The sequence below is a fragment of the Onychomys torridus genome, chromosome 17 (assembly GCF_903995425.1).
Source record: "Onychomys torridus chromosome 17, mOncTor1.1, whole genome shotgun sequence".
In the NCBI taxonomy this organism is placed as follows: Eukaryota; Metazoa; Chordata; class Mammalia; order Rodentia; family Cricetidae; genus Onychomys; species Onychomys torridus.
This window is the reverse complement of record NC_050459.1, coordinates 49,044,491-49,188,669: the sequence shown is the minus strand read 5'-3', so window position 1 is coordinate 49,188,669 and position 144,179 is coordinate 49,044,491. Positions and strand designations below refer to the sequence as shown.

At 39.0% G+C, this 144,179-nt stretch overlaps 2 protein-coding genes across 4 annotated transcripts; one reads left to right on the top strand and one right to left on the bottom strand.

Annotated features, from left to right (window-relative positions):
- Nucleotides 1-41,468: 41,468 nt before the first annotated feature.
- Nucleotides 41,469-80,657, bottom strand: Fbxo8 (F-box protein 8). Of its 2 annotated transcripts, XM_036209368.1 has the most exons (6): nucleotides 80,386-80,657; nucleotides 62,864-63,200; nucleotides 58,816-58,942; nucleotides 45,869-45,987; nucleotides 43,950-44,146; nucleotides 41,469-42,475 (listed from the first exon to the last, which is right to left on the bottom strand). In XM_036209368.1, exons 2-6 carry the CDS (start codon nucleotides 63,190-63,192, stop codon nucleotides 42,288-42,290), a joined length of 960 nt encoding a protein of 319 aa, XP_036065261.1. In that variant the 5' UTR covers nucleotides 63,193-63,200; nucleotides 80,386-80,657; the 3' UTR covers nucleotides 41,469-42,287. The 2 variants fall into 2 exon arrangements, with proteins under 2 accessions (XP_036065261.1, XP_036065262.1); XM_036209369.1 differs by lacking the exons at nucleotides 58,816-58,942; nucleotides 62,864-63,200; nucleotides 80,386-80,657 and adding an exon at nucleotides 55,459-55,526.
- Nucleotides 80,335-102,000, top strand: Cep44 (centrosomal protein 44). Of its 2 annotated transcripts, XM_036209366.1 has the most exons (11): nucleotides 80,335-81,216; nucleotides 84,237-84,377; nucleotides 91,885-92,032; nucleotides 93,554-93,700; nucleotides 94,789-94,911; nucleotides 96,999-97,166; nucleotides 98,134-98,340; nucleotides 99,408-99,480; nucleotides 100,632-100,756; nucleotides 101,009-101,046; nucleotides 101,799-102,000. In XM_036209366.1, the coding sequence occupies exons 2-11, from the start codon at nucleotides 84,289-84,291 to the stop codon at nucleotides 101,839-101,841; spliced, it is 1,161 nt and encodes a 386-aa protein (XP_036065259.1). In that variant the 5' UTR covers nucleotides 80,335-81,216; nucleotides 84,237-84,288; the 3' UTR covers nucleotides 101,842-102,000. The 2 variants fall into 2 exon arrangements, with proteins under 2 accessions (XP_036065259.1, XP_036065260.1); XM_036209367.1 differs by lacking the exon at nucleotides 101,009-101,046 and having other exon boundaries at nucleotides 80,336-81,216; nucleotides 101,799-101,860.
- Nucleotides 102,001-144,179: the final 42,179 nt, after the last annotated feature.

Sequence of the window (144,179 nt, the reverse complement as noted above, 5' to 3'; positions counted from 1 at the left end):
TGTTCATGAGTGGGATCCCAACTCATCAGCTCAGCCTCCTCAGTGAACGTCTCTTGTCCTGGCCCTGTGGCTTCCTTGTCACTGTGAAGCAAGATCCTAAGGCATTCAATGGGTGCCCGAGCATGTGTACCCCTTAAGCCTTAAGGTCCTTGGAGCCAACTTGGAATAATTGTGTACTAATAAGTTCTGCTTTCTTCTTCTAACCCTGAAAACACTCGATCAGAATCTCAGTAGTTTCATAAATGTGCACTGGAGCTACTGTGCGGAAAATGGGATGAGCTCATCATGAAGCTTTCTGCCAGTAACAGACAACCCCCCCCACCGCCCCGCCGCCGCCTTTTCGCTCCCCCCACTTTTTTCTCTGTGCCTGAATTTTTGGACTGCACCCCTTAAAATATGCTGTTAGCACATACGCTGGTGCCCAGAACTCTGTTTCTAGGGAATTGGCTAAGACAGACTAATATCAGGATTATTAACAAGTATTTATTGCTGCAATAGTGCTAAGTTTTGTGGGCCTTGGTCAGTACATCAGCAATGCTGATTGAAGACTTGTGTTTAACAAAATATATTTTGATAAAGACAATTATCTCATTGAAGTTCAAGATAGAAACAATAGCAAGGATTTAGTGAGAATTTACTGTCTGCCAGATGATGTGATAAGGTCTTGCAAGGGTTCTCTCTTATATTTTCCCCAGTAGGAATCCAGTTTTTACATAGAGATGGACTGAAATTGCTAGTAGGTGAAATTTACAAATGACCATAGGTAAGTCCATGTCAGAACTAGCAGATCAAGATCCAATTCCAGAAATTGCATCTCCCTCCCCCAACCCTCTGCTTTAAGTCTCTAGCTCAGATTGGCCTCAGGCTCCCATGTAACTCCCCATGACCGTTCAATCCCATTTTCTGCACCTCCTGCTGACATTCCATGCATGTACTACCACATCTAGTTTATACAGTGTTGTGGATGAGACCCAGGGCTGTGTCGGGGAGAGACAAAACAGTCTACAACTGAGCTACTTCCCAGCCAAGCACTTGTGTTCTTAGCACAGCTTGTACTACATTATACATCGTGTTTTCCCTGGCACTTCTATTGTATTCAGTATTGGTCTGGATGTTATTTCCTACCACCGTAATAAGATCACAGAAGCATATAATTTTCAGTAACTTCTCCCTAGAAAAGATTCTTCTTAGGACACTTCATCGTGTCTGTAATAGTGACTCACCTGTTTCTGTGAAAAGCACCCTGACAAAAATCAGCTTAGGGAAGGAGTTGAATTTGGCTAATAGTTGGGAGACAGATTCCATCGCAGATGGGAAGACACTGTATTCAGGAAGTAGAGTGATTATATTTCATCGACATGTAGGTAGTACAAAAAGTGGGTCCAGCCTATACACCCTCAAAACCCTCCCTAGATGACACGATTCCACCAGCAAGGCTCCGCCTCCTAAAGGTTCCATAACCTTCTCTCACAGCGCCACCAGCTGGGGACCAAGTGTTCAAACCCCTGAGCCTATGGGGGGAATTCCATATTCAAACCATCTCAGAGACTATCTCCTTGCTTAGCACTGCTTTCTTTGTGGTGTGAACACTTGGTGTGAGCAGTGTCACCCTCACCCATAGCACTAAAGGAAGTCTATAGCAGTGTCTGTGCATAGTGCAGGAACAGAAGGAATAAACAGCAGAATCTTTGAAACAATTGGGCAGCACTGAAATTTCAGTCATAAATGCACAAGGAGTATCTACATCTTGACTGTGATTTATTTTAAAGTTTTAAAAATTCTGTTTAAAAAGCAAAGAGCAAAGAAAACACACACACACACACACACACACACACACACACACACACACACACATACACAAATGATATATGCTGTTACTAGACCTGAAAAGATCTTTGTTAATTCTGTTTTTTCTTCTTTTTTATCAAAATCAGTGAACTGATGTTTTCCCAAAGGGTGAAAACCAGTAAATGGCTTAAAGCAATTTCTTGTTCAAATATCTTTACAATCCCACCCCTAAATAATATAGTTCATTGGTTTATCTAGGATATCTACCCTGGTTTTCTATCCCATCAATTCATTAAAATAAATCTTTTAAAGTATTATCAACTTAAATAAACAATTTGAGGACTAGAGAAACAGCTTGGCAGTTGAGGGTGCATACTTGTCTTGCAGAGAATATGGGCTCTGTTCCCAGCACCTATATTGGGTATACCACAACTTCCTGTAACTCCAGCTCCAGAGGCCCTGAAAGCCTCTTTTGGCCTCCACAGGCACCAGAACCCCCCCCCCACACACACACACATATACATACATATACACATAGTTTTTTAAATTAATTTGTCTCAATAAAGGAGTCATGTTGACTTTGCTTTATGCTTTGTTTTATTTCCAAGCATAATTTAAAAGGATATTTTGTAGAGACAGGAGAAATTGCTCAGTGGCTAAGAGCACTGGCTGCTCTTCCCGAGGACACTGGTTCTATTCTCAGCACCTACATGGCAGCTCACAACCATCTGTAACTCCAGTTCAAGGGAATCCAATGTCCTCTTCTGGCCTCCACGAGCACTGTACATATGTGGTGGCCAGACACACATGCAAGGACAGCACGTATAGATTCATAAAATAATAAATGATAAATTTTAAAAATAAAAATAAAAAGTTATAATATTGAACAAGCACCCCTAAATCAGAAATTGATTATCTATCCTTAAATAACAGTTTAGAAAATATTCTTGGAATTCATTTGATCTAAAATGGAATCCAAATGTGTAGATATCCATGGAGGATGGGATGGAAGCATGAGGCAGTAGTCACATCATGGTGCCAGAAAAAAAACAGAGCTTAGAGAGGAAGTGGGCCTGGCCTATAGCCCTTAAAGGCCCATGCCTAGTGACCTATCTCTGCAAGCCATGCTTCATATCCCAAAGATTCCACTGTTCCTCCAAACAATGCCATCATGTGGGGACAGAGTATTCAAACATATGAGTCCATGGAACACTTGAGATTCAAACCTTAATGGCATACATTACATAAGATACATAAGATACAGAGTGCACCTCTCCTCAGGAATGTCCAGTGACCAGATAAGAGTGGTTCTGTCATGTCATCCTTTGATCTCCATCTCAGGCCCCATTTGTTTGCAAGTCTGTGTATGCCTGAGGTAGCAATGCTACATGAATGTTACCAATGTTTATGGGAGCATATTAATTCTACACATTTTTCTGTTCCTATCAGATATATGATCTAATAAATATATTGTAGTCTAAACCTCACAGATGACAAAATGAAGGTGAGGAAATACACAGAAAAAAAAAACATTTCCAAATGGCAATAAATTAACAACACAAATATTCAGGTCTAATATCTACGTCAGTATTTTGCATATCATACCTGAAACTATGTCATGTTTCATGTATGTCATGAAATGACATATGAAATGTGATGACATATATGTCATGATAGTTTAAATATTATCATATCAACTTCATTTCACATTATTCTCCAAGAGCCTTGTGGACCATAAAAGTCCACAAGGAGCAGCTTTCCCTAGTATATCATTTTATTTCGCCCTAATATTTCTTCCATGCCTTTTCTTCTGTCTGGAATGTTCTTCTCCATTTACTCTGGTGACATGGATTTGTTCTTTACAACCATCTCAACCTTCACATATTCAGTGAAACTTCAATTCATAAAATTGATTCAAAAATCCATTTAAAAATATTTTAGAGAGTCTGTAGGCAGAAGACAAAATAAGGTAATTTAATCTAGAATACTCTCAAAGATCCAACTACCAATTATTCAGATGTAATAGACTTGTGTAAAAGCCAACTCTGTATACACTCGTAGATTCTCTTAATTGCCCTCAGACAGTGATAGAAGAAATAGCAGATCTACACATACACATGAATACATGCATGCACAGCATATTTGTGTTAACTAAAAGGATAAAGTTTCTGTTGCTATATTTGCTAATATTTTGTAAACAAACCACAACTGGATATATATTACCATTATTTTGTCCTTAGAATATTTCCTCACTAAAATGACTTACATGTGAGCCTGTGGCGTTAAAACAAACTAACTGAACAATATGCAATGGATACCAAATTAACATTTCAACTTCTGTCATGACAACAACAACATGTTTCTCTTCAAATTTAATTTCCATGAGAAACTCTTCTAAATTAAAACCTTCCAGTGCAGCGTCCTTCCATTTTTTTTTTCTTTTTTTGCATTTTACTACCTAGAGATCAAACAGTTTGACACAGCAAAATTTCTGGTGAGTTAGAAAGAAATGCTGATTGGTTTGTTGGCTGGTGGCCGGGGGAATGTTATGACCAAGTAATTATGTGTTCTGGACAGATGCATTAACCAGGCTTGGGGCTGGAGCCACTGGATATTATTTTAGTCATAAGGCTAGAGGAACTGAATTCTTTTCAAAGCATTGGCTGGCTGACATTGTCGAACTGATGCCTGTTCCAATGACTCCTTGGCAGTAACTTCCAACACTGCACTTACGACATGGTAAACAAAAACTACATTAAAGGTTTGCTTTTTAATCATAGAGGAGTTGAGCGTTTCCACTGAGCTTGCTTGCTATTCATCAAATCACAGGGAAAGCTATTGCAGATTTTCACAGTCCCCTATCTTCTGACAGAGCTGCAGCAATGTAACAGGCAAAATGGCTAGTGTTCAGTGATGGGAAAGAGCTCGTATCGGAATAAAGATGACAATGCATCTTGCGGTTGCCTCCCTGTGCAACAAACTGAAAGTTGACAGTGAGTTTTAGTCATGATTTATCTCAGCGCTTAAAATCCTAACCCTTCGTAAAATAACTATGTCTAGAGATTTAAAAAAAATACACAGAAAAATAAAATAGCAAAACAAATATGATGATTCTTGGCATCTAGGAAAAGCAAATAAGTCACATAATAGTGAATCAATTGGATAACTCCAGATAACTGTTTCTTTTGTGGCATTTAAACTGGAAGTTTAATTTTAACAGAATGTACTAATTAGCAACATAATAAGTGAGCTGGAACCACATTTGGTTATTATAAGTGTTTTATAGCATTATTGAAAAGTCAAATAATATAATTTTCTTTTAATATTTTCTTAACTGCAGACTATTATAATAAAATGCAAGCAATAGAATCAGTTCCACAGGATGGTTATAAGTCAGGAAGTGATTGAATTTGATCAATGGTAAGGTGGGTAGATGGATGGGTATATGGAGATACACAGGCAGTTGAAGATAGAAGCATTTTGCTGCTTTTAATTTTTTTAAATATGACAGCTGAAAATATTTATTTCTGTGTTCTTTGTGACTGAGACTCAAAAAATTTCAGAAAGTATTTTTTAAAGAACTGTTTGAATCATTCTCACAAACTCATTTTGTTCTAAATTATTGCTAATTCCACAAATAATGTTAATAAGATAAAAGTATTTGGAAGATATTTCACTGTAATATGAATAGTAATGTAGTATCTTTCCCTTAGTTACTTCAATACAAACAATGCTTTCAGTAGTCTTTGAAGATTTATCATTTTGGTTAAATTTCCTAACATTGTTACATTCTTTTTAAGTCTTGGTTACCCCAGAGGGCATCTGAAAGCCAAATCAGAGATACCACTTTTTAAATGTAATTTTAAGTTTTTAATTGATCTTTAGTAATAAATCTGTTGCTGCATATAATTTGATTGATATGTCTCTTAAATAAGTGCAAATGAAATTTCTAAAAAATATTTCAAAAGATTATGAACTATTCATGAAATATAAATATGCTGACTAAAGTCATTACACCTACCTCCTCATTTTCAATTTACAATTTAAAAGGAAATGTTATCTCCTTGAATTGATTTATAAAAAGTCTAGAGAGCTTAACCAAAAGGTACTTAGTGAACTAACTAGGAGAATCTCAGCATTATTCCTTCTTCACCCATTCAGCATCTCCCAATACAGACTCTAAATGAATCACTGCGTGATCTCTATAATAAAAGTACTGAGGAAACCTTTAAAAGGTCTGAAAACCAAAAAAGTCTGTAAACAGAGTAACAAGAAATGCAAGAAGATTATTTTTCAAGAAAACGGAGAGAAATGAGATCAAAAGAAGAAACACGGGAAGAATAGTAAAGTTGGATTGTCTCCAGTTGAAACTGTACTGTTTTAGGAAATAATTATGAGTCCAAAATACAGGATCTATAAAATATGACCATGCTAAGAATATGTAATCTAGTCACATTAAAGCATTGGCATGCCAAATAAAATATAATGTTATATTATTGTTTATACTATGATACAGTTTATGACAGAACTTAGCACATAGACACTATAATGAACAGAAAAGCTTCTACACAGAAACATATTGCTGCTTCCCGACACTGAAAGCACAGTCTAGACATCTCTGATATTCTTATTTCTGTGTTCTTTCTTTGCAATAGAGACTCAAGCATGTTTACAAAATGGGTTTTTCTTAGAAGTCTTTGAATCATTCTGACAAATTTGTTTTGTTCTAAATTATTGCTAATTTCATAAATAGTGTTAATCAGTTGAAACTAGTCACCTTTCAATTCAACACTGCAAAAATTAACAGAACATGAATTACAGCAGTGTTAACACATGTGCTACATTCAATTTCTTCAAAAAGCAGGAAATCAGAACAGTTGTTAATGCTGTTTTGGTTTAAAATACAAAGTACTTAATGCACCATCTGTTGCCTAAGAGATAGTTTAGGAATATTATGAATAACTAAATTTTTTCTTTATAAATGGTCTTTGGTTACAAAGCCTAGTATTAGTATTTGTTTTTCCACCTACACTGTCTTTATGGTTGCTTTTATTATATATAACAAAATTATATATTAATAATAAATGCATAAATTAGATACTTCTGTGAATTATAAGAATTCTCTGCTCAGATATAAAAAAAATACGGAGACTTGATTCTTTCCAAAAAATGTCTTTTAGTCTTTAAGCCTCTGTCCAATAAGACATTCACCTTCTGAAGGGAGAAGAGTAGGGTTTTTGTTTTTTGTGGGTTTTTTTTTGAGGAAAGATTTTGAAATATCAAAGTATTAAAATATGGTAAAAATGGATAGAGTCATTTTATTACCACAGGCTGCAGTAAATGTGACTTTAGTGGGGAGTGGCTAAATTAAATGCAGAAAGGAACATAATATTTTTTTTTCTGATGGACCTAATGAAAATACAGTATTTAAGCAAGCTTTAAAAAAAGGAAACACAAAAGAAAGAATGCATGTTAATGTGAAATGGTCCTTAACTAATGATTTTCTTGAAACAAACCTTTAAAAGTTTATCTAAGGCTTGAACAAGGCAGAGAGACACCCAGACGCACATCTGTGATATGTTCGCTAGGTTTCAGTTGCTGTTTTACGAAAGGATGTGAGTTATGAAGTGAGTCCTTTTGTAATCATTCTAATAAAGCTGGATAAGATGTACAAGGGACCGGACTCCTTCAAGCTGTTGTTCTGTAAGTAATAGCAAAACTGGATGAGGTTTGAAGTTCCTTGTATAAATTGCTACAGCAACTCAAAACCCTAGGCTGCTTTGGTGAGTATAGAAATCCTGTGAATTATCGGTGTCCTTCCTCTTTACAGAATGGTGAAAACTAGCAAGGAAGAATCTGTACTTCATGAGGTCGCCATGCTTTTTGAAGAGAAGGATCTGGGTACACAATGCATGAGCCCTGATTCTTTTTGCTCCTAAAACCTCAACTGATTCTCCGTACTCGGGATACCAAATAGAATAAGAGCAGAAAGACATCTTAGACATTTATTCTTAAGACTGTAATTGGTTAGTAGACACAGAAAATCCAATGAATTCTGATTACCTTATTACCTGTAGCTCTTAAAAACTGTAATAAAGAAACCACAAAGTGTAGACTATCGCTTTTTATCTCACCTACCTGTCTTTTCTTGATTAAACAATTTAAATCTTTAGGGATCAACTTTCAGCCTGTCTTCGGAAGGAAGTACAGTTAGTTTTTAACCCTCCTCCCTAGCAACTTTGATTCTCTAACAGCCTGTTGCTTTATTTTTCCAATTCTGCTCAAAAATCAACTTTTATAAAAGAAAATACTTAAATTGTAAGCCCTGCTTAAATGACTTGGAATCTCTGAATTTAATCTATTCCAATATTCTAAAACGATTTAAGAGGAGATACTAACATGGTGAAAAAATACGAAGCTGGAGAAAATAACTCTAACACAAATTAACAAATTATTGTTAAAGGGTACGAAGTTTTAACCAAAGAACCCAGAGAGATGTTGCTGAAGGTTCATAACCCTGTTTTATGACTGTTTGCAGGGCACCCAATTGAATGCACCAAAAATGTAAATCTAAAGGCAGAAAAAGTAAATTTAAAAACAAAAATTTACAGTATAGACTGAGTATTTCTGCTTATATAGAATATTGGAACTATCACGAGCTCCCTAAGATCCTAATTAGTTCTTCCCATTATAAAAGTTATGGTCCTTAGGTTTATTGCTTAATTTTGAATTGTCTACAATGAATATGACCTATGGCAAAGAATTGCTACTGCAAAAATTAGGTGTTTAAAAAAAACTGCAAAGCAAACCTTGAGATGATAGAATTTGCAAGAAAATTGGAATTCTTGCCTTTTTGTTAGCAATGCCCAGCTAATCTGGGACCCTTACCCGCTCTTGACTGATACTATATAATATTTATGCATGCATGACAACAAAATATGTTTCAATAAAAATATATTTGAACTAGCAAAGCAAAATTGCTTTAAGCTTTTGATCTGTCCCCTAGCTCACATCTCTCAAAGCCTTTTCCTTTCAACATTACAGTCAAAAGTCAAAGATATACAGCTGATGATTCAAGCTGAATGACACTACGATAAACTATGGTTTCTCCTGCAGATAAAATACATCATAAATCGGTGCAACACTTACCTCATTTTAAATATTACTGTCTCCTTTTATCAGGTAACACTATATGACCTTGTCTTACCTCCTTTCTTCCCATATTTTACATGGGAGTTTAATTCTATTCAGTGATCACAACCAGAAATTTTTTTAATTAAAATAGGATATATGGCTTTAAAGGCTTAGGTTATCTAATAGGCCAATTTAATTAAAAATAATAATAATGAAGACAGACTGATTTCTGGTGCTGTGTAAACTGTAGCAATCACAGAATTAGATCGATTTTTAAGTTGCAATCACTCTTTGGACTTAACTGCCATTTATCACATGATATAAAACTATAAGCAGTAGTTAGTATTCAATAAAACAGAGATGTAGTCACAACTAACTGGTAAAGAGATGTTTCTGCGAGGTATGAAATAACATAATTTCTAGGCTTTTAGGTTAAACCACCCATCACCAATTATAACAGACCAACACCATCAGCACCAGGTCTCCTACAAGCAGTTTGATTGACACTGTGAAGTGTATCGCTAGAGGTTGTGCCTTTTCTGGACCCTGGAGTCTGATTTGTACTTTTCAAAACTGCTAGATTTGTTAAATGCACTAATATAAATCTTGATGATCATCTGAGTAACTTGGGATTTGTACCCTTCATCTCCCAAGCCTGTTGAAAGACGAACTTTCTCCTTTGGCTCCCTCTGTTCAGGAGAGTGTGGGTTTGTGAATCAGAATCCAGATAGCCCTGCCCACTGCCCTGAACCTTTCTTTTTATTCCTTCCCCGAGCAGACTTGAGCAGATACATCACTTTTGTCTACCACCAAGCTTTTAATTTGGAAGTGGTAGTGGAAACACACCACTGTGGATTTAATCCTTCTCTTAGTTTGCAAGTAACTCTGTCTTGAGCTCTTACCCTTCTAAAACATGTACAGCAGCAACCATAAGACAAATTCCTTCTAGTAGGTGCCCTTTCCTAACCATATCCTTTTCTCGGGAAATCTGGGACCACTGAAATTTGATGACTATTTCCCAAACCAGGTGAAAATCTCTTTTTGCTTTTAATGGATCCCTTTTGAGGTAACAGTTATTTTTAGCACAGAAGTAGTTATGAGGGAAGCTCAGATACATTACCAAATAATGTATCCTATTTTCTTACAACACAAAAGAAATAAAATACCCTTTCTACAACCCTAATGATTTGAGAGGTCATGTTTCTCTCTGTTCATGACATGTTGTGTGAGCGTTTTCACACCTGCAGTCATCACTTGCTTGGCATTCTGCAACTTTAGCCCACTAGGCTAGGTGCTGTTGTACCAATATTGTGCCTGCCACCCCACAGCCCAAGAGCATGAGGGCTGATCATGCAGTCTGTGACCTTGATCAGCATCCTCCTCAAAGCTCACCATCACTCTGAAGGCAGAGGACCCAGATTCAGATGTTCTCTGGTTCCCCGCTTCCATCCGATCAAAACTGTTACCTCAAACTGTAGTTTTGTTTCTCCATGCTAGCCTCGAAAATTTAGTGTCTCTTTCTTCACAAGTAAGTCTTCCTACCTGTGATAATGCCGTCTTTTCTCGCTTTCTGGAGCAGTTTACATCATCAGTTACCAGCTCCCATCCTTGCCATGGGCTCTTTCTAATGTCTGAGAAGAACTACACCAGCGTAGTTTGGAAAAAAAGTCATGTGTTATTCTCCCTCTTCTCCAGTTGGATGTGGGTTTTTTTCCCCTCCCATTTCTATACATTTCCCAAGTATCCATACTTCTCCTTCTATGCACATGATCCATTCATTACCACTTACTTCATTTTGTCTATTTTTATAAGAGACCAACTAAATAAAAGAGAAGGATAAAGATGGCTTATTCCAGGCTATACTCCAATGCTAATACACATTCTGACATTTGTTGGGCACTCAAAAATTGTGGATCACACTGGATTATCTGATATTAAGTGCTTTTTAAAACCAATTACATTCTCCCAAACATTCAAGTGTTTCTAGTTATAGTCTAGCATGGTGGATGGAAGCATCAAGATGCTGAGGTATGGCTAACATGGGCTACACAGAAAGATCCAGTGTTACAACAAACTGAAGAACCCAATGCTGATGATGACCCCTCTCCTGGGGACCCTCCAGCACACTCATTATTCTCACCCTTTCATCTCTCTGCCAAAGCCTTGTTCCTCTAAAACTTACAAACTAGCCCACTGCCTTCACTTCAGCCTTTTTGTCCAGAATATTGTGTCAGATTCTAAAACTCTAGGATCCCAATTCTGACTGGGCACTCTTAGAAGACCAGTCTCAGCCATTCAAAAAATCTTGAGCAAGAGACACTCTTTGCATTGTCTAAAGTCTAAAAGTCCTTACCTTGGCATTCAAGGCATGCCATAAACTGCATCCTGATGTCTCTAGGCGTTCCTCCTAAATTCCCTGGAGCCAGGCTTTTTCCTTACTAATTCCACAGCATCTTTTGTCTTCCTTCCTCAGACTTTAGCTTTACTGTTGGTTGTCCTGCCTACAACGCTCCCTAACTCAGTCTAAGTAGTGTCCTTAATTTAATGGTCGACCTAGATTTCCACTTATTTATGTATTCATTAAGGCCCACAAAGAATTCTAAGGTATAATGGCATCTACTTGAACCATTATTTTGAAATATTACCATGTACTTAATTACCTTATTTCATTTTATTAGTTTTATAAGTCATTCTCATGTTAAAACTCAAGAAGCGAAAAAGTGTATGTAAAACACTGGTCTTTTTCCCAATCTTGTTAGCCAACCAGGTGGCTCCCAGAAACTACCAAATGTCATAACTTTGTTCGTGTATCTTTGTGGAGACATTCCATTAGGAGGCAATAAGAGCTAGTGCTCTCTAGTTTGCTCAGGATTTTGTATCAAACATTTCTCTCCTCCATAGCTATTTAATATTCTATTTACTATTTCCCATTTGCAAAGGCCATATGGCTTGTGTCCTTTATAGAATGTCACACAAACATTTGTTGATGGAATGCCCGATTCTTTCAAGTTTGGAATAAACTGTTCAGTGCTGAGATAGACTCTCTGCTACCTTCATCCTCAAGTGAGAAGGATAAAAAGAATAAACAGCAGGTTTTCCAAACACTTCCTCCATGTAACCATTAAAGAGGAATTAAGGCATGACAAACCACACATGCAGATGTGCATTGTTCTTTCCTGATACTTTAATATGTTCCAGATCCAAGAGCATGTTACTGTTTCCTTTGGTTCTGATACATACGCTGATACAAAGATTAACAGAGTCACTGGTTTGTAATGGATGATTCTGTTTCATTTTAGAAATCACCCCCCCCCAAGCATTCCAAGTTCACTGAAAGTATGTTTGCATTGAAATTTTTCTTATAATTGCGTCCATCTCCATTTCATGTTGAACATATTAGAAATGACATGACAGCCCACCCACCTTGTCACTGCTTGCTAAATGTCTTACTGTCCTACAATTATTTTAAATGTGTGTATTAAACTATGAAAATGATAAGACCCCAAGATAATTTTTCATATAAAAATAATATCAAACAGTTAACCCTTGGGAGAAAATACATTTCAGTCATGATTGAACAGTTTGCTTAGTCATTCTATTTTAAATTATTATGTGGTATATAGTACTGTTAATGTTCAGTGTCAAGTTGTTTATCTGGTTAATGGGAATCCAACTAGGTAAGTCAGAGTCGCTCAGAATCTATTAAAAAGACTTTGACTATCAAACTGACTGCTTCAAATTCAGCAAACTAACCTGAAAGGTAGCAGGTTTGCCTTTTCCTTCACACTGTGCAAACAAGAACTGGAATACTTCCTGCATAGAAGTCCCTAGAATTGGAACCTTTTTTTTTTTTTTTTAAACTGTTAACTTTGTGTTTAAACTAAAGCCCAAAATTCAAATAGTAATTACGAAGACATAGCTTTTCTTAGAAATTGGGAGGAAACTGCTTTTTAAGAACATTGCTTTAGATGACTTTTTAAAATGTGAACAATTTTCTTCTCAGAATTCTGGAAAATTCTGTCTGGTCTTTTAGGTTTAGAGTTTAGTAGCTCATTGAACCAGCAGAATTGCAGTTCATGTTGAAGTTCCAGTTTATGTTGTTTTTTCTTGATGACCATTTTCTTCTGAATCAACATGCACAAAACTCATTTTCAAAAGTTTACTCTCTAATCTGTAGGCCTGTCACTCAGAGAGTCTCATAAATATAAAATTCAGAACTATAAAATATTCTCATGTGGGGCTGGAATATAGCTCAGCAGTTAGAGCATTTAGTGATCTTGCAGGGGGCCAAGATTCAATTCTCACCGGTCACATGGTGGCTCACAGTCATCGGTAACTCCAATTCCAGGGGATCTAATGCCCTCTTCTGGCCTCCAAGGGCACTAGGCATCCATGAAATACATATGTGTACATGCACGAAGGCACAACATTCACACATATAAAATAAATAAATACTTTTCAGCTAAAATATTTATGTGTAAGTGAATAACATGGGAATTAATAACTCTGATTTTCTGAATGCAACTTTCATTTTTAGTTGTTATAGATTAGATATATATTATCATAATGGTTAAATATTTACCGAGAAAACACGAAATATCATCTAACAGATAAACATGTTACTCCAGTAACATGCCCAGACTTTGGTAACATGGGTTGGCAATACTTTGTCTTGATTGGCATGATACATAGCTAGGAAGTGAGTATCTCCAAACGATGATGCTGTTTTTCTAAGAGCAGCTCCTGATGAAGTTTGTCAGCTTCTGAGACTGAGACAGTAGTCATCAAAGACACAGGAAGTAACTAAAGCAGCAGAGATTCTCTTTTTCTCCTACTATTTCTGGATTGCACAGGGATCATAAAGAGACAAGTAAAACAAGAGAGCAACTTGAGCAGGTCACATTTTTTGCAACTAAGAAAATTGTGTCTAAGGTGTTCCATCAGCAAGAAACAAAGATAAACTTCCTCCTGAACAAACCCTTACATTGTTTTCATTCTGATTTTTACAGTGTAGCAGAAGCACAAAGATGTTTATTCTTAGGGGGTTTGCTCCCCGCGGCACCAGCTTTTGCTAATCCTCTGCAGCCTCAGTTCCTTTGGTTAGTGGCCATCTGGCAAGCTGCCTTTGATTTTATGAATCAGGTCTTCAATTGTTTCCACAGCTGTTATCAGTGCAGCCTGACCTGCTCCAAATGGGGATAACAGGGGGGAAATATCCCCATAACTTGCACAGCATTCCATTCCTGTGGTTCTCTTCCCAGACCGCTCCTTGTGATTTTCCTAGTGTACATTCCTCAGTGCAGATGGTGACACCGCTAGACCTCAGTGTAAGGAACACATAAAAGTGGGCTCTTCTCGGGAATCATGGTTTATAACTATACTTACGAATTACGGATGAGATGTAGTAGGTCCCTGCATCTTATACATGTCATTGTTTTCAATCCTGTTCCTTAAAGATGCTTGTAACTATACAATTTCTTTATACCTCCAATGAGTTGTTTCTTGTGTCTTGCATAAGGTTACTATTTAGCAGAACGATGTCATGTAAAATAATAATTATCAAGTTGTGCTCTTAGGAGCCCAAAAGAAGAAAAGAAGAGATGGGAACAATGGATAGCTACCTGCTGGTCTCAGTCTCAAGTCCTGAGATAGAAGGGTCTTGAGTTTGAGGCCAGTTTGAGTTATGCTGCAAGACCACATCACGCCATTGGGAGGGTGGGGGCATTGCAGTACTGTTTTAAGGAATAACTGAATTCACTTACTGCAAAAGGAATCGAGTCAAACATAGATAGATAAGCTAGTGCCATCATTAAAAGCATTTTTATTCTTTCCCCTCCAAATAGATCTCTTTGTAGCAAAACTTTATACAATTTCAGCTTCTAGTCCTCTAGTTAAACACACACACACACACACACACACACACACACACACACACACACAACATGTACTTTAGGGCAGCTGTAGAAGGTTGACCCAGAGAGCACATTAAATCACCTACAAGCTCCTCTATGGGAATAAATACATCTGCTTGCTCGGGGGTCCTTGTAGGGTCTTGAGAATGCCTGGGAAGATGTGACGGGGGATGACGGTAATAGAGAAGAAACATGTTTCATAGGTTATCACTTCAGGAAACTGTAATGCGTTCTGGGGCTACTGGGCTAGGTGTGGAGGGGAATTTAAAGATGAGGCAGAAAGGGCAGTGATAGGAAAATCAGACTCAAGGAGAGAGAAGAGAAGATACCTAGCAAGGGGAGGGGATAGGTTGGGACACGCTGGGAGGCATTCTCGTCATTTACCCCTGCTGTTCCTCAACACTATTCCTACTTCTAAGCAGCACAAGTCTTTCTTTCTCTATATGAATCCTCTGTCCTTCTGATCACGACAACAATAAAGGTATGTTTTCACTTTTATATCACCACCCTTGCCCATAATAACATCGAAATAATTTTATTCATCTGGAGTTGTCTCTTTCATTACTCTCTAGGTTCAGCCAGGAAACTTCTCCAATATGCATGAAATATGTCATATGTCTTGACATTCATTGTCTCTCTTTTCACATGGAGAGTTACTGGAGGGTTCTTAAAATATACTATCATACTCTATATGTATATTCTCACCCACAGAGTATTATTTCACTTCCATAACTTTTAAATGAAAAAAAAAAAAAGTCCGTGGAGTCACCTTTTGCATCATATTAAAGTGAGAATCAAGACTGAGTTATTAGTAACTCCTTATGTTCAAATTGTTTCACCCTCCAGCCTGTTCTGGAGGGAATGAATGGGCTTGAAGTATGCCTCTGCTCTCACACAGTGATTTTGTGTTTCTGCTTGAAGAGTTAATCCTAACGATCAATTTGTTGGCAGCTTAGTTTACACACAGGAAAAAAGAAAACAGCAAGACGGTATAACTACAGCTTCAACCAATGCCAGCTTGAGATAAGAAGGGGAACTAACATGGTAATAAACTAGAATTCTGCCTCGCATTTTCTTAGCAACTGTCCTTGCTCTTGTACATGAAATCTTTAGTGGTACATAATATTGCCATGGGATCCTTAACAGTTGGCAAAACGCTTTGATGTACAATTTCCTGTTTCTGCAGTCTGTGATCTCTGCCTGTCTTCAGACCAGGGTGACTGATATCCAAGATGCCACTGTGACTGAGAACACAGCTCCAGCTCCTTTTTTTTCTTCCCCCAGTAGGCAACTTTATGGGAGGTGACTAGGATGCCCACAGATCTGCATGGCCCTGGATCAGGGCATGTGTTCTATTTCACGAGGCAAGGTCAAGACAGGGGACACACTGAGCCTTCTGCAAGGAAGAGGCTTCTTATTTGCCCATCACACAAGGAAAAAACAAAACAAAACAAAACAAAACAGTCTGAAGTGCAAATACCTTTCACACCGCTCAGCTCTTAGGAGGAGGCTGGCAAGGATGGATGCCTTGCTGAGCTCTTAGTTCCTTTGATGATCTAATAAAAGGATCCCAGCTCCCTGCTGCTTGAAGCTCTGCTCCATCCCATTTCTGCAGTGGGAGGCCAGAGGAAGCCCTAGGAAACTTCTGAGGACTCACTCACTCACGCTCATCTACCAGTTCCTGCTGGTCTACAGGTAGGGAAGGTCCAGGCAGCCTTTGGTGTCTTTTGAGATCCATTTTCTAAGGCTTTATTTATACAAATTACTTTCTTCTTCCTTTCACTAGGCAACCAGGATTTCTTTTCTTTTCTCTCTGTATGAGCCAAGAACACATTCAATATGTGAAGAACCAATCCACCTTGGTGTGCTCATTTATTTCTACTTCTGAGGAGGCAGGTTCAATACAATAAGCGAAGTCAGAAAAAAATAATCAAGCAGCTAGAGATGGGTGATTTTTTTTTTTTTGCCTTTATGTGATTATCATTTGTGAATCATTTTTAATTCTCTTCTTTATCAAGGGATAGATGATAAATCGGAATCTTTGTGCTCAGCAGGAGAAAGGCAGCTGGAAGAAAGTCCCAGCAAAAGCCTCACACTCCGCAGACTTCCTCACCCCTGGGCTCAAGCCACAACCTCCTGTATGAAGAGACTTGCAGTTGAGAGAGTGAAACCCTTCCAGCAAAAAATCAGCTAAGTCCTGGGGAACCCCAGAAAGCCCTGGCCACCACTCAGGACATTCTGATTCTTACCCAGGCTCATCCACCTTCCCTAGATCGGAGTGGAAGGAAGGATCCCAGGCAGGGAGGGTCCAGATTCCAGGCTGGTAGAAGGAAAACCTGCTCCCTCGGGAAGGACGTCTGAGGTTTGCTTGGTAACAGTGAAGACTCAGAAGACTAAAAATCCTTTAGAGGACACTGACATGAAATACGCTGATTGGGAGAGCCCTTGGTTGATGAGCAGCACCCTTTGAAGGAAGCATGAAGCACCCTCCTTTGGATCTCCAGATCCTGCAGATGAAAATCGGCTCTGAGAAGGAAAAGGAGTGAGGGTATTGTTGTCGTCTGTTATTAAGCACCTTAGTGGCCTTATGGAAAAGCTGGGGTGGGGTGGGGTAATCAAAACTGCACCCGTGAAGCTCATAGATGAGGAGGGAAAAGCTTCATCGAGGTGGCCAGTGTTGTGTCCAACAAACGCTTCTCCTAAAAATGACATCCTCTCAGTGCCAGCCTCAAAAGAGCCCTGATATAAGCCTGGTCCACTTACCTAAACCAACATTTGTAGGTGCGCGCACGCGTGTATGCGCGCGTGTGTTTCAACAATCGTGCCCCATGCCTCAAACCGGAAGCACTAACTAAGAATTAGTAAAGGGAAGGATGGGATGTCAGAATCTCACGACATAACGGAAAAGGCGTTTACTAGCGAAAGAAAGAAAGAAAGGAACAAATTAAAAATGCTCTTTACCCCACAGTTTTGGGGCAAACTGTCCACCGATGATGAAAATAAACAGTGCCCCCACATTTTCAACTACTCCTCATAATAAAGAGAAGCGGAGTCCTATGTGGATGGGGTTCAAGATTGCAGAGTGCTTTTAAGGAGTCTTTTTTTTTTTTTAGGTTCTGGAGAAAAGAGATCCTGAGACACAGGGTTAAGTTGGGAGGTGGAACAAACATTACTTTCCCAGTATCAAATTTATAAAGGAAAATCTGCGGAACTTTCAAACTCCAAGTAGAGGCCTCTCCTGAGACTCAAACCCCAACTGTTAGGTGGGTTTGGGGGTGGATGCAGAAGGACCACACTAATTCCACTCAGCACCCGGGGTGCTGAGGAAATGGAAGCCCCAGGGTCGAGCATGGAAGTTCTCTGGAGCCCCATTGACTTGCACAGTGGGAGACTCTGGTGTCGGGTCCCAAAGTCCTTTGTGGGGCCCCAGTCACTGTCATCACACCCCCTCTGGATCGGCTACTGACAGAGGCCATGTGTGCAACTGCCCTAAATGTATATAAAAGCATCCCTCCAAGGCATTGGTTCCTTCTGTTCTTGGAATGCTTTTTTTTTTTTTTTTTTTTTTTTTTGCGTTTTTCTCCTCCTTTTCCAGGTGTCTTCAGAATTCGAGATGGTGCCCTTCCCACCACCCTACTTCTTGGCCCCATGCCCCTCAGGGGCAGCCCCGAAAGCACTGCAAAAATTCGCCCCAGCAAGGAGACGGGTTTTAACCGCCCAGGCACCTTCTGTGGAAAGTGGTTGGACCAAACTAGGAAATGCTGCCGAGCCTAGCTCCAGCAAGTCACCTGGAGAGTGCTGGGTCTGTAACCAAGTTCAAGGAACCTCCCCTACACGTTGTCTCCTCCAGCAACAATTTGCGAATTTATCCTAAGGGGCGGGGGGTGGGGGGGTGAGGCAGGGCCAATGAGAATGGGAGGGGGCCGGCCAGGGGAGAAGCACCTGGAAACCGGAAAGAGGAATCCGCTGACTTAGGGCTCCAGGCTTTGATTTTAAGCGGCAGTGAACCGGGATAGCTTGACACTCCACCCCCTGCCTATGGCTCAGCTTGATCCTGGAGCTAGTTAGGGCGTTAAATGGGTACGCGGGTGGGGCAATTCATTAGGCAAGAAATGGATTAGTTGTTTATTATCTATAAACATTCCAACCACAGCAACGGATCATAAAACCGCGGAAGGGCCTGTAAAGGGAAAGAGCGAGGAAGCCTCCATGTGGGCCGCACGGATTTAGCGATTGTTCCCGTGTGATAAAGGGTCCATTAGAGAGGGAGAGGCCGAGAAGGGGAAATGATTTCCTAGGCTGGGGCTCACGATTTCTCTAAGCTGCATGGGGGTAGACACAACGTTGGGGTGAGTTGGTAGGAGATGATGAGAGAATGGACAAAAGATTGAAAGGCCGCGGTGGGGCCATTAGCAAGGCTCATGCAATAAAAGCTACGGATTAAATGAGGAGAGCAATTTAGTCTTCAGTTTCTTGGCGAAATCCTCAGAAACCATGAAAGCAGCCCAATAAGATTTTATGGAGGAAAAGAAGTTTAAAACCAACATCTTTCTGATGGCAGACATGCTGTGGAGGCTGGCTTTTTAAAGTTTTCATTCAGAATAGAAAGTTTTTAAGAGGAGTTAATCTCAAACAATTAAATACTTTTTAAAGTATAAAAGTAACATATATGTACATATATAAAATATATGCATATATTAACAAATGGCTTTTTTGTTTCCTCAGCTGTTTCTTGGAACAAGATTTAAACTCTCCTTGCCAATTTTTACTATGTCAGAAACAGTGAAGATTTTATTTCTACCGGTTTCCAAGCAACTACTGAGTAATCGAATTCAGAACCTCTTAGCAATCACGGGTAACTTTAGTGTGTTATTTAAATGTTTAGGGATGACAGTTTTATCAAATGGTGTTACCTAACAGAGGGTTCTTAGTTCTCAAAATTTAAAAACTTATTAAATAGAACATGCCATAAGGGAGCATGCTTCATAGGTGATAAATTATAAAACATAATAATAGACACAGAACAACTCAGAAATCAGGATAAAGGGTTGACAGCACCTCCAGAAAGTCCTCCTCGTACGACAGGTTAAAAAATGTTTGTAATCTGTTAATAATAATCATACTTGGGGAGATGTTGACATTGAAATAATTACTCCAGTTCCTGAATTCCTTTTGGGTACCAAACTCATCTTCAAAATAAAAACAAAACTGCTTTGGGTATCATCCTGAAGAGAGAACACAAAGAGGTCTCCACATTCGTAACCCAGCCCCCACCTTTCCTTATTCCACACGGAGAGACATAACAAACAAACCATTACATGTTGAAAAACACATCTGAAAACAGAGAGGTCACGTGCTGCCAGTCCTGGAGAACATTAGCTGGTGTTTGGAAAATAGTTGACAGTTGAAGGTTGAGGTTTCTCTCTTTTTTCTGCTCAGAACGGGAAGGGAGGAAGGGAGGGGGGGAAGAGGAGGGGAGGGAGAAAAGGGAGGGAGAGAGAGAAAAGGAAAAGGTTAGAATGGGATGGGGGGGGGAGTTACAAGGTACAGCCTTGCAAAAAAATTAATTATCTGAAGGATACCAACTTTCTACTCTAGATTCAAACACACACACACACACACACACACACACACACATAGGCACACAGATACAAGTACAAAAACTAAAATAATACGAAATGACTGGAATTTGCATTGGCTCAAAATATGAAGAGGAATGGGCTTTTGTTTGTTATCACAAAATAACTAAAATAATCATCATCATCATCATCATCATCATCACAGTAACATCAAACTCCAGCTTCCTCAAGGGGAAGATTGTTGGATAAAGGCGGGTTGCTTTGCCAGTAGCTTCAGGGAAGGTGAAAGTCAATGGCCTGACCATTGCTTAAAAGCTCCGGGATCCCTTAGTCCAGCTAATCCGATAAAGGTGGAAGGAATGCTTCTCATTGACTCAACTGCGAGCAAGTAACCCACCGCGCAGTATCTGTTGGCCTCTGAGATCCCTCTTATCTTGAACTTGGGAGGCAGACATTCCTGGAGCCGACCCTGGGAGTTGTCATATTGAAATTTGGATTGGAAAGGGGCACTGACAGGAGTCCTGTTCAGGTCTTGATGTCTCCAAAACATAATGCATTTCCGAGGCAGGACGAGGGGGGAAAGGACCAGGGAGTGAGAGATGGCCAAAAAATATTTGGGATTAGACAGAACTTTGTGTAACCCTGAGCATGTCGTTTTAACCTGGAAGGGCTCAGCTTTCCCGAGGCACCTAACTAAGTATGCTAATGAGCTCCTGTATTCTTTGATTGTAGGACAATGTTAAGTCATCTTTAAGAGATATTGCAGGTTACTTGAGGCCCGCCCTTGGCTTTGTCTGTTAAAAGTGTGTATGTTGGTCGGCCTGTGGAAGTATTCCTAGTAAAGATTCCGTGCTGGGAAGTTTCTGGCCGAGACCCCACCCCTCCACCCCCGCAGTTAACCGCCCTATGGTGGGGTGGCTCTGACGAGCTCCGGTCGCTGAATCCACGGTCAGCGCTGACAATGACTCTGGCGTGTGTGACACACGGCTGCACACCTGGTTTGTCAGACTATTGCGAACAGCGCTGGACTTAACTCAGACCAGTAGAGCAGTCTACACCCCCACCCCACCTCATCCCACCCCTGCCGCCGCGCTCTGCAGCTCCAGGCCTCAGGGATCTCAGGTCTTTCTGCTCTGTTGGACCCATTTTCACTGCTCCCCACCCCCCCCCGACCCCCGGCCAACTGTAACCATGCCCACTTCCGCCAGGCCCGCAGGCTCCCAGAGACGTTTGTAAGAGTCTAGTGCACAACACTGCGTTGCAGGCGGGGACAGAGCTCCAGTGCAGCTCAGGCAAAATCACAGCCGCTTGCAGTAGGAATAACCCGCTCCGAAGTTGAACGAGAATAGCCCAGGCCATGGAAGGAAAGGGCTCTTTGCCCTGGGGGAAATTATTCCTAGTCATATAAGATGCACTGTCCTGGAGAACCCAGGCAGTGGCTGTGCCCATCGCAGGACCGGTAAAAAGCCAGAAGCCACACTGCACCCTCAACGCTGAAGCAATACAAACTCCGCTCAGCAGCAAATGTTTTTGTGTTTTAAAGCAGTCAAATCCTGAAGCGCATTCCTCCCACACCCAGTCAGCGTTCTCAAAGGCTCCCAAGTCTGCAGATTTTAGCCACCCAGCCACTAGGAGAGCGGGTGGGAGCTAACTTGATGCTTTCAGGTACCCTTCGGGTCTGTTTCTCAATGCATCACTTTAAAAAATTAAACTTTTTTATTTTATTTTATTTTACTTTATTTTACTTTATTTTATTTTACTATTTTCAAACAAAAAACGCAAGCTGAGACCGATTGCAGACATTTAAAGCAGCCTGTGTCAGTATTTGGGAAAGGTTTTCCTTGGAGTCAAAGCTGGATGCCCATCCCAGGTCCAAATGAATTGCTGGCCTGAAATGCAGGCCTTGAGACCTAATGCAGACTGCTGGTCCTGAGATGCAGGGCGGGGGGGGGGGGGGGGGGGGGGGGGTGGGGGGTGGAGGGGAGCAATACACCCTGAGTATCAAGGTCCTGTAGAAGATTTGAGATAAAGATGACTAGTTGGAGGGCATTTAGGGCAGAGATAAGGCCCTGGAATCTTGGAGGAATTTAGTCTGGCTTCAATGCTTCAGCAGGCAGTCTTGTTTTAGTATGGCCTCAGATCTCACCTGGAGGATGGAATGATCCCAAGAGGAAGGTGGAAAAGACACTTTGTGCCCCACCCCACCCGCCCAGGCTTAGCAGCAGAGATGGTCAGGAGAAAACACATCAAAGACTGGAGCAAAAAAAGTTAGAGGGACACCATCCTTAACTCATAAATAATAATCCAAATGTGCCTGAGTCATTCTTATTGTCCAGAATTTCTGGCACTATGCTAGAAATATTGACATCAGATATGGCTTATGCCACGTGCCAGAACACTGTTAATGGAAAATGGAAAACAAGGAAAATGAACTGGAATACCACTTTAAATAACCATACCCAAAGGCTTAAATTTAGTGTGTTGGTTACAATTAAGAAATTACATTTAATAATAAGTTCTCTTAGTCACTTTACATCTTTTTTCTATACTAATGGCAGTTGGCTATTCAAATTTACTTTATTTAAAAAAAAATGACTTCAAATGAAAAAGAGTATCTGGCTTTTAAACACGCTCTGATTTTGAACCACAAGATGTTTTGAACCACTTGGTGTCCACACAACACAGCACAAATAAAATTATACCGCAGAAATGAACGGAATTCATTTTCTAATATAAAGACTGACTCCAGTCTAACCGGGAAGGGCCAGATAACTCCGCGCTAAGCAATGTTTTCCGCTCTCATTCTCAAACACGATGAGTTTAAAAACAATTCACATTTGCAGAAACTATGAAACATTGCAAGGAAACAAGTGCCCATAGTCTCCCTGGTAAACTGTACTCGAGTCTCACATTTTGCCATAGGAAACTGTCACTCACACACCAAATGCTCTTTCACATCACAGAGGCCATGTTTGTCGAGTTAAAACTAGATAAGAATGTCACAATTCATTTCTCTTGCTTAATATGCATGACTTATGTGGGAAAATGGTAAGAATCCCCCAAAGATCCACACATGAAAATTCTAAAAGTTAGCAAAGGATAATCCAACAAGTCAAATCTCTAACACTTCAGGGAGATGTTCAAACAGCTAATTCCTTTAGATTGTAAATTTATGCATCGTATGCGACAATATTCATTTACAAAATTTCTATGTTATAGCACAATGGGAGCAAATAATATCACTGGTCTTGACTTATTTATTTTTCTTGGAAAAGCCACCAGTAAAAGGCTTTTTTGTGTGTGCTTAAACAGCTAATATTGAGATTTACAATCTAAAGGAATTAGCTGTTTGAACATCTCCCTGAAGAGTTAGAGATTTGACTTGTTGGATCGTCATTTGCTAACTTTCATAATTTTCATGTGTGAATACTTGGAGGATTCTTATCATTTTCCCACATAAGCCTTGCATATTAAGCAAAAGAAATTAACTGTGACATTGTTATCTAGTTTTAACTTGACATACATTGCCCTGTGATGTGAGTGAGTAAAGAGCATTTGGCCCCTGTGATGAAATAAATATAAGGATGGATAAACTGTAGCAGTGACGGGCGAGACTTCTGCGCTACGAGGTTTTGAAAAATGTTCATGGAAAGTTTTGACCAGACTACCCATACAAAGTGTGCTCCTTTTTAGTAAATGTTAATGGTGGGATCATAGAGTTAGTGCAAGCATTGTTCTTATCCAAGAACTTTTGAGTGACAGTGTTCAAAATCTGGCCACCCCCACACTCTTCCCATCCCTGCTGCAGCAGGAACAATACTCACATTAAAATAGCCACTAATCTTATGAAAAGGAAGCAATGTTTTAATCTCTTACCTGAAAGGCTCTTGTCACAGTGAGAGGAACCGAAACTGTCACTGTTCTGCGTTGTCTATGACAGTCCTGGCTTCTGTACCGCACTGCGTTTGTGAAGGATGAAATAACCATGTATGACTACAGCCTCCAGGGATCCTTATGAAAATGAGATATTCAAATAAATGCTGTAGACCTTGACCTGGGAATCCAGTTAAGAAAACAAATTACCTCACATATGCTAAAACACAGTTAAAATGTTATTCTAAACTGGTTTTTATGTGTATACTATTTTGTATGTGCATATAAATTCCATATTCAATCACCAAGATACAGGTATGGAATCACACATAGTGCTTATGGAAATACCACATGAACTTTCTTTTAAGAGTAGCAAACATTGCCGGGGGGTGGTGGGGCATGCCTTTAATCCCAGCACTCGGGAGGCAGAGCCAGGCGGATCTCTGTGAGTACAAGGCCAGTCTGGGCTACAAAGTGAGTTCCAGGAAAAAAGACGCAAAGCTACACAGAGAAGAAACTCTGTCGCGGGAAAAAAAAAAAAGAAAAAAGAAAAAGAAAAAAAAGAAAATAGAGTAGCAAACACTGACTTTGAATGCAATCGCCTGTAACTTCCATCTTCAAATACCTTCCAACATGGCAAATTTTTCTTAACAACACATTTTAGGCCCAGAGTTTTGGTGAGTGCTTTTAATCCTAACTCCTGGAAGGCTGAGGCAGGAGAATTGAAAACTTAAGATCAGCCTTAGGTTCACACCGCAAACTCATGCCCTTGCGCCACAGTCTCTCCCTCCCTCCATCCCTCCATCCCTCCCTCCCTCAGTCTCTCAAATTGAACTCAGGGTCTTGCAGACACTAGACAACTATACTTTCACAAGGCGGCACCCCCATGCCCCCCTCGCCCCCCCACCCCAGGCCATAATCTTTTTTTCTTTTTCTTCCTAGTTTAAACTGTTTTTAACTTCTTCACAGCTGACACTGCTGGCATTTACAATTTGGCTATACATGAATGGCTACATCTTCTATTGACGCCACCAAAATAAAGTCTGTCCCTCACTGAGGATTTTAACATTTATTTGCAATTATATTTGCATTTGTTCAAAACAATGAGCTCTGTGGAGGGTATTAATTATTTGAAGCGCAAATAAGTTTTATATAGAGAATATAAAGCATTGGCGAGATGGCGCGGTGCTAAGGGGCTTGCGGGTCTTTTAGAGGATTTCACCCAGTTCAGTCCCCAGCACCCTTATCAGGGGCTTCACAACTGTGAGTAACTTCCAGCACCAAAGGAATCTAATGCAGCCCTCTTCTGGCCTCTACAGGTATTGCACCCATGCAAACATAACTTTTAAAAAAATAAAAAAAGAACACATACATTTTTTTAGCTAATGAAAATGAGGTTTGCATCTTAACACTATATTGCTATGGCATGGCATCATCAATCTAATTGTAAGTTGAGCTGGCAGCAAATGAGTAGTATCTTTGAGGGTATGAGTATGACTAGCATCCTGCCTCCATATCCCTTGTGGATGTATGCTTTGCTGACTCCAGAATGGAAATTTTTCCTCAATAGAACTTGGAGACAAGATTATTCAGTATTTTTTTTTAGCCTAAATATATTAGGCTTTAAAACTTAATCTTATGTTTTCTTTTCAAAGGATCATATTCAAAATAAAGTCTCAAAATAAAAATATGGTAGAATAACCATTTAAAAGTATAATGATGATTTCGATTTTTTTGATCTTTGCTTTGAGAGAGTTTCTCTATGTATCCAGGCTTTTCTGGAACGCACTATGTAGTTCAGACTGGCCTCTGATGTGTGATCCTCCTACCTCAGACCAGTTTCGTGAATCCTGGGGTTTTATGCATACACCGCCATTTTGAGTTTCTATGTCAGTCACAATTTAGGCTCATGAACAGCACAAACTGTTCTTTTCAAAAAGGTAAAAAGAATAAAAACATGTTATTTCATATGCATATATGTTCTCTTTAAAAAGAAGGTTAAAGCCAGCATGGGGTTTATGACGGTAATCCCAAAACCCCAAGAGCAAGAACTTAAGTTACTTATATTATCTGTATATGTGGAGCCATAAGGACACTTCCTATTCCTAATAAGGGATATCACATAATCACTAACATACCAATATAGACCTCACCATTTAGTTTAGAAACAATTCAGGAATCCCCTCTCAGTTTATGAAACACATTTTTATCGACATAACTTTGACACTGCCCATCAGAACAATCTTTAAATAAAGTATACCTCCAGTCGTCATCCTGACTGCTAACAGTTTGGCACTATTCAGGGAGCAACAGTGAAGAAAACAAGCAAAAGACCTGCTGGATTTAGAGTTGGGCAACCTTTTCAACATCCAGGAACTGAATCCCTGGGGGAAGAAAAGCCGTAGTTCTTGAAATAGCCACTAGGTGGCAGAGTGTGGCGATACCGATAGCACTCTGGAGAACAACATTTGGTGCATTGTCGCTTTCCATAAAACTGTTTAGCATATTTTATTGCAATTGTCTTTCCTTTAGCAATACAGTGAATAACAAACAACCACAGTAGATCAAGTTCTCTGTTTTACAAAGCACCCCCAGCTAGGTACTGGTCTGTTCTGAAGGAAGAGAGCTAGCGGCGTCCATTCAAAGGCCTGCCTACAAGCTTAAAGTAAGTAATTCATCTTTTTTCTTCCTCACATTTCAGAAAGGGTCTGAACATCTGAATTCACACAGAGCCAACCAAGCTTTCGCTCAATTTTATTCCAATTTACGTAAATATATTTAGCTATCAGCTGTTAATTTGGGAGGTTAGTGTCCAAATGCACATTTTGGAATAGTATGCCTGGGGACAAGTACTAAACACAGGTACCTATAGAAACACACGCATAATCATGTACATATTCAGCTAGGCCTCAAACTCTTACAGTGCAGAATTAAATTGCTTCTTTAATTCGACTCCTATGGAACAGACCTGAGACATTTTTCCCAAATGAAATTGGACCTTTATTTATTCTTACATCTATCATAGAGATTTTAAAAAAGGAAAGAAAGAAAGCCACATTGTCTTCTGTGATAAATAGCTTGTACAAAATGCAGAAACAATTTGCAATCATTTAAATGCAGAGTCTGAGGTTCCCTGTGCATTGACCATGTGAGAGCCACATTCTTTAACTTTAGTGTTCTTTAATTTTAAAAGGGAGAGGTTAGAGATGATTACTACTGCTGTGTTTGAAGACGTCATATCCAGGCGACTATGGTCCTTTTCTAAGGACATAAGTGGGTTTTATTTTTTGGCATTAGTGTTGGAGACCAAACACAGGGTCTCACACATCTCACACATTCTAGACAAGCTCACTGCATTGAGCTAAATTCCTCTTCCTCCTCCTTCTCCTTCTTTTTTCTTCTTCTTCATCCTCCTCCTCTTCCCCCCCTTCCTTCCTTTCTAGAAAATTGCTACATAACCCACGTCAGCTTCAAGCTCGCTGCCTCCTGCCTCAACTTACTCTCTTTAAGTGTTAGAATTACAGGTGCCCTTCATCATATGCAGCTATAGTTATCTTATTAACCATTTGAATTATCTTTTTGCAGCATCTCCATCCACACAATCATCTTATGAAATGTAGTAACCACTGAAATATAATTCAAATAAATAGTTTTATGAACAAAAAATATTGATACTGTACCACATGTAAAACATAAAATCTCTTTCATTTCTGTGCATATATTTTCTTCTTGCTCTCAAGACTGCCACTGTAACCGACATCACAATACATCACAATTTCCAATCCTAACCCTAACCCTGAGATGTACATTTACTTATGAGAAAGTAACAGTCTCCACATTCAGGAAGGCTTTCTCCTTTATAGAAAAAAAAAATATAAGCTCTCTTCAGAATATCTAGTAAATGCTAAGCGAGTTATGAAATGAAAACTATTAGCCAAATAAGAATAATGAAATGGTAAGCTGCATGTTATCTACAATTCTTATTCCAATATAATTGTCAATTAAGTACGAGATTTCTGAAACCCATATAGTAATATTTTTTCCTACTGGAAACATTTCCAAAAAGTAAGTTTCTGTCTCAAGCTAGGGCTGAGCTATGAGGCGTGATACAAATGGTCCCAGCCTCACAGGATGGTTTTGCTTTTTTTTTTTTTTTCTCTTTTTTTTTTTTTTAAATCATGGATTCCAACTGAAAAACAACTTAAGGATGTTTTTGATTGAAAACAAATTTTGAACCCTGTGTGCATTGCATCCAACATGCCTCCACCTCAAAGTGTTTAAACTTTTATTATTGCATTTATTACATTGTGTTACAGTCAAGAGTATCATGACCATACATCCTTAGTTTATGCCTGTTCTGCTGAAGTTCCATCTGGTTTAGCATTTTAACACTCTCAAAAGTGTCCTGGTTTGGACAATAAACCCCATAGTTCCCTAGTTACAAGGCAGGTGCCTGGTGGAGAGGCTAAGACTCACTGTGGTGGTCTGAAGCTGATTGTGGGTCGGGGTGACAAATACTGATGGTACTTGGAGATGTCTAGCTGGTCTGTATACAGAGAAAGACTTGGGAGAAATGTAGGCCAAGGGTTGGAGGCAGTCAGTGGAGGTATGCCTAAGGTTGTCAAGGACTGTGGCTAAGCCCATACTGAGAAGGTTCATCATCCCATTTCTAAGAACAGAACAATTTTCAAGATCGTAAGTACTAGAGATAACAACACCTGTTATCATTATTATTTTATGGCATTAGTGCCTTGTCTGTGTGAAGGTGTCGGATCCCCTAGAACTGGAGTTACAGACAGTTGTGAGCCACCATGTGGGTGCTGGGAATTGAACCCAGTCCTCTGGAAGAACAGCCAATGCTCTTAACAGCTGAGCCACCTCTCCAGCCCCAGTACCTGTATTTTAAAACCTGGTCTTTGTAGCCCAGGCTGACCTCAAGCTTCCTATCTCACTTGTCCCAGTCTCCAGAATGCTGGGGCACCAGTGTGTCTTCTTTATGGTTGTGACTCTAAGTGTTAGGTAACAGCACTTGGTGAAGAAATCAAGAGCAGTGAAACACGCTGGAAGAAGACATGCAAATCGGAAGCATTTCCATGGGCTCTGAGATGTTCAGGACTGAGGTTGAACTTGGAGTGGAATTGTGCCTGTCATAGTCATCAGAGTAAGATTTAATTTGGGCTAGTATAATTGGTTTTGAGTAGTTTGAGTATAAAATCAGTTACAGTATATTAACTAAAAACAAATATTCTTACCTATTTTTTTGAGACAGGATCCCACATAGCCCAGGCTGGCCTTGAGCTCAACATATAGTTGCTGATGACCTGAATTTTTCACTCTCTCGCCTTCCAACAAGTGATGGACTACAGGCTATAGCGTCCTACTTGCCTATTTTTTTTTTTTTTTATCACTGTGCAGCTGCAGATAACCTTGAATTTCTGATGTTCCCGATCTGCCTTCCAGGTAGTGAGAGGCAGCCATAAAAACTGTACATAATAAAATAGTCACACATGGGGTTTCTATGCATGTGAATCGCCTCAATCATTCATCATTTGTTTAGGTAAAAACGTTCAAAATGTCTTCTAGCTTTCTGAAATATGTGATATGTTACTAATACTTGAATTGTGAACTGATAAAAAATATTTGGTAATAAAACTCCTCATGTACTGGTGAGGACACAGACTGGCAAAAGGAAACATTCCTGAATGCAATGACTTGGAATTGAGTTTTAAATATATTTTGTGAAAGTTTTTTTTTTTAATTCACTTATTTGACAATTTAGTTAGTTACATATGTGTGCATATGTACCCGTGCATCATGGCACACCACGCACGTGTGGAAATCAAGAGGGCAAAGGTCAGGTCTGGAGACTTTCTTGCCTTCTACCTTGTTGAGAAGAGGCTTCTTTGTTATGTTCCCTGCTCTGGATACTCCTGGCCAGCTGGCCTGAAAGCTTCCAGCTGACTTTCCCCGTTCCTGCCCCCTACCTTGCTGCAGTAATACTGAGGATACAGATTCACACCACCCACCGAATCTGGCTTTTCATGTGGGTTGTGGTGCCTGAAAATGAGTCATAAGGCTTGTGCGTGCGGCTATTTCTTTCCCTGAGCCAGCTGCCCAGACTCAAGGTATTCTACATTAATGCAGGATGCTCAAGACATGTAAATAAAGTACTTTGATGTTTCAGGATGTTGGATTTGAGAACACTTCTTGACATCAGTTTTGCTCTTTCAGTGAATCCTTATTTAGACCTGAATATGTGCCATGTGCTGTGCTAAAATGTCGTTCTATGCTTCAAATCCCAAGGTTTCTCCTACTGGCCTATGGCAAGTATTCCCTCAAATGTGTGTCTTTACCTTTATCTCCCACTTGAAAGCTAGATTATTGAGGCAATTTGAATGAGAAACGTCTCCCACAGTCCTGGTCGTTTTAACACCTAGCTCCCTATTGTGGAGGCTTAGCTGTATAGCCTTGTAGGGGGAAGTCCATCACTGGAGGAAAGCTTAGAGATTTAAAGGTCTCCAGCACTTCAGTTTTTCCCCCTCTGCTTCCTGCTGGTGGTTGAGTAGGTGAACTCCCAGCTTCCCTCTCTGGTGTGCACCCTACTTGATGCTGCCTACAAGGCTTGCTCCACTCCACGCCTCTGGAACCATAAGCCAAATAGACCCTCCCTTCTATAAGTTGTCTTGGTTATGGTGTTTCATCACAACCACAGAGAAGTAACTAATGCAATAGCAGCCTAACTAGGATCACCGTTGGAATTGTCATCTCTGTGCGTTAACCAAGTGAAAGTGACCTTGTTATCTTTTGTGCTAATGTCCAAGCCCCCCCCCCCCACCTTATTATCACCTTCTTCTCAGCCCATGGAAACTTGGCTTCTCTTCACTGTTCACCTTCTGATGGCAACACTTTCAGCCCACAGGGAGTGAGCATCCTCACTCTCATCTTTGTGTCCAACAGCCAGTGAGACCCCAAGATGGTGTGCTTGAAAAGTGTCTCTCGAATTCCTTTCTATTTATTCTTCTCCATTGATGTTGCTCAAGTTCATACTTCAATTCTGTATCACTTACATAATTATAAGCACATAATTATAAACCTGCATTGAGTTCCTTAGAATTTATTTTATTGCCTTTCTGCTTTACGTTTTGTATTGGCTTTAGGAAGGACTGAAGACAGATCAGGAAGGACACATTTTGTTTTACAAAGCTCCAAAAATAAAACGCTGAATCTCTTTGTCAGTGCTCCGCCATATTGTTCAGTCATTTCTTAGCTAAGCTGATGCTTATACCTTACTCTCTAACTACAAAGGATTATTCATGGTTCCAATACACTTTTGTTTCCATGACTTGTCAAAAATCACATTTCTGCCAATAAGGAAATATTAAAATAACACACTTGCTCCTGTTATTCTTATGGTTACCTACATACACAAAGTACTTGAGTACCTCAACAGTACTGTGGTAGTTTAAATGTATTTTGCCACCATAAGTTCATAGGAGTGGCACTATTGGGAAGTGTGGCTTTGTTGGAGTGGATATGGCCTTGTTGGAGGAAGTGTGTCACTGTGGGAGCAGGCTTTGAGGTTTCCTATGCCCAGGATATCACCTGGTGTCTCATTGACTTCCTGTTGCCTGCAAGATGTAGCACTCTCAGCTACTTCTCCAGAACCACATCTATCTGCATACTGCCATGCTTCCTGCTGTGATGATAATGGACTGAACCTCTGAAACTGTAAGTGAGCCTTCCCAATTAAATGTTTTCCATTGTAAGAGTTGTCTTGGTCATGGTGTCTCTTCACAGCAATACAAACCCTAACTAAGACAAGTCCCACAAGGTACCAGTGTAACTTGTGGGCCATGTGATCCTCCAAAAGCCACAGCACCCCTGTCACCAGGTGTACCTGTGTGAACTAGGATAGAACTAAGCATGGCTGTCCTTGCTTTCCTACACCAATGCACCTGAAACTTTGACAAAAAAGGCATTAGTTTTCTTCCTCTATGTTTTCACTAAAGCCCACAAAGTCATTTATGGCATAAAATGGGATTTCTTTTGGTTTGTGTTACATTAAAAATTTTAAATTTTGGCTATGTATGCGTTCAGGAGGGGTATGTGCATAAAAGTACAGCTGCCAGCTAGAGGCACAGGATCCCCTGGAACTGGCATTATAAGTGGCTATAAGTCACCAGATGTGGGTACTGGGAACCACACTCAGGTCCGCTGCAAGAGTGTATGTGCTCTTAACCCCTGAGTTGTCTCTCCAGCTCCACGGGCTGTCTTTTTTCTGCTTGACAATGTAAATGTAATGTTCTAGTGTCTTAAATGTATTGGCTTGCTATAGGTACTAGCAGCTATGCTAACCTTGACTAGATGTAGTAGAATGTGAATATGAATATGTGAGACATGAGACTTTGCTTTAAAAGCTGAGAAAGTCATAGAATGCATCAGAAAGACTAATGCTAAAGTACAGTGAGGTCATTAGTGGAAGTACTAGATAAATTCAGAGTCACAATACAGTAAAATGAGTAAGGAAATGACAAGACACTAAAAATAGGAAATATATAAGGGATACCAATAAAGCTGGAAATACAAAATTGAACAAAATTTTAACTCACTTGAATTTTTTTCCCTTAGTCTCCCTGTCTTTACTCAGCTTTCAGCTGTCTCACTTTTATTTCATCTCAGTGCTCTTCCTTGTCCGTGAACTTTTTCCACAAACAGCAGTGCGGATTTCTTCTCTTTAACCTGCTGCTTTCAGGAAATCTGCCATCAAATATGTTCATATTAGAGCTTTTACTTACTATGAAACCAAAGTACATGATATGGGGGAAACATGGGAGCCAATGCTGATAATAACCAGAAGAAGGTGATTTTAGCTACCAAGTTTTCTATGTGTAAAATTATCTCTATTTAAAAGTGCATCTGGTTACTGTATCTGACAGAAGATGCAAAGCATTTCATTTGGGTAGGTCCCCTTATGATGATTCCATGAAAACCAGTATACTTTATTTGCTGATTGGTAAAGAAACAGACTTTGCTGACAGTAGGTAACCACTGGAACATTTTTTCTTTCTTTCTGGATTTAGAGTCAGGGTCATGAAAAATACATTTGCTTGAGATATGTTATCAAAATGAGATTTCTGAAGTGGCGAACCAGACCCAGAATCAGCCCAGCTCCATCATGGTCATAAATTCTCCCCAGTTACAAGACATTGGATTCTACCTAATCCAGTGAGAGCTTGGTTCCACTCAAAATTCTAGAAACACCTCTGTTGGTGGACGCCCTAGAAAACAGTGCGCATTTGCCTTGTTCTAACATAATGAAGTGAAAAAGAGAAATACACAGTGTTTCAATTTTTTGGCAAAGAAGAAAATTCTCTACAAAGAAGTAAAATGAGTAATTGTGATCTTTTTGTAAGCACAATTGGATTTTGTGGTTTATTTTCATGAATAACGGATAGTTCTGAATTCTATAAACTAAATTGTGTATGTGAGTTTTGAAGATCTTTGAAATACAATCAACTATTTGAGAGCCTTACATGACTTTGGAAGAAACTCACTGCAGGGCAATGTGATAGGTTCCTGACAAACTGTTAACACATCACACAAATACATCATTTTACTTCTTCGCTGTCTGAGTAAAACCAGCAGCCTTGGGAAGCTCGTCTAGGCCACTGGATATCCACTGCAAATCTGGCTGTGGCAGAAGTCTTCTCTACTCAGTGACCAGACAGACTAAAATTGTTCAGCATCAAGATACTCATTCATTTTGTTATAATAAAAGTTAGTGAATGTACACAATGTTAAATTTCTGTAGAAATAATCTTTAGGCACTTAACACATCCTCAACAGCTTTTGTATGATGCCTTTTTTTTTTGTAAGAAATTTCTTACAAAATCTTGAGTGAAACCTTTTGGACAGATTTAAAAACAAAATCATAAACATCGATATTTTATTGACAATGATAATTGGCAAGTAGGCAAGTATGATGTTACTCTGATTTAGTATTGATATTAGGCTGAGTATTGATAGGTGGTATTTATTATTATTGATACTGATACATATGTCTAAATTAAGTAAATATAATAATTTTATAAAAGCATGTTTATAATATCAATACAAAGAAAAATTTCACTTTGTTTTTATTAAATAAGTAGTCATATTCAATACCTTTGTGTTAGCTGATTGTGCAATTCATTTTGGATGTAAATTCATGAATAAAAATGGTATATGAAGTTGCATTTTAATCACACAGATTAACTTAAAAACTCAACAAGATATCAGATCATTCTTATTTGTAAAACTGTACTTGAAAAAGTGAAAAGCGACTTTTCTGTTCAAATGCTTTGGCTAAAAAAAAAAAAAAGAAAAAAAAAAAGAAAAACAGAAAGAAAAGGAAACAGAAGGTAACCTGAGATCCTAAATTCTTTGTTTATTTTAATTTTTAAAATGCATTAGAGGGGCCAGGAGGACATTAGTAAGGATTTTGTCTTCAAATACTTCCCTTTGCAAACTGTCAAAAACCTTAACATTCTAATAAGTGATTTACTGCTTGCGAAGAGACTGGAAACAATATCTTAGACTTGTGTCCCCAAACATGCGCATTTCTGATGGAGACTTTTAAAGTGTCAGTACTAAAAAGACAGTGCCGGTGACTTGTACCTGGCACTAGTCCCTCTAGTTCATTTCTTTCCTGGAGAGTGGTTTGGGGCGACAGAGTGGCGTCCTGGTTTCCCAGGTTGTTGACCTGACACACTGCAGTGAGGGGGAAGTCAAGGAGCTTGACAAATTCTCATTAATCATTTTAAATGAAAGCCAAGCATGCTGTCCTACCCCATGGCGAAGAAAGACCCTCCACCCAGCTTTCACAAATGAAACTTTTCTCAGGATAGAGTTGGTGTGTTTCTCTTGTTGGTCTTTAATTCAATCAGACAAAAATAAAAGAAAATGCTCTGCTTTTCTACACTTGACAACATTTGTATGAAACACGATTTAGCTGACCAGCTATGCATCCTAAAAAATATCACAAACTTGAAGAAAAAATACCTGAAAACATTCTGAGGGGTTAGCTGTTCCAGTCAATTAGAAATAGTGTTTAACTTTATTTTCTTATGTTCTCCTTAACCATTTTAAAAAGAAGATAAGGAAAAAAAATCCTTATAATGTATGTTGATGTGTTCTTTTCCCATCTATTTTTCCTTTTGTAACTTTTGTTTTGTTTCAAATGGTAGTTGTAATATGTGTATATATTTATATATATTTATATGTGCATATATTTATACACATAACTGTATACTTATCTTTAAATATCTATCATAAGTAGTTTCACATATTATTAATGAATATCATGAGCATGTATTTGGATCCACCCAATTAGTACCTTGCAGAGTCTCAGATGCCTATGTAAATATCTGTTAGAACTGACCCAAGATTAGAACATTCCAGATGCTTCCAGTTTTTCCTTTCTTTAATAACAATGGATGAGTTAAGGGTGTGCTAGCTTTTCTGTGTTTGACATTATTTCCTGAGGATGGCTTCCTGGAAGAGAACAGATTCTTGTATGGATGTTTGACATGAACTCTGTGCTGTGGAATTATTTAGAAGTTGGAAAGCAGATTTCTGTTAGATCGCTATTTTAAATATTGTAATTGTAAGTTTGCTCTTGTGAACATTGTAGTCAGTGGTAATCATATTACCACACACTTAAAAGAACAATTAAGAGGAGTAAAGAGTAAGATCAATGACTTCAATTTCCAAAGGAAAAGTAGTAAAAAAGAGGAGGCTAGGGAGATGGCTCAACCATTAAGAGTCCCCTTACAGAAGACCTGGGTTCAATTCCTAGTGCCCACATGGTGGCTCACAATCATCTGTGGCTCCAGCCCCAGATTACTCAGGAAAGAGCTTTTGGTGACCCAGTTGGAGGAGACTGAAACTATTTTAAGTACTTTCTTCTGCCTCTTCCTCTCTCCTCCTTTCTCTTTTCCTTTGCCTTGTTCTCTTTCTTCTGATTTTTCATCTTTTCCTTCTCTATCCTGTTTTTCACTTCCCATCTTTCCTCCTTTTCTTTCCAAATACAACTTGTATCATAGAAAACATGACTTGTGACTGTATATAAGAATTTGCCCACTTGGACATTGTAGGCTTGAGACAATCCAGCCCTTACCGGGGAAGGAAACTGTAGACAGGCAGAGAAGCACTCTTGTGGGTTTCAGCAGAGGTCTGATTACATATTGGGTGAGGGAATAATTATTTAGTGACAATATAAAAACCATTAGCAGTACTGTGACTTCCTAGCCTCATAGAATTCAGTCAGCCCCAGGTGGAAAGAGAGTCAAGAAGCCTCAAAAGAGAATGGAATAAATTAAGTGTAGATTATGCAGTAAGTGTCAAGCTCAGCATCCCTTTGGAGAAGAGACGGGATGGGAATTGAACCTATGGCCTCACACATTAAGCAAGTTCTCCTCCAGTGAAGTATACCCCCAGCCCTCAGTACCCTTTTGGACACTCTTCTTCCCTAGCTCTTGGGATATCATTTTCCTCTAGTCTTTCTAAAGTTTTGGTTTTCTTTTTGTTATTCATTATATTTGTGTTTTAATTTTACACATCAGCCATGGGTTCCCCTGTCCTCTATCCCCATTTTAATCCAAAATTTAAAACTGTTTCTCAATTTTAATTTCCTATTGTATGAGTACGGGTGTTTTGCTGCATGTATGTCTATGGGCCACTTGAGTGCTGGCTGTCTGCAGAGGCAAGAAGGTGTTGGAGCCCCTAGAACTTGGTTACAGACCGTGAGAACTGTCACGTGGGTGCTGGGAATCGAACCTGGATCCTCAGAAGAGCAGCCAGTACTCTTCACTGCTGGGCCGTCTCTCCAGATCACCACCATTATTTCTGTTAACTATTTTATTTATTTGTGTGTGGGGAGGTCACAGGTCCTCTGATTTCTACACCATGACAAGGCATGCACATGAACACACACACAAACACACACACACACACACACACACACACACACACACAGTTACTTTGTCCAGCAACAAGAAACGTAACAAATATTTATAGATGATAAGAACGGCAGCTGATGCTGGCCAAATGTGACCACGTGGATCATCAGCCTGGAATTGTGTTTTGGAAGGAATGTGGAAAAGTTAGGAATGGCAGACTAGAGAAGCCCTGAAGTGCTATAGTTGGAGCTTAGGGCCCATTCTACAGGAAAGGAGGTCAGAATGAGGAGATAAGTATATACAGCCATTACTGGGGGTGTGGGCGGGGCTTCAGAGAGGAGCAGAGACAGAAACATAAGCCATTCACAGGGCAGTCTGGAAAAGCGGCCGGCACATTCTGTCTGTGTCTATGAAATAAGTGAGGATGTATTTAAAAATAATAGGCTAAACCGGGTGGTGGTGGCATACACCTTTAATCCCAGCACTTGGGAGACAGAGGTAGGCGGATTTCTGTGAGTTTGAAGCCAGCCTGGGATGCAGAGTGAGTTCCAGGACAAGTCCCAAAGCTACACAGAGTAACCCTGTCTCAGAAAAAAAAAAAAAAAAAAAAGCAGGGCAGTGGTGGCGCACACCTTTAATCCCAGCACTCGCACTCGGGAGGCAGAGCCAGGTGGATCTCTGTGAGTTCGAGGCCAGCCTGGACTACCAAGTGAGTTCCAGGAAAGGTGCAAAGCTACACAGAGAAACCCTGTCTCAAAAAACCAAAAAAAAAAAAAAAAAAAAAAGGCCAACTTTTTTAGGCAGAGGAAATTTGAAGATAGCACAACATTTAGGTTGCGGTATCGTTCTAGAGTCTACTCTTAACTAGATTTACAATGAAATACAGCAGAAAAATATGGGAAATGTACATTTGAGCAAGAAAAGTGGCTGAGGAAAAGGTGGCAGCAACAAAGAAACTGGGGCCATTAAAGAGAAACTTTGGAAACTGTGGTGGTGATTGGTGGCCTAGAATGCACTTACACTACACTGTGACAATCTGAACGGTGCCTTGAGAGGAAGACTATGCAAGTCACCTGCCGAGCCCCCAGGGTGTGAAAACAGAAACCCATCTGAGAGCATCTAGGTAGGTGGGAACCTCCAGGGTACGTAGCTGGCCTTCCTGGGGAAGTGATCCCCCAGGTGCAGTCAGAATGGCTCACAGAAACTGTATCACCTGTGGTCCGAGTGATGATCCAGGGTCCATCTTGAGCAGGCAGTTGAACTTGGGGTCATTATGACATTAATGTTGGCAGGAGTTATGGGAACACTGATATTGGTGGAATTATTAAGGCCACTCCACGTAGTTAAAAGGGAGGTTTATTTTGTGGGGTAACTTACAAATGAAGGGATAGGTAGGTTGTGGGGTCTGGCAAAGGTATGGTGCAGTCCAGCGGTGTTCTCTGGAGAACTCTGCCCTGTCTACTTCCAGCATCCAGAGTCCGGGCACCAAGTGCTTCCTCTCATTTGGATCTTGGGTCTTCAGTGTCCTCCCTCAGCCCCGCCTAGTGGGCGTGACCATTACCGAAGACTCAATGGGGGTTGGAACTTCCAGGCCAAGGCTGGAATGGCTACCCACTACATACTGAGGCTTATGCTAAGTTACTAGAAAGTTGTTGTTGCTAGCCAGGGTGTAGCAGGGAGTTTCCCTGACTGCACATTCTGAATGAAGCATGATGCTGAAGCTGCAATCTGTTAGTAACTTACAATAGAGCCCCCAGGAAACTGGAAACGTCAGAAAAATGGATGTCTTCCAGGGACAGCTGACGGGACTGAGTGCAGCTGGTCTAAGAAGGAGGTCATGTACACTGCAGGTGGCAGAGCTGGGCTAGTAAGAGTATACCAGCCTGCTGGAGCCTAAAGGATGCCACCAGGAGCTCCAGTCCAGGTCGCAGACAGGTGTACTTTGTTGTTCTTCCTGGTGGCTTTTGATCCTCTTCGTTCCAATCTTTCCTTACTTTGTCCACACCCCTCTCTTCTGGAATGGGATTCTATATGGCACCGCATATTTGAAACTTGTAACATTTGGTGGTTTGCAATTTCTTTTATGGAAGCTCATCATTAAGTAGGTTGCTTTAAGCCTAGAAGAGCCTGAGGTTTGGATTTTTGAAGGATTTTGCATTGAGATGGCCATAATTTTATGGGGTCAAAATAGTTTGAATGGGGAATGTCCTCAACAGGCTCATGTGTTGGAATACTTGGTCCCCAGATAATGGTGCTGTTTTGGAAGGCCATGGAACCTTTAAGGAACAAGTTTGACTGACAGAAATGAATTCTTAGGAGCAGATTTTGTATTATAGCCTGGCCTTGCTTCTGCAAAGATCTGCCTTCTGATCAGCAGAGATGTGAAGGAACGTATGTCATATGCTCCCACCTCCTCTGAAAACTCTCACCACCTTGGACCAAGCTGGACCCAGTTGTCATGCCTTCCTTGCTGAACTATCATCCCTAAACCATAAGTCAAAAAATAGATCACTCCCCTAAAGGGGGTGGGTGCATAAAGGGGAAAGAAGAGTTGCATATTCAGCAAAAATTTCTTCAAAAGAAGGATATTTTCAAATAAAATTATGAGTCCCACAAAAATATCAAGCTAGCAGCCATAACATACATGCAGAGGACCTGGTGCAGACCCATGCAGGCCCCCTGCCTGCCACTTCAGTCTCTGGGAATCCATGTGAGGTGAGGTCTGCTTAGTTGATTTGGTGGGCCATGTTCTCATGTCCTCAACCCCTCCGGCTCTAAAGGGAGGGACCGACCTGCAGGAAACCTCCAATTCAGAGTCTCTCTCCGTATAATGTCTGGTTGTGGGTGTCTGCACTTGCTCCCATGTGCTGCTGGAGGAAGGAAGCCCCTCTGATGATGACTGGACAAGGCACTGATCTGTACGTCATCAGAAATCATTTCATTGATTTTTTTTAAACCAGTTGTGATCATTTCACTCTATCCAGTCTCCAGTTCCTGGCCATCCAGGCGGTGTAGGGCATGGGCTGCCTCTGACTCTTTGACCTGCTCTTGAGACTCTTTGCCTCCTCTTGGGTTCCCTTAACCAGTCACGATCGGGCTTTTGCCTTGACTTACTGTATCGTGTTTTGTCCTGTTTGGCTGTTATCTCTTGGAGGCCTGCTCTTTTCTGAGGAGGAAGTAGAGGAGAGAGGAGGTGGGGGAAGCTGAAAGGATGGAGGGAGGGGAAACTATGGTCAGGATGCACTGTATGAGAGAAAAATCTATTTTCAATAAAATAACAACAAATAATCAAATAAAACTATGCTAATTAATTGATCCCAAATATAATAGATGCTCTCATTTTGAGAAGGAAAATACTGTAAGAAGGATTTGGAGCTTCACAAAAGAATAAGAGTATTTAAAATTATATTATCAGTAAACATAAAAGATTATTTTTTCTTACCTTGTTTAAAGTGAAGATGCTTGTTAAAAATAAAAGACTTTGGATTTTATAACATATAACTCTAAGATTGTGGGTAGAGAATATGTCACACGAAGTGGTGTAATATTAACTATAGTTAAGAAACTTTATATAACTGACATATCAATTTAATTTGCACAGGATCAGCATTTGTAAAGAGTCACATAATACTTTTACATTTCCTTGAATGTAAATTTTACCTGAAAGTGAAAAAAGGCTAGAAATGTAGCCCTCTAGTCAATGATACATAAATCTGAGTGTTCAGCAACAAAGAATATATATATTTGAAGCTAATCCTGATATGTTTAAAATCATTAAGATCAGCTGATGGATGGAGGGATGGATAAATATATATACAAAGTGAAGTTGGAATTGTAGAATAAGTGGGGTGTGCACATGCTGTAAGATGTTTTAATTTTCTGGTTCAATATTTCCATAAGAAAATTATACTGAGAAAAAGGAGGCAGAGTGTGAAAAATCAAAAAAAAAAAAAAAAGAAAAAGAAAACAATAGGGAAATGAAGGCTTAAAGGAAAGTCAAATGAGAAAAGGGAGATGTAGAGGAAGGGAGATATCAGGGGGGAAGGTAGACAGAGGGAGAGATTAATGCATCATTCACCTAAAAATAACTAACTAGAGAAAAAACCTACAGTTTCCTTGTATTATACATGCATGTGCCATCTTTGGATACAGACCTCATGTCTAGGCATCTCTACTGTAACCTAGCACAGCACATAGCACATGGACAGCCCGTGATACACATCTGAAGAGTAAAGAGTGTATAGTGTGATTCACAACATAGTATCCTTTTATTAATTAACTCTGAAGATAGACGGAGATTAGGAAAATAGTCAAGACCAAGTAGTTCAGAAACAAGGAAGTAAAGACTTCCCCAAGTTCTAATGAAGTGTGACTTTTAAATTCTGACACTTTTTTATATTCTAAATGTTGAAAGGATGTATTGAAACTTTATTAATCCAGAAGTTTTAAAAATGAATCAAATGATATGTGTTATACAAATAAGGCCAGTTTTGCATAGTATATTAATATAGTAACAAATCAATACTCTTTTCAAAGTTCAAAGAAATGGAAAGCTGGTATTGGTTTCCAGGGTCAGATCCAACTTTGACAAAGCCAACAATATACTTAGAGTCAAATAAATTTCCAAACTCAGTTCCAGAGAAAAGGAAACCCTTTAGTTAAAATCTTTACAATAAAATAATTACGATTATAAATCTCTTTAGTTAAATATGCATACATTACATGGTATTTTTTAAAGGATGGACATGGATAGTCTTCAGACAAATCTAATGCACAAACACTCCATCTCATAGAGTATGTGTCGGTTTAACATTCTCTAACAGCTCTGTTATACAATGGCTGTTTTGTGCAAACATGATGAGCAAAATTAAGAAAAGTTCATCAAAATTAGTTAGTTCTGAAATCTCTAACCTAGAAAACAGGGGACAAAAAGAGGCTGTGCACTCAAGCTTGACTGCACAGCGGCTGGAGAGGCCAGCACTGACGCAACCCCACTGCTGCTAAGTCCGTTCCTGGGTCGCTTTAGTCTGCAGTAAAAAGGCGAAGTCCCAATAATTGTGCTTTTATGCAGCCACATGGCCGATAAGGTAGATGTTGTCGTAAAGGTGTCCTACAAAATCTTCACTAATGTTCTGAGCTGCGCGGCGGGTATTTCGAATAAATTCTCTTTTTGACATTTTGTTCTTCACGTGAGGACTAGTGAGGTCAATGGAAAGTAGAATCAAAGAGTAGCACAGTACATAGACAGCATCTGGAAGGTAAAGGAAACACACTAATTAATTATTAGCTCGCTTGAAATAGCCAGTGAGGTTAAGGAGACAAAAGTTCATATCACAAAAGATCACAAAGGGCAGGTGGCCAAACCACCCTGTGAGTCTAGGCTTTTCTTCCAGGTCAGTCTTCAAAGCTCTGTACTGGGAAATTACCTAGGACCAGGCAAACTGAGGTAAACTCATCCAGTCTGATTACCAACATAAGCACTCTCTCCAGTTCAAAGGAACTTCCGCATGCTTTAGGAATTTATAGTGAAAACGCATCCCAGACCTAACATTTCAGAATTTGCTTTATTTTCATTTTCAAATGGGACATTTATATTCAACTACAATTGAATTAAATTCTACCACCAGCTTATCATCTTCCTCATTAAAAAAAAATCAAGGTATTTATTTACAAAGAATGCTTTTTAAAAACCTAATTTAATGTCAAAATATTTTTAATGACATGATAAAATAGAAATGTAAAGAATTACTAGTCTCATTTAAGAGATGTACTTTAAAGGTGGGTGGAATCTGCACATGAACTTCAAAAATAAATCTTTAGGGAAAACACTGCCATACCTGAACACATGCAACAAAGTAATTTTCTTTTTTCATATAATCAGAGGGCAATACTTGCCGGGTAGCAGTGGCGCACACCTTTAATCCCAGCACTCAGGAGGCAGAGCCAGGTGGATCTCTGTGAGTTTGAGGCCAGCCTGGTCTACAGAGTGAGTTCCAGAACAGGCTCCAAAGCTACACAGAGAAACCCTGTCTCAATTCTCCCCCCCCCAAAAAAAAATTTACTTGATGCTTAATATCACAACAGTAGCAACTGTCATATATGCAGTACTGCACTACTTATGTGTTAGAATCCTGAGTCTTAAGAAAGTTATGTTAACCATTGTATCTTATGAAATATGTTCAGCAAATTTCATATGACAGGTATGTTTTGTATTGTAAACATTGTTTGATAAGTACAATTTTAAACACAAACATACAAGTAAATCTATAAAATAAGAGGGCACATGAGACTTGAGAGCTAACACATCTCTATAGATACACACAGTGAAAACTAGTATTAAAATAAATTTTAGTGGAGAATATTGTTATCTATTGTACAGCTTATTAAAAGCTTCAAAAAATCTTTACATCAGCTGGTAAAAATAACAACTAAGAATAACTTTGGAGGATTTATGTAGTTAGTCTAACTTTCTCCATAAAGCTGTGCATTTGTTATATGCAGAGGGGTATGTGTCCTCCTAAGTGTTCCATCCATACCATCACTGTTGCAACAATTAAGCAGATATTTACAATGTTTCCCCATAGTGAAAAATGCCTCATATTTTGATTATTTCTCCTGCAGGTGGTAGGAGTTAGAAAAATAATGTAAAACTCATGCATGCATGTGTACACACACACACACACACACACACACACACACACACACACACACAGAGTTATCCTTACCAGGACTAAGGCCAAGTTCTCGCATTAGGTCAGGATTACAAGCACAGAACCTATGTGAGAACTTTGTTATAAGAGTTTCAAGGTACTCCCCACGTTCTTCAGGAGCATGAATATGACGGAAAAATTCTCTCAATGCATTTGGCAAGAACTGATTCCTAAAATTATGTAAGGTTACAAGGTCATCCAAGACATCTCTCCTATGGAAAGAGAAACAAAAGGGTGCAGCTGTAGTTAAAATTTCTAAAAAATGAAAAATCATAATTTGGTATTTTTGTATAAAAGTACTTCATTATTGATTACTATATCAGTTGGTCCTATAAAATATATATTATCCTTACCCTTTAAAACCATTAAATAGAATTATTTACAAAGTTAAACTATTTGGAATTTCTTCACAAATAGGCTAAAACAAGATGAAGTGAAATACAGAATTCTACTTTTAAAATAAAATTTGAAGTATTGAAAGTGCCGCTCAGCTGGTGTGGTGGCACTCGCAAAGCTGAGGCAGGAGGATCAGAAGTTCAAGGCCAGTCTGGGCTACACAGACAACCAACCTCCCTGCAGAGATGCAGAACAGCTGCTTCTTTCTAAGTGCTTGCTGATTGAAGTCCAAACACTGGAACTCATGCCCTTTAAATGAGAAGGGATCTTCCTGTATTGTGCCAAGACACAGTTTCAGAGGTAAAAGTTATGTATGTAGACTTCAAAAAACACTCAGACTACACACTGTTTTATAATCTGCTCTTCCATCCTGATATAGTTTATTGTTAGCAGTTCTGTCTTTAGAAATAGATTCACTTCATTCTTTTTAGTGACTGCTCACCACCCCAACATATGGGTATAATAATTCTATGGACACATATTTAAGTGTTTATAATTATGTAAATATTATATAATATATAAACATGTATATGCTATCTATTTCAACCTATAGCATTAAATATACAGTGACTCTTTGTAACAACATTCTTAAACTGTTACTGAACTCAAACTTGATTACATGACAATAGCCTTCATTTTGACCAATTGCTTATGGCAGGGTTAGGCAAATACAGATAGTAGGCAAACTCTGGCCCACTGCTTGTATTTGTAAATAGATTTAATGGAATAGGGCCATTATGCTTTATTTATAATTGGCCTATGTCTACTTATACAACACAAATGGCAGAGTTATATAAGCAAATGCAACAGAGAGCATAAGGTCAGCAAAGCTAAATATTTACAGAAAGGTCTATAGAAGAAGCACCAGTCTCTAGGTCCCCAGCATTTAAAGACAAAGTAGTTAAGGACAACACCTTTCATAGGAGACTTCTTTCAATGACTAGTAAGAATGTTGATGTAGATGCTCTCTCAATGTTTTTATGCCTATAATTAACTAGACTATAAGGGCACAAGTGAATAACTACCAGATGAGAATGCCATATGATCTATTACCTCTACCTGCATGACTGAAATACTTCATGTCACCTTTTATATGTATGGATGCCTGTCTGTGCACCACGTGCATACGGCGCCCACTAAGGCCAGAAGAGGACAAATGATCTAGAACTGGAGTTAGATTGTTGTGAGCCACCATGTGGGTACTGGGAACCTTACCTGGATCCTCTGCAGGAGCAACAAGTGCTCTTAACAGTGAGGCAACTCTCCAGCTTCACCATTTGAGGATTTTTAAACATGTGCATAATCATCTGTGCAATATTATGTAACTATTGCATACCCTTTGAGTCCCCAGGTTTTGAAGTTTACGATTTGTCTTTACAATAGATTTTTAAATGGACAATTTTAGAATTTAGAACTTCTAGTTACCTAAACATTCAGCTCAAGGCTAACTACTAAGAAAAGTCAGGGCTGCAACTTTTAAAGTCAAAGTTAACAAAAACATCAACTCATTTCTGATAAAAATTTAATTTTTGCTTTACCTTTCATCAAGGTAGATTCTCAGTTTTTTCCAATTTAGTGTTCTTGTACAGAAGATAAATTTTGCTATTTCCTTTGGCGAATCATCTAGGATACCCTTGGACATAAAGTAGCTCACTCCCTAAGGCAGAAAGAAAATCTACATAAGCAAATTCAGCCTTGATTCATAAATTTTAGTAATTAGGCAATTGCAGAACCATAGCTATAGTTCTTTCCAGCATTACTACAACGTTTAGAGCTTTAACATGCAAAATACAAACTGGAGTCTGAGCTAAAACTAGTATGTGTAGTTGATAATTTGCATGCAATGAAAAGTAGGAAATTCAAAGTTAAGATTCATGAAGAGATCCTACTTTCTGGCTCATGACAGGTAAAAATAAGTATACAGAAATATGGACTAATTTAGGAGGGGATGTGGACAAGCCATGATATAGACTATAAAATACTATAAAATGAGCTTTGCAGCAGATACTTCCCTCTCCTAAGAAAAAGCATGATTTTTTTAAAAGCTCATATATATATATACTGTGGTACACATTTTGAGGAAATAGCTTTTGAGAAAAAAAAAATAACAATTAGATTCTCCAAATGAAGCACCAGCCATTCCATTCTGGAAATAAAGATAGTTACATTACTGAGTTAAAGGAAGAAAGCCAGACTCCAGGTCGACTCATGGATTTGCTGCTTTTGCTTTTAGCATCACTACATTTTATAAGCGTGCAGCTCAAGTACCACCGAGAGAAAGCATATAAGACAACAAAGTTCAGTTGTGCTTGACAGGGTTTATCTTTGAATTTCCTTTTCTCTGCATGCAGAGTTGTCCAGAGAAGCCTCACATTTGTATCTACCTTTCACTTAAAAAATCAACAACAACAAAAACATAACAACAAAAAAACCCCAATGCTGAAAGCAATGTCCTCTCACATATATGAAGGTCTCATTCAAATAAATGTCAGCTTCATTTGAATGTGCAGTTATTGAAATAAAAGGCAGGTGTGCTTATTTCAACTTGTAGTTCTCCAGACACATGCATTCCCATGAATCTATGTGTCTGGATACTAGTATAGTGTATGCAGCTAATTGGCAGAGAAAATGACATATAATGTACATGCAACATACTGTTTTCACACATAAATTCCTTCAGCATTTCTTTACTCAGAAATATTGCACACATTAGAATTTTAAAAGCTGGAAGAGTTTTTATGAAAGACTCTCAAAGATAAAAAACTTCCTCATTAAAATTTTGTAATAAAATTTTTAAAAAGCAATTTGGTACCATGAGGTAATGCTTTTGAAAAGTTATAATTATCTACAAATTGCAATTTGAAGATAAGGCTTTTTATATAAAGCTGATTTTATGAGCCATCAGAATCTTAACAGCAACCTTCTCAACTTCATGTGAAGTGTGTACTATAAAAGCAATGCTAAGGCAGCGACTATACAATAAATGCACACAAGGAAGGACAGCCTATGACAGCATGAAGCTTTCCTGTCCGTTTCAGCCATATTGCACTGACTCCATGGAAACAGAGGCTACATGATGCACTAGGATCAAGATAGAAAGCCATTCTTTGGCGTGAGGCTCTCTTGGCAGTGCTTGAGGGGGTGGGGACTAGACCAATTTTAATGCTTGTTCCATCCTTTCCTCCACAGTCTGAATGATTGAGAGTTGACTGTATGTTTACTTGATTCACCTTAGCAAAAGGTGAGTAGTCATGTTTGTTTGCCAGATGGCTCTATGTGAAACGATAAAACTATCTTAGAATTACTCCAGTGTTAGCATTTATTATGCATTAAATCACTATTTAAAAGAAATAAAATTAATTCTAGTCTTTTTAAAATTACACAAAAATACATTTATACTTCTCTAGATACAGAATGGTGCCATTTCAACATCATTTGATGCTACTTAGTTACACAGTAACCTTGATATTTGGCTTATTAAGAATCATAAAATATATTTAGTAATAATAATACACTGTCAGTCATTTCCTTATTATGGAACATATGTTTTGAAAACTTACATATCTAACTTAACCTAAGTTCTCTAAAATAACTGAATGTAAAAAAGCAGGCATAGATTGCAGTTTTAAACAATCCTGAAAACTGGGAAAATGACCTGAAATAAGCCAACTTCATTGTTCTTATGAGGAAAGGAGGCAGGTGCCGTTTGAGGCGGAGCTTTCTCTGGAACAGGCAGGTCAGCCCAGGTAAGCATAGGCGGTATAGGCAGCAAGCATGAGGATGAGTTCAAATCAGCAGCAGGTAAGAAAGAACAACAGGCTTGCTACTACAGCTCAGCTGCTCAGTCTGCCATCGGCTTGAGTCTTCCTTTTTCCTTTTTCAAAATGTACTAAGTTTCAAATTTACTCCTTTAATTCTACATTTATTTATTTAATCCCATTGTTTATTTACATTTTAATTCCTAATGCAAATTCTATTCTGTTCAACTTTTAGAATTACTTAGGTTGTTGTGATCAGGATGTAGTTGCTAGTTTTCATTTGTAGAGAATTCTAAAATGTATTTGTTAGGCAAATGTAATAGACCACAATGGTGCTCAATCTTGTAGTGAGCTGCCCCAAGGCATGAAGATAAGCTCAGAAGTGGAAATTATTAGCCAAAGCAGATGTTCCTTAAAAGTATTCCTGAAGAAAAGTTACCATGGGGGTAAATAAAATTTGTATAGGAAAACAGACATTATGCCATTATGCCTAATATTTCTTCAGAAAAAGACAAACTGATAATATTCATACTAAAAACCTATTTCTTTTCCCTTTTCTTTTTTTTTTTTTGAGACAGGGTTTCTCTGTGTATCCCTGGCTGTCCTGGAACTCCCTTTGTAGACCAGGCTGGCCTTGATCTCAGAGATCCACCTGACTCTGCCTCCTAGGTGCTGAGATTAAAGGTGCACACCACCACCACCACTTGGCTTAAAAACCTATTAATATTTGGTTCATAAAAAAATTCTTTGAGAATTTTGAAGGATTCACTCCTAAAGGAGGCCTTAGGAGCCGCTAATGGGCACAGGTACTTTGATTCACTAAAACAGCCACCTAATCAGCCCCAAAGAATTAGAGACCTTTAAGAAAATACCCATTTAAACTTCATGGTTAGATACAATGAATACCCAGAGACTAGTTTATAAAACAGATCCATGTGCATATTTCATATCTCTCCGTATGCACCGATCTTAAAAGCTTTACATAAGTATGGTATGTAAAGTAATAGGCGCTGAGCAGTATAGTACAAGTATTTTACCCAAGGAGGAGACAGGTAGATAAATAACTACAATACATCCATAAGACAAATGAATGACACAGGATGGTTGACCAAAGATTAAATGAGCATGGGGAATAAACAGTTCAATGCCAGAAATAATTTCTAGGAGCTAGGACACTTGGATGAGATTTGAGGAAGTGAAAAGGTCTCAATAGCTTTGAACGAGGAAAACACTGAAGAAGACCATCTCAGTTTATATTGTATTATGAGAGCAAAAGCAACATCATATACAAAGTTGGGCTGTTTTCAGGAAAGATGGAAGACTTCGGTATTTGAGAGTAAGCTACGAACTAGATTATAACATTATAACATTAATTTTGTGGCAAGATTTGTATGTTCTATCTACATATAAGTGAAAACCTCTGAGGGCTACATAAGAACGTGAAGCAATGGTCTACAATGTGAATTTTACAATGTAATAATCTTTTCTTATTGTGGTTCTGATTTATAACCTGTTATTTAGTCAACCTTGGTTAAAAAAAATATCAAATGAAATTCCAGAGATATTTCCTAAAACTTCCTAAGTTTTAAATTAATTATCATATTGAATAGTGTGAGGTCACAAGCTTCCCAGCCCACCTGCTCTGCTATGAGTCCCTGTTGTATATGATACAAGCGCCATGCTGGCTATGAGATCCATTGTTCTGGTGTTACAGTACTGGTGTTCAACTGACCCGGATTTTACTTAAAAATGCCCTCTTTGCTAGCAAAGGGAACCCAGAGGGTGATTCCTTTACAAGAAAAGGTAGAAGTCCCATAAGTCATATTGGAGAACACACTCACATGCTTTTTATACAATATATTATGTTGTTATAAGTTTTCTATTAATATTGCCTTTTACTGTTCCTCATTGATGAGTTAAGGTTTATCACAGTTACATATGAATAGAAAACACAAGCCATCCATAGATAGTTTCACAACTTATCTATACACAGGAAGTTTCAGGGAATCTTGGAATGTATAACCTGTGGAGATGACTATATAATACAAAAACTAATGGAATATAAATTAAATAGCTGGCTACCACAGATATCCAAGATTGAGCATGTAGAAAAACCGTAGAAGTAGGAAGGAACAGATTCTAAAACCGTATTTTAAAATGCTACATGTCACATGAATGAAGTTAAGAGATGAACGTACTTGATAAATGCGCTGGACATCGGTCCACAAGGCAAAGAAAAGTGAAAGATAACCAGTTTTTCTGGCTTGACAGGGGAAAATGACTACAAAACAGTAAGAGCAGAACAAGAGATGGATTGGAGATGCAGCTCAGTTGGTCTCAAGAGCACTTGTCTAGCATACGTGAGGTTTTATCTCTAGTACCACATAAAAACAAACAGATAAGAAAAAAATTAGGAGTGCAGTACGTGTTTGTAATCTCAGAATTCAGGAGGTAGAGACAGGAGGATTAGGAGTTCAAGGAGTTTGAGACTAATACGGGGTATGAGAGACCCTGCCTCCAAACACACAAATGAGGGTGGTAAGGAAGGCCTGGAGAGAGCTCAGTGCTATAGTACTTGTTCACTGTACGCAGGACCCTGGGCTTGACTCCAAGATGAGAAAGTGAACCATGGAGAGAATGAGGGTCGGCGAGGGACACACAGGGGGGGTGTTGAAGTAATGATGAATTAAGCAGAAAGATTTCACAGGCAATTAACTACTACTAACAAGATGGAGTGGGAAAATGAGGCAATCAATTTTTTTGTTTGTTTGTTTTTCGTTTAGCTTTGTGCCTTGGTAGCCCACGCTGGCCTCAAACTCACAGAGATCTGCCTGCCTCTGCCTCCTGAGTGCTGGGATTAAAGGCATGCGCCATCACCGCCTGGCATGATACATGTTTTTAAGAGCAACCAAACTGGGCCATCTAAGAGTATGCTTTAGCATATTTCCCATGCCTTTCAGAGGTGTTACAGACACAGGGAATGATTCTAAAAAGCTGACCTTTTGTCCAAACAAACTTACACCTATCCGTTACCAAAAATCTTTCCTCACACAAAAACAGAGTGACTAGGGACAAGAACCCTTTGAAGAAACACTTTTTTCCCTTAAGAGTAGTAAGCTTTCCTATTACTGATATTCCCACAATGAAGTTATTCACTGGAAGGTTCTATACTGCATAGAACTAAGAAGAAAGGGTGCCCCAAGAACTGTACATGTCATCTCTTCCTCCCAAGAGCACAGGCCACATATTGTCTACACTGTGGAGAAGTGACAGTTGTGGTCAGTGGCAATGCCCTAATGATTAACTCCCTCTAATATGGTAACCGAAGCAAATCTCATCATCCTAGCATCACATTTCATCCAGACAGTGTGAAAAATCAGATTATTCTGGCTTGAGTGTGGGATTCAGGAAGAAACTACTTTATTTATGGATACTGCTTAAAATGGCAGGATCTTGGCTTCCAAGGACTTTGTGGTATATAAAAGTGCAGGATGCTGAGAAATGGCTGATACTGACTATCTGAAATTCTTTGTGGCTAGAATTTGTCAATAGAAAGTCTCATATAAAAGACAAATGAAAACTCAAATAGAAATGTAGGAAAATGGAGGGTAGATACGGAACAGATTTTTCTGCCTGTTTTTCAAAAGAGATAAAACAAAGGCATTAGACAAGTAGCATGAACTTCATTATTTAAGTTTTAAAAGTCCTATTAACTAATTTAAATAGTTTGAAAAAGGAAATGAGCCACATCTGTGAGTTACTAAAAGAGCCACACCTGTGACTAAGGTGATTAAAATAACTGACTGAATAAATTAACTGTATGGTCATCACTGTAGTCGTTTCTGAGACAGCTGCTCTTAGCTGAGGAAAACTCATTCTATCTTACCCCGACTCTAGGCTGGGGAAAGAAAGCATGAAGAGGAAGTGGTATTAGCTAAGGTGTGATTAGGAATAATCCAAACTAAGGAGAAAGTGATGCTTACACACTACTATTAGTTCATTGAGAATTCTCACTTTATAAAAGTCATATACAAATATTACATTTGCAATGTATATACCTACATCTAACTCTGAAAACAAAATTATAGTTTTATCATGATCCCTACATTTGAACGTTCCCTAGACACATGGACATCTGAAGTATAATAGGAGCCCTGAAGCATTTTTTGAAATAATCAACATTTTTTTAAAGCCTTAAGAGTAGAGAAGTAGAGGAACACATTCATCAAAACATGTTACTGTGTACACATGTCAGTAAATACACTACTAAATGCAAAAAAAAAAAAAATCTCACCAAAGTTTGAGGATCTTGACCTGACTAATGCACACTTTCTGAAGTTTCACTTCACAGGCTGCAAAGAGTTATTGACTAGTATCTAAAGTTCCAGGGGAACTTCAAGGCCTAGGGCAGCATCTGGTTCTTCAAGCTGTAAGTTACTGAAGCTGCACCGGAGGAACATATATCTAGACATAGCTGATGAGCAGCTGGAAGCACTGACCATTTAACTTGCTTTATTTCATGTAATCCCAGTGCCACTAGTGTTCTAACTACCTAGTTTATGGAGGAGAAAACAACGCAGAGGTTATTTACTCCAAATCAAAGCGACATGACTTTGGAAGATGCCTAGTTAGACCCATCCCCAGGATGCAGGGAAATGCCTCATATTTACTTCTTAGAGGATAGAGTACTGCTCCAATTCAGCAGCAGCAGATCACTGTACACAAATGACCATGGTTCATTAAGATCCTGATTCTAAAGAAGGCATCCCTAAAAGGTTTATGATGAAAGAACACATTAATCTAATGGGTAATAATAATAACAATCATCATCATCATCATGTGGTCCGTTTGTTAAAATAAAGTTAATGTTATACTTATGCTAGTCCCATACTTTGGAAGCTATGATTAAGCTTCTGAAAGCTTATAGGTGAAGAAATCCAAAAACTGAGAGAAAAATGTCATTTATATTTCTGATACAGCAGCCATGTTGGTAACATATTAAATCTGGAAAGTGATATCAAGTATCTGAAGCCATGGCTATATCAAGTGAGAAAGTATGCTAGAAGAAATTATGGAAAAGATGTTTTTATTTGAAATGTACTTAGAATATCTACTATAATACTATAAGATTTCTAAGTATATTTATCTAAATTGATAAAAAACATAATTCAAATGAAGAAGTTGTCTTGCTCATATATACTGTCTACTAACACACTGTCTACTAATTTCACTTATGTGTCAAATCCTTCAGTATACTTCTGCTTATGTTGTAGTTAACAGGATTAAACTACATAAACACTTCTGGGTCAACAGAGAACGAAATAGAAAGGGTTACATGGTTGGTGTAGGCCTGTAATTCAGAGACTCAGCTAGGATGCAGAAGCAGGAAAAAGAGGGACTCCAACGTCGGGTAAACACCCCTAACAGCCCTTTAATGAGCAACCATTTGCAAAGGTTTGACTCTCTCTCTCTTTTAATTCTGGTGCCTGCTGGGTCAGAGGCCTTACACCCAAAGGGGGAATATTATCACCAGAAGCACAATTTGAACAGGTAGAACACTACCTTGTCATTTTTAAGATTTATTTATTTATTTACTTACTTACTTATTTACTTATTTATTTATTATGTACACAGTATTCTGCCTGCATGTGTCCCTGCAGGCCAGAAGAGGGCACCAGATCTCATTACAGATGGTTGTGAGCCACCATGTGGTTGCTGGGACTTGAACTCAGGACCTTTGGAAGAGCAGTCGGTGCTCTTAACCACTGAGCCATCTCTCCAGCCCTTTACCTTGTCATTTTTAATCCTCTTAACACTGAGTGACTAGAGGGCTATTGCTGCACAGTAAAGACAAAGAGGGTAGCCGTAGAACTGAGGTGGACTGTAGCTCCAACCTTGACAGTAAAAAAGGTAAATTAAAAAAAAATATATATATAGTTGATCTACTATAAAATCTTATGGCTTTGACTCCTCACTAGAGAAACCACATCTGCCAGCTAAATGATAGGGTACATTCATGGCCTTTAGACTTGAAAATAGATCATTCTAAGATGAATGTTTTGATTCTATCCTCCTTGGATTTCTTGGCATCCATGTGATGCAGTTCTAACGAATACATTCTGATCCTGATTTGCATGCACATGTAATGACAACACTACCTCCAGCCAGTTGTGAGGACTCTGAGCAGCACACTGAGAACAGAATACTGGGGAGAAAGAGCTGAGTCTGAGATAGCATCTGTAAGGCTAAAAGCTTTTGAAATCAAATGTATCCCTCCACCTGATTGCCATCAAGTTCCCTACTGTTGGTAGCTCAAGGAGTCATCATGTATTGTTACCTTCATTATTACCCAAACCTACAGGAGTTTGATAGGTAATCCTGAATGGAAATTATTTTAAAACATTGTTAATTATCAAGGCAATTGATTTATCTTCATATTTGCTTGTGAGAATTTAACTGGAGTAAATGGAACTAGTTGACAATTAGAGAAATCCCATACCCAAATACAGCTTTTTCTGGGCAAGTTAATACTTTTAATCTGCTAGTGGGTTACAACATATCAAGTCATGCAAGATGTGCTGGGGCAATGGTGGCACAGAACTTGGAGTGACCAGTCAATCCTTGGTTCAACTTGAGGCACATGCTCTACACTGTCTGGATAGGCCAGAGACATTTTTATACTATACATAAGAAGCTCAGTCAAATCTCTAACAGTAAAGTGCGCTCTCTCTTAAAAACTTTCCTATAATGGAAGAACTTACACATTTCCTGGTCAACAGCAAAAGAAGGATATATTGTTTTAACAATAAAGTACACACACATATATGTATATATTAATTTCCATTTAAAGCACACCAAACAAAGTATTTTTATAATACATTTTATTCAAGATCCATTTCGTAAAACACATAAAAGTGTATGCAATTAGGTATTTCTGTACAAATATAGGAGAAATATGCTTACAAAGCTGAAGCATACTTTTAAAAATCTGACTGCATGACATTACAAAGACTATTAAAACATACAGAGATGAAGACAGGCCTATATTACTATGTTGACTACCAGTTTTAGACTCTAAATTTAAAGATAACTGTGTCCAGAAAATGTTCTAAAGCAAAATGAATTCTAAGAATACCGGATGGGAGCTAGAATTACTTATCACGACACTCCTAGAAGAACAGAACTGACACACTGAACTTGTCCATGCAAGGGAAGTACAACTTAATGTAACAGATAGTACGCAGCACATTCCTTTACTAGAATGTGGTCATCACCACCAAGTACACAAGCTCATGCACAAGGTCAAGACATTACACACAGCTGAGATCACAACGCCATGCAGATCACAACAGCGTGCTAGGTAATCGTACCAAAATGGTGCAGGTGTTCTCCCCCACCCCATGAGCCACTGCCAGCAGGTGCTATGGAGTTTGGTTACCCATATCCGTGACATGAACGGTGTCCTTTGGAGAATCTTGTTCCCTGTGGCTGTAAGTATTCTTATTTTTATATTTTAATGATGCTTGCTATGAAAAATCTTAAGTACAAAACTAGAAATCATGGAAAAGTACACCTTTTTTTTTATAATACTCAACAATTATATGCACTTTATCTCAAGTAGCTATGATAAATACCACTGATAATTGAACATATCATTGACAATAATTTATTGTTCACTTAGATGAACCCAGAAAAGTATGTCTGATGACAGTGTTCCAGTGAGTGGGGGAAAAATAAATCTCCAAAACTACTCTGATTCTAGCATTCAGAAATCTGTGCAAGAACCATCCATGATCTGGCTAATTACACTCATATTGCCAAATTCTACATGAGAAGATCTTCCTGATAACTTTCTTTTATGTGACTTTGATTCTACAGATTTTACTTTGTAAGCAATAAACAAATTGATTTTTATTTATATAAAATAAATTAAATATAGTCATTAAAATGTTTTCCCTTGTTTTTCTGAACACATTAAATGGATTTCAGTATTTACATGCCTTTTTGGGAGTGGCCTATTTGTACTATAAGCATATTCTGGTAAGACAGAATTTTACTTTTCTGTAGGTAATACCTACTAAAGTACTGATCTTCACAAAAGCATAAAGTCAGAGTCTGGAACCACAGACACTTGGGAGTGGCTCAGCTCTGTGCCTTTTGGCAGCACTATGTCGCCCTTTCAGATAATGAATTAATTTATTCAAGAACACTTTAGGCTATTCTAAACCCAGCCTGTGAGTGAGAAAAAGAAATACAGCCAACTCTCAATTACAATGGAAGGCAGGATGGAAAAGTAAACTGACAATCTAAAACTAAAAATTTTGATAATTTCAATTCCCTTGCTTAGCAAATATTGAATTAAAAATTTGAAATCCTCATCACATTAAAAAAAAAGACTTGAATACTACCTTTTTTCTTCCTTCTCTCAAAACATTCTAGGAGTTAATAAAAAGAACTCTATGGAATAATGTACACAGCTACAAACAGAAACATACTTTTATGTCATTTTTTTTCCAATTTAGTCATTTAAAACTATCTAGTCCATATCCTGACATATGAGGTCACAATATTTTTTCTTTCTTCTTATAGGAAGCATGACTTTATAATTTGTTTTTAAAATTGTAAGGCATTTAGCAAGAAACAACTACTTACCATAGTTGGTACCAGCAATGATATCTCACTTTTTGACTTTGTACAACTTGGAACTTTCCAAGTTATACTTTGCTTACAATGGAGAGTTTGCAAGTCATATGAACTAAAGATGATCCTGTGACTCAACATCAGCATAGTGTATGACAGAAGCCAGGGAGACTTCCAAACCAAGTGCAATAAGATGGGGCTTACAAAAGCTGTCCCTCCTGATTCTTACACACTCTGGAGCGAAACACACAACTACGCTAGTTGCCCTTAATTCTTCCCCAGTATTCACCACTCAATTGCCCAGCAGAGCAAAACAAAACATCAGAAAGCTCACCAGATGAGTTGTTTAATCAGCAACCAGTAAAAGTGTAATTGTAATGGAAACATGAAAGGCTCTGACACTACTCCTGTCTCTTAAAAACTATAGTAAGATCTCTGTACAACACACATTTGCCATAGTACAAGACCTGAAGGTGACATGCCCATATTGTTATCTGTATACACAGAAGATGTTGTGAAAAGCAACTATATTCTATAATAAAAGACATTGGAAAATGACAATAAAGGGAGGAGTGATAAACTCTAATTTATAATAACTCCTTTTTGTTCATTAGAGTTTAAATAGTGGCTTTTTACATTATAATGGCTTTAAATATATAGTTTGAATGTTAGCTTTTAATAAATTATCCCATCTTCATTAAGACTATCATAGCTTTGGGAGCATGGTGGCACACTGTTTATAGTCCCAGCACTCAGGAAGCTGAAGCAGGAGGATCAGAAGTTCAAGGCAAGCCTGAGCTACATAGTAAATTCAAGACAAGCCTGGGCTATAGAAGACACTGTCTCAAAAAGCCCAAACCAACAGTAGCAACAACAAAAAGCATTAGAATTTCACCTACTTCTTTAAAACATTGGAAAGAAAAAAAAATTTAACAAAGAAACTATACATAGTAAGTGAAAATAAATTTATTTAAAAATGTACTGTAACTGGGTTATTTCATAGTTATATGAGCAGTATTTAGATTTAAGCTTAAAGTTAAAAATTGGAAAAATATTTTCCTACTTATAACAAAATTAAGATAATTTTAGGAACTACTTGGCTGCATGACTTAAACAATTCTCCCCCACCTCCTACCTTAAAAAAGATTTACTTATGTATGTATTTTATGTATATGAGTGCTCTACTAGCATGTATGTCTGCAGGGCAGAAGAGGGCATCAGATCCCACTACAGATGGCTGTGAGCCACCATGTGGTTGCTGGGACTTGAACTCAGGACCTCGAACTCAGGACCTCTGAAAGAGCAGCCAGTGCTCTTCTTAACTGCTGAGCCATCTCTCCAGCCTCTAACTTAAACAATTCTTAGTAACTTTATAACACGTGAAAATCATCTTAAAATAACTAGTAAATTAAAATGATTCTAGTAATATCTCCATAGAAAACAATGTACCCAGAAGCAGTAACTTCCAAGGTCATTTCATTTCTATTTGGATCTGGAGGCATAGGTCTAGTAGATGTGTAAGCATTTCTGAAACTCTTCGTTTTTCCAACATACATTAAAATAAGAATAGGAAAAGGTGAAGAAAAAATTTCTTTTCACATTTTGATCATTGTTACATATTATGAAAGAGGTAAACATCAATTTTGAAACAGAACCAAGAGGTTTTTAGATAACATGAAATTATGTTTTTTAATAAAAATTATTATTATATTTGTGCACATGTGTTTGTTCCACGATACAAGTGTGTAAGTCAGAAGGCAACCACATGGACCATTTTCTCCTTTCACCTTTCTAAGGGTTCTAGGGACTGAATTCAGGCTGCCAGACTTGCAGGGCAAGCTCCTTTACCTACTGAGCCATCTTGCCAGCTAAAGTCATCAACCTTCAACATCTTGATACAGTACACTAGAATAATGTTTTCTGTGATTATCACTAATAAAAGTACATCACTACTAAATAGAGTACATGGAAAGATAAAGGTACAGATATAATTTGATGAACATATTACATGTATGTTCTCATTAACAAAGTTTTATACTTCCTGGTAATATGTCTCTCAGACCAGTAGATTACTGTTCTCTACTTACCTCCTCTGGGTTGGCATTAAAGGTGAGGCTTCCTTCATCTAGCTGCATATATAATTTTCTAAAAGAAAATCCTAAAGGTGGGTTCTTATTGTATATAGAACAGTGACCCCAAGTGGATTTACACAACCTATAAAAATAGAAAGAAAAACAAAGTTATTATATTTCCTAAGATAAACACACATTCACATGATGAAATTCTCAAATTAGATGACACAGAATTAGATTCTGCAGCTGTCAGAACACTAGAAGAATGGAGTCATGCAAAGGGAATTCTGAGTGCTTGTAAGAAAACATAAGTCTTGTGACCTCAATTGCAGTGGTATTGTATTCCCCAAAATATTGTGCACCCTAATAAACTTATCTGGGGTCAGGGCACAGAACAGCCACTAGATACAGAGGCTAGAAAATTGTGGCATTTAATCCTAGCATTTCAGAGGCAGAAATCCCTCTGGATCTCTGTGAGTTCAAGGCCACATTGGAAACAGCCAGGCATGGTGACACACACCTTTAATCCCAGGAAGTGAGCCTTTAATCCCAGAAAGTGAGGGCAGAAAGCAGAAAGGTATATAAGGCATGAGGACCAGAAACTAGAAGCATTTGGCTGGTTAAGCTTTTAGGCTTTTGAGCAGCAGTTCAGCTGAGATTCATTCTGGGTGAGGACTCAGAGGCTTCCAGTCTGAGGAAACAGGATAAGCTGAGGAACTGGTGAGATGAGGTAGCTGTGGCTTGTTCTGCTTCTCTGATCTTCCAGCATTCACCCCAATAACTGGCCTTGGATTTGATTTTATTAATAAGACCATTTAAGGTTTGTGCTACACTCAATTTCTTCAAAAACGTGGAACTGTTCTTGAGCTGAGCTTTTGTGCCCTTCCCGGGGCAGTGGATAGGAGAGCGCTTACTTCAGATATTCACTACAACTGGCTATTGCTATTTGTTATATTCCTCTAGGAAAAACGTATTTTTACCACGTAAGCCCTGTCTTTGTGATTGTACACCTTATTCATGTGATTCTTAACCTTTAGAGTATAAATTGTCTAATGCTCTGAATAAAGTTGGCTGTGCAAGAGAGTTAGTCTGCACCATTTTTAGGTTCCTTTCTCCCAGGTCCCACCACCTTTAGAACAGTAAATATGTGGCTGTGGTGATATATTGTGTAACCTAATAAAATTTGTCTGAAGATCAGAGAACAGAACAAGCCACTTGACTAAACCTAGAGGCCAGGCAGTGGTAGCACACACTTTTAATCCCAGTACTGGGAAGTACACATGCCTTGAATCCAGGAAGTGATGGCCAGGTGAAGAAAGATATATAAGGCGTGAGGAGACAGGAACTAAAGGCTTTTCAGCAGAAGCATCCCTTTCAGCTAGAGGCTGCTTTGGTTGCAGCCTTTTCAGCTGAGGAGTTGGCAAGGTGAGATGTGGCAGTGGCTTGTTCCTTTGTCTCTCTGACTTTCTGGCAAATTTTATTAGGGTACACAATATATCACCACATGCGGCTATAATTTTTTATTTAAATTTCATATTTCTAGTTTACTAGAATATGACAGTGCCATATAGTTAGCAATTTTGGTTGCACCTAAGAATTTCAGTTACAATGATTAAGCATGTTCATGAATACTATCTGAAGTTACACAAGCAATCAAAACTAAGATCAAAGATTGATGACAATCACTCAGATTACTGAAATGACAGGCACTATTTTCAGTTTTAATTGTACTGGCTTGCTCAATCCTGTCAACAATTCTCTGATGTTGGTTGTAATCGGACTTCCCTTTGTGGGACCACCAGCCCACAAATAATGACACCAAGACTTTTTATTAATTATGAAAGCTTGGCTTTTAGTTTATGCTTGTTCCCAACTAGCTCTTACAACTCAAATTAAACTGTTTCTATTAATTTACATTCTTTCATGTGGCTTTTACCTTTCTCCCATTCTGTACATCTGACTTGTGCCATGCCTCACTGGCATCTCCCTGCCTCTCTTCTTCTCAGAGTTCCTATCTCCCCAGAAATCCTGCCTAGCTATTGGCCATTTCGCTCTTTATTAAACCAACCAGAAAGTGCCTCAGGCAGAGACACATGTTCACACAGTGTAAACAAATATTCTGTAACAGTTGGTGCATCATACAAGAAACAGAAACATGAAGGTCCCAAAAAGACATCCAGCTAACATGCATGTGGCAACACTTAGATAAAAGTCTTCCTCGGAGCTCACAATCCTAAGAAGCTGGTTGGGATCTATTAAATAACCCATGCCAACTGTGATATAACACTAAAGGTTGGCCAAGAAAACTTCACGGGCTTTTTCAAAAAAGTACACATTAACAACAAATTAAACACAGCATAATTCCACAACTATACACATCAAGTGCTGTGATTCTGAGCACGCTTAAGATATTGTTTCAAATCCATGATTCTTCACTATTACAAAGACATGCAGCTGTTAAAATATCTTTTCAACCTTGAATAAGAACTGAATTTCATAATGCACCATTTTCTGTATATTAGGATCATGCTTTCCAATCTATAGAGAGAGGCACTAGTTAGTATTTGAAAGCTAAAACGTTTAGTGTAATGACTCAGAGTTCTGGAAATATATCAGAGCACTAAGTCTAAGTTTATTACTATCAAGATAAAGAAAATACTGAAACTATATTTCAATATACTTTAAATGTCTTTAAAACTGTGATGAAAAACATATTCAGACCTAATTCCACTAAGTGTAGAAATGAATATTATTTGAAGTTCAAATATAGAATCAGTTGGGTGTGGTAGTGTACCCCTTCACTCCCAGCAACGGGAGGCTGAGGCAGGAGCATCAGGAGTTGAGACCAGTTTGAGCCACAAACAAATGAACAATAGAGCAAAATAAATTTCGAATAAAGAAACACAAATTAAGTTTGTGGAAAATGCTAAGATGTAGGAAAAAAAGATGACAAAGAACAAACCAGGTTTAAAGTATTATTCAAATCTCCTTCTATGATCAAAACATTAAAAACTCATTTGTTTTAAATAATGCTATCAGAATTGGTGCTCATACAGTATAACAAAGCACCAAGTGATAAAAAACAAATTGTTTTTATGTATTTATTGACTGATAAATAAATACTTTTGTACTACAATTCTGAGACCTTAGGAAGCTTAAGTCAGAAATGTTGCTACTGGAAATACACTACTACTGGAATATGATAATTTCAATTAATTTATCAAGTCTCTCCATTAACTTTCCAGTCTAGGTATGGTATCATTATTGATAAGTTCTTTGCCATTATAAAAGCTACTTTAAAACCCTGAGACTTAACTTTAGGGAAGAATGCTAGGAAATCTGAAATTCAGTGATTCTTCTGATTGTTAGCATTTTCAAGACGCAAAAGAAGAAACCCCATCCCTATGATCTTTTATTAGAGTAGGAGGTTACTTAGGAATAAATGAGATTTTAAAAAAATAGATTCTATTCTACAAAAGCTAGTGGATTTGCAGTTTAAATTGAAATGGGTGCAACAGCTATTAAAATGTAACAAACCGTCTGTTGTACTTTCAAATGTTCACCCGCTTCAGTGATAAAAGTGGGTTTAGAAAAACTTATAGGTGACGTCAATTAAAAAGTTGATGACTGTAGAAACAGAAATACGAAAACACACATGTTCACTTTGAAATCAAAGAAAACACTGTTCTTACTGATCTTTAAGCATGCCTATACTTCAGATGGTATTCCTCCGGAAACTATGAGCTTCACCAAGAGACAAAGACTACACACTTTGGATTACAGATTCTTACTCAGAATGGGTATGCTGCTCAAATAGCTGCAAATTCTGCTGTGTAATAAATGGACATGTTTTGACTGTAACTCTCTTTCTTCTGTAGTCACCATCCCACTGTCTTCTTGACAATGTCAAAACTGACTGGGAAGATAACTATTTGTTATTTTTCTAGGGTTTAGTAAAATATATAAGCTCATAAAAAATAAATGATTTCACAATACATGCATGCTATGTGAAGAACATTCAACAAGACAGGGATTGGAGTTAATGTTGGTGGGTTGAACTTACCCTTGCCAGAGAAGTTCATCATTAGCAAGGTCTTGCCAAACACATGAAGCTAAGCAGAGGTCAGTTGCATTTAGGTAGGACAAGATGGTGAAGCTTAGTTCAGGAGGCAGCATTTCCAAGTTAATGAACCCTTCCTGCTCTTTAGACTTCCTTGCCTTCAGAAGATGATATATATCGATGCCTCCTTGGGCTTGTTTCCGGTGGCTGGAGTGAGAAATGTTGCTTGAAGTTACTCTCCTGCTCTGCTCTCTGCTGAGGTAGCCTGGCTCACTGTAGGCTTCCTGTTGGAGATGCTGGTTTCTGGCCACTCTCCAGAGTCCTTGACCCATCTGCAAGCCTGAGAGAAGGCCAGAAGGTAATAAGAGTGTGACACGAAAATGTAAACCGTCTTTCCCACTAGTATAACAAGATCTGACAGGACATTTGTTTATCAGAATTCTAATTTCTCATTCAAGTCTGGGGAAAGCTGCAGTTAGTGTATTATAAAGAAGAGTTGGGGTATTTGAGGTACAGCACTTGGGACAGAAGTTTAACTCCCTGGTCTGCTCATTGCCTCTATCCCAGCTTGCTTGCTATAGATTTGTAAGAACCACAGGCAACATAATCATTTTTCATGTGGTGGGAGTTACGTTGCTGATGTCCTGAAGACACTTACAAATTATAATTATGTGAACTTATGGGCCAGTATTAAATCCAGATCTGATCAGAGCACAGGACTTCAGTTAAACGGCGTCCAGACACCGCTTTTTCTTTTTTTTTAAAATCACAATTCAGGCTCAGCTAAGCTAGTCCCTTTTAACCACACTGCCAGATGCATACCAGCTGTGATGCAGGCTTTCCGTTAATTCCTGCCAGTCTACACTTGGGCTGTAGACTGTAATAAAATGTAACATAGGCCCTGAAGTCTAATTCAAAAACCTTATAAATTAGACACCTAGAACTCCGGGATAAATATCTCAGCAATAACCAACTATTTGGTTTCATTGGTGCTTACAAATAAAATTGTAATTTAGAGTAACTTTCAACTCTTCTCCAAATAGCCCTGTGGATTTGTTCAAGGCACTTGGGAAAAGATGTAAGAAGGTGTGTTCCAGTCTCCCCCACCTACATGTCACCTGCCAGAGCTGCTGTTAAATATCCTGGACTCCCCATACACAAATATTTAGAAAATGACTGGCCTAAACTTATTTGATATGGCTTTCAAAACAAGCAGTTTCTCCTGGGCAATAAACTTACTAAGAAAAACTAAATCAGGAAGAGCATTTAATACAAATAATTAGTTTCATGAACCCCTTTTCAAACAAAATATTCTTGTTTAATTACTCATTCAAAAATTTTTGAAAAAAATATTGATCTTCACATAAGGTCAGTAAAAATAATTTTCATGGTATTAGCTGAACCTTAGATGAAACACAAAAAGACAAAACAACCCGTTAGAAACATACAAAAAACCCACTGGTTACCAAAATGGAAATGTCCTGGACATAACTTCATCATCCAGAAGAACTTAAAAAATGCTGAGAGTATTATTCTCTTAATTAAAACAAGTCACATGTTTATTTACTAAATATCTGGTTATTATTGGGACAAAACTACTATATGAGGTTATTTATGAATCAAAATAGAAAAAAAGGTTCAGGGCAAGTTAATTCTTATGCCTTGCCTTGATCTCCTTGGGAGTCCACCTATAAAGGGTGGTATGCATGTGTATGTGTGTGTATGATGGAAGGAGGTTAAGAAGAAAAGGAGTATATTAATGATTTTCAAATGTGGGAAATTTTGTTTTTTGCACAAAAGGCACAAAGGATAAATTTTCCTGTCCTAGAACACAAAACTAAATAAAGCCTCAAGCTTTACAAATTAAATTCAGGGGGCTGGAGCTCAGTGGTTAATAGCACTGGCTGCTCTCCTAGGATCCGGGTTCAATTCCCAGGACCCACATGGCAGTTCTCAACAATCTGTAACTACAGTCCCAGGGGATCTCCAATACTCTTTTCTCGTCTCTGCAGGCACCACACACAGGGTACACACACACACACACACACACACACACACACACACACAGAGTCAAAGAAATCCTCAGAACATGAAATCAAAATATTAAGACAAACCACAATCTAGGAAATCTGTGTAAAATGCATGTATAACAAGGGTCTCATATCCAAAACAAAAGAAAACAAAGGACTTTAAAAGAGACTGGCAATGGTTCAGCTGTTAAGAGCACTTCCAGCTCTTGCACAGGCCCTGAATGTGGTTTCCAGCATCCATGTCATGCAATTTACAACTGTCTGTAGTCCAGCTCCAGGAGATCTGACATCTCTGGGCTCCATGAGCACACCCACATAGTCCTATAGATGGACCAATGCTTGTGAGGAAGTGAGGAAGAGGGCACACTTGGAAGATACTTTGGTAGTTTCTTGCAAAATTAAATATACTTCGTTCACATTTCTCTTTATTTACTTACATAAGTTGGAAACATCTGTCCACACAAAAGCTGTTCATGAATGTTTGCAACAGTTTCATTCATAATTGCTCAAATTTAAAAGAAACTAAGATATGCTTCAGCAGGGGAGTGCATAAACAATGACATATCCATATGCTGGAACATTACTTGGCATACATAATCTCAACACTGAATCCCAATGCTATAACAGGAAGGAAACTGTTGTCACTTGGGAAAGTGACCTGGTCAGAACAATTCAGGAGAACAGTGAGATCACCTAGTATGCCAAGAATTTCAAATTCAAAAACACATTTTTCATATTTGTAAAAATTAATTTTGGTATAAAATATGAATTTTGGGATGAAATTACTGCTGGTTATTTATTTTTAATAAGGAAAACAGGTAATGATCTTTATTATAATAGTCTTGTAAGAGTATACTCTAGTTCATGTGTAAATAGAAGTTCTTTCTCATTATGCATAGCAGTGACTTCTATAAAGTTGTTATAAACACTGAAATAGTGAATACAGAACGACTACTCTGTGAAAAAGTAGGTTAGGTTTCTGCAAAGCCAAATGAGTAAATGAATATGATAAAAGAATTTGTTTTTCTAAAATTATGCAAACACACCAGGCAGTGGTGGCGCACGCCTTTACTCCCAGCACTTGGGAAGCAGAGGCAGGCAGATCGCAGTGAGTTTAAGCCCAGCCTGGTCTACAAAGTGAGTTCCAGGACAGCCAGGACTGTTATACAGAGAAACCCTATCTCAAAAACCAAAAACCAAAAAAAACCCAAAAAACAAAAGATTATGTAAACACAACTCCTGACCTATCAAGTACTTACACTATCAGTAATGGTACATATGTCTCAGAGATATTGTATATATTTTTTTGGTTTAAGAGCAAAATAATTCATATTCAATTCAGAACACATGTATGTATTACAGTAGTGAATAGTAGTGAATAGGAAATTCTGAAGTTTTATACTCATGGCTGCTAAGAGTTACCTTGAACATTCACTGGGAACATGTTACAGGGACTGAACAAGTGTGGTGAAGAGTTCTTTTTATTAACTTAATCCTAAGATTTTTATAGTTTGTAATCTTTATTAATATTTCTTACATCTCAAGTTTAATTTTCTGCTTCTAAATTTCTATGCTGTTATAGTAGAGTAGCTCAGCTGACATAAATAGACTTAAGAAGGATTTGAAAACAAAGAAAACTTTTGAAAACTATTCACTTATAATCCATAAGCTTAATTAGCTAAAGCTGCTTTAAAAAGGAACAGCACATGAAATGGCTTAGGCAGTAAAGGCATTCGCTGTAAAGACTAATGACCTGTGTTGGATTCCCAGGACCCTCAAAGTAGAAGAGAAATGACTACCATAAGTAGTCCTCTCATCTCCAGATGTGTGTAGTGGCAAAGGCACAACCCTCCCCTCCCCCCCCACACTACCATACCCATACAAATGCACACACACATATATACACACAAAGTAAAAAAGAATACACAGAGTATTCCAACACATTTTTGTAATAAAGAATCACACTCCTTTGGAGACGGGGCCACTGACAGGTCACTCAAGCGCCAGAGGGTGGCCCTACACTCATGTGCATATGGGCAGCACTAACTGGACTCAAGAGGCTTTTTTCCTTTTTTAATAACAAGGAGGACATGAAGTTGTATGTATGGGGGTGACAGGAACTAGGGGGAGCTGAAGTGAGGTCAGGGTGGATGGCTTTGACCAAAATACATTGTATAGATGTATGAAAAAACGTAAATAATTACTTAAAATATGATTTAAAAATGGAAGATTAGCTTAGAATATTGCAGAGAGGGAATCAGAAACTATATGTTCTACAGAAGCAACCAACGGTGGGGGATTCAACATAGGAAGGAGGAGGGAACGATTCAGGGGAGATGTGTAATGAAGATAAGGACTTAACTTCCCTGGGTCACTGCTTCTTTACTTGTACAATATGGATCAAAAAGAGTCTTCTCTGGGGCCTGGAGAGATGATTCAGCAGTTAAGAGCACATACTGGTCTGTAACTCCAGATTGGTGGGATCTGATATTCTGGCCTTTGCAAGCACTTGAACACACTTCCGCAAACATCCCACACAGACATACAACACATACACAGAATTAAAAACTATGTCCTTTTATGTATAATGCCTATCAAATAAACCACCCTGAAGTAAGGAACATCAGTCATACCAGGGTCCATACATCTTAAGTCAACGTTTTGTGTTTTCCTCAACAATCTAATGTGCAGTCATTAAAGCACACACACAACATTCTAAAAAGGATTTTTTATTCAGTGACTCTTCAGCAAAAGTTAGCAATTTTCTATGTGTGTATTTGTGTGTTTGGATTTACAGTGTGTGTGCATGTACACACCGAGGCCTGAAGTCCTTGACTGCTCTCCACCTTTAGTTACTGATACAGAAACAGAAGCTCATGGGTTCGGGGCAATGCCGACTGGTCAAGTAGCTTCAGGGACCCCTGGCCAGGCTGCACCTGAGTGCTAAGGATCCAAACTCCAGCTTCCATGCTTGCACAGCTGAGCCACTTCCCCCAGCCCAAAGTTAACAATTACACTCTAATTTTAGTGGACATTATACATTTCTACTCTACATATTGCATGTTCTGGGGAGCTACCTACAGCACTTTTAATATGGAGTTATAGTGAAAAAGGTTCATCTCTCTCTCAACTTTCATCTTTCCAGGCCACTGGATATTCCCTTAAATGCTAGCAATAAACTTTGTTTTGTTTTGTTTTCAAGACTTGGTTTCTTTATGTAGCCCTGGCTGTGCTGGAACTCACTGAGTAGACCAGACTGTCCTCAAACTCAGAGATCTCTGCCTCCTGGGTGCTGGGATTAATATTAAAAGCATGTGCTAACATGCTTGGCCTAGCAAGAATCCTTAAGGCAACATTTCTAAACATGGACTGGGTTAGCTAAAGGCAAATTAAAGCAAAAGCAGTTATGGTAGGGAACCTTGGAATTAATTTGATGGTGTGCCTAATGGGCAAACTTTGGACAATTTGGATATTTTAAGAAGGACAATAATGGATTATATTCTATTAACCTTTAAAAAATCCTATAAATCTACATAGGTAACCAATGAAAACATAAATAAAAGAGAAGAGAATGCTACTTTTCAACAATATCATGACTAATAAAGACAAAGAATAATGGAAATAAATGCCATCTCATAAGCTTCAGAGAAAAATAATTCAAGGAACAATTATCAATGAATCGTGAATGGAATTTGATAAAGAAGTAGCAGAGGGACTCTGATAAGGAAAATCAAACATTAAATCAGAATTATTTTTGGTATTTTGAGAAGAGTTAATATGTGTGTAAATGCAATATGTGTGCAGGTGTCTCAGAGGCCAGATGAGAACATCAGATCCCCTGTGCAGACACGGGTACTGGGACCTGAACTGTGGCCCTTTAGAAAAGGAAAAAGTGTTAATTGCTGTCTTTGACCACAAAAATAGTTTGTTTTTTTTTTTAAGAGCAGAGAAAAACTTTTTTTATTATTATTATTATGTGTTTTAATTTTATACATCAGCCATGGGTTCCCCTGTCCTCCCCCCTCCCGTCCCCATCCCCACCTTCCCCCCAGCCCCTCCCCTCCATTCCCATGTCCTCCAGGACCAAGACACCCCTGGGGATTCATTTAAACCTGGTGGATTCAGTACAAGCAGGTCCTGTCCCCTCCTTCCAGACTGAGCAAAGTGTCCCTGTGTAAGCCCAAGGTTCCAAACAGCCAGCTCATGGTCCCACGACTGGGTGCCTCCCAAACAGATCAAGCTATTCAATTGTCTCACTTATCCAGAGGGCCTGATCTAGCTGGGGGCTCCTCAGCCATTGGTTCATAATTCATGTACTTCCATTCGATTGGCTATTTGTCTCTGTGCTTTTTGAAATCTTGGATTCAACAATTCACACTCTTGAATTGTTGAATCAGAGAAAAACTTTTAAATAAAATAAGGAAAAATACCCCTTAAATCTTTTTTTGATATGGAGATTAGTCCCTACACTTTTTGGTCTCGTTCCCTTTCTTTTGTTTATAGTATTATATCTGGAACACTTCAGTAATACTTAATATAAACATTAACTAATAACATTGTCTCAGTGCTATATACCATTTATTCACTACTCTGTGACAACCACTTGCAACTTCTATATCATTACACCTTAACTCTCCCAAACACCTTCAAAGGTCAGGAGAAGTGTTAAATAGGGTATGATCACATAGCTGGCAAAGAGAAGATGTGAGGACTCAAACTTGGGATCGAGATAGGAGTCCAAAGCTCTCATCTGGACTCAGCAAACAGCATGTGCATAGCTGTTGAAGCTGAGATGCTGACTCATCACCAGGTCTCCTCTCTGACCTGTGTCTGCTCATTACCTAAGCTGCTGCTGCTAGCTGCAGCCTTTTAGACTGTCCTGTGGAAAGCACACAGGCCTTGAAGTGAAAACACAAAACACCTTGATCAATCTTCCACAAAGATTTTGTGTAGCTGGAAGTGGGATAATGCTTTTGTACACTGGTTTAATAAAATGCGGATTGGCCAGTAGCCAGGCAGGAAGTATAGGCAGAATAAGCAGACAAGGAGAATTCTGGGAAGAGGAAGGACGAGTCAGGAGATACCAGCCCGCCATCCAGGGAGCAGCATGTAATGGCATACAGGAAAAGCCATGGAACATGTGGCAACATACAGATTAACAAAAATGGACTGAGTTTAAATGTAAGAGCTAGTCAGTAGTTAGCCTGAGCTAACGGCTGAGCAGTTTTAATTACTATAAGCCTCTGTGTGTTACTTGGGTCTGAGCGGCTGCGGACCAGACAGAACACAGGAAATCTTCCAATCACAACTTTGATTAATTTATAATCTTTGATTCTCATTTCTCTCCCTGGTAAAATAATGGTTGATAATTCTTATCCATGGGACTGACAGGACATAAGATTTGGTGACTATGCCAAAGTAGCAAGTTGTTAACCCTTCTATCCTTTTTAAAGGATAACTGCTATTTGTTCTTCCACCCTAGAGTACATCTAACTGATTATTTGGGGTTTAATTACCTAAGTCATCATAATACTACTAAGTTATATTAATTTAGGGTCTATGAGATTTAGAGCAATTCCATTAACTTTTGCTAAGAAAAGGCAATTAGAAAATATAAGATGAAGCTAACTGCCTAGGCGGATATACCATACCTAGAAACTAAGTGGCAAGTAGAGAAAATTATTTTATAATAATTTAGTGCAACAAAGATCTTTTGATACTCTACAAATATCTTTTAAAATAATTTTACTGCTTTTATTTTTTTTTGTGTGTGTGTGTGTGTGTGAGCGTGCACACACGCACATCTGCCACATGTTCCTGGGTGACCAGAGAGGGCTGAAGTGGGCCTTAGATCTCTGGCACTGGAGTTGCAGAAAGTTTTCTATTACTACTGGTATGTTTTCTAGAAAGAACTCCAAGAATAGATATGAAGACTTTGTTAGTCAAAACTGTCCTTTTGGAAGTACCATGAAGACATATTTGTCATTTAATAGAAAATTTTATGTAGTACTAACACACTCACATCACAAATAATCTGAATTATAAAGTGTTACTAATGTATCAATTGTTAAAAACTAGTTTTTTACATCAGTATCTCACTGCACAGCCTAAGCTGACTTCAAACTTGCCATGATCTTTGAGTCTCAGCCTCCTGTATTACAGATATGTGTGACCACATTAAGATCAGTATTTTCAGGCTCTTTTCAAGACAGGGTCTTGCTGTTTAGTCCAGGTTGGCCTCAGACTTCAGATCCTCCTGCCACTGCCTCCCACAGGTGCTGGGATTGTATGTGTACAATACCACCCCTGAATTATATTTCTATATTAATATATGTTTTTTTAGATATAAGTCTACTAAAATAGTAAGTTCAGAGTACATGGGCCATATAATTTTTTATCCATTTTAATTCATTTTTATCATAAAGCTTATTAAAAGAAATAGAAACTTCAATACATAAGATACATACACACACACACACACACACACACACACACACACACACATATATTTCTGTGGTAACTACCTGCTAAAAATGACATGGGAATGCACAAAATGAGGTCACATTTCCAACATGTAAAAAGAGGATAGCCTCTCTTCTAGGTACTAAGATGAGTTGATGCCACACAAGGGACTACATGGATAAATCTAGCATCAACCATATATAAACTTGATTGAAAAACTTTAAAGTGGGTATGTAGCTCACTTGCAGAATGCTTACCTAGTGTATACAAGGCCCCAGGGGTTCAATCCCCGGCACCACAGACAGACAGAGACATAGAGAGAGACTTAGAGAAAAACTTTAATGAAAGCTTAAAAAAGAGTGACCAAGTGTGCAAGAAGGCTGGTGTGATTTGTTGAACAGTAATTATTTTAGATTTTAGCACATTTAACTCATAATTAACTCATTATATCTAGACTGAAATAAGACACAAAGATAATAATCCTTAAGGATACAAATCCTAAAAGGATGCCTTAACTGTTTATACAGAATGCATTAATAATTGGATTAAGATATAAATGGAAAAGTACCATTTGTATGCCTCTTAATGTAGAACTGGGGAATGTAGCTCATAGGGTACTTGCTTAGCATGCTTAAGGCATTCAGTCAACAGCAGAAAAAAAAAAAAAAAAGACAATGAATACTTAAAAGACAAAATGGTGAAATTAGTATTGCTGTACATAAACTAATTTAATCAGGACTATTTCTAAAACATGTGGAAATGGTTTTACTCAATAATATCTTTTTTTTTTTTTTTTTTTGGAGCTGAGGATCGAACCCGGGGCCTTGCGCTTGCCAGGCAAGTGCTCTACCGCTGAGCTAAATCCCCAACCTGGTCAATAATATCTTAAAACCAAAATAAGTTTAATGTAAATCAACTAATTTTTATATATACTTGTTTCTACTAAAATAGTAAGATAAATATTAGTCATAACAGTTTGATTGCACAGTCACCAAATATCTAGACATTAAGTACTAAAGTCTTGGGTTTTATTGTGTTAAAATTAAAAACTGTAGAGTATATAATGCCTGCTTTAGAAAAATGAATGGAGTGTTTTTGGCACTGATACTGTGAAGGGAGAGTTCATAGCTCTAATTATTTCATAGTTTGATATCTTCTAAGCCAAGTGGGAGAAACTACATATCTGCCATAATCTCAACCAAGACAATGTATACAGAAATATCTTTTAAATGGAAAAGCACTATAAAACCACCAGCTCCATTTTTCAAAAAAGCTGAATGTGAAAACCTGAAGGCCAACTCCACAGTCAGACATGACTTTTGGATGTATTTTTCTTATAGAAGAAAAGCAGCCCGGGGCTGGAAAATGGCTTGGCAGTTAAGAACACAGACTGCCCTTCCAGGGGACCCAGGTCATATTCCCAGCACCCATAAGGCAACTAACAACTGTGTGAAACTCCATTTCCAGGGGATCTGATGCCCTCTTCTGGACTCTATGGGCACTGCATACACATAGTGCATAGACATACATGTAGGCAAGATGCCATACACATAAAATAAATCTCAGAAAATACAAAATAAAGAAAAAGCACAGTTTTCATAAAAAAATCTCTTTTATAAATGAATTTCAAACCTAGACATTACAGAGCAATTAGCAACAATGATATTAATTTACAATAATAGTTTTCTATACAGTTTACTTCAAGTGGATGGCTGCATTTCTTTAAAAGATGGTATTACTGACTATCACTCACTCACTATATATGTACATATGTGTGTGTGTGTATGTAGAGAAATATATATTTCTGTTGTTTTCAAAATGATAGACTACTTCTATGAAGAACAAACTAAAAATTATTTTATCAGTAGATCTTATATACCCAATATAAAGCTTGCCTGTTAAACACTGAACAGTTTTAATCAAAACATTCCTATATAATCTGGGTGGTGGAGGCACATGCCTTTAATTCCAGCACTCAGGAAGAGAGGCATAGACCTGTGAGTTTGAGGCCAGCTTGGTTACACAGTGAGTTCCAGCACAGCCAGGGCTACACAGAGAAACCCTGTCTCAGAAAAACAAAAAGCAAAACAAAAAACAAAACAAAACAAAACAAAAAAAACAAACCAAACTGAAACAACAAAATTCTTATATGACTTAATAACAAAGTATAAGCATAAGGAAAGGTAACTGCACTAACCCTTTTATGCAATTTCACTGAGCCGAGCATTCAGGTGGTACATGCTTGGAGGAAACCCTAATGTCCTACTTAGGCTTACTGTTGATGTGATGGAACACCATGACCAAAAGCAACTTGGGAAGGAAAAGGTTTACTTAGCTTTTACTTCCACATCACTGTCCAGCATTGAAGGAAGTCAGGACAGGAACTCACACAGGGCAGGAAGCTGGAGGCAGAAGCTGATGGAGTGGTGGTGCTTATTGGCTTGCTTATCATGGCTTGCTCAGTCTAGTTTTTCCTAGAACCCAGGACCACCAGCTCAGGGACAGCACCATCCACAGTGGCTGGGCCACCCCTCATTGATCACTAATTAAGAAAATGCCCTACAGCTGGATCTTATGGAGACATTTTCTCAGTTGAGGTCCCTTCCTTTCAGATGACTCTAGCTTGATTTAAAACTAGTCAGCACACCTAGCAGTGAAGAATGATACAACTTTCAGTTAAAATCTACACAGTGGCCCAAAGGAATAGAAGAGTCTCTCAAACTCACATTCTAATTATTTAGTTTTCCACAGCCAATCTGATTCCATAAAGTTCTTTCTGAGCTGTGTTAAGTCATATCCATGTGAGGACTGACAAAACATGAATAGTTTCATTTAAATACTGTAAGCTGCTAGATTTTTTCACTATTTTTATATCTAAATAGTGGAAATGAAATTTATAAATAAACATCCTATCTTAGATAAAGTGCTAACATATTTACAGACAGTTATGTTTAAAATACAAATTTGATTAAATTTTAAAGAAAGGAAATTCACATACCTTAAAAAAAAAAAAAAGCTTTTCTCAAACAGACTGTAACAACTTGACATTTGGTTATTTTAGGTTTTAAAATCTTCAGGTGCCATGAAGTGGTATTAATGGTGTAACAATGTGGGTGAGTCTATGAGAAAATGCTTTCCGCAAGGCATTTGGAATCAGATTGGCAGGCTATAATTTATGTCTGGACATCCAAAGGAACAGACCACCAAAGTTGTTTAGAATAGACTGGCGAAAAAAATTTAAAACACCTGATAACCAATCGCACTCCTAAAATTTCGAATGCACAATTTTAGAGAAATGAAAGCAGGTAAGTCCACAAGGTGGGCTTTCTAAAGAGAAAAGGGAAACAGTTAAGCACTAAGAGGTCACAAGGCACGTTAAACACATAAAAGCTCCACTCATTAAATGTAGAGATCTGGCCCTGCAAGAGCAGCTTTCCTTACTAAAAGGCATACCATTTGTGGGTTGTTTTAATTCAAAAAGATTTACAATATTGCCCTGTTTTGTAAGGTTTGCCCCACCCCCACCTCCTTAATTCCTTCCTCTAACTGCTGCTAGCAAAATAACATTTAACCAAATGTAATAAAATGAAGACATGCTATGCAAACATAACCACAAATCTGAGTAGTTTAGGCATATTATTTTCTTCAGTTTGCTTTGACCTAAACATGCTGTTATGTTTTAATTTGTAAATATAATTAATATGTCATATTGCTCACATATACCAATTTTGATTGCATTAGTTCTCCAATTACAGAATTACTATTTAGCCAGCATGACTGCATCAGCACCCACAATGGCACATTACAGCCCACCTCCTCAACGCACATCACCATAAGTATTAAAGCAAAATACTGAGAGTAGCCTGAACGAGGGTGGAGAGTCAGAACTAAGTTGATTTGTGCTAGGCTCCTTCCTTAGCAAGTTGTGAGAACTGGCAAGTCTCTTAAATTTTTTTTTTTCCTTTCTTTTTCTTGGAGTTGAGGATCGAACCTGGAGCCTTGCGCTTGCCAGGCAAGTGCTCTACCATTGAGCTAAGTCCCCAACCCCAAGTCTCTTAAATTTTAACGCCTCAGTTTCCTCATGTGGAAAAGAAGAGTTCTGAGCTTGATACCCCACATCTCTTTCAGCTATACATTTCTTTGCTTCCGGGGATTTCTGCAATTGGTAAGGAAATATACGGCATCCAAGTACGAAACCAGAAGTAAAATTATGTTTGCAGATATGATCTTACAGCAGAAAACACTAAAGATTCTGCAAAACCAACAGTAAGACTGTGAACTGAAATTCACAAAAGAGTCATACCCATGTTAAGGATTCTCTTACAATACTGATTGACTGGAATTCTGCGATTACGGAGAGTTGGAATGTAGCATATCCAGAATCCAATTAACTTGGACTACTTTTAACCCACTAATAGCTACCTATTGTCCACTTGTGTCTGACCTAACATCTTTGTGACAGTCACATGAAACCTTCTGGTATGGATTAACTTAACAGAGCAACAGCTTTCACCAACCAAAAAACTAAGCATGTATTTAGACAACAACTAAAATCTGTGGCAGAGATTTCCTTGATTTATTATGACCCACCTTCCTCACGTTTTTTACCCTGTATTTGAAAAGTGCCCTGATCTAGACTTTCTCTTGTTCTGTAGCTATAAAAATGTCACAAAACCCATATGTGCTGAAATATAGTATTTGAGATAACCTGAATCCATGTTCTCAGACTATGAAGCCATCTTTGGCTCCAAAATAAACTATCTTTTATTCTCCTTGAAGTGAGAGCTGTTTTTGTGTCAAAAACAAAGCCCTTGGAATGGACAAATGAATTCAGCAAAGAGGCAGGATGCTACGTCAACAGGAAAAAAAAAATTAACTGTATTTCTATATACTAATAAACAATCTGAAAAAAATTAAGAAAACAATTTCACTTACAAGAATACAATATTTAGGAATTAATTTAACCAAACATCTACAATGAAAGGTACAAACATTGCTGATAGAAGTTAAAGGCAATAAATAGAAATACATGCATACTCAAGAATTTGAAAACTTAATGCTGTTAAGATTTCAATATTACAAAAAACAATTTACATGGTTCTGCTTACATGAAGTACTCAGAGTAGCCAAAATCATAGAATGTAGAATGGGATTACCAGGAACTAGTGAAAGGCAATGGGATAATGTCGTTGGTGGCATAGACTTTTAGCTTTATGAAACATAAAGAATTATGGAGATAGTGGAAGTGATCACATGCCACTATGAATATATTTAATACCACTGGTCTTTACATTTTAAACTGGATAAGATGATGAATTTTATTTTGTGCACATTGTTTTACTGCAACTGAAAATTAGAAAACAATTCCACGATTGCATAAAAACAAAGGAAACAGGAAAAATACCTAAAAATGAGTAACGTGAAAAGATGGAGTTGGTGGTGTGTATTTATCATCCATGCTTTCCACCTCTGTCCACCCCCATCACATCTATAAAGAGGAAGTAGTAGGGGAAGATAAAGGCTAAGTTTGGTTTACTTGTTAAATCTGGTTCCTTCATTCAAATGTTTAAACAATCCTATGCACTTTATTATTGAAGAACATGTAAATGGCTAATTCTAGAATTAAGCTTCTTAAATTTGTTGCCCAAATTTGAAGTGCATATATTTGTTTTATGTCTATGAATTTGGATAATAGTTTACAAATAAATAAGGATTTATAGAATCTTTCAAACCTGGGAAGAAGCATAGGCAATTTTATATTGGGTCATAGCCCAAACAGCGCCATCACAAACCCTGTAGCCAGAACCTTTTGCTCCCCATAAGCTTTTATTGTTTATCAGTAAAAGCTGTAGTGGGGAAGTACAGAGAGGTGTGGAGACAAAAGGTAGGGCCTGCTATGCAGGACTAAGTGAGCATGGGAACGGAAGGGAGCCGCCAAATTGTACTTGCTGAGAACCAAGGAGAATCTACACGATCAGGAATCCTGTTTACAATCAAACCATGGTTTGACTTTCTTGTGACCCATGGAGGGTTACTTTGACTTTTTTTTAACCTATGCTTTTATTTGGTTACTCAAGCCTATGCAATAATGCCATAATCCAACGAAATCTTAGGTATTATTTACTTTTGTAAAATCCTCATATAATATAACTTTCAAGGCCATCAAAATTTTATGTATTGCTATTGTTAAGACACTTGAATACAATTCTATCTTCAAAAGCCCAAGGCCATACTTGGCGGTGTACCCTCTTCTTCTTAAGTTCCTTTCCCTTTCAATGCTGCTATTAAACTTATATTAAAATTTTCCTTAATAAACCTTGCTTCATACGGTCTCATCCTGAGGTGGTTTTTGTTGTTGTTTTGGGCTTTCTTTTAATTTTTTTTTTTTTTTTTAGTATAGTTAAAAATATTTTGGCTTCACTTGAGTAGAGTTCTCTAAAAAGCACTCCTTGGGCTGACAGAAGTAGCAACATGGGGTATAGCTTATTCTGCTACCCACTGCCACTCACAAATGACATCTAATGCTTTTTAAAAAGACAACGTAATTTCCAAAGCATACTTCTCCCACCCCTATTTGATCCCATAGGGTTAACACAAATTTGCCACTGACCTGCATTTTATCTCTCCCGCCCCTAGCCTTTTCCTACCTGCTTTCCTTTTCAAAAAGCTATCTTTCATGTTCATTTTGACCCAATTGCAACTATATAAAAGGGCAATAGGTAAGAAATACACAATCTCCAATTGTGATATGTAGACCCTAAAAACACAAACATTCCTTTCAGACACTCTATTCTTCAGGCAATATTAAATAATATTATTTAGTATAATTAATATAAAATAGACTTAAAAATGAGTTTTCAGGAAGGGCTAATGCAAGTACAGGTTTACATATTACTTCAAAATCAGGCTCCCCTTCCCCCCCCCCCCTTGTAGGACTTAATTCCTTTTGGACATATTTTTACTCAATTATTCTTATTTATTAATTACTTTAACTGCTAAAAGTTATTAGCTACAGTAATCTGTATCAGGTGCTTCTAAAATGGCTTCCAGAGGCCTTGCCTTCCGCACTTGGAAGACTGTGTTATATACTCTGCCTCTCCAATGTGCAGTTGGATTTAAGCCTCCTAACAAATACGATATGGCAGTGGTTGATGGGGTATCACTTCTAATGTTAGGCTATAAAATACAAGTACCTTCCTTCAGTTTGGATGCTCTTTCCTGGATTGCCTGTGGTAGGGGAAATCAACTGCCATTCTGTAAGGTAGTTTTATGAAGAAACCCAATTGGCAGAGAATCTAGGCCAACCAGCAACCAGAGGCATGCACTTGGAAGTAGATCCTTACTCTATCTCAGGGGAGCCTTTCAATAATACCACAACTCCCAACTACAGCTTAACTGATTTATCAAGAAACAACCTGAGCTGGGTGGTGGTGGCACACGCCCTTAATCCCAGCACTAGGGAGGCAGAGCCAGGCGGATCTCTGGGAGTTCGAGGCCAGCCTGGTCTACAGAGTGAGATCCAGGACAGGCACCAAAACTACACAGAGAAACCCTGTCTTGAAAAACCAAAAACCAAACAAACAAAACAAAAAACAACAAACAACAACAAACAAAAGAAACAACCTGAACTACTTACTCTGTTGAATGTTGCCCTAATTCTTAACTCAAAGAAACCAAGATAATACATGTTTGTTGTTTTAAGCTGTGTTAAATTTGGTCATAACTGTTAACCAACAGTATATAACTAATGAAGTAACTTAGGTAACTGTCCATTTAGACAAATTTTACAAACATAGACACTTATGAATTAACCTGAAAACAATAAATTTATTTATTCTTCATTCTGAGACTTTTTTTTTTTTTTTTTTTTTTTTTTTGGTTTTTCGAGACAGGGTTTCTCTGTGTAGCTTTCCACCTTTCCTGGGACTCACTTGGTAGCCCAGGCTGGCCTCGAACTCACAGAGATCCGCCTGCCTTTGCCTCCCGAGTGCTGGGATTAAAGGCGTACGCCACCACCGCCCGGCTCTGAGACTATTTTGTAAGCCAATCTCACAGAGGTAATATGAAGTTTCTGTTTTAGGAGTGTTAGTATCAAACTCCAGACATTCAACGAAAGGAAAGAGGGCTGAGTGGGCTTTGCAAATCCATATTCTCAGCCGCGGGAGGTCAAGTCCAAAGGATTGCTAGCTAGGGCTACACAGTGAATTCTAGGCCAGCCTGGAGTATACTGGAGACCCTGCCTCAAAATAAAAGGAAAAAGGGAGAGGAAACGCTGATATGAAAAACAAATTGTATTCAATTGCAGTAATAAAGACAATGCTTTGAAGAGAAAGAACACAGGACACAGGGGGTCCTTAAAAAAACAAATGTCTGATTTGTACAAAACCAAGTAGCCACAATTATTAATTAGTTAATATAGAATGCAAACTTAAAATATACCCAACAGGAATTGCAAATTGATACGCTTTTGTCTGGTAAGCAGTATGTATTAAGTATATACCATGTGGGAAGTGTAGACTAGTCACAGAAAAACAAAAGGAAAACAAGAATTTAACCAATTTTATAGTCACATTGGCGGCAATCAGCAGTGACCCTAAACTATATATTTGGATTCGTATTAATGGGATGTCGTAAAAAAAAAAAAAAATCAAAGCGTGCCTGGGCACCTGATAACACAATAACCACCATAAAAGCAACACATAAACCTGAAGAAAGTAACCTTCACCGTTTGTCATCTTTCCTTGAGGACGACACCGAGACACTATGGCAAGTCCCAAGTCGACCTTTATACCAATGGCCTAGAAACCGAAGGAAGAGATCTATGCCCGCCTCTTGACACCGATACAGCGTTTTAATAAGCTACCACCGCTGTCACTCAAAGTGTCTTACTGTGCCATTGGTCCTAAACTATTGCTTACTGGGCCGGTGCTGCCAAGTGGCAAGCCCCGCGCAGTCTTTATTTCCCAGCAGAAACGTGAAAGTGTACAGGCGGAAGAGTCAAGGCATTGGAAGTATCGGGGCCGACGCTAGTACCTGAGCGACCTGCGATCTCCACCGCCGCCGCGACGACTCAGCCTCTGGGCGGGAGCTGTCAGCCGAAAAGAAAATGGCTCAGCCGGGAACTGATGCCCAAGCCATGGAGAGGCCTTTCCAGACCGCACGTGTTCACGCTGGAGAACACGACTGGCTCCGAGAGGACCAGAAACAGCCTCAAACTCCTGTGAACTCACAGCACCTCAGCCTGCAGGGGCCCGGGTGGCAGACAGTGCAAGTTTTTGACGTTTCCTATTGTTGCCGGAAGTGACGTCGGGGAGCGGGCCCTTAAAGAATAAGGCTTTTACTCTCGTGCTTGCCGATTCGCCAGAACGTCTTTCTGTCTCGCTTCTCGTTCTGAACGATTCTGGTCGTCAAAATTATGCTAATTTGAACTATGACATTTGCTAGAAGGCGTATCGTTGATAGGGTTTTTATGAGAATGAAGTCTTCCGAGGAAGCCGCGAGAACGGAGTATGGAATCTGCACCTAGGAACCCCAGAGTGTGGCGCCGCCCGTGGCTCGGAACGTTTGGCCACTGTTGGCGGCGCGCTGGAACCCACGGTTCCGAATACAAACGGTCGGCGCGAGAGGCGCCCCGGGGCGCGGGCGCTGGGGCTCTGGGGCTGAACACCTGGTTCCCGCCACTCTCTCGAGTTACACATGCTCCCCTCTCCTTTCTGTGTTGGTCTGGTCGCCTCGGGAACCCTTCACTTTGCTTGGCGGCGGCTGGCTGAGCCGGAGCCTGCGGACAGGCTGTGCTCTGGCTTGGGCAGAGGTCGCCTGAATGCGGTACTCGCCGAGGTCCCTGAGTTGTAGGCGAATCAACAGGTCTACTGTTTCAGCCTTTTAAATCTAGGGGCAGGAGGGGAATCCTAGATGGGACTTGCTTATGTACCCAGCTGCTATGTGCTTTTGGAAGGCAACCAAGTGGGAAGAATCGTAGCCCGCCTTCTTAGAATTGGTTTGTGACTTGGTACTGCGAAGTTAAAGGCACGTAGATGTATGTCTCTTGATTGGAGGATACATCTAGACTGGCTAGAAGGATAAAAGGACTTCTTCGGGTTCTCTTTGCTGACATTTTCATGGTGCTTTTTAAAAAAGTCTCCATCTACTTTGAGGACTACAGATTTTTCTCTCTATATAAAGGAAACTAATGTTAGCATATTTATTTTAGATGTACGGCTTCATCAGACTGTTTTACAGAATTACTTGCAAGCATTTTTAGCAGTTTTGTATATCAACCCAGCGGTACCACTGAGCTGTTGGTCCCATTCACCCTAGCTAACTTCATTTTTTAAAAAACCCTTCATCAAAACTTTTACAACAGCATTTTCCTAGAATCCATTAATGGAGAGATATTGTACATTTAATTTCTACAGATCTGTATCCCTCTATCTAAAAGTTTGGTTTTTAGGTGTATCGATCCGGATCTCAAAATCCTAGCTATCCACGGTGATTATTAAAGTCTAGTCACGTCATCCTGAACAAAATGATTTTTGAGTCTAGTGACAGCTTATGTTTTTAAAGACCTGTAACAACCATGAGAATGAGCTGTATTTAAAACAAAAAATCTTAATGGGGATCTAGCTCATTGGTAGGGCCATTGGGTGGTATGTCAAGGCCCTGGGTTCAGTTCTCCCCCAAACCCATATTGTACCATTCACACAACCTTTTCCAGAAATTCAGTTGGCAAATTTGATTTGTTCCTAACTTTTTAGAAAGCTAGGTACATGATTGAGACCTTAATGATTGAATCTGTATACTTTATTTAATATCCTTTGATAAATAATATAAAGTGAAAATGCAAATCGCTTTTATTTTTAAGTAACAAGTTCTTTTCATCTCAGAAACATGTAGAAGAAAGATTGCTTCTTGGCCTTTTGACTAAGATCAAGTGTAAAGTATGTATCAGTACTTGACTGGCATTAGTTATCTTAATTTTAGTGTTCACCAGTTTAAAAACTAGGAGATCCTTTCTTGAAAACATTTTTCTATGATCTTTTATAAATGTCTTTGTTTTTCTTTCCTGTCATATCATTTTTCTCCTTCACCTATAGATCCAAGCTGTTCTTGAATCTTACTCTTCTTCAAAATATTATTTTGCTGGTAATGAGGAGGGAGGATGTGTTCCTGGGGCATTCTTTATTGTCAGAATAATTTCATTACCAGAGGTAGAAATAATGTAAAGATAAATGTGTTCTAGGATATGAGGAAAAGAAAAGATACCACAGAGGATTAGATAAAAATGACATGCCCTGGGAAATTGGGGTATTAATGAAAGGAAAGAATTGTGTCAAGTCAGATGGGACTGGAATCTAAAACAAGATCAGACCTGAAATCTTCAGTCCCAGGAACAGAGATTTTAGTTACAGTGAGAGTAGTTCCCACTTCACCTTTTCTAGGCAATAAAGGTTGGTCCAGGAAGTCTGTCTTACCATTTCTGTATGTCTTCCTTGCTAGCCCTGGCCTCTGGAAAGATGTGAAATAAGGCTTACAGTTTTGACCATTTTTTTGTATAATTTGATTTTAAGATCGATTCCTTTTTTTTTTCTCCCTAAAATCCTCATTGCCTAAATATGTTAATGTTTAAATCAGTGTAATTTTATGTTTCAAAAATGGTGAGCAAAATGCCAATGCAAGAGTACTTAAGTCTCTCCAGTAGTTTGCTCTTCACCATGCATACAGAGCAGACTGGATTGGGAATAGCATTCCTACAGACAGAAAGCAGGGGCCCAACTCTAGGGAAATGGCTACAGAAATGGGTCGTGGCCCAGGCTTAGAATTTGGCAAATTGGCAGGTTTATTTACCCCTGTTTATATATGGGCATACAGAGGAGGTATCTGAAGGGGCCATTTCTATGTTGGATAGTTGCTGAATTATAGACTATGGGAAAAATCACATCAAGTATGTTTTATCTAATACTTGAATTATTTTTTTGTTTTTAATGTCAGATTTCATTTTAAAGGTGCTTCATTCTCAGAGAATTTATTTCTCAAAGTACTTTTATAATTTTCTTGAGCAAGATATTGGTAAACTATGAGTTTGCTTTATTTTTTAAGACAAGCATCTGATTGGCAACTACATGAAATCCAAGTCCTGGTGATAATAACCAAATCTGTGCTAAGTTTGTCTCAAGTTTTTATTGGTTACATAGCCTTTATAAACATTCAGGATAACCACTGATGGAGACTATTTCAGCTTGAAATATGTTTCCAAGTGGTACCAGCTATGACTTGCATGTAAAGTGGCCTCTATAGGTTCCTGTGATTGATCACTTGGGCTCCAGCTTGGGGTGCTAATCTGACAGGTTGTAGAATCTTTGATAGGTGGAACCTAGCTAGAGAAGTGAGTGGCCTGAGGTCTGAAGATGCCTTGAGATGGTAGTCTGACCTCACTTCTGTGTTGTACTGTCCTCTAGTCTGGTATAATGTCAGCCAGCAGCCACCACACACTCCTGCCACTTTGGAGCTGCCCGTCACCACGATTTTCATACTGTGAGGGTCCAACCCCCTCAAGCACTTTTCTACTGAGTGTCCTTCTGTTAGGTATTTGATCATAGCACGAAAGTAACTATTATAGACCATTATCATTCAAGGTAAAATATTTGGGAGAGGGCTAGGTGAAATACATTGAATCAATGTAAATATAAGGCAAACTTATTTTTGTGAGGGAAAATTAGAGGGTGGGGTTCACACTAAGTTTACATGTAGGGTTTAAAGTTGGTGCAGTGCAGTAAACAAGTAGAGATAGTGTGACATCAGTGTGCTGGGGCCTAGGGGAGGTACATGCAGAGTAGAGCGGAACCTAAAGCATGTATTTAACCAGCACTTTATAATTTTATTTCTAGATGAAAAGTTGTAAGATTATTTGAGAGTTGGAGCTGAATCTAATATTCAATAATGGCAACAGGTGACTTAAAAAGAAGCTTGCGGAAGCTAGAACAAGTGCTTCGTTTGCTGAATTACCCTAATGAGGTGGATTATGTTGGGTAAGCTATCATACATTTGATATTTGAAACTTATTTGCGTGATTTGTATTTTGCTAAAAGTTTAACATGTATGACATACTTGGGGTCCTGAATGAAAGTCAAGATTTTGTATGGACTCTGTTACTGGCTGCCAAGCCTGATGACCGTGACTTGAATTCCCAGGACTCAGGTTGAAACTAGAGATCCAGGTCCTTCAAATTGTCATTTGTCCTCCATGTGTGTCACGCCCACCTCGACCAGCAAGGATGACGCAACAACGGGGCTCTTCTTAAAACAGTTTATTCAGGACCTTTGTTAGTTGCATTGTCTCTCCCCTGGGGCAAGCCTCTCCCAGCCCCTAAGTAGGTCTGGGCTACCAACCCCAGATAGCCACGTGGGCACTATCCACAGGTCCACGCATATGCCAGCGGCACACGAATCCAGCCATAGCCAAATAAGGAGCTGTTTACCACAAAGAGTGCTTGCCATCGGGAAGGCAGAGGGTGGAAGCCAGCGCCATCTTTAGGGTGCGGCTACACGCGGCTCTCTACAGTTTCCCCCTTTTTGTTTTACAGAGCAACAGGCAAGAGTAGAGGTCTGATCTCTGTTAAAATGGAACATGTACTAATGTTTGTCCAGGCGTTGTCCACCCAGAGAACATTAGACCCGTCCGATACCCTTTTTATAGAGGTGGGAGTTAGGGTACCAACCCATATGTAATCAGACTTGTTCTTTTTGAGGTTAGCGTATCATAACCTCAAGTGCAGTGCACAGGCCTCGCATCCTGTGCCTAAATATCTTTTAACGTAGCCAACCAGGCTTGGGGGGACTGTCCTGCATCAATGGCCATAAAGGCTTGGATAATCATGGCCGTATGGCGACGCTGTGAGATCCTAATGCGACAAATGCACCACAAGCATACTAGGGAGGTGAGCACCAGTAAGCCTACAAGGGCTCCTATTCCCTCCCACTCCTTCAGGTGATCCATGGCTGTAGCAATCCAGGAAGATAATCCCTCCGCCAGTCCGGTATCCATTCGGGTCGAATTCACCGTGACAATAGCCACCCTCAGCTGGTCCATCAGGTTATCAAACTCTCCGGTCCAGTTGCCTAAAAGATAACTAGACAACCTTTTAGATAAATCTGCAGCATGGGTAAAATTATTATATTGGACACTAGTCACACATAACCCTTCATACTTCCATTGGCAGCCGAGTTGGGCAATCTGCCAGAGGGTATCAATTTGCTCTTGAACCAGGTCAATTTTTTGGTTGACCACCATCAATCCTCTTTGTATTTGAGCATTGACGCCCTTTTGCACATCCAGAGCATGTGCCACATTGGCAGAAAGATTATTCAAGGTCTGTGTCGTCTGTACAGTATGACTCATGGCAATGGCAGCTGTAGCGGCTCCAACAGCAGCCAAGGAAATAGCTGTAACAATGGCGGCAGTAATGCCAAAATTTCTTTTTTGTCTAAACAGGGTCATAGCATTAGGCGCATCAACTGGCATAGGCACCCAGCGAGGCATACGGGTAATTATGGCATAATCGTATTTAGAAGCATTCTAGCATTGAGTATAAAAACAGGTATTATTATGGCAAGATACAGGCCTCTCTTTGCTCACTATAAACAAGAATGGAGGATACACACAAACTGGAGTAGGATTATAAGTAATATTAGCCAGTGGCTCAACTCCGTCATACGCATAGCCTGTATCAGTTTTGGCAGTGATGCCTGTGGATAACGGGCCAGGCACAGAATCCCAGGAGCCCCAAGGCTTGGAGCTACTCCATGAAAACTGACTAATCCCATGTACTCCCCCAGTAATCATAACTAGGGGCTCTAAATTCATGCAATTTCCATTAATGCTACACAATAGCCAATTATCAAAAGGATTAGAAATAGACAACTAAGAGGGATTTTGCTCACTATAATTACTACCTGTAAAAGTCTGATTAAAGTCTGTGCTTATTTCAGGAGAAAAGGTGAAACTCTTTCCTTGATTGACCCAGATCACAATACGAGACTGACAACCTGTCCAAGGCCAGACGTTCCCTCCATCTTGACCCCAACAAAAGGGGGCCCATTTTGGTTGACCAGGTGTATCATTTCCCAACACTTTAGCAGGCCACCATCCAGACACCCAAGAGGCATTGGCTGAAAAACAAGGGCCTGGTCCAGGCAAATCAAACCATCCAGCCGTCTGGTTATATATCAAGACACATGGGGAAACATTTGATCTGTTTCTGACAATTTGGAAACAAAGAATTTCGTTTAACTCAAAAGACCTATTTTCTCCTATAGGAGCTTCCTCTGGGTCCATAGGGAGGTATGGAACATCCATACTTTTATTACTACCGAATAGCCGTGGGAATAATATTGCATCATGACGGACTGGCATTGGTCTCGGGAACACTGATAGTATCCCCCATCTTTGGTCTGTCATTCCCAGCTGAATCATCATTGGCGCGAACAGGGAGATTACTGTCCTCGCAGACATGTTCTTCCTGGCACTGGACTCTTCTCACGAGGCGCTCAGGAACCCACACCGGGTCTTGCTGATCCTGTGGGAAAACACAAACAGAACCTCGTGCCCATGTCAGCACGGGATCATGTCCGTGCCAAACACCTGTCAAGGCATCTTTCCATTTCACCATTCCTTTAGAAGGACTGTGCTGACAATGATGCCTGTCTGCAGCAGAACAATTGGAAGCATCCAAATTAAAAAAATTCAGGGTAAATAATGCAAGAGAGAGCCTGTCCTTAGGGGTGCGGCCATAGCCTATTCCCCCTTTTTGTTTTTGAAGCAACTCCTTCAAGGAGCGATGAGCATGTTCTACAATGTCTTGACCTTGTGGATTATATGGTAGGCCATGTACAAGTTGTACATTTATCTGTTGACAGAAGGAAGCGAACTTCTGTTCGGTATATGCAGGACCATTGTCTGTTTTTAACTGTTGAGGCTTACCCCATGTTGTCTAAGCTTTTAAGCAATGAGCAATAACATAAGAGGCTTTTTTTCCTGTCATTGGGGTGACATGAATGATTTTAGAGCAGGTATCAACAGATACATGTACATATTTGACACGTCCAAATTTAGAGATGTGTGTAATATCTATTTGTCATATTTTTAGGGGGAGTAGACCATGAGGGTTAACTCCTAATCTAGAAGGATGGTGAAAAATGACATATTGGGGACAATCTAGTATCATCTTTTGTGCATCCGCACGTGAGATAGAAAACTTTTGTTGTAATGTCCTTGTATTAACATGAAATTTTTTGTGGAAAGCATGTGTTCTTTGTATGGCAGAAGCCATAAACATTTATTTTTGTCTAGTACATTGGTCCATTATATCATTGTCTTTAGCCAATGGACCTGGCAGACTGGTATGTGTGTGGATGTGTTGCACAAAAAAGGGATTCTTACATTGTCAGATCAGTTTCTGTAATTGGCCAAACAATGAGCTAACAGGGCTAGAAGATTTGATGGGCCCTGCACATTTAAGGCTTTTCAAGGCATTAACAACATAACTAGAATCTGACATTAAATTAAATATAAATGGATAAGCCTTGAAAACTTTAAGAACTATTGAAAGCTCCACTTGTTGGGGTGCACCTGGCAAGAATTGATGCTTTACAGGTTTAGTAGAATCCACCATATAAGCATCACAGCCTGTCTTAGACCCATCTGTAAATATAACACTTGTTCCTGGAATGGGCTGGGAAGCAGTTATCTTAGGGAAAACTATAGGATGTTTTTTAAAGAAAGTTAATAGTGGATGTTTAGGACAATGGCAATCTATGTGTCCTGGATAGGTACAACGCAATATTGTCTAATCATTTATGGCAGCACATAATACCTTGACTTGAGTAGAATCATAAGGAACAACTAGTGTTTGGGGTGATGTTTCAAAATATTGTAAACATTGTTGAATACCCTGTTGTGTAAGTAATGTTACAGCAGTAGGATAATATTCAATTGATTTTGTAGGTGAAATTTTAGTATAAATCCATAACAAGGGTCCTTTTTGTCATAAAATCCCTGTAGGTTGTAACTGAGTAGGCAGAATGTACAGGGTAATATCATCATTATCTTGTATTCTTTGAAGAAAAGCCCTTTGTAACCTATTTTTTAATTTTGTTAAGGCTTTTTGGGCTTTATTGGTTAGTTGTCTCAGTGAATCTAAGGCTGTATCTCTAATTAGAATATCATATAATGGTTTTAATTTGTAATTGGCCATTTTTAAACTTTTTTTTATCTAATTTATATCTCTTAATAATTTTTGAAAATCATTCAATGTGTAAAGGTGATGCTTTTTTAATTCTATCTTTTGTGGCATGATATGATGACTAGTTATTTTAGAGCCAAGATAATTGACAACTTTGTTCTGTTGCACCTTCTTAGGGGCAATACAGAGTCCCTTTTGTTTTAGCAGTTCTACAAGTGAGCTATATGTTTTTTGAAGAATATTCTCCTCTTTAGTTGTTAACAGTATATCATCCATATAATGGAGGCATCTCAAGCCAAGAAAACGTGTTCTCAAGGGTTCTAAAGCAGTAGCTACAAACAATTGACATATACTAGGACTGTTGGCCATGCCTTGTGGCAATACAACCCATTGATATCTTTTATCAGGTTCCTCATGATTAGTGGACGGTAAAGTGAAAGTGAATCTCTCACTGTCTGTCTTTGTTATTTAGTGGAATGGAAAAGAAGCAGTCCTTAATATCTACCACAATAATAGGCCAATTTTTAGGCAAGGCTGACAGCAATGGAAGACCATGCTGTACGGGTCTCATAATTCTCATTTGTTCATTTATAGCTCTAAGATCATGTAACAATCTCCATTTTTTTTTATTTTTTCTTGATGACAAATATGGGTGTATTCCAGGGAGAAAGGGAGGGTTTAATGTGCCCTTCCTCTAATTGTTTTTTTACTAATTGATATGTAGCATGTAATTTCTCAGAGGAGAGTGGCCACTGAGGAACCCACACTGGCTCTTCCGTTATCCAGGATATGGGAATGTCCTCCTCAGCGGCCCCTAGGAAAAACCCAACCCTTGTTTGGGTTTCCTAGGTACTGTTTGTATTGGCTCCTTTTTGCCTTGTAAAAATTTTTCCAGGCCAAAATCAGGATGATACCCCATGTTTTTTATAATATTTTTAGATTCTTTGGAATATTCATTATTCAACTGAAAGCCCATGGATTTTATAAGATCCCTCCCCCAGAGGGACACTGGAAGTTCAAGAACATAGGGTTGCATAATGTCAGAGTGACCTTTTGAATCTTGTCAATGCAACAAATTTGCAGTAATATTAGGAACACTGGCATAACCCAATCCCTGTAATGTTTGTGAGGAAGCCTGTATAGGCCAACCTCGAGGCCAGTCTTTGTTAGCTATGATACTGCGATCTGCTCCAGTATCCAAATCTAGGTCTCTTCCCAATTTCTCCCAGGAAGGTACTGTGAGGCTTCCTGAAATTGCAAACCAAGGAGCAACTACATCACACTCTTGCAGAAACCGTGCTAGAGTGCTTTTTTTTATTTTCAATTTCTTAGCGAGAAGCAGCTCATTAAGAGCCAGAAAAATTGGGTGCGAGGAGGAAGCGCCCATGTTAGTATATCCTTTCTTCCTCAATTTGAGAAGTTTCTTGGAGGTTTCTTGGAGCCTTTACGGAACAGCCCCAGCCCTCCGGTTTCACCTGCTTGTTTTGTTATTTTAATTACCTGTCCGCTTTGGTTGCGGCTCTACTGTCCCGCTCGCTCCCCCTTTGTCTACAGGTGAGCGTAAAAACCGGCTTTTGTTGCGGATCCTCAGTTTTTTTCTGAGGACTTACAGGTATACTGCCTGACTGTAGAAAGTTCTGAGCCCCACGGAGAGACGTGGGAGTGTCCCCATACGGGCCACCACTTGTCGCGCCCGCCTTGACTAGCAAGGATGACGCAACAACGGGGCTCTTCTTAAAACAGTTTATTCAGGACCTTTGTTAGTTGCATTGTCTCTCCCCTGGGGCAAGCCTCTCCCAGCCCCTAAGTAGGTCTGGGCTACCAACCCCAGACAGCCACGTGGGCACTATCCACAGGTCCACGCATATGCCAGCGGCACACGAATCCAGCCATAGCCAAATAAGGAGCTGTTTACCACAAAGAGTGCTTGCCATCGGGAAGGCAGAGGGTGGAAGCCAGCGCCATCTTTAGGATGCGGCTACACGCAGCTCTCTACACATGTGTACCAAGGAGTATGTGCTAATGTGCTAAGAATTAAACTCTGTTAGTCTGGAGGAGCTGCAGGTGCTCTTAACTGCTGAACCATCAGTCAAATTTGAATAAGAATTTTAAAGCATGGGGGCTGCCATAAGAAATCTCACAAATTGAAATCTTCCATACTAAAAGAACTCATGGTGTAAATGTATAAAATCGATCTTCTACATAGTGAATACACAAATTTTCAAGAAATGGTAACATCTGTGATCATATTGGCTATATTAAAAATAATACTATTCTGTGGAATGAGAGAATGGCAGATTTTATTATTAATGAAATCCATTATAATATATAATGAAATCCAATGAGTTTAAAATTATATAGAGACCGTATCTAGACTGATGTATATACAGTTTAACTCTCAGCACTCATATCAGCTGCCTTAACATCTGTCTGTGCTATGGGCATGTGGCACACATACACAAATATAAAACAAATCTTTTTACAACTTTGGGGTGGTGATGGAGAGGTTTATACACGTATTTTGAATTATGTGAAAAACATTCTGTTTATATGTAAGTTCAGTATAACTTTAGTTGACTAATAGTGCTAGCTAGCTGAAGAAATAATTCATTTGCTGTTTGGTGCAAGAATCGGTAAGGCATTTTTACACCAGTAAATAAGTAGACAGAAACAGACAGCATGAGGCAGCAGATCCTGAAGGATCAGTGTGGATCAGACAGGGTGGCTTCATGAAATCAGCATTTAACTACTGAGTTGTAACGAATAAAGACAGGCAGAGTGTAGGGTGCCTGCCTGGACATGAGCACAAGCTAGGAGGTCCAGTTCTCATGAAAGCCGAAGGTGGACGTCAGAGCAGCATGAGCTCTTTCCAGTGTGCTCCTCATTTGTAGCTTAGAGTTCAAACAGTTCATCTTTGCAGGCTTGTGTAGGAACAAATGAGCTATTGTAGCAAATGTTACAAAAACATCAAATACTCTTGAGAGCTGTAGGGTAGTCCTTTTTTATTAATAGGAGAAATAAATGGATTAAGTAAGAATAAGCTTCAGAAAACCAGGAAAAACTGTAGGAGATAGACTGTACAGCTGTAGTGAGGTTCTGAGCACATGAAAATGAACAGTACTGTTTCATAGTCAGAGCAGGGTGCTTTAGAGTGGGATATAGAAGCTGGAGAGTCACAAATTGCTTCATTATTGTGTCTGTAATAATAACTAAGTTACTGACAACATTGCTAATTACCCTTAATCACCCAGCTTCAGGAACTGTGCTAATGAGGTCTTTTTCCTTTTTCCGGGCAGTTTGATGAAGGGGGACACAGCAGCATCTTTGCCTATCATCAGCTACTCTCTTACCTCGTACTCCCCTTATATATCAGAACTTCTGATGGAGTCCAATATAGACCTCCTAGCAAAAAACGATGTGCGCTTCATAGACACCATCTATAAGGTATTTTGAGTTTATGAAACAATAATTACTTGAGGAACTATTGATTTTTAAAATTGACACTTTAGTAATAATTATCAAAACACAGTTGCGCGTTCACTTAATAATGATATACATCCTGAGAAATGTATTGATTGGCACTTTTGCCATTGAGCAAACATCAGAATGTGCTTATACAGACCTAGATGTCTCTATGTAGAGCCTATTGCTCCTGGGCTACAAACTTGTAGCATATTTAACATTTGTGTGTCTCAACATGCAAGCAATACAGTTAAAATACTAGTCAATAAAAAAAAAAGTCAGCTTTATCATAATCTAGGGACACTAGCATATCTTGTCGTATGTCACATGTATGTTTAATTGACAGGGTATTTTCATAGGTGTTTATCTCATTAAAATGGAGTCTCTACAGCTGACCTGAGCTTGTGGGAGCTCATGGACTCTGGACCAACAGCTAGGGGGCCTGCAGAGTACTGACCTAGGCCTCTGCATGTGTATGGCAGTTGTGCAGCTTAGTCTGTTAGTGGGGCTCCTGGCTGTGGGATCAGGACCTGTCCCTGGCACTTGAGCTGCCTTTTGGGAACTATTCCCCATGCTGGGTTACCTCGTCCAACCTTGATTTGGGGAGTGTGTATGGAGGAGCATGGGGATTGTCTTGGTCTTGCCTCACCTTGATGTGCCATGCTTTGTTGATGGTCATAAGAGGCCTGTCCGTTTCCTGAATGGGAGACAGAGGAGGAGTGGATGGGGAAGGGGATAGATAGGAGGTGGGGGGAGGGAATGGGAAAAGAAGAGGAGGGAAAACTGTGGTTGGTATATAAAGTAAATGAAAACATTTAATTAATAAAAAATGGTGTCTCTATTGAAATTAAGTTGTAATTCATGTTTGCTTTATCAATGTTTCCTATTAATTGTGGTGACTGGTAAACATTTGTCACTGGCTTTAATTTGCCTGCTTCCTACGAAATTTTAGTAAGTTTGTGTACTGGAGGAAGCAAGAGAGAGAACTTAGAGTCCCTAGGCGTTTGTGTTACTTGACTTGTGAGATACAAACTGAAACTTCATAGTTTGTTCCTTGAGCTCTGACACCAGGTCTCGTCTCTGCAGTAGCATTTAGACACCTGGATGGAGACTGACTTTGATCTCAGTTAATTTTGATTTTTAAACCTTAACGTTTACCATTAACTTTTGGTCAAGTACTGTGAATTTTTTTGTGTGTTTGTTTTGTTTTCTTTTCTTTTTTCGAGACAGGGTCTCACTAATTAGCTCTGGTTTTCCTGAAGTGCTCTCTTCCTCTTCTCCCCTCCCCTCTCTCCATTTTTCTCCCTCTCTTCCCTCCTGTCCCCGCCTCTGGTATATCCCTAGCAACCTGTATCTCATACCTGGGCATAACTCAACACCAGCTCTATAATTTTAGCACCTTTACTTAATGGCTTGATCTTCCTTTCAAAGGTAATTATTACCTTCTGACCAGCTGGCTATATAATTTTGAATTAAACCAATATTACCTTTGTTTCTTCGCAGCTTCTTCGTGATCAATTTGATTATAAGCCAATTTTGACAAAAAAGCAATTTATACAGTCTGGATTTGCTGAATGGAAAATCCAAATTGTCTGTGATATATTGAATTGTGTGATGAAAAAGCACAAGGAATTGACTGGCTCTGACAAGGTGATTTTATGACTGCATTTCAGTGCTAACTTATGCTAACTACCCCAATATTTGAATAAATACCAAGTTGTCACCCGACTTGCTGGACTCAGAAGTTCTTTGTTTCATTCTTAGACTAGAGACTTAGATTAGAGAAAGAATTCCAGGACAGACAGAGAAGACTTAAGCACAGTAACAGATTGATCAAGCAAAAGCACCAGTGTCTTCAGGGAAAGGAGTGGGCAGCTGAGCGTGGTAGGTGGATGCGCCAGACTCAGGCATCAGAGCGAGTTCTTGTGTTAATGCTGTTTGCATAGTTGTAGAATTTCCTAGGAATTCCGAGGGCATTTCTTGGAACTAGGGTTAGTTTGACCAAACGTGTTGTTTAGAACCAAGCTGGAATTTGAAGGGATGTGAATGTATAAGATTACAGAGATACTGAGAAGTCTGCCCACCAAACTTCCAGGTCTCAGAATTTCCTCTACAGGACATACATATTTCACAGCTAGCTTTCTGGAGAGTACAAGGTGCTGCAATACCAGGATGTCTTACCGTCTATACCTAGATAAGGCCATAAGCACCTAGTTAGTTCTAAATCCCACTGTTCCATACAGCCCACATAATTCAACGCCATTGTTGCTGCATTATCCACATACAGGGCATAACCCTCTCAAGGATCATCATTTCTCTGATATGAGTCACGTGTCTTATGTAGTTTTGGTGCCTGTCCTGGATCTCTCTCTGTAGACCAGGCTGGCCTCGAACTCACAGAGATCTGCCTGCCTCTGCCTCCCTAGTGTGCCACCCCCGCCGGGCTTTTGCCACTTTGTAAAGTGTTTGTTTGTTTGTTTGTTTGTTTGTTTGTTTGTTTGTTTGTTTTTAACTGCGCAGCCCAGGCTGGCCTCAGTCCTCCTTCCTCATACTTTAAGTGTGGGATTCCTGCACCACCGTATCAGTTTCACTTAAGTTTACAGTAAACAAATAAATGCATGGTTGATTACTTTCTTTATTTGCTGTCATCGAAAATAAGTGTTGAAATAGTGGAATTGAAGTGTATATAATACTTTCTATAAAATGCATTATTTTGTCTAATACTTTTCTTTCCTTAGACTTCGTCATGCCAGAGAAAGAAAAGCATCCCGGAAAGGCCCGAACCTTGTTCGAGCAGTGAGAACACCCCTGGAGAGGCTGTGGGCATTGACATCACTGGCAGGTTTATGACTTCAGGAAAGGTGTGAGAGTAGAAGGACCAGAAGCATATTTGAATGCAGTCAAGACTCGTTTCTCTGACGAGCATTTGGTGACACATTGTAGTCAGATACCATAGTGTACGAGGCATTTTTATTAGAATGTGTTAGTTTATTCCATTTCTTTCTAGAAGTGCTTCGATCTTATCCACCCCCCACTGCCCTCTCTTATCACCTCCTTCCCTTCCCTACCCTCAAATAGTCTCAGCAGAAGAGTTGCAAAGATCAAAAGTCACACAGACTCTGTATTTCTAATTTTGAATTCTTTTTCATTTCCCAGATAAAATGTAGTAAGGTTATAGTGCAAGGCATTGAACTCTACTCTTTAAAATATGTGAATGTGTGTGTGTGTGTGTGTGTGTGTGTGTGTGTGTGTGTGTGTGTATTTGTTTGTTTGTTTTAATCTTGTGTGTATGTATACCAGAAAGGAACAGAAGAGTGTCATATCTCTTGGAACTGGAGTCATGGGTGGTTGTGAGCCTCCATGTGGGTGCTGGAAATCAAACCTGTGTCTTAAGGGTTGTTTGTTGTTGTTTGTTTGTTTGTTTTTGAGGCAGGGTTTCTCTGTGTAGCTTTGGAGCCTGTCCTGGAACTTGCTCTGTAGACCAGGCCGGCCTTGAACTCACAGAGACCCACCTGCCCCTGCCTCCCAAATGCTGGGATGTCTTAAGGGTTCTTAACCTAAGCCATCTTTCCAGCCCCTCAGCATATACCTTTAATTATGTACCTGATCATCCCTAAAAAGGGATGTGAATATAATAATAATCCATTATTATTATATCCAACAAGAGTGGTTATGATGATTCATTTGTATGCATTAATAACCAAGAATATAGATTATCTAATAATCTGGTTTTGAGGATTCTTTATTACTAGGTGTAGATAGTCTCTGCCTTTACCTGCTTTGAGCATCTGTGGCTAAATGAATCCAATACATGTAGAGATAGCATTTTCCATATCCAAGGGGAGCTCTAAGCCAAAATGTCATTTTAGTAATAAATGTGCTTCCAGCTGTCTTCCTTCTGGGTGAGAGGACAGAATACAGACGAATAATCAATGTGTAATTAAATAAATAAAGATGTCTTTTTTTTTTCTGGATAAAGTAAAATACATAGAAATTGTTCATTCTCTAATCTAAAATACATGACTAGAAGAGCTGTCCTACCAAGAATTTGAATAACTGCTGCGAAGCTGATAGAACTTACAAATATGTTCCTTTGCCGAAAGAGAAGTTGAGTCAGTGCTGAAGCAAACTGTCTTCTTCCTGATGCCTCATCTAACGTAGATGCAGTTTATGATTTCGTCATCACGTCGTGGGCTTTCCGTGTTTCTACAGGTTTACTGTGAGGTCCTTGTTAGCATTCCCCATTGTCGGGATTTTGAACTTTCAGCTGAAGATGAAGTGTATACTGTGATTCAGTAGAAAGTTATAATGGGTCTCACACGGCTAGTCTTGGTTATTTAACTTGTAAATTATGGCACAGCCTTTACTTGTTTACTTGTTTATTCATTGTCAGACGCTCACTAAATAGCTCGGGCTGGCTGGGCCGTAAAGTCCTGCCTGGGCTTCCTGAGTGCTGGCATTATGGTTGTGTGCTACCACTCCTATTATGTTTTTAATTAGTTAAGTAATTTGTTTATTTCTTCATTTGTGTGTTTGTTAGTTTGTTTCTTTCTTTCCTGTTACTAACTTTCTGGCATGTAACATTTGAAACATTTACCAAAGCACAGATCATCGTTTACCACTTACTCAGATCTCTGCTACTCCTCTTTGTCTTTCCTGTAACCACTTTTTCCAGCATGTTGAAACAGACCTAGATATCTTTAAAATGCATTTGAGTGTTTAACCTAAGACATAAGAATGCTTTAAAAAAACTGAATCACAATTTCACCAACACATATAAAATATATTAATATTAGCATGTTATGTTGTGATACATTGTATGTGGTAATTTAAATGTTTTTTTAAATATTTATACAGTCTGTCTAGAGAATTACTGTGAAGTAAATATACGTAAAGTAACTGGCAGGAAAACCTTTGAAATATTTCTTCCATGCTTGTCTCCGTGCAGAAGAAAGCTGTGGTGATCCGTCATCTGTACACAGAAGATAACGTTGACCTTCCCGAACGGACAGTGAGTTCCACAGAAGTGAGTGAAGGGTGTGATGAGTCAGAAGAGATGACTTCTCAAGTCATGACTCATGAAGAGCAGGCCTCTGAAGTCAAGGCTCAGCTGAAAGTAAGGGTTGAGGACTTCTTGCACAGATTTCTTTGGTATCTGTGGCTATGTCAGTGTTTGAAAGTTGCAATTTTTCTGAACTCTTAAACTATGATAGCTATGCTATTACTTCAATGTCAATCAATCTTACTAAATGTGGTTCAGTGGATTCCAGTTGTCGGATCTGTTTGGAGTTTCCCCCCCTGAGTTAGAAGTAAAGCAAAGAGAAACAAGAGATGGTATGTCCCAGGGAAATTATAATCTAGCAAGAGAGATGTGCCACTTTACACAGGGAGGGTTTCTACCACTGTTTCCTTTGTTGGTAAATAGAAAAGCTTGGCATTTTATTCCCGTTTTTTTCTTTAGTTAGTCTTTGCTATGTTTTCCCCAAGGGGTATGGTCTCACTATGTAGCCTCGGCTGACTTTATGTAGTCCAAGGTGGCTTTGAATTTGCAATAAACCTGCCTAGCCTTTTGCGTGGTAGCATTATAGATGTGTGCTGCCCACCTGACTCCTTGCTGTCCTGTCATTTCTATTACTCCTTGTTGACACGAATACCATTATGTATATAATCTCTACTGTGTCTGCTAAAATGCTCATATCTTGTGATTTTTGTACATTTGGATTATAGTTGGATTTATGAAGTTTTATTTGTGGGCCTGCTTTTTACTATATGACACTCTAGATAGCCAGCACATTTTCATTTGCTTACTTCCTCTTGGATTTATACTAGGCGCTGTCTAAAAAAACTAGCTAATGACAGTTGTATTGTACTGCCTAGTCTGAGCATCATGCAGGCTACTTCACAGGCAGCTGCTGTGAAGATGACAGCCTCGTGGTAAGGCCTGCTGCTGTCTGCGGGGAGCCCCTTCTTCCACACTGCTCCTTCCTTAGCTAGCAAAACAGCGCAAAGGAAATGGAAGCCCCCTGATTCCTTTTCAAAGGAACGCCACTCCTTATCACCTGTGATCTTGGTTATCATTTTAGGATCTATGTGACAACCCTGAGCTCACTGCACTTCACATAGCTCTTGCTGAATGCCAGGACAAGCTTAAGAGACTGACTTGTGTAGAGAAAAGACTCCAGTATTTGGAAGCTGCAACAAAAGGGAAGGTGATGGTCGATGAGAAGGCCTGGAATAATCTCCTAAGTCGCGTCACTCTTCTTGAAACAGAGATGCTTTTGTCTAAAAAGGTATTGCTATGTAGCCGCCACTTGCCTCAAGTACAGTAAAATGCTCATCTTAGTGACAGCTGCCTATTCTTTTGGAAATACTACATGTGAGGCTCCTTAGAAACTAGAAAATGTTTGGTTAGAATAAAGTCTGCTTAAGTTAACACGTTCCTTAAACTTCTTGGGGCTGTTTTTTTCTATCAAGTAAGATAATTTGTAAAACCTGTAAGTTGAGGTTTTCTGATTTATAGTACTTCAGATACTTAGATTGAGGTAAGAATTTTTTGAAAAACTTTAAATTATTTTAGTAGGACAAAGGCTTCGTCAGTTTACTGGAAACGTTGTAGAAGAGTTAAACTTGAAACTTTTTCTTTTTTATGCACTAATTTCAGTCATAAAGTGAATTTCATAGAAATAGTTATTAAATTTTCTGTCTCAGTCACTGTTCTGTTGATGTGAAGAGGCACATGACCAGGGCAGCTCTTATAAAGGAAAGCATTTAATTGGGGGCTGGCTTACAGTTTCATATCATTATCATTGCTGCAGGAAACATGGCAGGCACTGGAGCAGTAGCTGAGAGCTACATCCTGATCCACAGGCCTAGAGGGGGGGTGGAGAGAGAGACTGGTCCTGACATAGGCTTTTGAAACCTCAAAACCCAGCCCCAATGACATGCTTCCTCCAACATGGCCACACCTACTTCAACAGGACCATACCTCCTAATCCTTCCCAAATAGTGCTGCTCCTTCGTGACTAAGCATTTAAATACATGAGTTTATGGGTCCATTCTTCTTCAGACCACCACATTTACCACTGCCTTATGTAGTCTGAGAAATCTGTTTTGTTTCTTAGGGTTTCAGTTTCTAGTCTGTCTTTCATTTTTAGAGACTGGGGTTGTAGATTCAAGAAGCTTACTCTCTGCTTCCACACTTAAATGGTTGTTTCTTATGCATAAGAATAATTATATATTATCAGTAAATAAATTTATTAAAACTAAACATTCCCTGTGCTTTGCTTATATTTTATGTTAAGTGGCATAAAATGAATTAACTATCATTTTCTTCTAAATATTTACCTGTACATTCCAGAATGAATGTGTAGAGCTTAATGCAGCAAGTGAAGACAATGACTCTGATAGTGTCGTGGATGCTATGTCCATTGGTAAGCTCTTCAATTGTATTAGTACATTTTCAGAACAGTAGGTTTTATGGGCATTTGGCCTCTATAGCATTGTCGTGTCTATGTAAGCCAAAGGTCCATATCAGGCTTCTTTCTCAGTCGCTCTCCACATTATTCTTTGAGATAAAGTCTCTCACTGAACCTGGAGCTCACCAGCTTGGCTCTTCTTGCTAGCCAGCAAACTCCCAGGATCCACCTGTCTCTAGTGCACTATTGGTGGCATTGTAGGTACAAACTATGACATTTGATTTTTTTTTTTTAACATGGTTCTGGAAATGAAATTTAGTGAGCACTTGACTGGAGCCATGTCCCCATTTTTTATTAAACATTTTTCTTAAAATAAAATAAAATTACAGAGCTCTTAGGACAAAGAAAATAGTGACCCACAGACTGCCAACAACTGCTTATAAAACCAGAGTATATGTTGTTCAGGACACAGCTTACATTCTTTTTGGGATTTTTCACTCTTTAATCGTTCTGGAATAATACAATACAGTTCAAGAAGAAAAGTGGTGCTCTAACATTTCTAATTGTAAGCCTAAGATGTAACATTCTTGTGTAGAATAAGACGCATGACAGAAAACGTACATCTCTCAGGAATCTATGAAGTGCTGTGTCTGGACTGCTTACTAACAGTAAGAAAGTGAGAACGTTGTAGAACAGGGTGGCCTTTTCCATGTCACAGCCTCCTAGTGATATTTCCCATGTTACTGAGCGTGAGCGATCTCTGGTTTCAACAAAAGCTTTTATTCTTTTGAGTCTTATAATTTAGAAAAAGCAAAGGCCTGCATCTTATGTCATATTATGATTAAATTACATTTGTAAAAAAGATGACTTCTACAATTGACAATTTATCGTTAGATTAAATTTCAGTAACATTGATATTTAACATCATTAGATCTTTTCAGCTACTATATACATGTGATGACAAGCATACAACACAAATACCAAATGTATTTTGAAATTTTTATTAGAGAATTTTTAGCATTTGTCTCCATATGTATAAAAAGTATTAAAAACTCATTTTATCTATGCCAGTAGCCATTTTGGATTAATTTATCTGTAAATAAAATTTAAAATATTTGACCTTACTGTGTAATGGAAAGATATCCTAAAACGTAATTTCTTCACAGATAAAAAATACAGTGTGGGGGCACCAGCCAGAACGTACCGGTCATCTGGCTATAGTACACTATCACCAGAATCAACGCCCAGAGGCTCCACGGTTAATTATTGTGGCTTGAAAGATTTTTCAGAGGTAAGAGAAGCTGTCAACTGCTTAATGGTTTCTAAGGTAGAGAAGAAACAAGTATCATTTTTAGTATATGCCATGTAATATGTATTATTGGCAAGAACAATGTTAAATGATAAGTTTAATCTCTCCAGGGTTTTTTGTTGGTTAGAGTCTCCTTATGCAGTGTTTCAGAGTGTGGTTTATATATTCGTGGTCCATCTTTGCGGATTATTTACTTTGAGAAATTGCCTAAATTTGTTGCTTTTTAAATTAAAGGAAACAACACTTCAGAAAATGGAAAGAATGAAAAAAATGTAAGTAACAGAAAGGGGCAACAGAAACCGTTTCTCTGTAGGGGATTGTACTGAAGTGTAGTTTACACAGAATGGACATGCGTGTTTCAGACCTTGAAAGTCTCAATCAGGTGTGGAATTTCCTTCAAGACTCCAGTGGATAATAATTCTACTTCCAGTTGTCTGCTGGTTTCCAGTAAATAGTGTGAAACATTGCTCACAGAATTAATGATGGGTTGCAAAGGGCAGAGATGCTTTGGTTGATAATTAATTCTGATGTCTCCACTTCTGATAATTGATTTACCAAAACATTATGTGCCTGTAGATGGATAGTTGTGAGATGTTTTCAGTATTATGTTAGGCTTTCTTGTGTTTCCAGTGAGCGATTGATGCAGTACCACCAGCGATGATGGTCTTACTGGGGACTATTAACGTTACTTGTAGTTTTAGCAAAGAGTGGTTTAAAGGAAATATATGATGGTATTTTGCAAAGAGTGGTATTTAAAGGAAATGGTATCAGAATAATATATACCTTAGTACCTTAAAAAAGTACAAAGCTCTTTGACATTTGAAAAATTCTAAAATAACTTATGCTATAAGAATTGGCTCATTTATGTTTGCTCTCCTCTGTCTATCTGTATTAATAGTAATTCTGCCTAAATAAGAAAAGCACTCAGGTTTGCCTGAGGCTCAGAAGCATGCGTGCAGCACTTCAGTCCTGAGCTCCACTGTGAGCTGTGCACTTAGCTGATGTGTCATTTGTTCTGTTTCAGGTTTGAAGAGACTGCAGAGCTACTGAAATGCTCGAGGCACTAATTGTACAGTTTTTTCTGCGTGAGCATCTCTAGGACTTTGCTACATATAATGCTATATTTAAGAATTCCTTGTACACTTTAATGTACTGTAATATATTATTAAGAATTTGAATTCTCTTTGGTGTGTGAGTGTTTTTCATTCCTAAATAAATACTTTTTAATACTGTAGGTTGTAAGTGTGCTGATTTTCTGTTTCAGTTTCCTTGGTAAACCTTTCAGTTTCAGGATATGCTGTTACAGAGTGAAGTCCTTGCAGCAGGCTCTGTAGTTTGAGTGGACTTTTACTGGCAGTGTGCTAAGTACTATGTTTTTGAAAGTATGGGCTGGGGGACATGGTCTGTATCCTTCTGGAGACATTCCAACTAGGACTTGCCTGTTGTACCCAGGAGGCTCTCGCATGTAGTCTCGCAGTCTGTGCTGGTGAATAAACTGTAAAGTTAAAATGCTTACTGAGAACTCAACAAATAGCACTATCTTCTTTATTAACACCGTAATTCTGAGAGCATGGTTCTTTAGTGCGTTCCCTGTGGGAAGTGTGCTGAGTACCTAAGACTGTCAGCACAGACATAAATGGCGGCCGTCCATGTGATATACAGTGGAGGTTTCATTATCTCATAACGGAAGTTAGCAACTTTTAAGGAGAGAAAAAGTCTTAAAGTTAAATTGAAAGAAAGTTAAAATCACTTAGAAAGTTACTATGTAAATATTTTTCTAACTTTGTAAATGAAACTAGTGGTAATAATTCTGGGTGATAGTCAAAATCATGGAAAGATGTCTTTCTATTTGGTATTTTATGTTAGTCACCTCATTATACTATACAATTTGACTTTACTGGTAAGTAAAATATTAATTTAGCTTATAAATAGAATAACTTCAGGAAGCAGTTTTTAGTATTCTTGTAAATGTTTAGTGTTCTCACTTTAAAATTGTAATCTTTTATGTTAGTATATAAAATATATAACGTTGAGTTTAGTAGTATTTCAGAAGAATTTCTAGAATTAATGAATCCTGTTAACTATTTCTTTCGATTGCAAGTACACTTAGAAAAATCAAGAGAATACAGTTTGTAAATGCTGTTACACCCCAATAGAGCACCAGCATGGAGGCACAGCACCACTTCCTTGTTGCCACACCACTCTACCTCTGTAAAATTCAATCCTAATTTTTCTTTTCTTTTTTCTTTTCTTTTTTTTTTTTTTTTGAGATAGGGTTTCTCTGTGTAACACTGGCTGTTCTGGAACTCACTCTGTAGAACAGACTGACCTTGAACTCACAGAGATCTGCCTGTTGAATGCTGGGATTAAAGGCGTGTGCCACCGAGCCTGGCTATGGGCAATATTTTTAATCTAATTTATGTACAATGTATCAAATAACAGATAGTTAAAATTAAAATTTTATATTAGAAACTAGAAATCTAGATTCATAATTTTTTAGGCTTTTTTTCTAACAACTTTAATAAAAATGAACTTACAGTAGTGATGTATATTTGTATTTACCAAGAAACTTATTTTGAAAACAACTTCTAGAAAAATAAAGTATGGATCATTGAAATTATTGAAGATATTGTCAAATTATTCTTATTTAGAAAATGTTTTCTCAGGCTAGAGAGATGGCTCAGAAGTTAAGAGACTGGCTGCTCTTCCTGAGGACTTGGGTTCAATTCCCAGCACCTATATGACAGCTCACAGCTGCCTGTAACTCCAGTTCCAGGGGATCGGACATTCTCTTACAGACGTACATGCAGGCAGAACACCAATGCACATAAATTAAAAAAATAAATAATCATTAGGGAAATGCTTTCTCTCAGGGCATTTGATAGTGGTTTTCAATAACTAAGCATCCCCTTTGGTTACACTGAAGGTCCTGCGGGAAGTGTAGCTTCGTCATGCGCCCTGAGCTAACTGATTTTCATAGTCCAATTATTACGTTGCCAGTGAAGGTTTCAGTAGCTTGTTCTGCCCTGTGAGCAGCTGTGCATTTACCCTTAAGCTGAGAAGCCAGGAAACAGCAGTGTAGGAGTCTATATGAGAGCGGGCAGGGAGGAATGTGGACAGTGAGTTCTAGGCGAAGGCAAGGGCTGCTGCCCTGGAGAAGGCAGCTCTGTCTTGGTGTTTTAATGGGAATTTACAACAGGGAATACATTCCGTATAAACCTTAAAAACTGTTTTATGCTGTTCTATTCACAGCTTTCTGTAATTGATCAGCACCTGGGGAGGCATTAAAGACTAAAAGGACATCGTCAGTTTTACACACGGCAACACTTCTTTTAGCTCAACCATTACAGCTTGGATTTCTACCTTTCAATAAGCCCCGGTCATCTTTCGTTTTCTCTGAGACTTAATGCAGACTGAGCACGATGGAGGAGGTAGTATGAAACTTTAAACTGCAAAACTAGAGCTTAATCGTCACATCACTTGAGCGTTTCTGCTGAAAATTACAGGTTCTTATTAGCAACAAATGGCTAGAAACAGCACAGGGCAACAGCAGCAGCCATGTTGAGCATTCGAACTGATTTTTGTTGGGAACATTGGAAAACCTTGTCATGATTTTCAGGAATGCTTGTAGGAATAAGGGCTACACGTGTCTTTTTTTCTTCCCTAAACCACTAAAGTGAAATTTCTCTTTCCTCTTGTTGGCAGTACTTGAGCTTGAAGCCAGCTCCTCACACTGCTAAGCTAATATCCAAGTTCTCTATTTACATGTTGAAATAAGGTCCTAGTAAGATAGTGAGGCTGGCCTTGAACTTGTGATTCTCTGGCTTTAAAATCCCTAGTAGCTAGGATCGTAGATGAGGACCCCCAAGCTCCACACAATATGTGTTTGCTTATTTATATCTGATGAGATTTCTCAATATGCAGATTTTACTCTGCAACTGTGCAATACTGATCTGTCTGCTTCAGACTCCCAATTTTATGAGTCTACAAGCATGTACTACAAAACTCAGCTCAATAATAAAATTAATTTGATTTTGACTTTTAGGATGATTTATGCAACAAACAACCCAAGTTCACAAACTACTTGAATTTTATGTTATAGAAGAGTACTAAAAAAAGAGGCTGGAGAGATGGCTCAGCAGTTAAGAATGCTTTCTACTCTTGAAGAGGACTGGGGTTAAATTCCCAGCCCCACATAGTTGCTCACAAATGTCCATAACTCCAGATCCATGAGATCTCCCACTTTCTTTTGACTTTAAAGGATACCAGCCAGATAGAGACATGGTACACATACATACATTTGGAGACACACACACCATAAAAAAAGAAAGAAAGAAAGAAAGAAAGAAAGAAAGAAAGAAAGAAAGAAAGAAAGAAAGAAAAGAAAAGGCAAAGAAGGAAATGTTTCGGAAAGAACCAGTGATGAATATTTTGTAGTCTCAGTAGTTGGGTTCAGTTTGTACACAGCTGCTGTCCAGCCAACTTTATACTAAATCATTAGATTTTGGTTAATTTAGTGTTGAAACCTGGAGAGACCCTCGGAGGACCCTGCATTATCCCACTCTTTCTCTCTTTTTTTTTTTTTTGGTTTTTTGAGACAGGGTTTTTCTGTGTAGCTTTGCGCCTTTCTCCCGGAACTCACTTGGTAGCCCAGGCTGGCCTCGAACTCACAGAGATCTGCCTGCCTCTGCCTCCCAAATTCTGGGATTAAAGGCATGCGCCACCACTGCCCGGCTTCATACATTATTATTATATACATTATTACTTATTATGTACAGTATTAATTATAATTAATTATTATAATTGATAATAAAGTAGTTATATTATATATTAATGAATTCACAATGAAAGTTGTCTGAATGTTCAAAAGAGGCTAGATATAGGCTGTCTCCTCACTTGAATGGTATTGTCCTTTATCCTGTGGAAACTTTTTAGTTTCATGAGGGGTCATTGTCCAGATTTTGTTCTTTTTTTTTTTTTTAAAGATTTATCTATCTATCCTATCTATCTATGTATTTATCTATCTATCTTTTATTTATTTATTTATTTATTTATTTATTTATTTATTTATTTATTTATTTATTTATTTATTTATTATGTACATAGAAGAAGGTGCCAGATCTCATTACAGATGGTTGTGAGCCACCATGTAGGTGCTGGGAGTTGAACTCAGGACCTTTAGAAGAGCAGTTGGTGCTCCTAACCTCTGAGCCATCTCTCCAGCCCCCAGTTTCTGTTCTTAATGTGCATGCTATTGATGTCCTGTGAGGAAATGCCTTTCTTGCGGCTGTCGGTTGAAGTGTATTCCCAACTTTCTCCACGATTACATTCGGGGTATCAGGTCTTGTGCTGAAGTCCTTGAGCTATTTGGAGTTAAATTTTGTGCAGGATGACAGATGAGGATCAAGTTTCATTCTTTCCACCTGTAGCTCTCTGGGTTGGACAGCACTATTCGTCGAAGATGTTCTCTTTTCTTTTTTCAATATTTCTTTGTTTCTTGCTTCTTTAACAAAATCAAGTGGCAGTAGGAATGTGGGCTTATATCAGGGTCTTCAATTCTATTCCACTTATCAATGGTCTTTTTGATGCCAGTACATGCTATTTTGATTATTATAGCTCGAAATTACTGAAATTAGGAAGGGTAATGTCTCCAACAGTGTGTTTATTACTCAGGGTTATTCTGGCTATCCTTGATCTTCTGTGTTAACACATGATGAAATTTCAAAAACATTTTTGTGAAGAAGCATGTTGAAATTTCTGAAAAGAGCTTTAAGATTTATACATTCCATTTTATAAGTCTAGTGTTTTGCTTGTATGTATATATTATGCACATGCATATGTACATGTGTGCCTGGTGCCTGTGGGGAACAGAAGAGGGCACTGGATCTCGTAGAAGTGGAGTTACAGATTACCATGTGGTTGCTTGAGATCAAATTTGGGTCCTCTGTAAGAGCATCACCTGCCTTTAACTTCTGAGCTATCTCTGGCCCTGTGCATTGAGATTTGATGGGGATTGTGAGGAATCTATTAATTGCCTTAGGTAGGATGGTCATCTTCACAATATTTAATCTGACCAGTGTGTGAGCATGGGATGTATTTCTACATTCTACTATCTTCTTCAACTTATTTCTTTAGTGCCGTAAAGTTTTATTCTAAGTCTTTTACTTCTTTAGTTAGATCTATTCCAAGATACTTTTTAAAGGGCTATTATGAGTGGGATTATTTTCCTGATTTTTTTTCTCAATATGATAGCTGGTTTTTATATCAACTTGACACAGGCTAGAGTAATTTTGGGAAAGGAAACTTCAGTTGAGAAATGCTTCCACCAGATCAGCTTACGGGGAAGCCTATAGTACATTTTTCTAATGAGTGATTTATAGGGGAGGGCTTGCACATTTTGGGCAGTGCCACTCCTGGGCTGATAGCCCTAGGTGCTATCAGCAAGCCAATAAGAAGTACACCTCCATGGCCTCTGAATAAGTCCCTGCCTCCAGGTCCTGCCTTGAGTTCCTGCCCTGACTTCTGTGGAAGATGGACTACAAGCTATAAAAATAAATAAACCCTTTCCTCCCAAAGTTGTTTTTGGTCTTGGTGTTTTATCAAAGCAATACAAACCCTAACTTAGATACTCGATATGTTTGTAATTGCTATATAGGAAGGCTATTGATTTTTGTATGTTCATTTTGTGTCCTACTACCTTTATGAATATTTTCTGGTGAAGGAGTTTTCTGGTGAAGTCTTTGCAGTCTTTTATGTGTAGAATCATACCATCCACAAGTAGGGATTCTTGGGCTTCTTTCTCTCGGATTTGTAGCCCATTTATCCTCTCACCATAATAGTTATTGCTATAACCTCAAGCACCATATCGAATAGGAGTGGAGAGAGGACAACCTTGTCATGTTCATGATAGTAAGGAACCATTTTAAAACAAAATGCAAAAGAAAGTGAATTTGAATTTTAAAAAGCTACTCTAATTTCTGACTCGTGATTTCTAGGAGAATTGGTTGTTCACACAGAGGATGGCCCTGCAAATGTAAGCTGATTATCTAGAGATCATCCCCAACATCTTGCCTCTGTTCTGGAAGTTTCAAAAAGCTTAGCTTAAACTGGCTTAAATGTGAAAGGGATTATTATTATTATTATTATTGTTATTATTATTGTTATTATTATTGTTATTATTATTTTATAGCTTATTGAGCAAGTGTGCTAGGGAGAAAATAACATGTCAATGTCAAGTATTTCTATGGGGGACAAAACAATTAAGTTGTGTTCATTTGTAGGCTTCAACCTGAGCAGGTATGAAAGTTGGCTATAGGTTGCAGGCCTGTATGGGCAGCCACAATATTAGTGAAGGAGATGTGGCTAGAGTTCATAGATGCCCTGGTGCCATTCTGTCATACTGCCTGACAAATGTCCACAAAGTCTGAGTGTGTTTGCTCAGGGACAATTGCCTGGACCTGTTTGAAAACTTGTTGTCAAAGTTGGACTTAACAGCTCCCAAACCTAACCCCTGTGTGTTTCAGGTAATTTATATGTGCATAAGCACAAAGCACAGCTCCCTCAGGAGCCGTGCGTCATTGCTGGCAGTTATGGCCCTGCCTCTGCTTCCAGGGAGTGTTCAGGCATCCTTAAAAAAGACCATCAAAAGAGATGGTCTTTTCCACTATAAGAAGCCTTTTCAGCTATAATTGAGAAAAGATCAAACTGCCTGTCATGGTGGATGGCCCAGTCATCCTGATCCCGGCTTTCCAAAGTGCCATGTCCACACCTGCCTGCTCTGCCACTCCCACCACTCCCATAAAACACATGAATAAATCATCCCAGTGCTTCATGTCACATGTCTGTAGTAGTCAGTGACATAGAGATTGCCTGGCAGCTCGACACCAAGGGCAGAAGTTCAGGGACAAAATGACACTGGGAAGACATATTTGTGAAGTAAGACATCTGCAGTGGCCTTGTCAGAGGAAGAGGATTAGGTTGAAGTCACCATCATCCCCTCCTACTGCTCCAGAATATTCCCCAGGTTTGCCTTATGAAGGTGGGGGCGAGTCACTCAACCTCTTTAGAGTTCTGACTCATAACTGATTCTTAAACTGTGCAGCATAGACCATTGGAAGGTCTTTGATCTTTTAAGTTTCTGAAGCCCCTAAAACTCTGAACTTCCATCTCCAGTGATTCCCCATTGATATGTATTTTATATTTGTGAATCTTAGTTTTCCACTGTCCCATGAAATTCCAACGACTGAAGCACAGTTTGAGAAAACCTTAGGGAATATGTGAGGTAATTATCCAAAGATGAAGACCTTGGAAAATGTAACTCACCAACCAAAGGTAATCATAATACACAGAGACTGTCTATAAATAGGAAAGTGGAGTCTAATAGAAAAGCAAAGTGATAAAAGAATGTGCAGAAAAAGAATGCTGAATGACAATTACATATGAAAACGCACTCTGATGAAATGCTCTGTAGACTTACAAAATTTAAAACATCAGACGGTGTTATTAGGGTTATCGCTGATAATATACTTACTCTTCTGGCTTGAGTTCAGCCAGTGCAACCACTTTGCAAATGATTGTAAAGTCTAGCAAAGATGAAGCTAGATATACTGATAACCAACAGTGCCACACTGTGGCTTATCCTGTGAATTCTCCCACTGACACTTAAAAATGAAGTCATAGTTATTGTATTCGTGCACCATTACATGAAACTGCCAAAACTACACACTGACTGTTGTGGAGAAATGAGACTGGACGGGTTGACTCTGGCAAGTTCATTTAAGAAGTTTTTACCCTGTGAGACAAGGAAAGACTTCAAGTCCAGAGATTCTCTGAGTAAGAATTCATCATTTTAGGAGAGAAGGGAGAAGAGGATAGAAGCTGAGCATGCCTCCACAGGAGACTTCAATAAATTACAGTGCAGTGGGCACGGCAGTGCACACCTGAAGTCACAGCACTAGGAAGGTGACAGAACCACAAGTATGAGGAATTCAATAGCATCCTCCACCAAATACTGAGTTCAAGGCCAGCCTGTACTTCAGACACCCTGTCTGAAAACAAGGGGGGGAAAGGAAAAACAATTGTAGTGGAGATGGGAGTAAGAAGAGAAATCCTAAGGAGCCAGAATCACAGGACTATTGGCTGGCTTAATCAGGAAAAGAAGAGAAGGCTCTGGCATTTCTGCCTAAATGACAGTCACCACCAATGTTGATAATGTCTGGTGGAAAGCCATCTTTGAAGAGACCAATCTTCAAGTGGGTCCGCCAATGTATAACTCTAGGAAATTAAATGCGTTTATTTGGATAGGCTTGTTTTTATGCGATTGATAGGAATTTAGTACATTTTCATCCTCACTTCTGCATAGGTTAAGTCATAGTTTTTTGGTAGTGTTTCGGAGTTCCCCCAAAGGAATCAAATATAACTATCTTCTTAACACTAGGAGTTATCCATCTGGGGTCTCTCATAAACTCAGCCCCATTTTCTCCCTTGTCTAATCTGGGGCTGGTTTTCACATCCAGACATCCCCCCCCCCCCCAGCCCCACCCCCCGCCACTGTTCATACAGGCCATGGAACTAAAGATGTAAAATAGATTTTTAAATTTTGGTTGTTTTCTCTGACAAGTGAAGAAGTAAAATGATTATTAATATAGAATAACTTAGATAACTGTGTTGGGAAAAGTAGAAAATCATTTGCTAACGAGCTCATACATCCTTCCTTTGGGACATTTTGCACAGTTTCCTACTGGGCAATGAAATAACTCAGGCATATACTTATTCTCCTTACAGCTCTTTCTTCTTATTCAGAAGTACTGGTTGACAGATGCAAAAAAAAAAAAATAAATAACTGTAGGGAAGGAATGTTTGCTGGCCTTCTAGGAAAGAGGGAGGTAATTTTTCCCCTTTCTATAGCAGTTGCTAGAAGAGACTCTTTCTCTGTACAGTGTAATGTAAGGATGCAAGTCTGGATTTGATAATAATTTGTACCTGAGGGAAATCTGCCACATGGAAGTAATGATAAAACATGTGTTTGAAGTGCTGGATGAAGCCTGACCAAAGCTAGGCATTACTGTGAACTTTTAAAGTGCGTAACTAAATATACTGCCATTGTTGTGAGGACTGTCAATAGGTGTGATGTACATAGAAAATTCTGTGTGATTTTTTGGGAAACATTCACATTTCTCTTTTTTCCAATAGCAAGGAAATACTATTGGGTAAGTATGACTTTCTAAACATAATACTTGACACATATAAGAGATATTATACAACTCAAACTAATTGCATTTACATAAAAAGTATCAACTGCTAGCAGGCCATGGAGATTCACATCTATAATCCCAGTGCACTAGAGGCTAAGATGGGAAGATGTTGACTTAGGGGCTTATATAGGTTATATAATGAAAACCTACCAAAAAAAAAAAAATAGAAAGGTATCAATTGTTCTTAATATTTGAGGACCTGACACTCTTTAACAATATGAATTTAAATAGCTTAGTATACAGTTACATAGAAAGCTGCATGGCAGCACATTAGCATTTATATTTAGGAAATACGCAGTTGTGGCGATAATAATTTTCCATTTTATTATGATGGTGAATAAGGCTAAGTACAGAAAAATCCCAGGTAAGAGTGTGCTCAAGTACAAGAGCACTGTACATGTAACGAGCTCCACCTAAGAATTGCCAGGAAAGCGTTAGTTAGTCCCTCTGCTTCTGGTGCGGCTTTGCAGGTTGTAGGTTGTAAAAGCTGGAGGAGACTCATGCTTTTCAACAGGGCTGGAACGTCTTCCCAGCAACAATCCTAAGTCTGTGTTACAGTGCCTTTGGTGGTTCGACCATGAAATTTGCTTCCAGAGTACCCTCTTCATACCTGATAGATTGTACTTAACTCATGGGAACTGCAAGTGATGTGTTTTTCACAAACCAAAGGAGAAAGTTCAAGAGGCCATTCATGTCTCCCCAACTCCTTCTTTAGAAAAAGGATAAAAACTGTTTAGTGAAAAAATGCTAATGAACATATGTCAACCTTTAGGTGACCACCAGTGTATAAATTTGAAAGACGTTATAAGACAGTTCTGTTGGCTATATAAGTTAGGATAAAAAGTGAATCAGGTACATTCTGGATAGATAATGGAATTATTTTCTCTGAATTTTTCAAATACAAATGGACTAGACATTGTTTAGGTATTTATTGTTTGTATATATGGTATATATAGTTATTGTACTTTTGTATATAGTTTTTTATATTAGGTAGAACTTTTTCCTTTTTTCTTTTTATTAAAATACAAAAGGGGAAATATAGTAATATTTTATTTGTATTGAAATTTGATTTTATTTGTATGTCAATAAAGTTGCCTTGAGGTCAGAGCAAGCTAGAGCAGAAGCTGAGCAGTAGTGGGGCACTCCCTTAATCCCAGCACTTGGGAGGCAGAGCTAGGCAGATCTCTGTGTGTTCAAGGACACAGCCAGCATGGCAGACACACGCCTTTAATCTCAATACTAACCATAGAAGACCTGGAGGTCTGTACAAACAGGCAGTGACGAGGAGGTCATGTGGCTGGGTTTACAACCAATGAGGGAGGAGAACAGAAAGTCTTTAAATAGACAGGATGCACAGAAGTAGGTCTCTTGCGGAGAGGAAGAACCGCAGAAGCAGTGAAGGGTAAGGTTTTCCCCTCTTGCTCTGACCTCGTGGTTTTTAACTCTGCAATCGGTTCTGTGTTTCTTATTTAACAAGCCGGATATATTTACAGTTCAAAACAGATTTATGGTAAAAATAGACTCCTGAACTGCCCTGTTAAATTGTCAACATTGAGTTTGGATGAATCACTACTTTCTCTACAAATCTGACTATTTTAGATAAGAATACTTCTTACTACACAGGTGTCACATTTTATGATAGAAATGAGCTTGATAATATTTTGGTGTGTCTATCTGTGTTTGTATGGCTTGTGTGGTTATTAAAACTGAAGTGCCATTATAAATGTAATATTATATTTTGTGCTTGGCATGAAACCATAATCTTTCTATTAATTTCCTTTTGTGTATTTCAAAGGCTTATCAAGTTCATTAATATAAAAATTACTAAAATAAACATTTTCCAATGAATCTTTAATAATAAGTATTTATAGTAAAAATACATATTATCCCCAAACATGTATATATACATATATGTTAATATTGGAGATAATTTACATATACATAGAAATACATATTATTGGAGTACAAATACTCCCTAAACAGTTCCACCAGCTGGAAAACAAGTGTTCACACATGAGCCTATAAAAGTCATTTTGCATTCAGCACCTAGTGTTTTCCTGTCTCTTTGTGCTCTCTTCCTTTTCACAGGAAGTCATCTGTTTCTTCGTGGCCTTTGCTTCGTCTCCTTCTGTATTTACTCTTCGTGCATAAGCTCTTTTGCTTTCCCCTTCTTGTGCTCTGATGTCTTAGTTGCTCCAGAATTCTGACTGGAAGACCAACTCCCTCTGGAGCCCCAACTCTCTCAGTGTGCACATGTTAACCTAGGGGGGTCCCCTTTCCTGCTACCCAGGAAACTCATGTCTAATTTCCTCCTCCAAAAATGCATTACAATATCTACTATAATCCCTTCTCCTATTCTTGTGAGTTTATAGCTTTCACATCTCCTTGAAGAGTCATGCAAATGACCTTTATTTGAAAATCTTTTAGTTGGCAATTTCATATGTAAATACTATATTTACATCATTTGCATTCCTCCTTCTGTGCCCTCCCCCACTCCCCTTCAAATTTATGACTGCTTATGTAATTATTACTGTTGCGCATATATACGTGTGCGCGCGCGCAATTTACTGAGCCCAGTTACTGTTATTCTTTTGTACATGTACCAGCTGCCATACCAATGTGATTAAGAGAGATTTCAGAGTTCTTTATTATCATTGTAAGTGATTGAAATATATGGAGAAATATATGCTTTCTTAGACTAGAGGCTCTATTCCATTAGTGTCAACATTTTTATCAACTAAAAATCATACAGTTTGTACAAAATTCCCATGGAAAAGTCCAAATCCAAGTCCAAAGTTCTAAAATAGTCCTTCCCTACCTTCTTCCTTCCAGTTGAGTTCATACTGTTACTGTTGTGAAAAAAACTGCCCAAGGAGGTAGAAATTAAGAATAATTCAATAGGGAAGGAGATGAGCAGGGCAAATATGAATCTTTTGTTGATTTGGTATGCTGAAAGCATAGTGTTCACATAGGCTAGGGCAATACAGAGAATATAAATTAAGTTCTTTGTACTTAAGAGTCCTAAACCTTGATTGATTACATAGTCTGAGTCAGGCTTTGCCAATCCTTTAATTAGAGCAGGAGAGAGTGGCAGTGAAAACAGGAAAAATGTAGTGACAGCATTTGCTCAATGTGTGATCAATGTCTAGGGACATTCTACTAACTGAATCAGCTACAGCTGATATATTTCCATAGACTGTATGTAATAGGCCTTGGCTTCTTGTATCTATTGGCTCCCCAAAAAGCAAACATATTTTTCTCTTTATAAAATTTATTTTAACTTTAGTAAAATATTTATAATGAAAAGTATCTTTCTGAATTGGCTGTACTTCAAAGCTTCACATATGAATAGGCAAAGGTCTCCAAAAGAGCATGTGTTAGTCATGACCACTTACTCTTTTGGTTCACATGTTTGCTCAGTACATAGGTCTAGAATCAGAGCATGCCTTTGGGTAAAGGGAAAATATCCTCAAAGTTGAACATATCCATTAAATCATGACTGAAACAATGTATTTTGTTCCTAGGACTGAACCTGTTACCTTCCTGGAATAATAGTCTAGAACACATGAAGACATTCTTGTCTGTTTGTTAATAGTAACTGTGGTGGTTTGAATAGGAATGATCCCCATAGACTCATGTGTTTGAATGCTTGGTCCATAGGGAGTGGCACTTAGGAGGTGTGGCCTTGTTGGAAATATGTATGGCCTGTGTTGGAGGAAGTGTGTCACTGTGGGGGCAGGCTTTGAGAGGTCTTATATGCTCAAGCTATTCCCAGTGTGGCACACAGTCTCCTTCTGCTGCCTTGGGATTAAGATGTAGAACTCTCAGCTCCTTCTCCAGCACCATGTCTGCCTGCACACCACCAAGTCCCACCATGCTGATTACAGACTTAACGTCTGGAACTGTAAGCCCACTCCAGTTAAATGTTTGCCTTTATAAGAGATCCTGTGGTCATGGTGTCTCTTTACAACAAAGGAAACCCTAACTAAGACAGAAACTGTCCACCAGGGTGTTGAGCCAACATTTCTTGCATAGGACAGAGCTTTTTTTAGAATTAACCAAAAATGGAAAACTGACTACATGCGACAGAACGGACATTTATATTTACAGAATGCTTTTAGATTAGAGAACACTTATAGAAGCCAGAAATCACTTTTAGGGAATATTTTCAGAAAAAAATGTTATAATCTTTTACTCTCTTGGGCATAAAACAATTGTTATATTTATTGATGGTGACAAATGGTATGTATGGTTAATTGGAAATTTTAACTTAAAAGGATGAATTGCTCAAACACCATTTTAGATTTTTTTTCATTACTGTATACAGTCTGACTTGTGGTCTGGCAGATGCCCAGTGGTTATTTATCTAGTGTGCATACCTTTCCACAGATGGATTTTCAAATATGATTATAAAGTTCACATGACAGAACTATCCTGGAAATAAATATGTCAGCAAGCTTGGTTTTATTTTATGTATTTATTCTAGGTGTAACTTAGCTTGCTACAAGCATATACTGCAGTTTATGACATTTGGCCAGAACTGTTCAATACAGACAGCATCATTGGGGATTGTGGAGGTAATTTAAAAACACCTGGGCTTAATATTTATATCTATGCCTTAAATCCAAAAGCCTTGCTTTTTATAGTCCTTTTGGGGAAAGATGGGAACTACATTAACACTTGTCAAAATAACAGATAACTGCAGTACTGAGACAGACTTGTAAAAATTTTGAAAATTACACAAAAGAAATGAAAAGGACATTAAAAGGGTCAGTGTCTCATCAGGATTTATAGGTTTAGAAGTATATCGTCTAGAGCTTATTTTTAGAAATATACTTTATATTTTAAAGTTTGGGAACATAAAGCAAAAGTTCACTGGAATCCATTTTAAATCTTACATTTAAATAAGTGTCACTGTTTTGAGCCAGGTTCTCATGTAGCTCAGGATGGCTTTGAATCCCCCCCCCCCCCCCGACATGGTGGGGAATGACTTTGAAGTCCGCATCGTCTTGCTGCTGCTTCCCAAGTGTGGGATTAGGGGCTTGCACCTGCTTTTGCAGTAGTGTGTGGTAGAATACAGCTGAACGTTCCAGTTAGTGCAGAAATGAGCAAAAGCTGTAGAAACAACTACTATCTGATTGGAATTAAGGCCTACTCTATGACATGGAACCCATGTCCACCACTGGCCAAGGAACAGAGAGTGAATAGACCATCGACCTGGGGAAAGCCCAAATACTAATCTTCTGTTAAAGGAATGCAGTGATAAAATGACTCCTCACAGCACTCTGCTATACTCATAGATCAGTATCTTACTCAACCACCAACAGAGAATCTCCCTCCTGCAGCAGATGGGAACAAACACAGAGACCCACAGCCGGACAATGTATAGAAAGTGAGAGACCTTGGAACACTCAGCCCTAAATGGGATGTCTCATAACCCTCTCATCAGAGCTCAGGGAAGAGAATGCAAAAAGAGTCTAAGAGCCTGCCGGGCAGTGGCGGCACATGCCTTTAATCCCAGCACTCGGGAGGCAGAGGCAGGCGGATCTTTGTGAGTTCAAGGCCAGCCTGGTCTATAGAGGGAGATCCAGGAAAGGAGCAAAGCTACACAGAAAAACCCTGTCTTGAAAAACCAAAAATAAATAAATAAATAAAAGATTCTAAGATCCAATGTGAATAAAAGAAAGCAAAGACACCAATATGTGCCTTCTAGACACAACAGGACTGAGGCACATGTGAATTCACAGACACTGTAAAAGCAAGTACAGAGCCTGCACAGATCTAAGCCATTTGGGGTCCTGGTTCTGATAGGAAAAGTAGACACATGCTCTACCTCTAAACCGGAAGCTAGCTCCAGTTGATAACTGCTTTCCAAGGAAAAAAATCGTTTTCTCCAGCAGAGTCTGACTGAATATACAAACCACACTGATGGGCAGGCCCAGCATTAGACGGCCAACACAAAACAAACTCAGTGGTGCTTTTGGAGGGTTTGTTATTGTTTTCTTTTGTCTCATAGTGCTTTGTCTGGGCATTTGTTTTCCTGACCGAGTTTTTGCTCATGTATTATTATTTCTAGTTCATTTTTATGGGTTTTCTATTTGTACAAATGTGTCTCAGTGTGTGTATGTGTTTATGTGTTCCTGTGCTTTTTCTTTGGCTTTTTTTTTTTCTGTTCGTTTTGTCCTATTCTGGTGTGTTTTGATTTTTATCTTCTTCTTATTATTACATTTTAAAATGCTTATTAATATTTTAATGAGAGAAAGAAAAAAAGAAAGGGTGTGGATCTGTGTGGGTAGAGAAGTGGGGAAGAACTGGGGGTAGATGGCGAAGGGAAAAATCATCAGAATATATTATGTGAAAAAGATCTATTTTCAATTAAAAAAAATGAAAAAAATTTGAAAGACAAAAGAAACTTAGCAATGAGAGTTTTTCACACTCACTTTGTGTGTTCCTCTTGGTATATCTGTCTTCTTAATGCTTTCATTTCCATGATCTCTTCCCTTCCTCTCTTAGAGCTGTTTGATACAAATTGTTGGCATGCTGGATGCAATTCTCACTCCATCTGATAGAGCACCATAAATTGGTGGTTTCATAGGGAAGCCATGGACTGTTCCTCTGTCCACTAGCAATCTAACGGCGATCGTCTGAAGGCAAGTGGGTTGCAGACTGTGAGGTGGGAGGCAGTAGAATAATTACAACACAATTTCTCAGAATGGGAATTTGATAAATCTTCCAAATGTGTCATCAGCCACGTGACATTACACACTTCTGAAAAGTCCTTGTGTAAGATAATTTTTATGCATGATGATAATAGTCACCACTGCCATATGTGGCAATTACTCTGGCTAGGCTCAATGATATACAGACATTATGTGCTTATAAATCTCATAATCCTGTCAGTCAGATACTTCTGTTCCCTCATTTCCCTGAGGAGGTATGAGGTAACTGAAAGGTATCAATTATCCTTTCAATTAATATACTAATTCCAAAATTAGTTGCTTAAAGTATCAATCCATCTAACTCATAAATGTGAATTTGGGGCTTAGTTGCCTTAGTTCTTGACCTAGCGGGTTTTGGAGAACTTCCTGTATGTATTTGGCATCATCTGGTTATTCAGTGAGGTGATGGGCCTATAAAGACATCACTCCAGTATTCTTGTCTTCATAGAACTTTTCATTCTTCAGTCTAGCAAGCCAGGTGTGGTGGTTTGAATATGAGTGATCTCCCAAAGTCGTATACTTGAAAGCTTAGTCATCGGGGAGAAGAACTCTTCAATAGAATTAGGAGGGGTGATCTTATACAAGGAAGTGGTTGCTTGGGTGTGAGCTTTGAGGTTTCAAAAGCCTGTGACAGACACAGTCTCTTTCTCTGCCTGCTGCACTCAACTACTTCTTCAGTCCTGGTGCCTACCATGCCCCCACCATGATGATAATGAACTAAACCTTTGAACAAGCCCCCATTTAAGTGCTTTATTTCTTAAGAGTCGTCCCAGTCATAGAGTCTCCTCACAGCAATAGATTGGTAAAGGTTAGTTCTCTCCAGGGCAGCCTCTGCTGCTAAAGCAGTTAACTCATCACCTGTGGCCATGCACACCCCCTAAAAGAGGCCGCCAGCCACAGTTCTGTCTCTTGCCTCTCTTGTCTCTTTTCTTTTGCCTCTTTTCTTGCCAGTTCTCCCTCTGTGTCTGTCTGTCTGTCTGTCTGCTTCTCATGGCCCCCACTCCAAGATGGCCTTTCGCTCATTCACCCTCCTTCTCTCCTCTCCCCCACCCACTCCTCCAAAGGACCTCTGGCACTACTCCATTGCAAATGTGTTTGCTTAGTGTCATACCTTGGCAGGGCCTGCTGAAAGCTATTCACTTTGCGCCCCACCACCCTTTCTTCTTTTAATCCTTTCAGTAAGTAAATAAGCTACCAGGCTCAACCATTGGTAGTCTCTGAGTTCCAGACTCTCTGGAATGAAAACTTCAGGACTGTTTGGGGAAAGATCTGACACTAGCATAGGTTAATATTTAGAGCTTTCTGATGGAAAAACAACTACAAAGCATTTCAGGTCCAGAGGATAAGGGAATATACTCGGCTTCTTAGAAAGTATTTTGCAGTTAATACATCTGCATTGTTCTAAGCCTAAAAGAGATGTCGGGATTTTCTAACTATCACACAGTTAAGCAGTAAAGGCTTTCCATTTAAGTCTGGACATTTAAAGCCATCACACTGTAAAGTGTACAGTGTGTGTACAGTCTGTACGGCATAGTATTATCAATGTCAAGGTTAACTTGGAGACTCACAGTGCCTTTAATGCAAAGGGCCCGTAGCAATCTCTAACTATAATTTCATTTAAAAAATGATACAGTGGCTTTCAATGTGCAAACTGTAAGTTGTTAAATAATCCCTGAAAAATTGAATGGATATAGAAACAGAATGCAGCACACACTCCATGAGTCTTACAAAAACCCCAAAGGAAGGGCGTCACATCTGAGGCGGGAGCTCATGGTTCTGTAACTGACAGAAAAATTTTCACTTTTTCAGAAATGTCTCTGAGTAGGACACCAAAGGTGTGATGGGTGAGAAAAGCTTTGGGTAGATGAGACTATATTCCTGGACAACTTAATGTGAACCAAATAAGCAGGACCAGATACAAAACAAAATGTCCTACCTTCAACTCCACGATCTACCAGTTTGAGCAAGCCTGAGTCAATTTGACACCAGAGCAGTTTGATTCACTAGTACCTATGGCTCTTCAGTCATCAAAAATTCCTTTGTGATCACTGGTTTAATTTTGAATTCCAGATGACTGTTTTCCCGGGGTCATTTACCGACAGATTCAGTTCAGGCCTAACTCAAAACTTTACCTTCTCCTTCTCTTTTGATATAAGTGAAGTCTTTTAATTTCTGTCTCTCTTTTGAAAGTTTTACAGCAAATGATGGGAGAAGTTTTTCCACAGGTTCTACACTCCCTAAAGATTCCTCGAGCCAACAACTGAGTGTACCGCCCTTAAACTCTGCCATCAACATTGGCTCAAAGATTCAAGTCTGCCAAGTACTTTTTCTGTTCACATTATTTAGTTAGTTAGTTAGTTAGCGGGGTGGGGGTGGGGCAAACGGTTGCCATGGCACCGAGTGGCAGGGAGAGGACCACCTTCAGGAGTCAGTTCTCAGCTTTGAGGTCCAAGGACTGAACTGGGCCGCTCCAGTCCAGCAGGTGCTTGTGCCTTTACTGAGCCAGCTTGTCACTCTGCCAAGTTCTGTGCTGCTTTGTAGTAAGGACGGCTTTCTTTCCTGTTTCCAGTACCTTTCGATCATTTCTATAATGGCTCATTACAGCTGCTAAATGTTGGATGCTGGGCCTAGTGGCTCATACCCGTAATCCTAGCACTTGGAAAGCGGAGGTGAGAGGCACAAGAGCTTGAGGTCATCTCAGATATGTAGTGAGGCTGACAGCAGCCTGGGCTACGTGGGACATTGTCCCAACTCTGACCAGTTTCCTACACAAATAAAAGAAAATGCTAAAAAGGAATTGCTTCATTATGATAACAGCCTCAGACCCACTTAGACAATCTCCATTTGATCTTGGTTCAAGGTCAAGAAACAGTTCCACTATGTCTAGTGGATATCCAAGAAGATTCAGGACTCTCTTTAGCTCTTTTTTGAGCCCTCCCCAGAATCACCACTGATGCTCTGTTGACATCACTCTAGCTTTTCCAAAACATGTACCTCCAAACTCAGTCTTTACACATCACTCAATTCTAAAGCCAGGTCCACATTTAGGGATTTTTTTGCTACCTAATCATCCTTCTTCTGGGTAAAGAATTCTCTTTAGTCTATCAGGGATGCTATCACATGGTAGCATATTAACTAGTCAATAACAGTTCATTCCTTTTAGTTCTAGAGGCTGCAAAACCCACGATGGCGCCTCCAGCAGTTTCAGTGTCTAGTCGAGTTTCGCTCTCGGTTTTCCAGACGGCCCCTCTTGCAGTATTGTCACTTGGCAGAATGGCTAAAGGGATGGGGTTGCTCTCTTCAGCCTCACATATTAACAATGTAATGAGAGGTCATTAGTCCCACTCACCTAATCGGTTCCTAAAGGCTCCCCCTTTCAGTGTTATTACATTGGTAATGAGGTGTAAAGTGCCAGCGTATGACTATTGGGGTGATGTACTCAAACTATAACATTCACCAACATTTGACATGAGGTATGTCTTTAGTTTTAGCTAATTACTGCTATCACAGTGATATTTCATGTGACCCCACTTTATATTTCTCTGGTGACTCCTGATTATGAGCATGTTCTCATCTGCAAATCCATTCTTCATTGTTATCAGTGTATTTATTTTCTTTTTTGAAGTGTGTGCCAGATCTTTGGCTCATTTTAAAACTGACTTGTTTGTGCTGGCTAAAAAAGCCAGCAGGTAAAGGTGCCTGTCATCAAGCCTGATGACCTGAGTCATTCCCTGGAATCTGAAGAGTAGAAGGAAGGAACTGACTCCTCAGACCTCTATAGGTACACTGAGGCACAAGCTTGCCTTCCCCCACCCAAACAATAAATAAAAATACAATTTAAAATTGATTTGCTATACTATTTGTGCGTGTGTGCATGCTTACATTTTTGCATATATGTGAGGCCTTGTGTGCACATTAATGTGGATGCCAGAGGTCATTAATGTGGTTTCTCAGGACTGACTGGCTTGGGTCGCACTGATTGGGCTATGAGGGTTAAACTCAGGTCCTTGTGCTTCACAACAAACTCTTTACATACTGTCCTCATGTGTTCTTAAGAGAAATCTATCGTCTGGCATTTTTACTATGAATATTCCTCTGGTTTCTGGTTTCCTTTTTCCCTCTTTCCTTCCACTCTTTCTTTCTCTCTTTCTTTCTTCCTCCCTCCCTCCTTCTTCCTTCCTTCCTTCCTTCCTTCCTTCCTTCCTTCCTTCCTTCCTTCCTTTGTCCCTTCCTCCTCCTTCTTCTTCTGCTTCTCTCTCTCTCTCTCTCTCTCTCTCTCTCTTTCTTTGAATCAAATTCAACTCTTGCATATGGTAAGTCAAATATTCTACTTTGGAGCTACATCTCTAGTCCCTTTTCATTATCTTTAATGGCCTTTTAAAAAAAGATCAAAAGCATTTCATCTTAATGAAGTTCAATTTCCATTGCTTCCTTTATTGTTGTGCTTTACAATGAACCAATGGACAAAAATGTTTGTGAAAAGTTAAAACATGTCCCCACAAGTCTAAAGGTGAAGTCAGAAGTGGACCAAATGCTTTGTTTTAAAATCTCATGTGAACATGTGAATTTTCCATTCTACTTAATACAGTAAAATTGTTGGCTTTAAAATAACAATAATGATTTAAATATGAGTGAATTTATATCATGGTCCAGGATAAAGATCATCTTTATTACATAGTCTAGGTCTATACACCTTCAGAACATAAAATCCCTAGGTTGATGATCATAAAAAAAAAATTGGCTAATTGCTTCAGAAATCACAGCATTTTTTAGTCAAAACGGGTTCAGAGCAAACAAAAGGGGGAAGCCACAATTTAAAGAGAAAAGAGGGATTGCTGTAGCAGTTTCATGTATACAAAAATACATGCACGTCTGTGTACATACAATGGATTCTGTTTATTGCTTTCTGACCATCGAACATATTGTTAATTGTGTGAATATTTACCAATTCAATTGCTTCAATATATGTAGGCTTCCAATAAGCCTTCAGGAATGAAGAACAGCTGAACAACTGAACATAAATGAAAGCAGATGGCTTGAAAGAAGAAGATCCAGAACTGTCATCAACCCTACACAGTCACTACATAATTTCTCTAACAAGCTCGTAGGCCCGCAGCACATTGCCAGAATGTATTGTCTTCTCCCAAATATTCTCTATGAAGTTATAATTGTGATCTCACAGGGTCCAAGATAGATGACTGAAAAGCCCTCTTACCAGGGTTGTTCTTCCAAAGAAGTTGGTACCCATGGTAGTGCTGTGGAAACTCCTTCCACAGCACATAGATGCATTCTAGGACACCACTAGCATAAATCTTTCTCCAAGACTCCAGCCAGGGAGGAGGTGGGTTAACTGAAAATCTTCACCCACCCCCTCCAAATCCTCAGCCCCAGAGCAGACCACCTGCTGCTGCCTCTACTTCCTCCCTGCTCCCATCTCCATAAGATCACAAAGACCTCCCCTCCAACTTTCTATCCCCCCAAACTCATAGCTTCATCCCAGCCCACAAATCCAGCAGGCATTCCCTGGGAATCTACAGGCTACCACGGAAAGGGAAACATGTAGGCTAACTGCAGATCCTCATCTCTCCCTCCTCTCTCTGGACATTATGCAGAAAGTGAGAGACCTTGGAATGCTCTGCCCTAAAATGAATGTCTACATCAAATACCTAACCCCAGGGCTGAGGGCACTTCAGTAGAGGAGGTGGAAGAGCGGAAGATCCAGAAGGAATGGAGGAGACCCCGAAAACAAGGCCCTCTAAATCAACAGACTGAGACACATATGCAAAGGGCCTGCATGGCTCTGGGCCAGATGGGGTCTAGAGCTGAAAGTTCCGCTCTGTGTTTCTTCACATCCTCACAGTAACAAGGGTCACTCATTATTTTTATCTTGATTTACAATGATGAACCCAAGAACTTTCTGGCAGTGGAACAGTTAAAATTCCAAGAAGTTTTCTGCCTCTTTTCAGCATAAGAAAACTGCATCAAATGACCTTGGGTACAGCATGAGATGACATATCATTGCTCTGAAATGTTCAGCCAGCCGTGAAGAGACCTTGGGGGTGAGCTGTACATGTGAAAATCTTCCTTATTAAAAGTGGTCCACAGAATGCATATAAGAGAGATGACTTTAACTCTGGGTTGATGATCTGCAGAGCCCCGCTGTAAAGATCTGAATTAGAACCAAGGAAGCAGCCACATTTTCTCCGTAGAAATCATAATTTTAATGGGAATTTCCAGAGCATTGTAGCTCACTAGGACAGCTTCATAGCGCAACAAACACTGCCTTCTATATGTCAGCAGAAGCAGTGTTTTGACAGTTCATGGCATATTTTGCAGGTCTACTGAGACCTCTGGGATTGTATTAAAGGAAGAATTTAGTTTTGTTACTATGGAAACCATGATTATTCTGTAAGCCTGTTAAACACGACAGTTTATAATATAGTATATTATTCAAGACAGTCTTTGCAACACATCATTGATAAATTTCTTTCTCTTGATTTCAACATCTGTCCCAGAAAAGTCTAAATCTGTGCTACTTTGCAACAAATGGACTAACCAGCCACAGTACAAGCAAGCCCTGTTGCACTGCAGGTCCTGTGCTGGAAATCAGAATGGCTTGACCTTCAAGAGATGTGATTCTGCAAACAAGGAGAACTAACATTCCCTCTTTGAACTGATGGGACACTGCATTTCCTTAACCAGCTTCCAATCCAGTTTCTGTTCATTTATCACCTTGGTCTACTACAAACGGATTAAAATACTTAAAGTTGAAGTGGTTTACTACCATAAGAATATAAAAAAATATAGGCTGGGTGGTGGTGGCTCACGTCTTTAATCCCAGCACTCAGGAGGCAGAGACAGGTGGATTACTGTGTGTTTGAAGCTAGAGCTAGTTCCAGAACAGCTAGGGTTGTTACACAGACAACAGTGTTAAACCGTGTCTCCAAAACCAAAATAAATAAAATAAATCCTGCTCCATGATTGCAAAATCTTCCAAAAGTTTTCTGCTTTTAAATGTGAGAATCTGAAGTTACTCAATGACCCAGAGCTACAAGGCAAGCAAGGTTTGGGACATCCTTGTGTTAAGTAATAAGATTTTGAAACCTGAAATATCTGTCAGTTTGACCAATTACAGGATCAATATTTCTGTATATGTCTGCATACTAACATGATAAATGAATTGATATAAGAAAAGATAGTACAATTCTTATAAAATGATAGTTCCTCTTGAGGTACTTAATTTAATTTAAATTTCATGCATTAAAAAATTTCTTGAGGGGTTGGGGATTTAGCTCAGTGCTTGCCTAGCAAGTGCAAGGCCCTGGGTTCGATCCTCTGCTAAAAAAAAAAAAAAAAAAAGAAAGAAAAAAAACAAAGAAATTTCTTGAAAGTGTGAACAATATCAGTGTATGGGAGAGGGGAAGCATGAGGACCAGGAATGAGTTCAACGCCAGCCTAGGTCAGACAATGAGACTCTCTTCAAAAAAGAAAAGCAATAACATCAAACAAATACATACAGCAGCTAACAGCAAGATATATTACTGGCCTTTTATCCACAGAGAAATTCTAGAAGGCATAAAAAATTCCTACATTGTTTCTGTACATAGCTGATATTGATTTAATTACTTACAACATCTCCTGAGTTTAAATGTCTGGTTACACACACACACACACACACACACACACACTCATTTTGACTACATTTCTGACATCAGAAATTTCTGTTTAGCATTGAACAGCACTTCATTATGTGGATATAGTATAATCTATTTAACCACTAACCCACTAAAGAACATATTGATGGCTTTCATATTGTGATGATTTGAATAAAAATTTTAAAAATAGCTCCATGAATGTTGTTGTGTGGATAGAAGTTTTCAACTCTATTAGGTCAATTCCCAAAGAACATCATCGTTAGACTGTTTCAAAGGAGAATATTTTGGCTAGGGAGCTACTACCAAGTGGTTTTCTAAAGTAGCTGTATCATTCTACATACGATTCTACTCACTAATAATGACTAAGAGTTTCTGTTGATCCACATTTCATCCAGCACTTTCTGTTGTCATTGTTACTTTTTTTTTTTTTTTGCCATTCTAGTGAGTGTATAGACATATCTCATTGCTCTGGGTCATAAAATGGCTCATATTCTGTGCCAATGTATGTTGGAAGTATGTGATCTGCTTATTGGTTTTGAATTTACAAAGGGTAACAGCTAAAAGATTGCCTTGAGTCTCAGAAGAGACTTTGAACTTATTAAACAATGCTGAGACTTTTGAAGTTGAACTGAATGCACTTTTGCATTATGATGTGGCTACAAAGCTGTGAGAACCAGGAAGTGGGATGTGGTGGTTTGGATAAGAATGGTCCCTATCGGCTAATAAATTTGAATACTTAGTGACCAAGGGGTGGCGCTATTTGAAAGGTTTAGAAGGATTTAGAAGTGTGTCCTTACTGAAGCAAGTGTGTCACTGGGGGTGGGCTTGGAGGTTTCAAAAGCCCATGCCAAGCCCAGTCTCTTTCTCTCACTCTGTCTATGGATCAGTATGCATCTCTCAGCTTCTGCTCTGGCACCTGCCTTGCATGTTGCTGCATGTTGCCATCTTCTCCACCATGATGATGGTTGGGACACGGTCAAAAGAATGACCAGTGGTGAACAATGCCTTGAGTAATGGTGAGAGATGCTCCAGGGGAAAAGGCAGAGGGCTTTTATCTCAGGTGCATTTTGTTTCCTGGATTGTTCTTGCATGTGATTTTGTGCCTCCTGCAACAAATACTTGCATTCAATTAATAAGATATATTTATTCTTGTTGGATGTCATAACATAGTTATAGAACCCCATTTGGTAAAAGGATGTGCTGAGTGCTGTCCTCAGTGTACCTGAATCTGGGCACGGTCTTCTGCTTTGCTTCTGTGCTTTCTCACATGTAATCTATAGTAGGGGTCAGACAGTTGTATTTAAGTTGGTCTGTTCTGGGAAAATTCTGAAAAAAGGCTGTAGTGGGAAGTTTCTCTGTGTCCTGCCTGGCCCCACGGTTGAAACAAGTCTCTCCCATTCGCAGTCCCACAGCTGCTTATAAAATAATTACACAGAGGCTTATATTAATTGCGAACCGTATGGCCTATGACTTAAGCTTCTTACTAGCTACCTCTTTCATCTTAAATTAACCCATTCCTATATCAATATGTTGCCACATGGCCGTGGTGTTACGGTCTGCTGGCATCTTGTCCCTCCTTCAGTGGCAGAATGGTGTCTCCCTAGACTCTGTCCTTCTTCTTTCTGTATCTCTGCTCGGATTTCCCACCTGACTGTAAGCTTTCTTGTTTCTAGGCCAAAACTGCTTTATTTATCATCCAATGGGAGCCACACATATTAACAAGACACAGAAAGACATCCCACAGTGAAGGACTGCTCTGTTAGTATTTAGTGTGTGTCTACTGTTTATTTACTTGTTCTTCTGAACTCAAACAACCTTCCTTGGATAACTGATTGCTTTCTTGGTTTCATTAATATATAAAAGTACACTGAAACTAAAATAAAGTTGTCTAGACTGCAGTCAGCCCTTTTATATATATATATTTTATTTTTTCAAAACAGGGTTTCTCTGTGTAGCTTTGCTCCTTTCCTGGATCTCGCTTGGTAAACCAGGCTGGCCTCGAACTCATAAAGATCCACCTGCCTCTGCCTCTCGAGTGCTGGGATTAAAGGCATGCGCCACTTCCAGTCCCCTCCTTTCAGGCTGAGCAAAGTGTCCCTGTGTAAGCCCAAGGTTCCCAACAGCATGCTCATGCACTAAGAATAGGTCCCGGTCCTACCGCCTGGGTGCCTCCCAAGAAGTTCAAGCTATTCAGTTGTCTCACTTATCCAGAGGGCCTGATCCAGTTGGGGGCTCCACAGCTTAAATTAAATCCCCAGGGGAGTCTTAGCCCTGGAGGAGATGGGAATGGAGGGGAAGGGCTGGGAGGAAGGTGGGGGCGGGGGGGGGGGAGGGGGGAGGACAGGGGAACGCATGGCTGATGTGTAAAATTAAAACACAAATATAATTAAAAAAAAAAAAAAAGGCGTGCGCCTCCACCGCCCAGCTCAGCCCCCCCTTTTTTAAGGTCCTCAAATTCCAGATCTCAAAGACAGACATGCATAGGTTGGGGAAAGTCGGCAGATGGACTAAACCTCTGAAATTGTAAACTAGCTTTCAAATTAAATGCTTTCTCTTATAACAGTTGACTTGGTCACGGTGTCTCTTCACTGCAATAGAACAGTTACTAAGACAGTGGGTAAAGTACTTGCTTCAAGCCTGATGACTGAGTTCAATCCCTACAGCCAAAATAGTAGAAAGAACCAACTCTCCCAGGTCATACCCTGACTCAACATGCAGTCCAATGAGTGTGTACCCATGCTTATACATAACACACAAAATAAATACATGGAAAAGAAATTCTTAAAAAGAATATCTCACTGTTGTGTTAATTGCATTCCTCTTGGAAAAAACTGACACATGATATGCACTTTTTTTTTTTTTACACATTCATTTCTATGTGTCTTCTTGGTGGTATCTACAAAGGTCATTATCTCATTTTTTCAATTGGGTTATTTGCTTTCATATGATTGAATTTTGCAAATTTGTTGGATCATTTGAGTAAGAGTCATGCATTAGACATGTCTTTTGTGAACATTTTTACACAGTGGCTTGTCTTTTCATACTTGTCATGGTATACTTCACAAGGTTGATTAAAATTAACTCCATTAATTTAATTTTTAAAAGATGTATTTATTTTTGTCTTATGTGTATTGGTGTTTAGTCTGCTATGCCCATGAAGCCAGAAGAAGGTGTCATATCTCCTGAAACTGGAGTTAGAGATGGTCATAAGCTACCACGTGGATGCTGGGAAGAGAACCTGTGTCCTCTGGAAGAGTAGTCAGTGTTCTCTTTTGAAAGTTATTATTATTGTTTTAATTTTCTGAGATTATGATATAATATAGCTGTCCTCTTAAATGCTGAACTATCTCTCCAGTTCCTCCCTTGAGTTTAATGAGTTCATCCTATCTCTTCCTTCTTACATGGATTCTTTTCATGCCTAAAGCTGTTGTCAATCCCAGTGCTGGCACTGTTTCTCTTAAATTGTCTTCTAGGAGTTCTACAATTTTGTGTTCTACATTTATGCATTTATGTCTGTCTTAGTTAGTGTTCTATTGATGAGAAGAGATACCATGACCAAGGCAATGGTGTAATTGGGGACTTACAGTTTTCAGAGGGTTCCCATTATCATCATGGTGTGGAACAGACAGACATACTTCTGGAGCAGTAGCTGAGAGCTACATCCTAATCCATAGGCAGGAGAGACAGACAGACAGACACTGACACACTTCCTCCAACAAGGCTATGCCTCCCAATTCTTCCTAAGCAGTTCATCAGCTGAGGACTAGGTCTGAAAACATAGGAGCCTATGGGGGCCAATCTCATTCAAACCGCCACAAGGCCTACGATCCACACTGAGTTAACTTTTGTAAAACTAGTAAGGTTTGTTACGTAGGTTTCTTGTTGATGCTTTTGTTTGCATGTGGATGTCAAGCTGGAACCACCGGCTGAAAAGAATACAGCATACTTTAAACTCATTTCCCAAAAGGTCATGACAATATTCTGTCTTATTACTCTTTTCTTGCCTTTCCCTGGGTTAAGAATCAGATTGTATGCTAGTACACTATCAATCAATAGTCGAGTTCAAGGAGACCCCAGAATTATAGACAAAGGGGAGTGTGTGCTGGTGTCTGCAGGTAAATACCACCCTACTGGGCAGTATGTGTTCAGGGACCCTTTTCTCCTATATCAGTTTGTTGTTTTCTTCCTCTCAGGATCTTCTCCCCTGAGATCCCTGTGGACCCAAGCCACTGCTGTTCAACTCTGTTTATAAGTGAAAGCATGAATTAATATTTACTGTTAGTTATTTTGCAAGCAGTGTATTAAGATAGATTTAACCACCAAAAGCCTAAAATTTAGGCAGTGATTTCAAAAGTCAAACAATAGTGTGTCTGTACCAAAGTTCATTTTTAGGCCTGGCATGATGTGACAGACCTATAATCCTAGCACTTGGGAAGGGGCAAGAAGAATGATTATAAATTCAATGGATTTTATAGTAAAACACTATCACAAAAAGAAAAAAAAAATCCTTTTAAATTTATTTCTCCGGAAAGCAAAGCTAATCTCTTGTCTTTAAAGTTTTCATTTAAGTGAAAGACAACATCTTATTATATTATCTTATTGTCTCATTCAGTCTGGGTAAAGGCTTATGTTATTATATCATCAGAAATGCCATCATTAGGCAGAAATTTGTACAATGATTATTTGAACGGATTTGTGTTTGGGAGTATGTGTACATATGGTGTAGGCATGTGTGATCCCATGAATGTGAAGATTAATCCCAAAGATTTGAGGAGAAAGACCACTGACTCAAATCATCAAGACCAAATTAATTAAAGCAAGCAATTAATTAAAGCAAGCTTTTTAAATTCATGTACATGGGCTGTCTTTCCCTGAAAACAGAGTTCAAGAAATCAGCCTTAGACATGAGGAAGACAAGGTTTGTTGTGGGATAATCTTTTTGTACACTGTGAAGATGTGTCTTTGCCAAGGCACCTTCTGATTGGTTTAATAAAGGGCTTCATGGCCAATAGCTAGGCAGGAGAGAATAGGCAGGATTTCCAGGGAAAGAGAGGAACTGGGGCGGGGGAGGAGAATTTAAGAGGTGGGAGATTCACCAGCAAGACATGGAGGAAGTGGAACTTTACTGAGGAAAGGTAACAAGCCGTGTGGCAGGATGCAGATTAATATAAATGGGTTAATTTAAGTTTTAAGAGTTAGCTGGGAACAAGCCTAAGCTAAGGCCAAGCTTTTATAATTAATAAGAAGTCTCCATTCCATTATTTTTTTTTATTATTTTTAAATAACATTTTTCATTTATGTTACATACCAACTGCAGTTTTCCCCTTCCTCCTCTCCTCCAAGCCCCCTTACAGGTTCTTCTTCATCAGTTATACCTAATTCAAGACTTGTGACTCCTTTATCCTGGCGTTCGACTCCAAACCTGCTTTAGTTACCTCTTATACCCAAATCCCTGCATCTTCCTCACATCTCACTCATTCCATCAAATTCTTCTTTACAGTCTTAAGGTTAGACATATTGTGTCCAATTCCTTGACTCCCCTGCTGCCCTCTCCAGCTGTTTATACTTTGATTTATTTTCTTGAAGGGTTGAAGGAGGCTTTTGTACCATGAAGACTGAAGGGAAACTAGCCCACTTGAACAACCCATTCCCTCTGCCTTGCTAAAAACCATTAGATTGCATTCCTGAAGCTAGCCACCAAGTTCTATTCCCTTATTTAGGTACTTCTTCCTTCTGAGGCCAACTACCAAGGTCCAGCAATCAGAAGCAACCTTTGGCTTACCTAATTTAATTGGCTCGCCCAATTAAAATTAACCACCTCGCATGCTTGTAATCCCAGTACTTGGGAGGCAGAGGCAGGTGGTTCTCTGTGAGCTCGAGGCCAGCCTGGTCTACAGAACTAGTCCAGGACAGGCGCCAAAGCTACAGAGAAACCCTGTCTCGAAAAATGAAAAATAAAATATGGTAAAAAAAAATAAACACCTTGTCCTAACACAGGGTTTCTCTCTTTACCTCATAAACCCCCATTTGCCTATGAGCCACATCTGTCAGCTCTCTATCCAGAGGCAGTCCTTTGTTCTGCTGGGACAAATATTCCTGCCCCCGTCCCCTTGTCCTCTTGCCTGTCTCCCTCATTCTGTCTTCTTTACAACCTCATCTCAGCCCATTCTAACACAGATTTACCTTTTTCTAAGAATGACACCTGCAAGGTCATTTGCAGCTGTTTTTCTGCCTGAGTCAGTAAGCAGCCACTTTACCTTTTCTTCCCGGCTTCCTCAAGACCCAGCTATACCACTCTTGGGCATATACCCAAGGAACGCTCAATCATACCACAAGGGCACTTGCTCAACTCTGTTCGTAGCAGCATTATTTGTAATAGCCAGAACCTGGAAACAACCTAGATGCCCCTCAATTGAAGAATGGATAAAGACAATGTAGTACATATACACAATGGAGTACTACTCAGCAGAGACAAACAATGACATCATGAGGTTTGCAGGCAAATGGATGGAACTAGAAAATATCATCCTGAGTGAGGTAATCCAGACTCAGAAGGACAAACATGGTATGGACTCACTCATAAGCGGATACTAGATGTAAAGCAAAGGATAAGCAGACTGCTACACAACTCCAGGGAGGCTAGTAGTAAGGAGGACCCTAGGAAGGATGCATGGATCACCCAGCAATGGAGAAATGGATGAGATCTACATGAGCAAACTGGGGGTGAGGGGCATAATGGAGGGCAAGGGACAGGGGAATGAGAGCTTAGGAGAGCAGGAGGTTTGAGCTGGAATGGGAACAGAATGGGAGAACAAGGAAAGAGATGCCATGATAAATGAAGGCACCATGGGAATAGGGAGAAGCAGAGTCCTGGGGAGGTTCCAGAAGTCCACAAAGATGACTCCACCAGAGAATACTGGCAATAGTCGAGAAGGTACTTCAGCTGACGTAGTCCGGTGATCTGATGGCCGAATACCCTATCTGTCATCATAGACAAGCGGTTTTTCAGTCTCTTTCCCTGTTTCCTCTCTGGGGGATCAGAAAATCATCTAGGAGCACTTTACTCTTTAAACTGGGCCTTTTTATAATTTGATTTGATTTGGTCTGATTTGGATTGAGTCAGCGGAGAGGTTTGTGGGGTGCAGAAACTTTTCAGGTAGCCCCCCCCCTCCCCGCAGTGGGAGTCCCCTTCAAAGACAACATTCTATTATAGGTCAAATTCATTTTAAAAGAAATACTTCATCTATTTAAACTCTGAGTAGAATTGGACACTGGATGCTACTGCTGGGTAAAAAAGTTTTGGCTTTCAATTTCAGCATAGTGCAAGGATATCTTTTAAAATGCTGTATGAGGAGATGATGCTGGAGATTGGTGGTACTTTACAAACCAGGTGTTATAGCTCTAGTATTCTGCTTATATAATTGTAGCCTATAGACAAGGCCTTGTCCTGAGTGATTCCACGTTACAAAAAGTGCCATTTTGAGTGGAAATGAGGAGGCAGCATGACTCCACAGCTGCATAAGTAACCGCTGTCTGTCCAGCACAAATTGTGAAGTCTAGACTGACAAACGGCTTGTTTACACAAGCAATGATGTATCTTGTGAGCTTATTGTTATTCAGTAATTGCTGACATCATGGAAGGACACAAACGCCAGTCTGTGCTTCTAACATAGCTGGCTTCTGACACCATTGTCAGTCTGTTGTTGTTGTTTTTATGAAATTTTATAGTCTTTTCTTTCCTTTTGTTAACTTTACTAATTTATGTGCAGATAATGAATTTGTTCCTGTGTCAGGGTGAGCATGAGGAGGTCAGAGAGGACAACCTCAGATGGGGCCCTCACGTTAAGCTTTGTCTGAGGTCAAGGGTTGTCTTTTGACTTACCAGTGTGCTTCATACTCCAGGTAGCCCGGCCTGTGGTGTCTCATCTCTCTGTGGGAGTGCTGGGATTACAGACAAGCACCACTGCTTCTGCCTTTCCATGAGCTGTGAGGATCAGAACTCAAGTTGTCAGGCGTGGGCAGCAAAGGCTTATACTGGCCGGGCCATCAGGCTGACCCGCCACTGCTTTAGATCATACACACCACTTGATCCCTGTGTTCTGCTGCTTCCAGATTCAAATCTGCTATACCATTCCTCTTGTTATTTTTCTTCTCACCTCTCAAATCCAAGCAGAGGCCAAATGCTATGTCTGTCTGAATAGATTTTCTTAGCCACTCTTCTTCTCTCAACTTCCACTGCAGTGTGAAACTCTCATGTATTGTTGGACTATCCACTGTTTTGAGGCAGGCACAATGCACAGGTCTGTATTCCTAGCAACTGGGAGCAGAGGCAAAAAGGTTAGGAGTTCAAGACCAAGCCTGTCTATTTCAGCAAAGCAGAGGCCAGACTCACGTACATAAAGAGTCTGTCTGAAACAATGACAATAAAGTCAGCGCCAGTAAGAAGGCTCCATTTGTACAAGAGTGTGTCACTCAAGCCTGATGGCCTGAGTTGGCTCTTTGGAAAAACCAGTGGAATGAGAGAATTGACTTAGAACATTGTCCTCAGACCTTTACATGCACTGTACATTAATCTTACTCTGTGTGTGTATGTGCGTGTGTGTCCCTCTCTCTGTCTCTATCTATCTCTCTTACACACACACACATTAACAAATAAAAATTTAAGACAAACCACTGTTCAAACCAACGAATAATATATTAAAAAAATTCAACAATCCTCAACTGCTTTTTCGGTTACTAGCCTACCACATTCAATCCAAACCACATCGCACACACTGACCTAGTCAGGGACACACAAAGCTTCTCGGTGTAGCTCTCTGATGTACTTTCATTGCACCCTGGGTGAACTTTAAACTCCTTGACTCAATATTCTCACAGGGTGAACCCCAGAACAGGAAAATCCACATTGGTAAATAACTTGTTACTAAAGCCAAATCTCAGTCCCCATCCAAGGCCTACTAATACAAACACTTCTACCCACTGATCTGTGATGTGAAAATCCTTCTGTGTGATGTGATTCACACTAAAAGTTGGAGTACCATTTCCTCAGCTGGATACAACCCTGTGTGCTGGACGCTGCCTGATTTTTCAGCCTGTCCTGAATTTGTATTGGTCACATGATTTATGTGCTCTCTTCTCTCAGATGACCAATACCAGGCTATCAACTTCTCTCCCTGACTGGGGTATGACATCTACCTTCTTCTTTTTTTTTCATCCTTTTTTTTTTTCTTGGCCAGTAGGTATTATTTCTTCATCTCTAATGCTGTGAGAATTCTGAAAGCTCTCTGGGATACAGACTGGCCTCACTGACCTTGGTACCACTAGTTGGCTAGCTTGTTGATCCCCCTTCCTCTCCACAGTACTGATCTGTAAGCTATTATATACTTTATATAAACTATTATATAACTAGACTATTACAAACTTTCAAAAACCTTTTTTTTTTCCTACCAGAGTAATCAGTTTCTAATTGATCTTCCATCTACCTGAATGCATAAAATGACAGTAATTATCTGAGAGACAGGCTGATTCTGATGCATTTACCATATGTTTTTTTGATTCTCTATCCATGTGTCCCAATAGACTCCTTTTACAACTCCCCATGTGGACCCAAGATTCTGACCAAAGGAAATAATACCTCCCAGGTGATTTCCCCCTTCCATTCAAAAATCCTGTGTTTTATTGCTTCCAGAGCAGCCATTTTTTCTCTTCCTTTCTTTTCTTTTCTTTTTTTTTTAAAGTCTTGCTGCCATTCTTTAGTGAGGGAATCCTGTATGGTCAGGGATGGAACTGAGCCAGGGAATCTATTTACAATCCCCAGCTTGGGTTGGAACTCTGATGGCCTCTTACACTGAAATTTAACCTTTTCCCCTTCAGGGATTTAATTTATTATGGTGGAAAAAGAGAAAACTGTACTCCAGCTATGAAAATAGCTTTAGAAGAATGAATGTTGATACTTGCAAACCATTTGGGGGCAGCTTTCCTGTCGCTATAAACTTGAAATGTGCATCTTCTTGTTCCCACAGTTTGATGGGAAACTGCTTAATAAATGGCACAAACCGGGCACCCAATCTAATTCACTAGCTTAAAATCTCAATGATGATGAAACTTGTAATTTTACACTTATTCAAGAAATGAGATCAAGAAGTTAAGTAAAAGTAAATGATTTTAATTACCAATAAAGCAGACTTGAAGTTATTTGGATTAATATCTAACAACAACAACAACAACAAACCCTCAACTAAGGATTTTAAAATGGCTTTGGTAATTTCAGCACCAGTGTTCAGTATCCCTTGTTTATTTCCACAGATTTCCTTGATATTAGAGTATCAATGTGGTGTTCTATTACGTCTTTTGGCAAGGGAAAAATGGTGATTTTTCATGTGATTTTCATCATCATTGAAAGTAACAGACTTTTGATATATCTCGGTGTTATCTCCAAGCTGTCATAGAAGTTAATTTTCAAGCAGAAATAATTCCAACTCCACATAACAGTTAATGTCAGCATCCACTTCATATGCAAAGAGCTTCTGCAGTTAAATGTCCTCTGGGACGCCCCCAAGGATCAGTCCCTAACAGTTTCTTCCACCAAAGAAGCAGAAGCGCTCCAACACTTCAAATTCCAGAGCAGTGAAGACAAAAGCCAATAATGTATGCATTCTTCAAGTCCACGGAACTAGAGTTCTTGGACTCACGGCACTTACGAAAATGTGATGCCATTCGGAAATCAGATGCTTGAGCAGCTGAGATGACCAAACATCCTAAGTCTCTGTAAGGAGCCACTTTTGCCCACAGGCTAATAATATTCCTTTCTGTGTCATCTTGCAGCAGAGCTCTGGACTTGACGGCTCTAGCTTTTGACAGTAGCTCAAAGGCTGTTAGTTAGTAACCCTAAATTTGCTTTTTCTTTCCTCTCGCATATCTAAATGTTTGCCTTGATTCTGCCTTTGGGATGGTCCAGCTCTTAAGATTGTGCAAAGTGGGAGAACAACCAGCTCATCACATCTCCTGCAAAGTGGAGGTAGGGCTTAGGCTGAGTATGCAATTGTCTGTGTGGGAAGCAAGCAGTGCAGTCATTTGCTCGAGTGGACAATTTATGTTTGTACAATGACTTTCTGCCATTGAAGACAGATATTCAAACTCGATGACAAAATAAAGAAGCTTGTAAACCCGCCCAGGAGAATCCCACTATGGCTTATTCTTTTCCTGTTTGTCTACTGCTATGTGTTCTCTCAGTGTCCTGGAGAGGCTGCTTGGCTGCAGCTGTGCAGAAATGCAGTGAGGATCCAGGGGTATATTTTGCCCAGTGTTCTGTGAGAAGATGTATCTGAATATTATAACTGACAGTCTTTTATTTTTCTTCATAAACTTAAAAAAATCAGCTTACTGAATTGAGGTTTCCTAATGGCATTTTCATATAGATACCTTTGGTTTTTGCTGACCTCCTGCCCCCTGGTCTTTCTATTTTTTCAAATATAATTTTAATTGAGATAGGATTAAATCACTTTCCTCTCCCTTCAGCTCCTCCCAGCTCCTTGCCTCTGTTTTTATTTGTATGCATGTGGTTTCAAGACCTACCACGCTACATTAGACAACCAGTAATTACCATCCTTGGGAAAGGGTAATTATTCTTCACCCAGCAGTCATTAGTTCCTTGTAGTTCTTTGTGTAGGGTGTGGGACCACAGGAAACGTCCCCCTTTCATGGTAACCTGTTCATCCATATTGCCGTTATTCTAGGCTTGTTTTTCAGCCGTATCTAGTTTTTGTGTATTTCCATCCTGCCACCCTTTAATTTATACTAAAGAAGTAGGGAAAAATTAAGAAACATCCTTGTAACCCTTGATGCACCTATGTCTGGATACACCTGAATGGACAAGCTGCTGGAGTATGCCTTGTAGAGTGAAGCAGGGACGTTTAGATCCTTTTATAAAAGAGACTAACCACAATCTCCCCTATGAGGGTCACTTAGTGGGCAGTATTCAGTGACTGATGTGCACGGAGTTAAAACTCAGAAACCGAAAACCAGTTGTGATGCTACACATCTGGAATCTTAGTACTTGGGAAGTGCAGGCAGGAGGATTAGTAGTTCAAGGTCACCCTCTGCTACACAGTAAGTTTGAGCCCAGCCTGGTTTACTTGAGGCCCTCCCTCAAAACCCTGCCCTATTACATTCCCTCTCAAAAAAAATTTTTTTTAAAGACCTGGAATGCAATTAAATGTTATAAATTCATGGAAGTCACTAGAAAAATAAGACCCTGATAGACAAATCTCTGTGATATGTTTAAGTTTAGGAAAGGAAGTTGTTTGAATAAGTATTAATCCCTTTCCTGGTTACTTGGTAAACGATTTAGAAGTTGATTCTGGTGAATTTCAACTAGCATGCCACTATTTCAAGCTCATAAGCTCATGGCTTTAATGAATGGTATTAGTGTGTTTACCAACTTCAGTCACTTATGGCTCTAGCCTATTCATTCCAGGTACTAAGGATAACACAGGAGATCATCTTGTAAGGAGATCATCTTGTAACTTGAGCAATTCTGATGATCACAACATGAGGATATAGGTCGCCCATCTTACTTTTGCATACAATATTAAGGGACCAATTTTAAAATGAGTTGCTTGAATCTGGGCTTGAAGATGCCTCACTAGGTAGGGCTGCTAGTGTGTAGGCTTGATGACTTGAACACAATCCCCAGATCCCACAAAGTGACAGGAGAATTGTCCTCTTATTTCAGGGGTGTATAAGCAACTGTACAGAAAACACACACACAAACACATTTACACACACACACACACACACACACACACACACACACACACTTGGAAGTAAATATAGTTAAAATTACTTGAATCTAATCAACACAAATAGACTAGCTTTGTGGCAATAGGGCCAAACATATATCAAAATATCAGAGGAAAGTTATTACTAAATAATGAAGGCTTATAGAGCATGAAAATAAATTGCTAATACTTAGTGAAACATGAACATAAATTGTTAGAATCCTACATTTTAAGTGAGATGTTAATGGTCATGGTTCAAAATCAAGCTATGCTTGTTTATTCAACTAATTATTGATTAACTGATAGAAACAATAATTTCATTATATTAAAATTGGTAATTATTCATAAATTATTTAATAAATTATAAGTGAACAATTAACTGTATGTTTTAGTCCATTTTATGCTGGTATTGCAGACTACCACAGACAGACTAATTCTGAAACAACAGAATACATTTAGCTTTGGCCTCTGGTTGGGATATTGCCAGAGTCCAGCTCCAGCAGGGTCCTGAGCCACAGGATGGAGGTGTGAGGTTGGCAAAAAAATGAAGAGTCTGACCACTGGTTGCCTTTCAAAGAGATGGTGTTGAATAACTCAAGTCATTTTTATTTGTTCAAGTTCTAATGCATTCAAGCATGAGCAGGTGCAATGCATTTCTCCTTAATCATTTTCCAAGAATCATTAACATTTACCCATTTTAGTTTCTTTTCCTGATCCCCACTCCCTTGACGTCATTGGCCTTTACCCTATATCGTTAATTTTTATATTATAAGCCAAATGATTATATCTAGTCAGGTACATCTTATTCATACTGTGTCCTAGCTGGCAGCAAGCAAACATGTAGTTACAAAACAAAACAACACAAAACAAAACAAAACAAAACGAAACAAAACAAAGATTCAAGTCCTATGATTAATCCTTAACAATGTGATACTTTCGTATTTTTGCAATCCCCTGAGTGTATGATGCCATACCTAGGATATCACTTTCAGGCGTAAATTAATTTCTAAATAATCTGTATATCACTACTATGTTGACAACAGTTGTAATCCTATTCTTTATAAATTCTCAAAATGCTAATGATTACCTAACTCTTTAACTGTTGGGACCAAATTTCTATTCTTCCTGGCAGTTTCTACATGTATTTTTACTTCCCAGGGAAATGGGAGTTTTAACTGAAAAAGTAGCTACCCATTCATGTCCTGGCACCAGAGAGATGCCTGACCTTTAATGTCCTCAGTCTTTTTCATATAGGTTCCTGTAAGTTTTTAATCTCATCTTTCAAAAAACAGTCTCCCAAGTTCTTAAGTTCTTTGCAATATAGTTGTCTTTTTTTTTTTTTTTTAAAGGATAGTTATGTAAGCAAGAGTCATTAACCTTAGTGAGTTTCTTCCTAATTACTCAGGATGACTGCAAAGGCAGCCAGGGGTGAGCAGAGAAACCGGTTTCTGTGAATGACTGCAGAGAGGCTTAATTTCTTTATAGAAACTTTTAGAAAAATTATCAGCTTTTGTTCCCAGTAAACTCAACCACAATCACAACTGAAATTAAGAATTACTCTAAAAATAAGCATAGTGAAAATTAAAGAGGCATGAAGCCCATGAGCTCCCCAGGATAAGCACAGGGGTTTACAGCATTGCTTCCATAGGTCCTTCCAGGTGGGTGGGATTCTCCAAAGGGCATGGCCATAAGGAGCTCCATTCACAAAACATTTATACACTATTCTCAGGGTTGACAGCATTGCTTCTTCCAGGATGTCACTAGCATGTGGCAGGCCTTTCTTGCTGTTATGCCATGGTAGAAAAGAGAAAGAATGTTAATGAAAGAGAGAGAAGGTTAGAAGAATGCTTGTTGTTTTAGCAAGAACATAAATCCCTTTATGGGTTCCAGCCTATGATAACCAACTGATTTATTTGACAATCACATTAACTCATATGTAAGAGCTTTTCCTATTGGCCAACTTGATAAAGGAATTGTCTCAATTGAGGTTCCATCTTAACAGATGGAACTAACTTGTGTCAAGCTGACAAAAAAGAACAAAGCAGCATAATATTTGAACTGATTTTTTTTTGATTATTTAATTTGGAGATAGAGACTTGTGTAGCCCAGGCTAGTCTTGAACTAGCTATGCAGCTAAAGATGACCATGAGTTCCTGTTCCTTTTTGTTTCACCTCCCAAGTGATGGGATTACAAGTATGCATCACCAGGCCCTGCTTAATATGGTGCTGGGTGTCAATTCCAGGACTTTCTGCATGCTAGGCAAATACTTTTCCAATTGATCTACCTCCCTAGCACGTGAATTTACTTTCACATTACCAGTAGCTATTTCCATTGTAAGATTATCAGCTACAGAATTAAAAAGTTAGCACAAATGGAACTATTCAGCCCAAACACATTTTTAAAAAATATATGTGGCAGCTGTTCATTAATCTTGGGAAGGGAAAGATAGATGTTCACCATAGGTACTAGTCCTTCATTTACTGTTTGATCAGGGTGATCTGCAGTTGTTTTGACCAGACAATGGTGGTTGAATTCCTTAATCCATGATGACATTTATTTATTTATTTATTTATTTATTTATTTATTCATTCATTCATTCATTCATTCACTGAGACAGGGTTTCTCTGTGTAACAGCCTTGGATTTCCTGGAACTCACTTTGTAGACCAGGCTGGCCTCGAACTCACAGAGATTGGCCTGCCTCTGTCTCTCAAGTACTGAGATTAAAGGCGTGTGGCATTATACCTAGCCCTGGTGACATTTTTGAGTGGTGCTAAGAATTCAACTTAGTACTTAAATATGCTTGATATGCATTCTGCTATCTAGTTATGCACCTAACCTGTGGTGATTTTTTTTTTTTCATAACAAGGATAACTATCCTAAGAGGACCAGACTCTTCATTTTCCAATTAAATGGCAAGTCAATTGAAAAAAAAATCAAGGGCAATTCCTAATTGATTACTGAAAGATATACAAAAGCAGGATGAGTGAAACTAATATATGAAAACACCTGAAAAATAAGTATATTTGTGAGGTGAAGGGAACAGAAGATCATGTGGACCAATTTATGTTTAGATAACATAATACTGATATGGGTATCTACTATGGACCAAGACGGTTAATGCAAAACATGGCTAACACAGGCTGTCTGGAGAACCCCCAAAGAAATAGAAACTGTCATTAAAAGTCTCCCAACTAAAAATATCCAAGGGCCAGATGGTTTCTGCACAAATTCTACCAGACCCTCAAAGAAGAGCTAATACCAGCACCCCTCAGATTATTACACACAAATGAATCAGAAGGGACAGGGCCAAACACATTTTATAAGGTCAGAGTCACCCTGAAACCCAAACCACACAAAAACTCAACAATAAAAGAGATTTACAGACCAATCTCACTCATGAACATTGATGCAAAAATACTCAATAAAATACTGGCAAACCAAATCCAAGAACACATCAAAATAATCATCCACTATGTTCAAGTAGGCTTCATCCCAGAGATGCAGGAATGGTTCAACATATGAAAATCTACCAATGTAATTCATCATATAAACATACTGAAAGAATAAAACCCCACATGATCATCTCATTCAGATGCTGAAAAAGCCTTTGGCAAAATTCAATACCTCTTCATGAAAAAAAGTTTTGGAGAGAGCAGAGATACAAGGGACATTCCTAAACATAATAAAAGCAATACACAGCAAATTGATAAACCAACATCAAATTAAATGGAGAGAATCAAAGCAATTCCACTGAAATCAGGAACAAGGCAAGGCTGTCCACTCTCTCCATATCTATTCAATATACTATTTGTTTTAGCTAGAGTAATAAGACAACTAAAGGATATCAAGGGGATACAAATTGGAAAGGAAGAATTCATAGTATCATTATTTGCAGATGATATGATAGTATACATAGTGAACCCACAAAATTCTACCTGGGAACTGCTACAGCTGATAAACATCTTTAGTGAAGTGGCTGGATACAAAATTCACTCAAGAAAAGCAGTAGCCCTCCTATATAGAAGAGATCAAATTTACTGGAAAGAAATTAGGGAAGCAACACTCTTCACAATAAATTCAAATAATTTAAAGTATCTTGGTGTAACTCTAATCAAGCAAGTGAAAAACCTGTATGATAAGAACTTCAAGTCTTTGAAGAAAGAAATTAGAGAAGACATCAGAAGATGGAAAGATCTCCCGTGATTATGGATTAGTAGGATTAACATAATAAAAATGTCCATCAAAAGCAATCTATAGCCAGGCGGTAGTGGCACACGCCTTTAATCCCAGCACTTGTGAGGCAGAGGCAGGTGGATCTTTGTGGCCAGCCTGGTCTACAGAGCAAGATCCAGGAAAGGCACAAAGCTACACAGAGAAACCCTGTCTCGAAAAACCAAAAAAAAAAAAAAAAAAAAAAAAAAAAATCTATAGGTTCAATGCAATCCCCATTAAAAATCCCATCACAATTCTTTACAGAGCCTGAAAAAACAATACTCAGCTTCATATGGAAAAACAAATAAACAAAACAGAATAGCTAAAACAATTCTGTACAGAAAAACTGCTAGAGGTATCACTATCCCTGACTTCAAGCACTACTACAGGGCTATAGTAATAAAAACTACATGGTATTGGCATAAAAATAGACAGCTGGATCAATGGAATCAAATTGAAGACTCTGATGTAAAGCCACATACGTACTGACATCTGATTTTTCAAAAAGAAGCCAAAACTATACAATGGAAAAAAGCCTCTTCAACAAGTGGTGCTATAACTGGATGTTGGTATGTAGAAGAATGCAAATAGATCCTTACCTATCATCCTGTGGAAAACTCAAGTCCAAGTGGATCAAAGACCTCAACATAAATCCAGGTACACTGAACCTGATAGAAGAGAAAGTGAGGAACAGCCTTAACACATTGGCACAGAGGATGCCTTCTTGACTAGAACACCAATAGTGCAGACACTAAGATCAACAATTAACTAATGGGACTTCATGAAACTGAAGAGCTTCTGTAAGGCAAAGGATACCATCAATAAGACAAAATGGCAGTCTGCAGAATGAGAAAAGATCTTCACCTAACTGATAGAGGGCTAATTTCCAAAACACATAAAGAATGCAAGAAACTATATATCAACAAACCAAATAATCCAGTTAAAAAGTGGAATACAGATCTAAACAGAGAATACTCAACAGAAGGACACTCACATGACTAAAAAACACTTTAAAAATGTTCAACATCTTTAGCCATAAGGGAAATTCAAATCAAAATAACTGAGATTCTACCTTAAACCTGTCAGGATGGCTGAAATAAAAAAAACACAAATGACAGCTTATGCTGGAGAGGATATGGAGCAAGGGGAACACTTCCATTGCTGGTGGAATGGAAAGCCACTTTGGAAATCAATATGTTGTTTTCTCAGAAATGTGGAAATCAGTCTTAATTATACCACTCTTGGGCACATATCCAAAGAATGCTCAATTATACCACAAGAACACTTGCTTAACTATGTCCATAGCAGCTTTATTTGTAATAGCCAGAATGAAACTAATTAGATGTTCCTTAATTGAATAATGGATAAAGAAAATGTGATACATCTATACAGTGGAATATTATTCAGCTGTTAAAAACAGTGACATCATGAAATTTGAAGATAAATTGATGGAACAAGATAAAAATCACACTTGGTGAGGTAACCCACACCCAGGAGGACAAACATTATATGTACTCACTTACAAGATGATATTAACTGCTAGGTAAAGGATGACTATGCTACAATCCACATACCCAGAGAGGCTAGGTAACAAGGAGGGTTCAAGGGGGACACATGGATCTACCTTGGAAGGGGAAATAGAAGAGACTGTGTGGATGGACTGGGATTGGGTGGGGATGGGAATGTGAGGGACCAGGTGGAAGTGGAGTTGGGGGGAAAATATTGAAAGAGCTGACTGGAAAGAGAGACATTTCAGGGTCAGGTAGAAACCTGATGCAAGGGCA

Coding starts and splice junctions, on each gene's coding strand:
- Fbxo8 (XM_036209368.1), bottom strand. CDS start 63,192: ATGGGTCAAGGACTCTGGAGAGTGGCCAGAAACCAGCATCTCCAACAG. Junction 45,988..58,815: donor TTAATGCCAACCCAGAGGAG/GTAAGTAGAGAA, acceptor TTTCTGCCTTAG/GGAGTGAGCTACTTTATGTC. Junction 42,476..43,949: donor AGAACTTGGCCTTAGTCCTG/GTAAGGATAACT, acceptor TTTACCTTCCAG/ATGCTGTCTATGTACTGTGC.
- Cep44 (XM_036209366.1), top strand. CDS start 84,289: ATGGCAACAGGTGACTTAAAAAGAAGCTTGCGGAAGCTAGAACAAGTG. Junction 93,701..94,788: donor AATTGACTGGCTCTGACAAG/GTGATTTTATGA, acceptor TTCTTTCCTTAG/ACTTCGTCATGCCAGAGAAA. Junction 99,481..100,631: donor CGTGGATGCTATGTCCATTG/GTAAGCTCTTCA, acceptor ATTTCTTCACAG/ATAAAAAATACAGTGTGGGG.